The 143,862-nt window shown below is 42.8% G+C and overlaps 3 protein-coding genes, 1 non-coding gene and 1 pseudogene across 11 annotated transcripts; 2 read left to right on the forward strand and 3 right to left on the reverse strand.

Moving 5' to 3' along the window:
- Positions 1 to 8,777: 8,777 nt before the first annotated feature.
- On the forward strand, positions 8,778 to 94,308 carry PXK (PX domain containing serine/threonine kinase like). Of its 8 annotated transcripts, none has more exons than XM_012789355.3 (18): positions 8,778 to 8,989; positions 42,976 to 43,026; positions 46,357 to 46,404; positions 57,108 to 57,294; positions 64,138 to 64,215; positions 64,712 to 64,785; positions 65,353 to 65,427; positions 69,107 to 69,211; positions 69,694 to 69,795; positions 71,002 to 71,163; positions 71,592 to 71,709; positions 72,933 to 73,011; positions 75,863 to 75,911; positions 79,734 to 79,811; positions 80,378 to 80,464; positions 80,885 to 80,954; positions 83,619 to 83,681; positions 93,037 to 94,308. In XM_012789355.3, exons 1-18 carry the CDS (start codon positions 8,888 to 8,890, stop codon positions 93,246 to 93,248), a joined length of 1,740 nt encoding a protein of 579 aa, XP_012644809.2. In that variant the 5' UTR covers positions 8,778 to 8,887; the 3' UTR covers positions 93,249 to 94,308. The 8 variants fall into 8 exon arrangements, with proteins under 8 accessions (XP_012644809.2, XP_012644810.2, XP_020135990.2 ...); XM_012789356.3 differs by having other exon boundaries at positions 83,622 to 83,681; XM_012789357.3 differs by lacking the exon at positions 93,037 to 94,308 and adding an exon at positions 88,862 to 88,900 and having other exon boundaries at positions 8,779 to 8,989.
- On the reverse strand, positions 39,148 to 41,329 carry LOC142874457 (HMG domain-containing protein 4 pseudogene; annotated as a pseudogene).
- A 558-nt stretch (positions 94,309 to 94,866) lies between the features above and the next one.
- On the reverse strand, positions 94,867 to 99,978 carry PDHB (pyruvate dehydrogenase E1 subunit beta). The gene is made up of 10 exons (XM_012789363.3): positions 99,876 to 99,978; positions 99,737 to 99,790; positions 98,362 to 98,469; positions 98,214 to 98,276; positions 98,078 to 98,113; positions 97,641 to 97,926; positions 97,094 to 97,204; positions 96,568 to 96,659; positions 95,718 to 95,859; positions 94,867 to 95,416 (listed from the first exon to the last, which is right to left on the reverse strand). The coding sequence occupies exons 1-10, from the start codon at positions 99,915 to 99,917 to the stop codon at positions 95,271 to 95,273; spliced, it is 1,080 nt and encodes a 359-aa protein (XP_012644817.1). The 5' UTR covers positions 99,918 to 99,978; the 3' UTR covers positions 94,867 to 95,270.
- A 14,292-nt stretch (positions 99,979 to 114,270) lies between these two features.
- On the reverse strand, positions 114,271 to 114,411 carry LOC142874882 (U4 spliceosomal RNA). The gene has a single exon (XR_012922465.1). It is a non-coding gene; the product is annotated as a U4 spliceosomal RNA (small nuclear RNA).
- Positions 114,412 to 141,337: 26,926 nt separating this feature from the next.
- LOC105884908 (protein phosphatase Slingshot homolog 2-like) lies at positions 141,338 to 143,548 on the forward strand. The gene is given in 2 exon segments (XM_012789287.3): positions 141,338 to 141,531; positions 141,534 to 143,548. Coding segments are annotated over 2 exon segments (1,383 nt in total). The 5' UTR covers positions 141,338 to 141,485; the 3' UTR covers positions 142,871 to 143,548.
- The last annotated feature ends 314 nt before the right edge of the window (positions 143,549 to 143,862 follow it).

Raw genomic sequence — 143,862 nt, forward strand, 5'->3', positions numbered from 1 at the left:
GCCAACCCTGCTTGTTCCTGTAGAGCTCATTCTCTGGGACTTAACAGCAGTCTTAAATTGTGGGTCCATAAATGGGGTGTGATGTAATAAATAATAGCTACCATTTTTTTCAATGCCTGATAAACTGGTTTTCTACATTAACTCTGTTCCAACTTTGTGAAGTTAATGTCCTGTTTTATAAGTGAGGAAACAGACATGCTGTGTGACTTGCCTGTCAACGGACAAAAAAGCCAAATTTTGTAAAATAATTTTAAAGAGATTTACTTTGAGCCAAATTTGAGGACCATGACCCAGAGCCACGTGAAGAAGCCTTGAGCAAGTGGACTCTGTGGCTGGGTTATAGTTTAGTTTTCTACATTTTAGGGAGATAGGGGTTACAGGTGAAATCATCAATCAGTACATGGGAGGCATATGTTGGTTTAGCCTGAAAAGGTGGGCCATCTTGAAGACAGGGCTTACACGTTATTGGTAGGTTTGAAGATTCTTTGGCTTGTAATTGGTTAAAGACATGAAGCTTTGTTTTAAGGCTTGGAATGTTTTAACATAGGAGCTGTTTATTGGAGATGAGCCACCAGACATATATTTGTTGTATAAATTTGAGGACCTGTAGGTTTGTCTTGCATGCCGTTAGGCCTGTTAATGGGTTACAGAGGATGTCTCCAAGAAGGGAGGGGCATGATGGAGTATGTCTGACCTGCCTCCTCCTGGCAGGCAGTTTAGTTTAGGATATTCTTTTGGCCATGAGGGGGTCTGCTCAGTCAGCCGGTGGGGGGTGAGCCTTAAAATTTTATTTTAGTTCACATACCCAAGTTTGTACATCTAACATGCAGTGCAGCTGGGATTCAAACTTGGGCATGCCTGGCTTTTTCTATCACCCTGTAGCTTCTGTGTTCCTTTAGGGGCCAAGGGAAAATTTCCCTTTCTGCTCTCTGAATGTTTTTGGAAAAATTAACTGACAAAAGGCAAATTAATTGGAGAAAAAGCATACAAATTTATTAATGTGCACACAAGGTAGAACCACAGAGTGATTACTCCCAAGCTATTAATGGGGTTTAGAAGCTTACATACCATCTTGAGATTACAGAAAGAATGGGGGCTTGGATTGAGGTTATAAACGGGGAAGGTGAGGCCTGGCTAGCAAAGGTGGCCGTGTTACATAAATGAAACCCCACAGCTAGCAGCCCTCAAAGAGAATAGATGTTAAATGTTTCTTTCAGACTTTAAAGGTGTCAGACTCGGTTAATCTTCCCTAGATCAGAAAAGGGAGGGCCTGGCTACATAATGCAAATTCTCTACAGATGCAAATCTTTCCCCCAAAAGATAGCTTTACCGGCTACTTCTGTTTGCTGGCTCTCTGACCGGCCATCTCAAAATATGTCAAGGAAAGAAAGCTATTTAGGGGTGAAATATTTTTATTTCCTTCATTCCCACTACTGGAACTGGAGCACTGTCAGTTTCTATAATAGCATCTTGTTATGTGGCATTAAAGTAATTAGAATCATTCTATAGAAATCCTTTTACATTCAGAATGTTCTAGGTCTTTACTGTTAGAGTTGTAGGATTTTCCTGTATACAATTAGTTGATGGCTTCCACTCATGCACATCACCTACCCTTTTTCTAAGTTGACAGTTTGATTATTTGTCTTCAGTGCAGAATTGCTAAAAGGCTTAGTCTAAATATAAAAAGTTATATGTGGGCCAAGTATGGGGTTGGGGAGGGATGTCAGATCTGGCTGATAGCTGATTTATACTGTGTAACTTCCAAAAGTAGCTTCTCAATGTGAGCATTTCCACGTTTGTTATGCTCCCTAAGAGTCATGGTCTTTGATGTCTATAAATCAGTAAGAAGTTGGGGGGGGGGCGCAGTGGCTCACGCCTGTAATCCTAGCACTCTGGGAGGCCAAGGTGGGTGGATCGTTTGAGCTCAGGAGTTTGAAACCAGCCTGAGCAAGAGTGAGACCCCATCTCTACTAAAAATAGAAAGAAATTAATTGGCCAACTAAAAATATGTATGTATGAAAAATTAGCCAAGCATGGTGGCGCATGCCTGTAGTCCCAGCTACTTGGGAGGCTGAGGCAGGAGGATTGCTTGAGCCCAGGAGTTTGAGGTTGCTGTGAGCTAGGCTGACGCCACGGCACTCTAGACCAGGCAATAGAGTGAGACTCTGTTTCAAAAAAAAAAGAAGTTGGAACAGAAAAGTAGGTAAGAAGTTATCAATACTTCTCTTTGGATGATGACTTGTCGTTTTTACCCAAAGCCAAGATTTCAAACCACTCATGCTGTGTTAAACCTGACCGTTTGGCTTTCTCATTTTGAGTCCTACGCAGACTGCTCAAGAGTGACTCTAAAGGCCGGGCGCTGTGGCTCACGCCTGTAATCCTAGCTCTTGGGAGGCCGAGGCGGGCGGATTGCTCAAGGTCAGGAGTTCAAAACCAGCCTGAGCAAGAGCGAGACCCCGTCTCTACTATAAATAGAAAGAAATTAATTGGCCAACTGATATATATATAAAAAATTAGCCGGGCATGGTGGCACATGCCTGTAGTCCCAGCTACCTGGGAGGCTGAGGCAGAAGGATCACTCGAGCCCAGGAGTTTGAGGTTGCTGTGAGCTAGGCTGACGCCACGGCACTCACTCTAGCCTGGACAACAAAGCGAGACTCTGTCTCAAAAAAAAAAAAAAAAAAAAAAAAAAAGAGTGACTCTAATGAAAGCTTGGGTGACCCTCAAATCAGAAAATCCCAGATAATTGAGAGGGGGCCTTGACTATTCCAGGTCATATGTGGGAGTACAAAAGTAATGACTAAAATAGGCCAAATTGTCCAGGCACTTTCCACACAGGGGCATTATAAGACTGCAATTTATGTTATGTTTGATTGCCACAGAGAGAAATACTCATTTTAAGCACTTTCAGCCTAATGTACTGGAAAATTGCTTAACAGATATATTCTATTAGAAGCATTTCCATATTGGTAAAATGCCACTCATTTCTTTTTCTGAGCAGCAAATCTCGAGTAGCAGTGGGGAGAATGCCCTGCCACAGCCACCATTTGTCTTGCACACCTGATGTGTGTACTCATCGAGAAAAATTGCTAAATGCATACTCCGATGCCTCCTAGGCAACCACAGGTTTTCATTTTGTGCTGCATTATTAGTCATTTTTCTTTTATGTTTTTAGAGTATGACTTAGAGACCAATTTACTTCCAAAGAAAATTGCTATTAAATTACATCTATTAAGTTTTTATATCAAAACATTTTCTGCCAAGAGATGACTGTCACTGACCGACTGTGCCTCTGAATGCCTCCCACATCGACATGCTTTACTGTCTAGCGCTGTCTGAGGAGGGTGGGTGTGTTGCCGAATTAATCTTGGGCCACACTTAAGTATCTCCAGGGTCGCAAATGTTTGCGACCTTTGTTCTTTGTTCTTATCCTATGTCCTTTGTTCTTATCTATGTCCTTTGTTCTTATCTTTGCTTTTATTTTGAGTTACCAACACAACAAAGACAAGAATTCTCAGCGTCTTCAGAGAAATTTTGAGTTGGAATTAGAAGAAACCATTTAAATTCAAAATCATAAGAAACCCAAAACTAATGTTAACACTACATAAATAGGATACGATTAATAGGGGCACCAACAAACAGTTAATTTCTAAGGTAGTTCTCAGCTATAAAGCAGTTCAAATGACCTTCTTACAAACCCTGAGTGACATTCCCCTGTGATGCGATGGAAAATACCAACATGTGAGAGAAATAAGAGTGATTGTGAGTTGACTTGTGTTGTTTTACATCCAGATCATGAATATCTAAAGAAATCAAATCATTTTGAGTTGAGAGGCCATGCTGCTTAGGAAACACTGAGTTTTTCACAAGCTTTATGATTTTATTATTGTTATTTTTTTTTTTTTTTGAGACAGAGTCTCGCTTTGTTGCCAGGCTAGAGTGAGTGCCGTGGTGTCAGCCCAGCTCACAGCAACCTCAATCTCCTGGGCTCAAGTGATCCTCCTGCCTCAGCCTCCCAAGTAGCTGGGACTACAGGCATGTGCCACCATGCCTGGCTAATTTTTTTTCTCTATATATTAGTTGACCAATTAATTTCTTTTTATTTATAGTAGAGACGGGGTCTCGCTCTTGCTCAGGCTAGTGTGGAACTCCCGACCTTAAGCAATCCGCCCGCCTCGGCCTCCCAGAGAGCTAGGATTACAGGCGTGAGCCACCGCGCCAGGCCTATGATTTGATTTTGTAGAGCAGTTGCCAGGCATAGAAGCACTCTCACTGGAACTCATTATTTTCAGTCAATCTGGCCAAACATCATCAAGTTGTTAGATAAACAACCTGTGGCCATCTAAACATTTGGCAACATAGGAAATATAATTTTTTTTTCCTGCTAGCCCTGAGTAGTTAGGTAGGTGGCAGACGGTGAGGTTCCCTCATTGCTCGTTAGCTTTGGGGAGCCTGAGATTGTGGAAGCAAAGCTGATTTGATATAGATCAGCTCTGGCCTAGGGAGAGTTTCCCTGCATTCAGCTTGAGTCATTTCAAAAGCCAAATGGGTATTGAGGCTATCTTGGGGTGTGGGGCCCAGTTCCCAGTGGACCATGGGATCCAAGTTAAGTCCAGGATCTTCAGGGGACCACTGACAAGACACTGATTTGGGTAGATAAAAATAAATTATGAGGCTCACCATAGCATTTATTCTAAGATGCTTGCTTCTGGGGAGAATGTCAAGAGAAAGGGAAAGCTAAACTGAGAGTTTGTCCTTGGCTTGATTCCATCAAAACCTGATTTCTCGCTTTCAGTTTCCTTTTCCTAGTAAGGAAGACTAGACAAGGTTGTTATTTTATGACATTTGCAAGTCTGATCTTTAATTCTTATTCCTTTTCAGTTCCCTTCCTTTCCAGAGAGAAAAGTACTTAAATGCCTTTCAGTAGAAAAACTTCTCAGGCCAGGCGTGGTGGCTTACGCCTGCAATCCTAGCACTCTGGGAGGCCGAGGTGGGAGGATTGCTCGAAGGTCAGGAGTTCGAAACCAGCCTGAGCAAGAGCGATACCCCATCTCTACTAAAAATAGAAGGAAATTAATTGGCCAACTAAAAAATGTATAGAAAAAATTAGCTGGGCATGGTGGCACATGCCTGTAGTCCCAGCTACTTGGGAGCCTGAGGCAGGAGGATTGCTTGACCTCGGGAGTTTGAGATTTGCTGTGAGCTAGGCTGACGCCATGGCACTCTAGCCCAGGCAACAGAGTGAGACTCTGTCTCAGAACAAAACAAAACCCAAAACTTTTCTCTCCCTATATGATTCTTTTGCTGATATCCTTTATAATGAAAGAGCTAATACTTAACTGTGCATGATCTCTGTCTTCCAGGTTATTGCCTACATTAGTGCATTTAGTCCTTCCAATAATCCCGAGGGGTGGAGGCTATCATCTTCATTCTTCAGATGAGAAAGCTGAAGCAAAGAGAGGTTAGGCTGCCAGTGAGCTGTGGAGCCGGGTGTGAACCCAAGAAGTCACCTTGGAGCTTGAGGCTCTTAATCACAACCAACAATCTTTAGCTTCTTCCTCTGGTTTATGAAGGCAGCTTTTGCCTAGTGCTTGAATCTAGCATTCTGTCTTTTTGCTTTTGAATGGCGAACCTCCCCCTACCTATCTGCCTACCTCTCCCCACACCCTCACCTATCTCCCTCTTCCCCTTACCCCAACAATGTTATCTGTTTCCCTCCAAAAAGCAGCAGAGCCCAGGCCAGAAGTGTGTGCTAGTGGCCACTGCAGTCTCAGAGTAGCTCCCCAAAGTTGTCAAGCCTCAGAGATATTTTTTTCTCTTTTTAAATTTTATTTTATTTTATTTTATTTATTTTATTATTTTATTTTATTTTATTTATTTTATTTTATTATTTTATTTTATTTTATTTTATTTTTTATTTTTTATTTTATTGAGACTCACTCTGTTGCCCGGGCTAGAGTGCTGTGGCGTCAGCCTCGCTCACAGCAACCTCAAACTCCTGGGCTAAATCAATCCTCCTGCCTCAGCCTCCCGAGTAGCTGGGACTACAGGCATGTCCACCATGCCCGGCTAATTTTTTCTGTATATATTTTTAGTTGGCCAATTAATTTCTTTCTATATTTAGTAGAGACAGGGTCTTGCTCTTGCTCAGGTTGGTCTCTAACTCCTGACCTCGAGTGATCCTCCCGCCTCGGCCTCCCAGAGGGCTAGGATTACAGGCGTGAGCCACCGCCCAGCCAAGACATTTTGAAACATACAAAGAAGCATAAAAAAGAAATCATCATGATTCTGTTTCCTAGAGGCCCACAGTTACATTTTGATGTTTCCTTAGGGTGTTTTTCCCATGGATATATTGGGACCATACAGATACATATATTGCTTTTTTCATTTACTATTATATCTTTTACTATTATTTCCCAATGTCATAATTTTTTTTTTAAGACCAATCAAGTGCAGTAGTGAGGAGGGGGGAAAGTAGTAAAACAAGGAGTTTAATCTGTAACTGACTGAACAATCACGTGAGATAACTCACTACCTTCAGACCAGCCATAAATATTTTTGATAATCTGATTTTTTAATTTTTATGTATTTTTTGTAGAGACAAGGTCTTGCTATGTTGTCCAGGCTGGTCTTGGACACCTGGCGACGTCAAACAATCTTCCTGCCTCAGCCTCCTGAGTAGCTGAGATTACAGGCTGAGCCACCGTGCCCAGCTGATAATATGATTTTTAGTATTGCAAAAAAATTAATGACCATATGCCAAGATTCGTCTAATTCCCTATTGTTAGATATTTGTCCTTGCATGTTATTTTTTCCCCTCTGATATCTGATTATTTCCTTATGATACTCTCCTAGAGACAAAATTCCTGAATCACAGGGTTAGACCATTTTCAAAGCACTTAATATATACTGTCCAATCTCAGCTCCTAGCATGAGGCCTATTACATGATAAATACTGAATAAATAATTGTTAGATGAATGAATGAGTTCCCTCCAGAAAAGTTGGCCCAATTTATACTCCCATCAGGAGTATGCAAGAAGAACCTTGTTTTGCTCAGTCCACATCATGAGAGCAGTAATGATTGAAGCAGGATTTTGGTTTCTGTGATTTTGACAATGAAATAATCTATTTGCTTTAAACCTAAATGGAAGTAAAAAGTTGAATCCTCCCTAAATGACATATGGTTTTGCTTTAATAGACTGCTGCTTTTAAACACACTGGGACAAAAATGGAATGAAGAGTTCTGATTATTTTAAGACTAAATCATGAAGTTCCATGATTCCTTCTTTGCATCTCCTTCTATTGGGTCTTGTTCCTAGAAGCCAATCTGTCATGGCTACTTGTCTATTTGGGGTTGTTCACTCCCATTAAGCTTGAGATCTGCAGAGGGGACCCTTTAGATACCATCTAGGCCTTTCTTGTGATGTCAAATTTTGGTGGTGGTGGTGGGATTACCATGAAACTTGGATCTCTTGTCTGTAATGTAGAAATTAAGCAGAGACAAACTCAAGAGCTAAGTTTGTCTTAACCTATTCTGTGAACTGTAGGGGAAGGAAGAAACTGATACTGTTTCACCTTTTATTATGTGCCAAGCCCCTTCCCCATTTACTGTATTCCTCAACCTTTCATACAGATTTATTTCCATTTTGCAGATGGAGAAGTTGATACTCAAATAGGTTGGGTAACTTATTCAAGATCACACAGCTGGTAAATGCCAGAGTGCTGGAGGTCCTGGTCATCTGATTCCAAGTTTAACTCTTCACCATCCTGGAATGCTGCCCTGGGAAAGGGTGGTGTGGTAGAATTTCTGTGTGTGGGGGGGTTCAGGGGAAGGGTGCAGTGGGTGGTGGTGGTGGAGTGGGAAGGATGGAGATGTGGGGTGGTGCCAGGATTGTGGCCTTGTAGTCAGGCAAATTATGGGGCAGATTTGGGGCTGAGAAGTTGACCCCAAGGTTCTCTGGCTCTAGGTTTGAGGTTCTTTGGAGCCAGTACAGTGGGACTGAATACTCCCAAGTCTGAGGAATTTGATTGAAATTTCTGGGGCTTGAAGGCCTGTGGGATAAGCAGAGAGTGGGGGCCATGAGTAGAGGCCAGGAGTCCCTGAATCAGTTCTTAGGGTCCCCAGTTCTTAGAGCTTGGGTCTGAATGGTCTGGGGTCCAAGGCCTCCAACTTTGGGGCCCAGCTCTTAAGTTCTAGGGTCTGAGGAGCCAGGTTCAAGAGTCCCTGTAAAACCTGAATCTGAAAGGCTTGTTTTAGAAATTCTCTGGGTCTGCAGGGCTCAAATTGAGGGTCCCATCCTGAAAGCCCTTTTTTGAGTCTTAGGGTCTTAAGGCCTGGGTGGGGAGAGGTCCAGTTCTAAGGGTTTCAAGTATGACACTCCCAGTTTCTTAGGGCCTGATCTGAAAAGCCCAGTTCTGAGAGGCTTGGTTTGGAAATCTCGACCTGAAGTTTAAGGTGTCCTCGGCTCCCAGGATCCCTGGTGGTGATGGCTTAGGGTGGAGTGTTCCAGGGTCCAAGGCTCAGTGCTAAGAGTACCAGGTCGGCGGTGCAACTGTAAGGATACAGTAAGCGCGGGCCGAGGGCAGCGGTGCGGTGGCAGATAAGGGTAGGTAAGCGGGTGTGGACAGACACGGGACCAACTGCAAAGCGTGGGCGCTAGGACCCCCGGGAGACGGCAGCCCTTTGACAGCGGCGCGGGGGGCCGGCGCTAGGACCCGCGGGCGGCGGCGGCGCTCGGGGCGGCGCGTGTTGACAGCGGCGCGGGCGGCCGGCGCTAGGACCCGCGGGCGGCGGCGGCGCTCGGGGCGTGTTGACAGCGGCGCGGGCGGCCGGCGGGAGTCTGCGCCTCTGGTTCCTGCCCGCGACCCGGCGGCCGGCGTCCCGGGATGGCCTTCATGGAGAAGCCGCCGGCCGGCAAGGTGCTGCTGGACGACACGGTGCCGCTGACGGCGGCCATCGAGGCGAGCCAGAGCCTGCAGTCCCACACGGTGCGCGGCGGCGGCGGGCCGGGCGGCGGCGGGCGGCCGGAGGGCTCTGGCGCGGCAGGGGTCTGGTGCGGCCCGGGCCGGCGCACGCCGAGCCTTCCGGAGGGCCCAGGTGCAGCCACAGCCGCGGGCCCGGAGCTGGGAGGTGTGGGTCCGGGCTCACCTGGGCGCGGAGGAGCCAAGAGACGCCGGGGCCTCGCACCACTTGTGCCCGCCGCCAGCCCTCTTTTCGGGCCGGAGTGTCCTCGCTGCGGCTGAAGGCCCGAGCGACTGCAGAGCCCGCCCGTTGGGACGGCAGAGTGGGTGCTGGGGTCCGCACCGTGCCCGCCCGCCTCCGGGCCGCGGCCCGCGGGGAGAGGTGACGAGGCCTCGGGGGTCCTGCGAGGCCGGTGTACGAATGTGCTCCTTCCCGTTTCTAGCCTGCTCCTCAGTGGGCAGTGGTGGCATTCATTTGAGCTTAAAATCCACTGGAGTAGCGTAAAGGAGTAATAGGTCCTCATAGTAAACGCAGATAGAGTCCATTTCTGTTACATACACTGCCTTTTATGGGGCTTTAAAACCATGGTTATTTTCATTTGCCTGTACCTTTTTTTGAAAGGCACACAACACATTATAATTTACAAGCAGTAAACCCAGGAACCTGCAAAAAACCCTGGAGCTGCCAGCCGGTGGGACTTTTTGGAGAAGTAATGAATGGAGAGAGAGATCCCTTAAATTGTAATGTTTTGTTGGGCCACCGAATCAGATTCAGGCTCAGAGGCTTGTTTACCATCACAGTGTGTTTGGGGTTCATGATCTGGAGGCCAAAGCCCCACAATAGCCTTCTGTTTCTCTTTTTGTTCAAGCCCTTCTGGTAACTTCAAAGAGACCTTTCATTCTGTTTTATTAAAGTGGGACTTTTTTTGAACCTCAGTTTCCTCTTCCACGAGCTGCGCTTTGTAGTGCTTGGATTGTTCAAAGTATTCACTTCCAGTTAAGAAAATTATTATCTTTGTAAAAAATGCAATTTATTTCACTGTGTGTGTCTTTAATACTATTCTATAGACATGAGAGTAGGCACATATAGGACACAGTTTATTAAACTTGCTATAATTTGTGCCTAAGGGAGTATGAGTTAAGGGTTGAAATTTAGGATAGGGAGTCAAGAGTAATTCTGCTATTAGATTTTTAAATTATTATGGGTATATAATGGTATATAATCTTTATGGGTACATGTGATGTTTTGATACAGGCATATAATGTGAATTAATCAAATCAGGATAATTGGGGTATCCATCACCTCAGGCATTTATCATTTCTTTGTGTTAGGAGCATTCCAATTTCCACTCTTTTAGTTATTTTAAAGTATACCCGTCAGATATTGACAACGCAGCAAAAAAAAAAAAAAAAAAAAAAAAAAATAAAGTATACCCTAACTTTGCTATTAGATTTTTGACTTGATTATTGGCAAGTAATTCTTATAACCTTTTAGGGAACAGAGTTGAGTCTATTAGGTTTATTTTGTATTGAAAGTAAAGAGATAGATGGTTATAAATGCTCACAGACCACTTCCTCCAGGAAGCATTCCATGATTTCCACTGCCCCAGGCCATGTGCCTACCCTACATGAATCTTTTTTATTATCTCCCCACCTTAATCTTGATCGGTTTGTTGTGTAATTACTTTATATTTTCTCTCCACTAGGCTGTGAGAGGAGGGACACTTCTTGCTCACTTTTGGGTTCCAGTCCCTGGCATTTGATAGGCTTTCATATGCATCTATTGAGTGAATAAATAGACTGCAATCTTACCATGTCTCCTTTTCTGTTTCTATAAAATAGTAATTGTGAAAATTGGAACAATAACTTTGAGGTCAGTGCTTGAGCTAGATGTGAAAGATGTAAGAGGATTCCATTTTTATTGCAGAACATTTTTTTAAAACAAAATAGTTTAGGATAGAAAAATGGCAGTTCTTATGATGACTGAACACAAAGACAATGACTCACAGGAGACCCATAGAGGCAGATGTGGTGGAGTGAAAAAAAAAAAAAGTAACATTGTCTTACATAATTTTTAACTATTCTATGTTCCTGTCATTTTAGCTGTAGAATTTGAGGCTGAGAAATGTTACATCAACCCTGGACTTTATTGAGAAAAATCATATGCTGATGTAAACTTTTTGGACTATTAGTGTCTTATGAGTAAATCTTTTTAAAACAGGAACTGTTGGAAATTATTTTGGAAAGAAGTAGTTGTTAAGAGTGGCATGTGAAAGAGAAAGGCATTGTTTTCTATTGGAAAGATTGAGATGGCTTTCCAGCTTGTTAGCTGAAGGAAGATGGTGTCCAAAAAGTCAGAGATCTACCCTCCCTTTGAAATGCCATGTCTCTAGGAAGTTGTTCCTTGGCTGTACACAGGGTGGGAGACATCTTTGGATTAGTAGACACAAGGCCTTGATACAGGCAGATACTTGTTAGTCATGTGACATTGGCTGGGCAAGTCACTTAAACCTTTTTGATGTTTAGTTTTGTCGTCTGTAAATGTGAGTAATAAATGCCTGTCCTGTCTCCCAAGGTTGTTGCAAAGATCAAATGAACTAATCTTTATGAACTATTTGTAAAGTACATTCCTTCGTTATTCCATCTCTTCACTCTCTGACATTTGTGAAAGGGTTAAACACATTAAGTATATCATTGCAAATAAGCTCATTTCTGTTCATAGTTCCTTTCATTTATCAAGGTTGTTTAGCCTTGGGAAACAGAATTTAGAGCAGAAAACGATTTAAGTTTTATGAACTTGGTAGGGAAAAATTCTGTGGATTGGAAACCACAGATGCCAGAAGGATGAAGGAAACACAAGGTCACCACCAGAAAGACATATTGGGATGAGGCACTTACTGCTGTGTTGGTAGTTGACTCAGTGCCTAGCTGTGGTTTGAATGATTTTGTTTTCATTTTTATTGAGCACAATGAGTTTAGCTTTAGGAGATAGACTAGGCCTCTGCTGTAAGGATATGAAGCTTCCATAAAACCAGAAAGGCTGGTATTTAGGGAGAGGATATTTTCAGGTTGGGGGTCAGAGGAAGGGGGAATTTTCCAAACAAAAGGAATTCTGGTAAGAAGTCACACAGGTGAATTGTGAGAAAATTTGGGAGGACTAAGAGAAGACCAGGGAATGTAAGTTCTTGGCTCCATGAAGTGTAAACTTTTAAAAGTCACTAGACTAAGAAAAAAAATGCTTACCTAGCTGAAATAGAAACCAGAGGAAACTGACAGTTTTGGAATGGGTTGTTATCAAATATTTTTGCTGGTTAGTATGCTGTTTGTGATAGTTTTTTTTTTTTTCCCTGTAGAGACAGGGTCTCATTATGTTGCCCAGGCTGGTCTCAAACTCGTGGCCTCAAGAAATCCTCCTGTCTTGGCCTCCCAAAGTCTGATATTACAGGTGTGAGCCACTGTGTCCTGCCTTGTGATAGCTTTTCATCTCAGTTTTCTCTTTTTAAAATAATCTTCTATGGGGGTTATCTGGATCAGGCATCATTTATCCTCCATTTGGTGCATTTTGTTCTTAAGAAACAACAGATAATTTTAGTGATAGTTGAGGCATAACAGAATATTTTAAAACTCTGTGGAAAAGAATATTACCTTTAAAATCTTTACTGAAAATGAATCTCCTCTTGAACTTTTGATTTTTGGAAACTGCATTCCTGCATAGTTTATTTATTCAACTATGCTCATTAATTCCACAAAAACATACATGTGCCTACCATGTTCCAGGCACATGCTGGAGACGGAGCGATGAACTTGAAGGCTCCTGCCTTTACAGAGCTTTTGCTCTGTCAGATTCTGAGGTCTTCTGCTTTCCAAGGTGTGTACAAATCAACCAGGATCTTTACCTGTCACAACACAGATAGTTTCAGTGGCTTAGTTTATTGAGCTTCAGCTTCTTAATCAGTGACCTTTTTTTATAGAGTTTTAAACTGTAGTTATATATATCACCAGAATACTTATTGAAATGTGATGCCAAATTAGGAGACATCATTGACTTCAGATCCTAAAATTTTAAGGGTGATTCTGTACTCAATGTCAGAATCCATCTGGACTTCCTTTTGGAATGCTATTTGGAAGTTTCTTTAGAATTCCAAGCTATATTATTACTTTAATAAATTCTTTGAAGATGTTTGCATAGACAAATGCAGACTGTACTAAAGTTAGCTTGCAGCACTTCCACACACTATAATAAGATAATAATATTTTCTGGGACTCTAATCACTCGTTTTCTAGGTGGTTATGTATTTTTCCCCACTTGTCCTGAAAACCTGAGGTGAATGCAGTCAGAAAACCCTGAGATGGAAGCCTTTAGAGACTGGTAATTTGTTCATTTGGAGATTGTAAGTAGTATCTTCCTGATGAAGAAGCTGATTTTTTGCAGCCTAATTTAGGGGCTGTTGATACACAGTCCTCATATATCACCTCTTGTGAGGATTATCCCATGAGAAAGGTTTCTTCTAATAGGAATAAAAATCCAAGTACTTGGCTGTAATTACTAGGAGGAAATGTAAGATTCTGGGGCTGAAGTTTTATTTTATATGAAAAGAGAGACAAGATAGTTACCTGCTTTGCTTCCCTTGGGAATAGCAGAAATAGCCAACCATGTATACATAGCTTCCATGTGGACTGTCATCTTGACATTGTTCAAAATATAGATTGCTGATTGAGGGTTTAAATGGGTTCATTCAGAGCAAGTAAAATAAACCTTCTGTTCTTCACTGCAGGGCAGGCAGTGGTTCCTTTACAAGCTGCTAGAGGTTTGGGGGCAGCTTCATAAGAAATGAAGCTCCTTTATGTTCCAACTTTTGGCATCCTGAGAAAATGGGAGCTGGACCTCAACATTGTTTTAGAACTCATAAGTGTTTAGATGTTTGAGGGTGTAGGGGGGTAATAATAGACTTTTTCTATTGTTTTTTTCCCTTAAGCTGGAAGTCATTCCTTTTTTTTTTTTTTTTTTTTTTTTTGAGACAGAGTCTTGCTCTGTTGCCTGGCTAGAGTGCCGTGACATCAGCCTAACTCACAGCAACCTCAAACTCCTGGGCTCAAGCGATCCCCCTGCCTCAGCCTCCTGAGTAGCTGGGACTACAGGCATGTGCCGCACCCAGCTAGTTTATTTCTGTTTTTAGTAGAGATGGGGTCTCCCTCTTGCTCTAGCTGGAGTTTTCCTGAGCTCAAACAAGGATCCTCCTGCCTCCTAGAGTGCTAGGATTACAGGTGTGAGCTACCACGCCTGGCCCTGGAAGGCATTCCTATCAGTGACTTACTTTGCAGACACCAAGCACATAGTGAGGGAAGTTAAGGTGTGACTCTTCAGAGGAGATGACAGTGGCCCTTCATTTGTAGTTTGAAACTTTTGGCTAAGGACTAAGGGACTAGTGCTTTATATTGAGTATATACTTCAACCTCAGGAGGGGAAGAGTTTCTATAGTTTGACCATTTAGTCACCAGCTGACCTTGCCAACAACTAAATTTATGGTAAGTGGCCATTTTTAGCTAAGGATTAAGATGTTAGGTGTTCCTTCTTGTGTACTAAAAGAGTACACTTGAAAGCAAAAGGAAAATCCATTGTCGTTGTCTTCAAATAATCAAGTAGTCATTTTTTGGTGGCTAAGAGAGCACTCTCTATTTATTAACATAATTACTTGTTAGTTTGTGGAATCTGTTGCAGAGTAACAGGAATCTTCCTGGAAAGTGTTTTGTTTGTTTGTTTTGAGACAAGGTCTTGCTCTGTTGTTCAGGCTAGGATGCCTGGGTACAATGGCATCATCATAGCTCACTGTAACCTCAAATGCCTGAGCTCAAGTAATCCTCCTGCCTCACTCTTACAAGTAGTTGGGACTACAGGCATGTGCCACTACACTGGGCTTATTTTTCTATTTTTTGTAGAGATAGGATCTTGCTACGTAGCTCAGGCTGGTCTGGAACTCTTGGCTTCAAGTAGTCCTCCTGCCTTAGCGTCCCAAAGTGCTAGAAGCCACCATGCCCAGGCAGAAAGTTATTTTGGTTTGTTTTTTTTTTTTTTTGGTAACAGCTTTACATAATTCACATATCATACAATTTACCCATTTAAAGCATATAATTCAGTGGCTTTTAATATATTTTTTGGGTTGTATATCCATCATCATAATTAATCTTAGAACATTTTCATTACCCTAAAAAGAAGCACCCCTTAGATCATAGCTTAGGTCACCCCTTAGGTCACACCCCTTAGGTCACCCTGTTTTATTTTTTTTTTTTTTTTTTTTTTTTTTTTGGTTTCTGTATTTAACTTCTATGTCACCCTGTTTTATAATATTGCAGTATACTAAACTTAGAATATATTCTTTTTGTTTTAATCTACAAGGCTACTAAACTACCTAATAAGGTAAAGGAACGGGGGTGCCTGTCTTCTGGTTCCCCCCTTTTGTGGGGGTCCGGGCTGCACTAGCTCTTGGGCTTCCGGTTTCTGTTGGATATCGCAAATGGGCCCTCCCTTGTGACAGGTGACTTCTCTTGTGGGGGCATTCATTCTTCCAGTGCCCGAACCCCTTGCAGTTGGTGCACTGGTCTCTTGCCAGGGGTGCCCGTCCTCTGTTCCCCCCTTTCGTGGGGGTCCGGGCCACTTGGACGGGTCGGGTCTACCGAGGGCAGTGGCCATGAGGGCGGCCTTTTTCTTCATCCTCTGCTCTTTCTCCCTCTGAGTGGTCTGGTCCCAGTTGACGTATATCTTCTGGGCCACCTCCATTAACTGTGTGATGCTCATGCCTGCAAATCCTTCAAATTTTACTTTACCAAGAGTTTTACTCTTTACCAAGCTTCAAGAAACTGAATTATTCTATTGTTATTGGAACTGTTCCAGAATATATTTTAAGCACAAGTTCTTTAGTTCTTTGGGCCCAACTCCTTCAAGGATTTTATCAGAGGGACTGCTGCTCTCTCCATAAACGCTCTTCGTAACCTCTCAGGACCTCATTGACCTGAAGCCCATCCTAGGCTGTGGATCTTAGAGTAAGAATCACTGTTGGAAAAATCTTAAAACTGTAAGTTTGGAGAATTAGTTATTTTTGTTGGTGAAATATGTGCATCTAAAAAAGACACTACAATACCTTATATACTGTAAGAAAACCCCATATTTAGAACAATAGATGAACTATGTCCTGTTAGTGTGATAATAAATTACTCTAGATTGAGGCTTGCCTAATGCTTTTTAGGTATGTGTGCACAGATAACTTATTAGTGGCACAGGGGATGGGCAAAGGGCTCTGTGCTGAAAAGCACGGTGTTTGAGCACTCGACACAGTTCTGCCTGCTATCACAGCACCTATGTTTATAATATTTAAACAAAGCTGCCATGTTTCTTTGATGTGGCTCATCAGAAACAGGTAATTTCTCTTCATTAATTCAGTTGAAGCTTTTATCAGTGGTGGGGGGAGAATGGAGTGTTTAGATTGATTCTGTATCTAAAAATGTCTAAAAACCACCTGTAGTGGTGAAAAGGGAAAGCACTATTGTTCATTCAGGTGCTTCCTTTTGAGCCTGTCCTCACCCAGGTGATAAGTGATTTCTGGGCAGGGGCTCATTAGACCTTAGTCTTGCACATTTTTCTCTTTGCAGAAGCAGAGGGAAATGAAGCTGAAAGTGGCCTGTTCGCCCCAGTCCTCTAGTATCAGGCTATAGGTCTGGCCGGCACAACTGTACCTCTGGTCTACCAGAACACAGAAAATGGCTGGGTGCACACTGCCATGCTGGAGGGCACTCTGCCTGTCACCATGTGGATTATCACATTCACCAGCAGCCTGGCACTTGTTTATTCCACAGACTTCTTGAGCTCTGGCTTTTTGATGGACACTGTGGTTGGTTCTAGCAATGCAACAATGAGCAGTCCCTGCTCTAAAGGCTCTCAGGCTGTTGAGGGTGGAGAGGTGGGTATGTGTGTAGCAGCCACACCCCTGCCCCTTCCCACTCTGTACATGATAATGGACATGGGCATCTTGTTTTGCCTCTGTTGATGGCTTTCTCTTTGAGGTTTGTTTTGTATTTGTATTCTCAATCCAGCCTCTATTGTCTATGTATTGCTATTTTGATTCAGTTTCAAGCTAGCATCATCTCTGAATGTAGATAATAAGCATGCAACAAGTATTTGTTGAGTAAGTAAATTTGTTGAACAAATGCATTTATTTGAGGTCCAGCTCAAGAAGCCCTTCCTGTGTACTGTTACCTACTGTCATGCATGGCAAGCTGGATACTGGGGACTGCCTACCTCTCACCTGCCAAGCCAGATATAATTTTCCTTCCTCTGAAATTCCTGTAGAGTATATCTGTCCCAAGGGTATAAACATTTTACACACTTTTTGTTTCTTTTTTTTTTTTTCTCAAGGAGAAGGAAAGAGGAGTTTATTAATTTGCTGACAAATGAGGAGGTTGGCAGACTCCTGTCTCAATGTGCCAGTGCACGCCTATTGTTTCTTACTGCCTTGTTTTCTATTTATAACTCCCTCTCTCACATAAGTGGGAGTATATACAGTAAAACTGTATATAAATAAATAAAAAGTATTTATTTAAAAGTCTCACCATCAACTGTGACTACTTTGCTAATAAATGGAAAAAAGATCAGTGACATTCAAAGAGCAACTTCCCTCCCTTTTTTTTGTTTTTTTGCTGGAGTACCACGTTCTGACAGCCGTGCTCTGGGAAGTACAGCACAGAGTCTCCTTACCAGGCTGCCTGGCTGAAGAGCTGGCTGTGGGTGTTCAAAGATGGCAGAAGAGAAAAGTGGTCCTGGCCCATGAGCTCCCAGGGCCTGACCTGAAGGAGGCAGCCCCTAGCAAGTGCCCATTTCAGCTCTTCCCCTCCCAGTTCTTGTTCATCACTGGTGTGGTTCCAGTGTTGGTACACATACATTTGACCTCTGGAGCATTAACACAGACTTATGAAGAGTCTTCTGGGTGCCAGGCATGGTGCTGTGTATTATGATAAAAAGATGAATGAAGCAGGGAGCTTACATCCTGGCAAACACTAAGCCAAAGGTGAAGTAAGGTATTGAAAGGGCCCGTCTGCCTGGAAGGGTGAGGGCACATGGGAGTGGCCGATGAGGTCCATTCTGGGGCTTAGAGAACTAGGAGAGGTTAATAGAGAAGCCAACATTTCAGAGAAAACATTCTATTTTTTTTTTTTTTTTTTTGAGACAGAGTCTCGCTATGTTGCCCAGGCTAGAGTGAGTGCTGTGGCGTCAGCCCAGCTCACAGCAACCTCAAACTCCTGGGCTCAAGCAATCCTGCTGCCTCAGCCTCCCGAGTAGCTGGGACTACAGGCATGCGCCACCATGCCTGGCTAATTTTTTCTATATATATTAGTTGGCCAATTAATTTCTTTCTATTTATAGTAGAGACGGGGTCTCGCTCTTGCTCAAGCTGGTTTTGAACTCCTGACCTCGGTCAGTCGGCCCACCTCGGCCTCCCAGAGAGCTAGGATTACAGGCGTGAGCCACCACGCCCGGCCTGGAGAAAACATTCTAAATCAGCACTCCACAGCCTTATTTATTTATTTATTTATTTTTATAAGAGATGGGGTCTCGCTTTATTGCCCAGGCTGGAGTGCTGTGGGGCAATGATAGCTCACTGCAGGCTTATACTCTTGGGCTCAAGTGAGCCTCCTGCCTCAGCCTCCTGAGTAGCTGGGACTACATGTGTGTGCCATGCCCTGTTATCCCCTGCGTTTTTAACTTGCACACTCCTTTCATGATAATACTGAATGGTAAAAATTCTTTCTGGAAGTGATTTTAAATTTAAAAAAATGATTTAGAACAGTATATTATTAAAATTATGTTAATGTTCAAGATCTGAATTATACTGTTTTTAAAAAATATCAGAGATGGTAAGAAATTGTGATAAAATCAATATAACTTAAGGCACTGAGAAATAGCATCTTCAGACAATTTGCATACTTACTGCCTTTTTTGCTTTGTTTTGTTTTAGAGACAGGGTCTAGCTCTCTTGTCCAGGCTGGAGTACAGTGGTGCCATCGTAGCTCACGGCAGCCTTGAACTCCTGGGCTCAAGTGATCCTCTCACCTCAGTCTCCCAAGTAGCTGGAACTACAGGCGCATGCCACCAGACCCAGCTAATTATCTAAATTTTTTGTGGAGATAGGATCTTGTTATGTTGCTCAGGCTGGTCTTTAACTCTTGAGCTCAAGCAATCCTCTGGCCTCACTGCACCCTTGCATTTACCATTTTTATGATGATTCTCACTAATCATCATATGGTTCTCATATTTCTCACTAATATACATTTTGCCATTAGTGTTCCTCAAGACTGCATTTAGCCAGTGGTTCATTATGGATGTAAATGAAACCATATATGACTAAGAGCAGCATCAATTAAAATACTGTGTAATGGTCAAAATTTGATAAACCAACTGAATTATGAACACACTCATGATTTCCATGACCTCGCTTGTGATTCCTGCATGCACATTTGGAGGCTCCTAATCTATTCTGAGTTAAAGGGAGAAAATATTTAAATTATTATTTTATTGACAAGAGTTTTTAAAAAGTGGAAATAGAAACAGAAGCCTTATGGCCTTTAGCACATAAATCTTGAAACACCTTCTGGAGCCCCTAATTCATCCTATTCCAGACTGTTGCTAAATTACTATAAGGGTCTCAGTTTAAAAAACTAAAGAATGATTACCTGTGTTCTCTGAGGCCAAGTGTGCATTTGCAGACTTCAAGAGTTCATTGTTTACTTTTCCGTAATATCTGGGAGGAGGAAAAAAGAGTTCATTAGTTCATTCAGCAGATGATGCTGTGAGGATGGCCCGCGTTCCTGGCATGTTGTAGGTACTTGGGGTGCAGGTTTAAGCAAGGCAAACCTGGTCCCTGCTTTCCTTTGTTCATACATTCTTCCAAAGGGATTTAGTTTAGAAGATTCTGGTGTGAGGTAAAAGATGGAAAAGGGAGACCAGAGCCAACTGTGGGGCCTCTTTGATGCCAGGCTAAAGGATCTGAAAGCAGTGAGGGGACTTGAGCAGATGTGTGGCTCCTGAAAGTGGAGTTCTAGGAAATTAATTTGATGTCAGTGTGCAAGGTGAAGTGAGGAGGGTGAAGGAAAGGAAGAGGCGTCATGGGTGATAATGGAGCAGTGGCCAGAAAAGCCACATCTCAGTTCCACGGCAGGAGGGAGAGAAGGAAGGGAGGAACGTGGTAGAGGAGGGATCTGCCAGGTAGAGGCTGTCAGGGAAAGAGGCACCAGAAATGACTAGAGAAGTAGTGTCAGGTAAATGAGGAGTAGCTGTCTTCCCAGGACGATGGTGAGTTTAATTTGGTTTTAGACATTTTGATTAATACTGAAAAGGGAGTGTTACTTGTTGTAATAGCTGAGATTCTTTAAGCACTCACTGTGTGCCAAGCTAAGTGCTTTATGTTGATATAGATCATTAGATAATATATAAATAGATAATATAGATTAGTTAATATAGATAATATAGTTAGATAATATGTTAATTATATAATTCATTCTCTCTCAACTTTGTTGAAGTATAGTTTACATACAATAAAATTCACTAATTTTAGGTACACAATTTGATAAATTTTGGCAAATAAGTATACCTGTGTAACATTTTTATCACGCCAGGTGTTTTCTTGATGTCCCTTTGCAATCAGTACTCTCCCTCTGGCAACTACTGATCTGCTTTCTGTTACTATCATTTCATCTTTTTGAGAATGTCATTTATACGAAATAGGATGTGGTCTGGCATCTTTTTTGTCTGGCATCTTTCACTTAGTATAAAACTTTGAGATTCTTCTGTGATGTTGTATTTTTATTGCTGAGTAGTATTCGACTGTATGGATGTAACACAGTTTGTTATCCATTCACCGGCTGGTAGATATTTGGGTTGTTTCCAGGTTGGGGCTATTATGAATAGAGCTGTTATGAATATTTGGATAAAGTCTTTATGTAGACATATATTTTCATTTCTCCTGAGTAAATACCTAGGAATGGATTTGCTGGGTGACAGGCTAAGTGTTCTAGATTTTCATTTGACCCTCGTGACAATTCTGAATTGCATTTGTTATTATCCCCATTTTTTAGTTGAAGAAAATGCGGTGCAGGGAGGGTAAGTGCCGTGTCCTGGCCATAGGGCGGGGAGTGGCAGAATGAAGGTCTGCACAGCACCCGTGAGCTTTGAATGAAAGAGACGAGTTGGGAGCCATCCCTAAGCTGATCTGCTGTCAGGGCCCTCAGAGCGGTGAACCTGACTGATGGCTCCACTGAGCCTAGGCCTAGAACAAGACAAGCTAGAGGTCCGCTGGGACCCATGGAGCCAGGCAGTGATTTGGGTGACCATTTTCTCAGTTCTCCCATCCTGGCTGCAGAGGAGTGGAGTTAATTCATTACATACAGTGGAGGCCTTAGGGCAGCACAATCCAGTGGAAATATTATTTAAGCTACATACGTAATTTTACATTTTCTAGTAACCATGTTAAAAAAGTAAAAAGAAACAGGTGAAATAAATTTAAATAATATAGTCTACTTAACTCAATATCTATCCAAAATATTATAATTTCAACATATAATCAATATAAGAACTATTAATATATTTTACATTCCTTTTGACATGCAAAGTTTTTGAAATCTGGTATGTATTTTACAATTACAACACATCTCAATTTGAGAGCTTGTTTGGAAGTTCTAGCAGGGGAGCGCAGCTACTCGTATACCCTTGACGGAAGAACGGTCCTCCTCTACGCAGGAGGCCGTCCTCTTCAACCAAGCTCACAGTTTGGGGAGGACATGCATGCAGTGGCGAGGGAGGAAGGGGACACCTGCCTGGCCAGCCAGATCAGCCAGATCAACCCTGGTGATCAATGGGGAGATAGGAGTTGCAGCCAGATCGCCCTCACATCCAACACATCTCAATTTGGACTAGCCACATTTCAGGGACTCAGTAGCTACATATGGCTGTGGTTAATATAATAAATAGAAATATCCAATAATATCTGAATGTATTGTTATGGAAAGAGATCCATGTTATATTAGGTGTGAAAAAACCAAATTGTAACATACTATGTTTATTATGCTTTCATTTTCATAAATATTCATGTTTATACCTGCAGATAGTCTGTAACTGCACTGCCCAGTACTATAGCCACTAGACTACTTTAATAATACTAAATAAAATAAGAAATTTAGTCCCTTAGTCACACTAGTCACATGTCAAGAGCTCGGTAGTGCCATGTGTGTAGAGACTGGCATATTGGATATCAAGTCCTAGATCACTGCTCTCTTCAGACTGCTGAACTGATTGAGAAAGACTGAACCAGAGGGTAGGACCTGCTAGCCCTGCAACCATCAGGACTTTGTGATCACTGAGCCCCAGAACCTCTGTGGTTTTTCATAGTAAAGCACAGGAAGGAAACCTGTTGATGTGTAACCATTGTTAGTACTTTGGGGAGTTTAAAAGGAACATAGTGTGGAAGCAAAACAGCCTCTTCGAGGACCCTGTTCCATTTTTGTACAACTGAAATTAATTGCCATTCAAATTGCTGAGTACCCCATAAACCTGTTGTCCACTTGAGGCATGTTCATAGAAAAATGCTTATTTCTGCTTCTTCATATAACCTGCCTAATGTTCATGGTGGGGCTTGTTTAACATTATGGAGCAGAAGTAGTTTTCTTATTTGTACATAACTTCTGTGTGATGCACAGATTACATTCAGCTCCAGCAGTTTGTGTCCCTGTAGTAGGAGGTGGGTTGCAAAATACAAGGGTATTAACCACTTCCGTACGAGCGTTGACTATAGTCGACAGCCACAGATGAACGCGCACAGCCCAGCGTCAACTATGGTTGACAGCCACAGATGAACGTGCACAGCGACTTTAGCTGACAGCCGTGATATGCCTTTTCTAATTTTTCATTTATCAAAATAAAATTGTGAACATTTAAACATAACGTAATGAAAACATACATGTATATGTTACCTGTTCTGATTCACATGACAAGTAAAGCTGCCTGTAAAACTAAAACCAGCTCTCAGTGCTCTTGAGTTTTCCTCACCACACGAGCCAAGACGGGCTGCGGCAGCGCAGCGCAGACTGCCGTGCGGACTGTGAGTGCGGTGTGGGCGCAGTGTCACGGCCTCTGGGCACTGGACCGAAGTGGTTAAAGTTAGGCAACTTACTAGGTAGTGTCCTGAAAGCTCTTTTGCTATATTTTTTTTTTTATTATTTTTTTTATTTTTTTTTTTAAGGCTGGTCAAGTGGAGCAGTGGGAGTGGAGAAGGAACAAAGGAATCTGTAACTGGTTGTGATCAATTAGTTGTAAACACCACTGCACTCGGACCAACCTCTTTTGCTATATTAACGCATATTAATTACCCAGGCCTACCTTCTTGTCCTTATCCCTGACCTTCTCAGCTTCCTCCTGACCTGATAGACTGGTTCTGCCTACCCAGTTGACCTCTGTTCATCAGAATGAAACAGTATGTGATGGAAAGTATTCTATGGCCCAGGGCCATAGAATGTAGACATGGCTGTGCTTGGTCACACAGGCCTGGGGCAGAGTCCATTCTCATCACTTACTAGCTGTGTGCCCTTGTTTAAGGCATCTACCCTCTCTGAGCCTTGGGGTTCTTGTCATAAAAGGGGTAGTGACACCTCCCTCCAAACATTGCTGGGAGATGGAGTGAGCTGACAGCTAGAAGGCAGAGAGTAAGTGCTCCGTAAGCATGGCAGTTACAACCTTTTGCTTTGAGGGAATGTATGGCGGCATGACGTGTACTACAGTCACTACGTGTGTGTTTATGAAAGTGGAGCTAGTGTCTCAGGATGACACAGCAACATTCTCAGGCCAGGTAGATTTACGTGTAGTCAACTCTCTTTTCCTTAGTGATGGTGACCATTATTAAAACCAGTCCCTACTCCTCTAGCTTGACTTCTCCTGTAGTTTCAAGCTCCTTTCCTACCAAATGTTTTACCAGCCCTGGTACAAGTAGAAGAGTTCATTTACTTTACTTCCATCTTCTGTTTTCCCAGTCTGCCCAGCGTAGTAAAAGTGCTGATGAGTAGCAAAGTGCCAAAGACAAAAGGGTGATCAACTGCATCTATCACTGATAACACACTGGGCTCTTATCTAAACTCAGATGATCTCAATCCTTATCTTGCCACGCAGTATTCCTTATTTTAAAGTAGCATATTTTCAATTACATGTGTAGTAAATTGAGAAACTTTTTTAAAAATTGTTTTTCCTGATTATAAAATTAATCTATGTTTATTGAGGAGAAGATGAAAAACAGAAAAAAAAAAATAGCCAAAAGTGAACATAGAACCTGGGACAACAGAAGCCATCTTAGAAACCAGACACGGATAAAGCTGTTTCTCATGTTCACAGAGAATGGGTGCTTTTTGTTTCTCCCTTCGTCACTCTTAATAGTGCTGCTTCTGTCTCCTGTGCTTGCCGATTAAAGCCCTGATACATTCACCTGCAGATACTTTGTGTTTGATATTTTCTTAGCAGGGAAGAAAACTGACTGTTACAAAGCTGGCTGTTGTGCCGGCTGCTCTAAATTTAATATTCTCTATTAATAATTTAATATTCTCTATCTCATTTAATATTCACCATAGCCCTGTTGGAAAGGTGTGATTTTGCAGATGAATAAACTGAGGCTCAGAGAAGTTAGATCACAAAGCTAGTAAGTGGCGGTTGGGCTGTGAATCCATATCTCTGTGAATGGAAAGCCTGTGCCCTTTCTCCTTGGGGACCTGTGACTGTGGAGGAGGGCTGGCACATTGTGACTGCCCATTACATAGTGGCCGGCTCCTCCTTCAGGCCCCAGAAGGACTCCCAGGTGGCCTGTCTGTGAGGCAGTGGAAAAGGCTGGTAGGTAGAGAAGACACAGCCCCAGGAGGGAGCATTTCTGTTTTGAGCAGGGGCTCAGTACAGTTCTAACTAAGGCACAAGGGATGAGGAGTTGACTAACTCAGATACCAGAACCCCCATAAAAACCATTGTTTCCAACCTGATTGGAGTTTGTATGGTAAATTGTCTTTTCTAACCAGTTAAATATGTGGTGAGTGAGGTTATGTTTACTTCATCCATTTCTGTGGTTTTAGGGCATTGTGAGGATTATTGAACAAGAGGTTATACTTTGTTTTTAATTACTATTTAATGGAGCCTCAAATTTTTAAGGGCTTTTTTGTTGTTGTTTTACTTTAATGTAAGATGGAATTACTGGCTTTCCATTTTAGCAAATTATGCAATTTACTTTGGTGTCATTTAAGGGCATTGTACCATAGAATGCTACAGAAACTGACTATTTAAAATGCCATATCCATTCTGTAGTTATGTCTGAGGTCAAAGGATTTTGGAGTGTTTATTTGCAGTATTTCTCCTGCCTGGAACATGAGCTGTCTTTGAAGTTGGTGTGGAGACCAGCTCCCCTGGCAAGGCAGGAGACCATCCCACCAGGAGAGCGTGGGCTTCAAAAGGCCTGGAGAAGGAAGCCGCATGCATGGCCGTGGCCCTCATCTCACTGCAGGGATCAAAGTGTGTGTGTATGGTGTGTTTCTTGTGCTGTCTCTGAACACAGAATAGAGACTGGGGAATTTGTTTTGTATAAAGTTAAAGCCCATGCTTCTATGATTTGGTCAGTTAGATTTTTTTTTTTTTTTTTTTTTTTGAGACAGAGTCTCGCTTTGTTGCCCAGGCTAGAGTGAGTGCCGTGGCGTCAGCCTAGCTCACAGCAACCTCAAACTCCTGGGCTCGAGTGATCCTTCTGCCTCAGCCTCCCGGGTAGCTGGGACTACAGGCATGAGCCACCATGCCTGGCTAATTTTTTTTATATATATATCAGTTGGCCAATTAATTTCTTTCTATTTATAGTAGAGACAGGGTCTCGCTCTTGCTCAGGCTGGTTTCGAACTCCTGACCTTGAGCAATCCGCCCGCCTCGGCCTCCCAAGAGCTAGGATTATAGGCGTGAGCCACAGCGCCCGGCCGGTCAGTTAGATTTTTAAATGGAATTTATGTCACTTAGTTGAAAGGGAGATGCATTTGGCTTCAGTCACCTGCAAACATTTATGTTAAGATAGTGGTGATTCTTCAGTTGCCTTTTAAAATCCTTAATGTTTTCATTTGTTTTGGGGCAGTTTTTGCTTATTATTGGCCTGCATGACAATTGAAATAAAACAAAGGTTCTAGCACTGAAAATCTACAGATGAAATATTTAGCAGAGCAAGGAGTAATTATTAATTTTAAGTGAAATATTAAGGTTTGTAAACAGCTAAGCAGGTGACTAGTGAGCTGAGCAGAAGTCCTACAAGCTGAACCTGCCATGAGAATTTCCCCTGGAAACTTTGCTGTCCTTTAGGGTGATACTCAAAACTGCCTGTGAGCTGCAGCTGTTGTGCTGTATAACACTGTGATTTTGAACACTGATTCTTATAAAGGGATGAAAAGTCTGAGCTTTAAGAGATCCAATGGGTCTTCTCACAAAGACTCAGAAAAAAAAAAAAAGAGAGATCCAATGGAGATTTTCTTTAAAGTGCTATTTATTTATTTATTTGAGACAGAGTTTCTCTCTGTTGCCCTGGCTAGAGTGCCGTGGTGTCAGCCTAGCTCACAGCAACCTCAAACTCCTGGGCTCAAGCGATCCTCCTGCCTCAGCCTCCCGAGTAGCTGGGACTGCAGGCATGTGCCACCATGCCCAGCTAATTTTTTTCTATATATTTTTAGTTGGCCAATTAATTTCTTTCTATTTTTAGTAGAGATGGAGTCTACGCTCTTGCTCAGGCTGGTTTCGAACTCCTGACCTTGAGCGATTCGCTCGCCTCGGCCTCCCAGAGTGCTAGGGTTACAGGCATGAGCCACTGTGCCAGCCTAAAGTGCTACTTAACTTTGCCTAGTTGTAGGTGCACAGGCTTCCTCCTTCCTAAAGGTGCCAGCAATCAATCAACAAATACCCATCAATGAGTATTTGCTGTGCTTCTGCTATTGGCCTGACATTTTTAGGTGCTATTTGGAACACAAATGTGTAATTCTAGCTCTTGAAAAAGTGAATCCACTTGGAGAGATCCCCCTCCCAAACACAGACAGACATGGGACAAAAATAGCAATGACATGATTAAAAAGCTGAGCTTCTTAGATTTTACAACAGCAAGGCAAGGGGAGTAAGTAAGGGGTGTTTAGAATACGAAAAGTCTAAGTAGAGAAGGGTTTGAATAGAAAGAAAGGGTTAGGGCATTGTGGTCAGGTAGTAGAAAACCATGATAGTTTGGCTAAGGAGTTTGGGTTTATCCTATGGCCAGTGGGAGCCATGGACGGTTCCAGAGCAGAAAAATAGCATGGAGATGTCTAGCAAGGTCACTTATTTTCAGCATTCTTTTCAGGCCTTTCTGTGAAGAGAAAGTGCCAGGGGAGAAGTGAATTTGGGAGCAAAGCCAGAGGCATGTTGTGGCTGGTGGACGCTAGAAATAAACAGGCCTGCCTCCTGCCCAGATGCCCCACTTTTTAGTCAAGGCATCTATCCTTCAGAGACTCATTGCCCTGTAAAATGAGGACAATGGTTCTTCCTTGCTTCCCTTGAAGAGCATTGGCGGATGGTGTGAGTGGTGCCGATGGAGCCACCACGATAGGGCCTGTACCTACCCTAGAGGCTCAGGTAGGTACAAACTATGCCCAAGAAGACAGAAAAGCTGAGCCATTAAGAAGAGGCAGAGAGGTATGGGGTCAGGGGTGGAGGATACCATGAGCTTTGGTGGTTGCTTCATCTATTTCCTTCCCCTCATGCAAAGGTTTTTATTTTTGTGGTGTGGAGCTGCTTCCGATTTCTTTAAGAGGTTTGAGAAAAGTGATCCTTGCTCCTGGCTGCATGCTGGTATCACCAGGGGAACTTTTAAGACCCACTAATGCCTTTGCCCCAGCCCAGACAAATTAATTCAAAATCTCTAAGAGATAAGGCCCAAGCATAGGTATCTTTTCTTTTTAAGTTCTCTGTGGGATTCTAGAATGCAGCAGGGTTGAGACCTTCTGTTTTAGAGGTAGAAAGATGGGAACATTGACGGGTATCTGCAAAACATCTCTGAACAGCTGCCCGTATTTTTCTGTTCTTTGTGTCTCAGGGTAAAGCTGATAGCTGTGCCAAAAGGAGAGAGAGAATTATGTGGATTAGACTGGTTTGAAGGTTTGCTTTAGCTCATTAACACCTTTTTTTCAAAGTAAGCTGTGTTTGTAGACTCACTAAAGTGATTTGAGGTTAAAGTCAAAATAAATTTTCCTAAAATTTCATTAAACCGAGGTACCTTTAAGTACCAACTACTATGCAGTGCAGTGCAATCCTAAATACCCTCTCAGAAACTCAGGAAAACAAATTTCCAGTGGGAATGCTTACTTGGAAAATGGTCTGTGTTGGGGGCATTAATCAACAGTTGTAGAAATGGTGGTGCCACCCCACAGCTAAGAGTCAATAGGTCTACATCATTAGGGCTGAACCAGCTAAGTACCACAGACTAGTGAGGACCCCCATCTTTCAGGGCTACAGAAAGAGCCTGGCCTCAGGGATCCCCCAGGTCACTGGGGGTTGCCAGCCACGTCTGACTGGTTGAAGAGTCTTGGGAGTCAGCAGGACTGGGGTTCCAGTTCCTAGTCAGCTGCTTCCTAGCTGTGTGACCTTGGACAGCTCACTTAAGCTTGCTGAGCTGAGATCTACCTTCTAGGGTGGCTGTGAAGCTTGAATGAGAAGTGTTGGCTTAGGGTTTTAGCAAAGTTCCTTGCATGTGGTCAGTGCTCGTTTTACATTAATTTTCTTTATTCTTCACTTAAGTCAGAAATCACATGGTCCTAGTGCATTTCCAGTTTGAAAAACTTCAGCACCAGACCACACTGTCTTGCCTAAATGCCCACAAATGAGGGCTTGCCACAGCAGCCTCCCTGCTGTGCCAGGATAGGGGTGTAATGTACGCTGAGGAGTAGGAAAGATAGGGCCCTTTGGGGAAGTGGCAGCAGATGGCAGGGTTTGGTGGCAGGCACAGATTCATCTGATTTAAGGCTGTTCTCCAGGCCTTTTAGCTCTCCCTTTCATGCTTGATGGGCCTTGGTGGTTTATCTTCTCTTTTATATACGCTGTAGGTTCTGTTCCACATCAGAGAGGGCGGTTAAGTTGGGAATGATTCACTGGAGGATTCTGGGCTGCTGACTCCAGCTTGGGAGGTAGAGCCCTGACTTCAAATGCTGGATTTCTACTGGTCTGCAGGGCTTTCTTCTCTTAGTTTTAAGAAGAGCAACAGCCTGGTTGCAAGCAGTAAACAGCTGTGCTACTTTTGTTTTTAGTTTAGTTTATAGTATTGGAAATTTGAAGTTAAAGTCTTTCTTTTTGGTCAGGCTGGATGGTGGTATCAAGCAATCTAAAAAAATTCAAATGGTCCTACTGAAATGGAATAGAAATATTTCTGAGCTAAATCACCTTATCTTGTTTCCCATTCTCTTTCTTATCTGTAACCACATGGCAGATGGGATTGGGGGCCACACTGGAGCTTTGCTCTTTTTTTTTTAATAGTTTTATTTGGTTCCTTAACAAAAATGTCTGGTCAATTTTGTAATTTCCTTTTAAAAATTAAATTAGATTTTATTTTAAATTAAATAATAATTGTACATATTTATGGGGTACAATATGATGTGATGTTGTATATATGGCCATGTGTCGCTTAACAACAGGGATAGGTCCTGAGAAATTGGCAATTTTGTTGTTGTGAGAACATCACAGAGTGTACTTATACAAACCTAGATGGTCTAGCCTACTACACACCTGGGTTATATGGTATAGCCTGTGGCTCCTAGACTATAAACCTGTACAGCCTACACATTATTGTACCTACAAACTACACATTATTGTACTGAAAAGTGTAAGCAAGTGTAACATATTTGTGTATCTAAACATATATAAACATAGAAAAAGTACAGTAAAAATACATTATAAAAGAAAGAAAGGCTGGGCGCGGTGGCTCACGCCTGTAATCCTAGCACTCTGGGAGGCCGAGGCGGGCGGATTGCTCAAGGTCAGGAGTTCAAAACCAGCCTGAGCGAGACCCCGTCTCTACCATAAAAATAGAAAGAAATTAATTGGCCAACTAATATATATATATATATATATATATAAAAAAATCAGCCGGGCATGGTGGCTCGTGCCTGTAGTCCCAGCTACTCGGGAGGCTGAGGCAGGAGGATCGCTTGAGCCCAGGAGTTTGAGGTTGCCGTGAGCTAGGCTGACGCCACGGCACTCACTCTAGCCTGGGCAAGAAAGCGAGACTCTGTCTCAAAAAAAAAAAAAAAAGAAAGAAAGAAAGAAAATGGTACACCTGTATAGGGCACTTACCATGAATGGAGCTTGCAGGACTGGGAGCTGCTCTGGGTGAGTCAGTAGTGGTGAGTGAACGTGAAGGCCTCGGGCACACTGTAGACTTTATACACACTGTATACAATTGTAGTGAGTGAATGTAAGCATACACACTGTATGCTTAGGTTACACTAAATTTATTAAAAAATATTTTTCTTCAATAATAAAATAACCTTAGCTTATTATAAATTTATTTACTTTTGTAAACTTTTTAAGTTTTAAACTTTTTGTCTCTTTCATAATAATAGCATAAAACACAAACACATTGTACACTTATACAAAAATATTTTATTTCTTTATGTCCTTATTCTATAAGCTTTTTTCTATTTGTAATTTTTTTTTCCTTTTTATTTTTATTTTTTATTTTTTTATTTTTTTTTTTGAGACAGAGTCTCACTTTGTTGCCCAGGCTAGAGTGAGTGCCGTGGCGTCAGCCTAGCTCACAGCAACCTCAAACTCCTGGGCTTAAGCAATCCTCCTGCCTCAGCCTCCCGAGTAGCTGGGACTACAGGCACGTGCCACCATGCCCGGCTAATTTTTATATATATATATATTAGTTGGCCAATTAATTTCTTTCTATTTTTTTTATAGTAGAGACGGGGTCTCGCTCAGGCTGGTTTTGAACTCCTGACCTTGAGCAATCCGCCCGCCTCGGCCTCCCAGAGTGCTAGGATTACAAGCGTGAGCCACCGCGCCCGGCCTTTTTTTTCCTTTTTAAACTTTTATTTAAACTAAGACACAAGGACACACATTAGCCTAGGCCTGCACAGGGTCAGGATCATCAGTGTCACTGTCTCCCACCTCTGCGTCGTGTCCCCCTGGAAGGTCTTCAGGGGCAATGACATGCACGGACCTGTCATCTCCTATGATGGCAATGCTTGCTTCTGGATACTTCCGGAAGGCCCTGCCTGAGGTTGTTTTACAGGTAACTTTTTTATAAGTAAGAGAAGTACACTCTAAAATAACTATGAAAAGAATAGTAGATACATAAATCAGTAGCATAGTCATTTATTAGCCTATCAAGTATTATGTACTATGCATAATTGCATATGCTGCATTTTTATATGACTGTCAGCTCCGTAGATTTATTTACACCAGTGTCACCACAAACACATGAGTAATGTGCTATGGTACAATTTTAAGACAGCTACAGTATCACTAGGCAATAGGAATTTTTCATTATAATCCCTTATAATCTTATTGACCACCATCATATGTGTGGTTCATCATTGATTGAAATGTTATTGGCACATGACTATATATATTAATATTAGTACTTTGTAAAATGATTAAATCAAGCTAAGTAATGTAACCTTATGTACTTTTCATTTTTTTGTGGTAAGAATGTTTAAAATCTACTTTTAGCCATTTTAAAATATACAATACATCATTATTGTTATTATTATTTTTTGAGACAGTCTCACTCTGTTGCCTGTGCTAGAAGGCTGTGGCATCAGCCTAGCTTACAGCAACCTCAAACCTCTGGGCTCAAGTGATCCTCCTGCCTCAGCCTCCCGAGTAGATGGGACTACAGGCATGCGCCACCATGCCTGGCTAATTTTTCTATATATTTTTAGTTGTCCAGCTAATTTCTTTCTATTTTTAGTAGAGACGGGGTCTTGCTCTTGCCCAGGCTGGTATCGAACTCCTGGGCTCAAATGATCCACCCACCTTGGCCTCCCAGAGTGCTGGGATTACAGGCGTGAGTGAGCCACCGCGCCTGGCCTACGATACATTATTGTTACCTGCGGTCATCAAGCTGTACAGTAGATCACTAAATCACTCCTATCTAACCGAAACTTTGTACTCTTTGACCAACATTTCTTCTTTCCTGGTCCACCTCACCCCCATCCTATGGGAACCACCATTCTACTCTCTGTTTTTGGAATCTCATTCTTTTTTTTTTTCTTTTTTTGAGACAAGAGTCTTACTCTATCGCTGCCCTGGCTACAATGGAGTGGCATCAGCATAGCTCACTGCAACCTCAAACTCCTGGGCTCAAGCAGTCCTTCTGCCCCAGCCTTCCGAGTAGCTGGGACTACAGGCACACACCACCTGTAATTTTTCTGTTTTTAGTGGAGACGGGGGTCTCACTCTTGCTCAGGCTGGTCTTGAGCTCCTTACCTCAAACAGTTCTCCAGCCTTGGCCTCCCAGAGTGCTACAGTTATAGGTGTGAGCCAACGCACCCAACCCAAAGTTTATGTATTTATGTAAGTTTATCTAACACAAGCCAGCAAATGGTTACTTAGCCCCTACTGGGAGCCCAACATTGAGCTGGAATTTTTAAAATTAATATTATTCCTCTGATAAATGAAACAATGGATGCTCAAAGTGACTTTTGAGATTTAACATTTTTCTTCTACTTTAGATGTCAAAAAAACTTATCTATGTGTAGTTCTTTGGAATTACTTCATTATATGCTAATTTACAGTTCTACTGTAAGAATGTAAAAACCCAGAAAAGTTGTTAGTAAACAATTCTGAAAAGAACATTTCAAGGCTAAAGGACTGATCCCTAAATGTAAGACTGATGTTTTTAGCATTTTATCTTTATGTATTCAGAAATTATTGCATCAGCATACTCCTGAAGAGAATACAAACTAACTACACAATCAGTTTTGAAATGTTTTATAAACCCTTATGAATGAAACCAGCTAAGCATGGTGCCAGGTACATAGTTGATTCACTCGTAATAATTGAGTGGATATTGTTGAATGTACCATCCTTAACATATTCCAGAAGAGGCAGAAATTGTTACTTATGTGGCCTTTATCAGCCTTTGCTAAATAAATAGAACAGAAATGAATGGTAGGGTAATAAGGTCAATTTTAAAATTCAGTTACCAGGTTAACATGCTTATTTGGCTTTAATTTTTAAATAACCTATTTAAATCAGTGGAAGTAATTCAGTAGAAAAGGTTTGTTGAGTACTGTTTGATAAGCATTTGTTGAATAGTGACTGTAAGTAATGCCTAAATCATACCATTCAGCATTAGTAAAACAAGTCTGAGCATTTGGGGGAAAACATTAACATTTTTTATGATTTAATCTATATCTTTTTTTTTTTTTTTTTTTTTGAGACAGAGTCTTACTTTGTTGTCCAGGCTAGAGTGAGTGCCGTGGCGTCAGCCTAGCTCACAGCAACCTCAAACTCCTGGGCTCGAGTGATCCTTCTGCCTCAGCCTCCCGAGTAGCTGGGACTACAGGCATGCGCCACTATGCCCGGCTAATTTTTTTTTATATATATATATATCAGTTGGCCAATTAATTTCTTTCTGTTTTTTTTTTTTTTTTTTTTTGAGACAGAGTCTCACTTTGTTGTCCAGGCTAGAGTGAGTGCCGTGGCGTCAGCCTAGCTCACAGCAACCCCACACTCCTGGGCTCAAGCGATCCTCCTGCCTCAGCCTCCCGAGTAGCTGGGACTACAGGCATGTGCCACCATGCCCGGCTAATTTTTTTTTTTATATATATATCAGTTGGCCAATTAATTTCTTTCTATTTATAGTAGAGACGGGGTCTCGCTCTTGCTCAGGCTGGTTTTGAACTCCTGACCTTGAGCAATCCGCCCGCCTCGGCCTCCCAAGAGCTAGGATTACAGGCGTGAGCCACAGCGCCCGGCCTCTTTCTGTTTATAGTAGAGACGGGGTCTCGCTCTTGCTCAGGCTGGTTTTGAACTCCTGACCTTGAGCAATCCGCCCGCCTCGGCCTCCCAAGAGCTAGGATTACAGGCGTGAGCCACAGCGCCCGGCCTAATCTATATCTTTATTGTAACTTCCTGTATGTATTAGCAGGCTGGAGTAGGTCTGTGTTTCTTGCTTACTTACTAGTAAGAGTTACCTGAGTAAGCCATTGAAACTTCTAATTCCTAGATTTCTTTTCTAGAGATTCTGGTTCAACAGGTCTGGTGCAAGTCCTGGGAATGTGTGTTTTGAATGCACCATCCACCCCACCCCTGCCCAGCTGGGTGATTTTTATGATCAGGAGGTTTGGGGGTCACTGGGTCTGGTTTCTTTGGGAAATAACCATCAGTGCGTATCCACTACATCTTTTTACTTGTTTTCTTAATCATGGCCTTTTATAGCTATGTATATAAAATGCAGACTTTGAACTCTAAAAATCGTGGATATTAGTCTTCTGTCTGCTACCACACCTAGTTTTAAATGTCTGCCTTTTGCTTATTTTTTAAATTAAACTTTGTATTTGAGATAATTGAAAGTTCATGTGCAGTTGTAAGACATACTGAAGAGATCCCATATTTTACTCAATTTCCTTTAATAGTAACATCTTGTAAAACTGTAGTAAAATATAACCAGGATATTGACATTGATAGTCAAGCATCCAACAATACAAGCATTCCTGACTTTGCCCTATAGCCACACGCTCTTCGCCCCACACCCCCATGCCCATCTTACTGCCCTAGGCTTAATCCTGGCAACCACTAATCTGTTCTTCATCTCTATAATTTTGTCACTTGAAGAATGTTATATAGAGCTGGGCATGTGCGCACACCTGTAATCCTAGCATTCTGGGCTGCCGAGGTGGGTGGATCGTTTGAGCTCAGGAGTTCGAGACCAGCCTGAGCAAGAGCAAGACCCTGTCTCTACTAAAAAAATAGAAATTAGCAGGACAACTAAAAATATATAGAAAAAATTAGCCAGGCATGGTGGCGCATGCCTGTAGTCCCAGCTACTTAGGACCCTGAGGCAGGAGGATCGCTTGAACCCAAGAGTTTGAGGTTGCTGGGAGCTATACCCCGGGCAACAGAGTGAGACTCTGTCTCAAAAAAAAAAAAAATGTTATATAAATAGAATTTTATAGTATGTAACCTTTTGAGATTGTTTTTCTTCACGCCGCATAATTCTCAGGCGATTCAATCCAAGTTGTATATATTAATAGTTCATTTCTTGTTTTTTGCTGGGTAGTATTCCACAATATAGCAGAATTTTACCACCTATTCTATTGAAGGACATCTGTCTTGTGTCCACTTTTGGGCTGTTACCAATAAAGCTGCTATGAACATTTGTATGCAAGTTTTTATGTGAACATAGTTTTCATTTCTTTGAAATAAATGCCCAGAAGTATAGTTGCTGGGTTGTATGGACTGAATATTTAGTTTTTTAAGAAACTGCCAAACTATTCCAGGGTGGCTGTACCATTTTACATTCCCATCAACAGTGTATATGTGATCCAGTTTCTCTGTATCCTAGCCAGCATTTGGTGTTATTAAAATTTTTTCTTTCAGCCATCCTGATAGGTGTATAGTGATATCTCATGGTGGCCTTAATTTGCATTTCCCTGATAGCTGTTAATGTTGCACATATTTTCATATTTTCATGTGCTTATTTGCTATCTGTATGTCCTCTGAAGTGAAATATCTGTTCTTGGCATTTGCCTGTTTTCTAATTGGATTTTTTTTTTTTTTTTTACTGTTGAGTTTGTGTTTTCATAGAACAAAAGTTTTTTTGTTTGTTTGGTTTTTTTGTTTTTTGTTTTTTTGAGACAGAGTCTCGCTTTGTTGCCCAGGCTAGAGTGAGTGCCATGGCGTCAGCCTAGCTCACAGCAACCTCAAACTAACTCCTGGGCTCAAGCAATCCTCCTGCCTCAGCCTCCCGAGTAGCTGGGACTACAGCCCCCAGCGATGCGCCACCTTGCCCAGCTAATTTTTTCTATATATATTAGTTGGCCAATTAATTTGTTTCTATTTATAGTAGAGACGGGGTCTCGCTCTTGCTCAGAGTGGCTTCGAACTCCTGACCTTGAGCAATCCACCCGCCTCAGCCTCCTGGAGTGCTAGGATTACAGGCGTGAGCCACCCAGCCAGAACAAAAGTTTTTAATTTTGATGGAGTCCCAAGGATACAAAGGATTCTTCTATTTTTTTTCTAAAAGTTTTATAGTTTTACATTTACACTTAAGTCCATGATTCATTTTAAGTTAGTTTTTGTATTAATATTAGGTATGAATCTTAGGTTGATGCTCATTTCATTGCTACAAGTGTCCACTATTTGTTGAAAAGGCTGTCCTTCCTCTGTTGTACTTTTGTCACAATTTAATTGAGCATTTTTATGTGGGTTTATTTCTGGGTTCTCTGTTCTGTTCCAGTGATTTATTTTTATGCCTCCACTAAACTACATAGTTTTTTTTTTGAGACAGAGTCTCACTTTTTTTTTTTTTTTTTTTTTTTGGTTTTTGAGACAGAGTCTCGCTTGTTGCCCAGGCTAGAGTGAGTGCCGTGGCGTCAGCCTCGCTCACAACAACCTCAAACTCCTGGGCTCAAGCGATCCTACTGCCTCAGCCTCCCGAGTAGCTGGGACTACAGGCACGCGCCACCATGCCCGGCTAATTATATATATATATATATTAGTTGGCCAATTAATTTCTTTCTATTTTTATAGTAGAGACAGGGTCTCGCTCAGGCTGGTTTTGAACTCCTGACCTTGAGCAATCCGCCCGCCTCCGCCTCCCAGAGTGCTAGGATTACAAGCGTGAGCCACCACACCCGGCCCAGAGTCTCACTTTGTTGCCCAGGCTAGAGTGAGTGCCGTGGCATCAGCCTAGCTCACAGCAACCTCAAACTCCTGGGCTCAAGCAATCCTGCTGCCTCAGCCTCCCGAGTAGCTGGGACTACAGGCATGCACCACCATGCCAGGCTAATTTTTTCTCTATATATTAGTTGGCCAATTAATTTCTTTCTATTTATAGTAGAGACGGGTTCTCACTCTTGCTCAGGTTGGTTTCGAACTCCTGACCTTGAGCGATCCGCCCGCCTCGGCCTCCCAGAGTGCTCATAGTCTTGATTACTGTATTTATATAATAAGTCTTGAAATCAGGTAGACTGATTCCTCTTTATTCTTTTTTTTTTTTTTTCGTAATTGTTTTAGCTATTCTAGTTCCTTTCCTTCTCATTTAGAATAATCTTGTCTATGCCTAGAAAAAAATCTTGTTGGGATTTTGATAGGATTTTTGTTAAACCTGTATATCAATTTGGGGATAATTGACGTCTTTATGTCTATTTAGAGCTTTGATTTCTTTCATCAGTGTTTTGTAGTTTTTAACATATAAGCCTTGTGTGTGTTTAGTTTACACCCAAGTATTTCTCTTTTTTTTTTTGAGTAATTTGAAATGGTATTATATTTCTAATTTCAGTGTTTAAATGTTCATTGCTAGTATATAGATATACAATTGGTATTTGTAGACTTATCTTGTATCCTAAGACTTTGTTGAACTTATATATTAGTTTTTGTAAATTCCTTGGATATTCTACACAGACGATCGTGTCATCTACCAATAGGAACAGTTTTACTTCTTCATTTTGATCTGTATGCCTTTTATTTCTTTTCCTAGCCTTATTGCATTGGCTGCTGGACTTTTCCGTACTTTGTTGAATACGAATAGGAGAGCAGACATCCTTGCCTTGTTCCTGTTCTCAGGGGCAAGTATTAAGTATAGTAGATATAGGATGTTGTGGAAGTTTTTTATCAACTTAAAGAAGTGCCTTCTATTCATCTTTTTCAGAAAGTTTTTATCATGAAAGTGTGATGAATTTTGTCAAACGCTTTTTCTGTATCATTTGATATAATCATGTGATTTTTCTTCTTTAGCCTGTTAATATGGTGTGTTAAACTGTCAGTCTCCAAATAGCGAGACAGCCTTGTGTCCCTGGAATAAGCTCCACTTGGTCATGGTGTATAATTCTTTTTTTTTTTTTTTTAATAATATAAGTACAAAATTTTATTTCTTTATACAACTGTAATGGGATTTGGATCAAACACTAGAATTTATTTAAAAAACAAAATAAAACAATGATACAAAAACTGCAAGAAGGTCTGAATGCAAAGTTTTTCCTCTAATAGTACCAAATACCACAAGGTACATATTATCATACAAATGTGTACAAATTTAAATACAAATACAATAGGGCTGGGTTTCAAAGGAAAACAAACAAACAAAAAGCAGGTCCTCATCAGGATTTCATTAATGTGTACTATGACAATGGTAGGACTGACTTCTTCCTGTACTGTTCGTGTGTTCTAGACCCCCACTAGCTACCCCAGTATCAAACAGGAAACTCCCACGGAGTCTGTTTCCCCAATTAAATCTCAAAACTGCTCTGAGCTGAGACAGGGATTCAGCAGCCAGAATACCTTTAAGCAGCACAGCCCTATGACAACACTGGTGGGAGAAGGGAAGGAGTAAAATAGGACGCAGGCTGGCTGCCCTGTCCCCAGAGATTTTTTTTGATGCTATAGTGCTCTGTCGAGGCCAGGAGAAGAAAGCACAGTTATCCCAGAGCTTGGTTTTGGTACGGAATCTCACACTAAATTTAAAAACAACCCTGAAGTGCTCAACTGTCTCCTTTCCAACTGGGAATCAAAAGTCAGGTTCTTTGGAAATAAGGGCAGCTGGGAATGGTAACATTCCTTTTTATTTTACTTTCTTGACATTATTGAAGGCCATGAAATTCTTTATAAAGAATTAGAATCCTAATATAATGATTACTTTTGATACCTTAATATGTAGATGATTTAGAGTTTTCAGAGCAGACCAGAGGAAGGAAGGGAGAAATGACACATCTGTATCTTCCACCTGCTGTTGCTGGTGGAGGCTTTTGTTATTAAATTATATATACAGAAATTTACAGGATAAATTAAAATCTAAGAGATTTTTAAAGAGTTAAATACACATAATTGAAATACACATTCACACGCACACATAAATAAACCTACATGAGAACTGAGTACTTTTTTTTGCAGTTCACTTAAATGTGGAATGCAGAACACTGTAATTTGCCCACCAGGGGAACCCATAAGATGAACCCAAGAATAGTGCTGGGCAAAGTTTATCCACAACAACCAAGCAACTAAGCAGCAGCATGTAAAAACTTGGTGGCAAACTTAATGCTGCCAGTGAAAGATACCAGCTCTTGGTGTTGCACACCAAATATTCTGGGTCAGCTCAGAATATATGTAGGTTCAACTGGTGGCACTGACAACTTTACCCATTTCAAGGTATTTTCTGCGGCCAGGGCTCGCATAACTCCTTGGCCTCTATTGAGGCTACCAATGATTACAATAAAGTTTGAGACGTGGACACCTGTATAATAGGCATCAGAATAAACTCTCTACTCAGTTCACCTAAGTCATCTCAATAACTGTCATGGGAATGACTTTATCACCTCCTACCTAGGTCACTTCAAATAGAAAAGCTGTGTATTTTCAGTCAACTGGCATCCTTCCATAATCTTTCCCATTATATTTCAGACTGTAAGACAGGTAAGGCAAATGGTCAGTGACGGGTCTGGAGGTCCAGCTGAGTTTGGAAAAATAATCACATTTTAGCTGTCCATAAAGAGATGCGCTTGGCACCTAGAACAAGCCCCCAGCCCCCACGTTACATTGATTTTTAAGGCAGATTTATCCACCACAGGAAAAAAGAATCCCAGGCCCATATTCATGCTGAAGTTTCCTCTTAGCTAAACCTTTACCATTTCATAAAATTATTCAAAGCAAAGTAATTACAGTCCTATGTATATATTTTACATTATATATATATATATATATATGTATGTATATATATATATATATGTATGTATGTATGTATAGGTATAAAAATTTAAAACCTACACCCAGAGGCCAGTGAAGGGATCCGGAACAGTCATATATACACAAACCAGCAATGGTGTAGGATAAGGTTTCTGTCTCGGGAGTCCAGGCATGATGTAAGCAATGTTGTCTAGTGTGTTTGACAAGACCTGCTTGGGACAGCCATTCAATTCAGGTAGTTGTGTGGTCAGACACACCAAGGGGCCAAGGGCACAGATGATGGAATCCAGAAGCACTGACAGACTACCAGACACAGCCACCATGCCCTCAGTTTCCTGCAGGCGGTGACCCATGAGGCTTAGAGACTCTCCCAGCAGCTGAAGATGAGCAGCAACATCAATGGGCTCTGTCTCAGGCGCTTTGGCTGGCGAGGCTGGTAACAGCATGGTGGTGCGTGGGGACCTCTTCTGGGGTGACAGTACTCCTGCAGAAGAAGCTTTTAGTTTTATGGAACCTTCTGAACTGGATGCTTTTCTTTTCACAGTTGTCGCTTCTGCTTTGTTCTGTTTGTGCTGCAGATACTGAGCTTTTTGCTTCCAAATCAGTTTGTCCTTTTCTGGCAATTGCTTCCACACCTCAGCCAGTTTTTTACTATGTTCCCCATAATCTATACCTGGATGGTCAGCCACAATGGTTACATGATACTCTTTACAGAACACCTGGTAGGCCGACATATTCTTCTTTTTTGGCTTTTCTCCCCTCTCTCGCTCTTTGTCCTTCTCTTCTTTCTTCTTTTTCTTCTCCTATAATTCTTGTTATATATTGCTGAATTCTGTTTACTAATATTTTGGAAAGGATTTTTGAGTCTATGTTCATGAATGATATTGGTCTGTAGTTTTCTTTTTTTGTACTGTACTTTTTTTGTACTATTACCCCAATACCAAAACTTTGGTTTTGGTATTGGGGTAATAGTAACTTCATCAAATGAATTGGGATGTATTCCTTCTATTTTTTTTTTTTTTTGGAAGAATTTGTATAGATTTGATATTCTTTAAAAAGAATTACCCAGTGAAACTATTGGCCCTGGATATTTCTTTTTTGGGAGTTTTAAAAATTATTTGTATTATTTTTTTATTTTTTAAGAGGCGAAGAGTGGCATTCGGCCCCCACCTCGGGGGCCGGCAGACCCCTTCCCCCCTTTTGGGGAGTTTTTAAGTCATAAATTTAATTTCCTTAATAGTTATAGAGATTGTCAAATCATCTATTTCATATTGGAAGAGTTGTAGTACTTACAGTTTTTTGAGGAAGTGGTCCATTTCATCTAAGCTGTCAAATCTATGTCTGTAGGTTTGTTCATGGCATTTCCTCACCCTTTTGGTGTCTACAGAGTCTGTAGTGATAGCCTGTTTCATTCCTAATAATAGTAGTTTGTGTCTTATCTCTTCTTTCTCTGTTAGTTTTGCTGGAGGTTTGTCAATTTTATTGATCTTTTCAAAGAATCAGTGTATTATTTAATTGATCTTCTCTGTTTCTCTGTTTTCAACTTTATTGATTTCTGGGGTTTATTTTTGGTGGTTTTTTGTTTTTTTGAGACAGAGTCTCACTCTGTTGCTGGGGCTAGAGTGCCATGGCATCAGCCTCGCTCACAGCAACCTCAAACTCCTGGGCTCAAGCAGTCCTCCTGCCTCCCGAGTAGCTGGGACTATAGGCCTGCGCCACCATGCCCGGCTAATTTTTTATATATATACTTTTAGTTGTCTAGCTAATTTCTTTCTATTTTTAGTAGAGATGGGGTCTTGCTCTTGCTCAGGCTGGTCTCGGAACTCCTGAGCTCAAACAATACTCCCACCTTGGCCTCCCATAGTGCTAGGATGACAGGTGTGAGCCACCATGCCGGGCCAATTTTATTAATTTCTGCTCTTTATTTCCCTTTTTCTGCTCTCTTTGAGTTTATTATCATCTCCTTCCTATCTTCTTTTTCTAGGTTCTGAGGTAGAGCTTAGATGATTGATTTGATACTTTTCCTCTTTTCTAGTACAAGCATTTAGTGTTTATGTTTCCCTTTCTGCACTACTTTACTGTGTCCCACAAATTTTGATATGCTGTATTTTCTTTCAGTTCAATGTCTTTTTAAAAATTTCCCTTGAGGTTTCATCTTTGACCCATGACTTATTTACAAGTGTGTTATTTAGTTTCCAACTGTTTGTGGAGACTTTCTTGTTATCTTTCTATTATTAATTTCTAGTTTGCATGGTTTCTTTATTTTTATTTAGTTAGTTAGTTTTGAGACAGGATCTCACTCCGTCACCCAGGCTGGAGTGTCGTGTTGTGATCATAGCTCATAGCAGCCTTGAACTCATGGGCTTAAGCAATCCTTCTGCCTCAGCCTCCTAAGTAGCTGGAACTATAGGTGCACACCACCACGCCTCGCTAATTTTTCTTATATTTTGTAGAGACAAGGTCTTGCTATGTTGTCTAGGCAAATCTGGAACTCCTGGCCTCAAGCAATCCTCCCATAGTGCTGGGATCACAGGCATGAGCCACCATGCCTGCCCCTGATTTCAATTCTTTTAAAGTTTTAAAGATTTATCTTATGGCTCAATATATGATCCATATTGGTCTATATAGCATGGTCCTTGAAAAAAGGTGTTATTTCATCTAATTCTGTTATTATTGGATGGACTGCTCTATAAACACTAATTAAATCTTATTGGTTGATGGTATTTATTGCTGAGTTCTATATCCTAACTGGTTTTCTGTTTAGTTATTCTATCAATGGCTGAGTCTCCAATTATAATTGTAGGTTTGTCTATTTCTTCTTTTAGTTTTATCAGTTTTTGCTTCATGTATTTTATAACTCTGTTGTTTGATACATGCACATTTAGGATTGCTCTGCCTTCCTGGTAGATTACTCTTTTGTCTTTATGTAATGTCTCCTTATGTCTCTGGTAATTTTTTTTGCTCTGAATTTTGCTTTAAGTGATATTTTTACTTATTTTTGATTTCCTGATTTGAGGATTTTATAACTGAGGCTCTTCTCCCACCCCTTTTTTTAAAGGAATATATCATTCGGGTGCAAAGAGGAATTTCTGTAGAAAACAGCTGGCAGGTAAGCATTTTTTATATCAATTAGAAAAATGTTTAAATTTGTGACTAAAACCTTGACTTGCGGCATCTAAAAATCTGAAAAAGTCAGAACATGCATAAATATAAATCCTATTTCTTTTAGCTATAAACTTTTAAAATTTAGCTTTAAGACAAGTATTATAACAGACTTTTCTATTTCCAGTTTGGTTAAATTGTGTGTGATGTTACCATGGAGAGTATCTAGGAATTTGTTCTCCAACTCAACTCAGAGCAAGTAGTATATGCAAATTACTTGTTTTGTTCCTAGAAATTCAAACCTCTTCCCCTGTTGCTATGGTTAGTCTACCAGGTAGAAAGGTGAGACAGCATCCTGAATATTGTACAGTTTGGGACAGTACATTAAATGGATTCCTGAGTCCACTCATGGGCAACTCTGGTGCTAGTTCCCTCATTTTCTCTGAGGAAGGTCCTTCTTGGGGCCCTAGGCTTTGTTTTCTTCAGTGGTGGTCTCAGAGAAAAAAGACTTTCTGGACAGATCTAGAGATCCTTCCCATCCCAGTTGACTTGAAGAGCGTGGCTAAATTCTGTATAGGGGCCATTTTTTTCCTGTCCTAGTCATTATAATTACACCCCTCAGCCCTTCCCCTCATCCAAAAATCCTACCTTGTCTTTCACAGCCCAGCTCAAACCTTAAGCAGTCTCCGACCACAGTGGCACACACTTGGTCTTTTCTTTGCCTGAAATTTCAAACTGCTTTTTGTTTGAATAATTATTATATTGAACATCTATTGAGCACTTATTAAGTGTTCAGGACTGGTTCAAGCACATTAATTCACTTGACCCTTTAAAAACAGTCCCTGGCTGGGCGAGGTGGCTCATGCCTGTAATCTTGACATTCTGGGAGGTCAAGGAGGGAGAATCACTTGAGCTCAGGAGTTCAAGACCAGCCTAAGTAAGATCGAGACCCTGGGTGCAGTGGCATGCACTTGTAGTCCCAGCTACTTGGGAGGCTGAGGCAGGAGGATCGCTTGAGCCCAGGAGTTTGAGGTTGCAGTGAGCTATGATGACGGCACTGCACTCTAGCCAGGGCAACAGAGCAAGACTGTCTCAAAAAAAAAAAAAAAAAAGTCCTATATGGTAGTATTATCCCCCTGTTACATGTAAGAGGTAAGTAACTTGTCACACCTAGATCATTGGCAGAACAGAGTTGGCATTCATATATTCTTTGTGGTTAACCACTGTCCAGTCTTTTGCTTCTCGGTTCTTATAAGGGATGGGCTTATATTTAACTTTTTGATGTGTATTTGGCAAGCAGGGCCAACAGCAGTGTCTTGCCAGAAAAATCAACCCTTGATGCAGTTTTCTAGATCCATTACATTAGAAACCTGGGTCATATAGACTCTTGGGCCCCATCCTAGGTATACTGATTAGATTCTCTGTGGGTGGGGTTGGTATAATACTATTGATACCTTTCCTTCCCCATTGTAAGTATCATGGCCAACACTCCTATAACAAAAGGCATGTTAACAAGGGAAAGCACGACAGATTTATTTAATTAAAGTTTTACATGCTATAGTAGCCTTTAGAAATGAAGATCCAAAAACCCAGTAAAAATGGAAAACTGTCCATTTTTATGCTTAGATTTGATAAAGAATGGACAGCTATGTAGAAATATGATTGGACAAAAAGGGTATGAGCTAATGGTAATAGACTGAGGGGGGTAGAGGGGTGACCTAGCAAGACTTGTCTGTCTAGATTCTTCTTGACCTCGCTGTGTAACAGTCCATCCTCCTAGTATGGGAGGACTCTAGGAGGGAGGATACATACTCCCGTAGTATGGGAGGATACATACTCCCTAGGTATGGGGCAGCACCCTTTTGGAATGAGGGTCTTCAGGGAAGAAGGAAGAGAGTGACCTTTCTAAGTTTTATGGCTTGTTTTGGGAGAGAGGAGTTCTAGTTTCTATGACTGCCTTGAGGAAGAGGGATTCTGGTTTCTGTGACTCGCTTCGGGGAAGATATAGGGGCTGGAGAAAAGAGGGCAGAAGGCCAGAAAGACCTTGCTTTTGAGGGCTTCTAATCTCCCTTAGTGCAAAGTACTGAGACTACCAAAATGGCATACTTTGGGGCAGCATTTTCTGAGCCCCAGCAGGTAATCTCCAGGTAATTCTTTTGCACACTAACATTTGAAAATCACCGATAAAGTATGAAGATAAACTATTTATTGTAAAGCAAAATAATTTCCTTGATTTGAGCCAGAAGAGCTAGTAGAATTTTTTTTTTTTAGCGTATTATGGGAGTACAAGTGTTAAGGTTACATATATTGCCCATGGCCCCCTCCACCCTCCAGTAAGAGCTTCACACGTGTCCATCCCCCAAATGTTGTACATCTTACTCATTGTGGTTGTATATACCCATCCCTTCCTCCCCACTCCCACCCTCCCAACACCCGATAAATGTTATTCCTGTATGTCCACTTAGGTGTTGATCCATTAATACCAATTTACTGGTGAGTACATGTGGTGCTGGTTTTTCCATTCCTGAGATACTTCACTTAGTAGAATGGGCTCCAGCTCTATCCAGGAATATACAAGAGATGCTATATCACCGTTGTTTCTTAAAGCTGAGTAGTACTCCATGGTATACATATAGCACATTTTATTAATCCACTCATGAACTGATGGGCACTTGGGTTGTTTCCACAGCTTTGCAATTGTGAATTGTGCTGCCATAAACATTCGAGTGCAGGTGGAGCTAGTAGAATTTGACATTGAATCAATGACATCAGTACAACTAAGAAAGAATATGTAGGCATTGGAAGGCGGACTGTCTGCCGAGAGGGAAAGCCTGGGGAATCGGTGACGTGCGACAGCTTTGCCTGCAGGTTTAGTCCAGTCTCCAGAGTGGTGGGGTCTCAACTGGAGGAAGTTTTATCCAGAGCAGAGGTGTCTCCCTCCTTTTGCTTTGATTCCATGTTCAGTAAAACTTTTTAAAAAAAAATTTGTAAATCATTCATCTTCACCTTCACCTGATTCATCATCACCTGGTTAATAAGAAAGATATTTGAAGGGCTATTCACCCTGGATACAAATACTTTCACCTATTGATGTCTTGTGAGTTTAGTTGGCATTAACCAGTTTCCTCTTGGCCCAGCCAACTCTGAGGCACTGCTAGGTCTTTTTTTCGGTCCTGTCAAGTTAAACAAGTTAAGCACCAGTTATAAGCCCTACTGCCCTTAGCACAGTGCCTTAGCTCTAGAGTACCAATATTACTAATGTTAGTAAATATTAAATAAGGAAATGAAAATAGATGGTCTTTGCTGAATCAAAACACCACTGTCTTGTCTCTTACAGATTGTTAGAAGATACAGTGACTTTGATTTGCTGAACAACAGCTTGCAGGTAACTGTTTTAAAACTCCAGTGATACATGTTGATTGCTTAGGGTGTCTCAGAAACTGGTTGGAAATGCCAGTATTAGGAACAAGAAATGAGCACATTGCCCTGGCAAGAAAGATAAATTCATACTTTAAGCAGTTGATGTGTGGCTCTAAAAATAAACTTTTGGGAGTAAACATGTGATTTATAATTAATAGTCACCTTGCAACTGAGTACCTTTGTGACAGACTGTATCCTTACCATAATCATAGGATGCTGAAGTATTATCTCCTTTTCATAGATTAGGAGTGATGAAGTGGATTGCTAGTTGGGGCTGGGACTCTCTCAGACTCTCCTCTGAATTGGGCTCACAGGCAGCAATGCAGATGCACTCTCCAACAGTAACTGTAGAGACTCGGCACTTTCGGTTTAACTATTTTCCTCCTAAATATGTATTTTGCAATCCCTTTGATTTAAATATTTCTAACCTGATGGCCATAACGGAAGGAAGGACAAACTGCAAAATCTTTGTCTGGAAACACAGCCAGTGCGGTAGCGGTTGAAGGGTCCAAGGAGGCTTTCGCACCACGGGGAAGTGTTGGCAATACCAGCCGTGTCTTACCTGGCACACTGGTCTTCAGATACTGAGGATGACTGAAGACCATTGTACTGGTGTTGTACTGCAGGTTTGGTTGGTAACGTAAAACCCCTTTAATCTGAGCCAGAGTGCCTGACTGTGCCCAGCTCAGCCAGGAGGTAAAGAACCATTCTCTTCATTGGTGAACTGCAACGAGCCATCATCACTTACTCGGAGTCACCTCTGATCTTGTCTACAAAGGTCAGGAGGACTGTGGGCTAGGAGGGAGCATAATGCTTCCTTTCCTTCAAAAGGCTATGTTTTGTTGATCAGACTTTTTAGCATTTTTAGAGCCCAAACTTTAATGTTACTTACAACACTGCTGAAAGCACGAATGCCTTATTTTCCTTCTGGAGGAATTGGTATGACCTGTTTAAATCTGCAGATAGAATATTGGCAGGGATTGTATTCTCCTCATTGTCAAGTTTAATTGGTTTTAATTTTGGATTTTAATAGCATTGTGTCTTTGCACTCAGACAAAAACTGGGCCCATGATGATGTTGTAGATAAAGCAACAATGTACAGTTTGTTCCAGCAGCTAATTTTCTCCTTAGTCCCCCTTCCCTGATGCAGTGGCCCCCAGGACATTTCCACACTGGTGCAAGCATTTGGGAGTTAACACTGGGCCTAGTAAGTGTTTCTACATTTATGCAGAGGTGGACCTCTGCCCAGTGTTAAAGAAGGGGGAGTGATCTTTGTATAATGTCATTCAGCCAGAGCTGAGTAAGGATTGTAGGAGAAATATTTATGAAATTGAGATTGCCTAGACCTGGTTTCTGAGAATAGAGTGTGGGGAAGAGGGTTTTATATCTCATTTGCTCATACTTTGGCAATATGAGGTTGAACCTCCACAACTACTCACTTATGGCTTTTTTTCTTTTGTTTGTTTCTTTCTTTCTTTTTTCTTTTTTTTTTTTTGAGACAGGGTCTTGCCTTGTTTTCAGGGCTGGAGTGCAGTGGCATCAGCGTAGCTCACTACAACCTCAAACTCCTGGGTGCAAGCAATCCTCCTGCCTTAGCAGGAGTAACTAGGACTACAGGCACACACCACCATGTCCAGCTAATTTTTTTGTTTTTTGTAGAGATAGGGTCTTGCTATGTTGCTCAGGCTGGTCTTGAACTCCTGAGCTCAAGTGATCCTCCTGTCTTGGCCTCCCAAAGTGCTAGGATTACAGGAGTGAGCCACTGCGCCCGGCCCACTTATGGTCTTTTTGATATAATAAATTTTATTCTTGTTTCTGTGTAATTTTACCTTTTAAAATGGTCACTTTCAGGCTAATGCCTATAATCTCAGCATTTTAGGAAGCCAAGGTGAGAGGATCACTTGAGGCCAGGAGTTCTAGACAAGCCAGGGCAACATAGCAAGACTTTGTCTCTCTAAAAAACAAACAAACAAAAAATTAGCTAGGCATGGTGGCACATACTTATAGTCCTAGCTAATCAGGAGGCTGAGGCAGGAGGATGGCTTGAGCCCAGGACATTGAGGTTATAGTGAACTATAATCACACCAGTATACTCCAGCCTGGGTGACAGAGCAAGACCGTGTCTGTAACAAAATAAATAACAAAGATTTAAAAACAATAATAAAAAGACACAACAGAGCTTGCTTCTGGTCTCTCTCACCACCACGAGAAGACGCAGGAAGATGGCCACCTGTGAATCAGCAGAGACCCTCGCCAGCCATGCTGTCGCCCTAATCTCAGACTTCCAGCCTCTACTGGAAGCAAACTTTTGTTGCTTATAAGCCACAGAGTCTATGATACTTTGTTATAACAACCCCAACTAATGAAGATGCTATTAAAATGCTATTATATAAAAATAAAATAAACTGGTCATTTTCGATGTGAATCTTATTTTCAAATGCAAATTTCCCCATGTATTGATGTTGGCTTGTGTTGGGCAGAATATGGCCAGACATCATTTCAGTGGGAGGTTTTTCTGGAACCAAGTAAACAAACAGAAGAAAGTATGTACAGCTTTTTGGCAACAAAATAATTTCAAAACAATCTTTATAAAACAGACCAAAAAGACTGAAAAGCCTCAGAATAAAACTGTGACCATGGTGTCCGATTACCCTTTTGACAGATGAATGAGTTCCTGCTGAAGAAAGAGAAATATAATACACATATGCAGAGTTGTCTGAGTCCAACAGGAGTGGAAAAAAAAGCAGAATGTAAAATTGCACATGCAATATAGTATAATTACATGCAACACTTAGAAAAAAAGGATTGGAAGTAAATATGCCAAAATGTTAGTGGTAATCCTCAGGTGGGGGGGATTATGAATTATATATTTTTTTCTGGTTCTTTATACTGTTCTGTTCTTTCCAAGTTCTCTACAAACAAAATGTGTAAGCTATATAATTAGAAAAATAGAAAAACTCTGTGTTTTCCAAACTTTTGATAGTGAGCATATTTTGTGGTAATGAGAAAGAAAAATCATCCCCTTATTTAAAATGCAACATCAAATTAGTAACGATGCAGGGAGACAGCTTACAATAATGAAAAAGAAAGAAGCAGGCGGTTGAAATGTTAGAACTGGGCAGAGAGGGAAACCCAGGCTCTGCGCCTTAGACTTGGCAAGGAAGCCAGGCTCTGCCCCTGACCAGCATTGAGACCTTGGCTCATTTCTTCTCTCTGGCCTCACTTTCCCCATCTGAAAAGAAGGGGTTGAACTAGATGACTTCTGAGGTGTCTTATAGTACAAATGTTTTGTGATTCGAATTTTGCTGCCCATTGTCGACCTTGGAATGACTTTACTTATGCCAGGGGGAAATTGGAACAATTAATGGTTTGTTGAGAGCTTAGAACTCCCTAGAATACTGGCTGGAATAGGGTTGAAGGCAGATCATTAAGACCTGATGATGGAAGTGAGTAAGGAGAGAGATGAAAAGATTGAATCTGGAGGTTTTCCCTCTAGATAAAAACTACTTTTCTGGAAACTATGATATAGTTTGTCATGTCATTTAGAGGCTTCTACTAGGTTAGCATAGGTCAAATCATGGGTTCTAGATCCTACTTTGGGAATCATTCCCCCTTTACTCGTCACTCGGCAGTTGTTATAAATGAAACTCAGGGACTTCTGGCTTTCTTGTTTTCTTTTCCTTCTGTTAATATAAGAAACTCAATATAGGGCACGTTAAAGAGGACAGGAAGCAAAAGTGAGACCATGAGATGTCCTGGCTGAAGTCATCAGTGTGGAGGTGTCCAGGAAACCAGTGGCTTAGTGACTTTATCATCCATGTGCTAGTATTCCTTTTCCTCCCTCCTAATTAGTCATTGGAGTTTTAAATTTTATATCCTGTAATTGGTAAGCATTTTAGAAATTCTAGGAAAAAGCTGAAATAGAAAATGTCTCTTGAATGCTAATCTTTTTTAAAAGGGAAGATTTCAAAGTAATATACATGTTGCATAGTTTGAATACTTTTATGAATATTTATTGTGAGATCATAAACTTAGGACAGGAGAACCACCTCCATTCTGTTTGACATTAGCAGGGACACTTTTTTTTGAGATAGTCTCACTCGGTCACCCTGGGTGGAGCGCAGTGTTGTTACCACTGCTCACAGCAACCTCAAACTCCTGGGCTCAAGTGATCCTTCTGCCTCAACCTCCCAAGTAGCTGGACTATAGGTATGTGCCACCATGCCCGTCTAATTTTTTCCATTTTTTTAGTAGAGACGGAGTGTTGCTCTTGCTTAGGCTGGTCTCAAACAATCCTCCCGCCTTGGCCTCCCAGGGTGCTAGGATTACAAGTGTGAGCCACCACGCCGGCAGTGACACTATAGCAGTGACACTATAATTGTAGCTGTTGGCGAAAGAAGCCTGTGTTTCACTTGATGATTAACCAGAACTGATGGGATGTCTGGCCAGATTAATACATTTTTCAAAGCAAAACGAAGCTTGAAAAAATAGATTGGTTGAAGCCACAAAGTTCAAAACAGGTACTTTATCAAATTCATTCTCACATTCCCACCATGAATGATAAATAGTCAAAATATTGGGATTTGAATGTGATTATATCAGACATGATACTATTCTGAGCAATGTGGGATTCATTTGGGTCTGTTGTTATATAGGTAATGCAGGCAAATCTGTTAATACTAGTTAGTGGTAATTTTTATTTTTATTTATTTATTTTTTTTTTAAGACTAGTCAAGTGCAGTAGTGAGGAGGGGGGAAAGTAGTAGAACAAGGAGTTCAATCTGTAACTGACTGTGAACAATCACGTGAGATAACTCACTACCTTCGGACCAGCCAAGTGGTAATTTTTAAAATCCTTGCTGCCTTTATAATCAGTTTGATAAACAAAAGGGATTTTCTTTATTTGTTAATTGAAAAAAGTAGCAAATGAACACTGTCAACATTTTATAGTGGAGAAATAAAAATTAACCAAACTTCTCCCAGAGGTGGCTGTTGTTAAGCATTAAGCAGTTGGTGTGAATCCATTTAGACATTCTTGTGTCTATATAACCATATCCCTGGACTTATACAGCAGGACTTTGAATAACATCATTTCATTCAACAACGTTTGGTTGTAACATTGATGAGAAAAAAAATCGATTCCTGGCAGGGGCCATTATCTGAGTGGAGTTTGCACATTCTCCGCATGTCTGCATGGGATTTCTCCGGGTGCTCCAGTTTCCTTCCACATCCCAAAGATGTACAGGTTAGGTGAACTGGCATGTCTACATGGGCCCAGTCTGAGTGAGTGTGGGTGTCAGTGCGCCCTGCAATGGAATGGCACCCTATCCAGCCTGGGTTCCTGCCTTTAACCCTGACCTGCCAGGATAGGCTCTGGCTACCTGTGACCCTGAACTGGGAAAATGGAGTAAATAATTATCTTGTTTTTATTAATCTTTCTTAAATGTATGTATAGCATGCATTTATTTTAATGTTTAATATTAGAAGTGTTTTGGGTCTTTAGTTAGAAATTTGGTAATGTTTTGTGACCAGAAATATGCCATAGGAACTTAACTGCTGTTTATATCAATTAGTCTATAGTAATTTTGGTTATGGTATTTGTTCTGCTTAAAGTCAGTTTCCAAGAACCTATAGATTACACTAAGGGAGGACTTACTGTACACAGATACACACACACATAAATGAGATAATATTCTGCAGCTTCATAAAATGGTTTTAAGAAAGATATATCAGTCCAGGCTCGGTGGCTCACGCCTGTAATCCTAGCACTCTGGGAGGCCGAGGTGGGAGGATCGCTCAAGGTTAGGAGTTCAAAACCAGCCTGAGCAAGAGCGAGATCCCGTCTCTACTAAAAATAGAAAGAAATTAATTTGTCAACTAAAAAAATAAAATAATTATATATATACATATATATAAATATAAATTAGCCAGGCATGGTGGACATGCCTATAGTCCCAGCTACTCAGGAGACTGAGGCAGTAGGATTGCTTGAGCCCAGGAGTTTGAGGTTGCTGTGAGCTAGGCTGATTCCACGGCACTCTAGCCCAGACAACAGAGTGAGACTCTGTCTTAAAAAAAAAGAAAGAAAGAAAGAAAGATATATCAGTTGTGTTTTAGGTAATATATTAACCTTGGTTGAATACTTCATGCACCTGAACATAAAAAATAAAATAAAAAATTATTGGCTCAGGGCCAGGCGCAGTGGCTCACACCTGTAGTCCTAGCATTCTGGGAGGCCGAGGCGGGCGGATCGCTCAAGGTCAGCAGTTCAAAACCAGCCTGAGCAAGAGCAAGACCCTGTCTCTACTAAAAAAAATAGAAAGAAGGCCGGGCGCTGTGGCTCACGCCTGTAATCCTAGCTCTTGGGAGGCCGAGGCGGGCGGATTGCTCAAGGTCAGGAGTTCAAAACCAGCCTGAGCAAGAGCGAGACCCCGTCTCTACTATAAATAGAAAGAAATCAATTGGCCAACTGATATATATATAAAAAATTAGCCGGGCATGGTGGCACATGCCTGTAGTCCCAGCTACCTGGGAGGCTGAGGCAGAAGGATCGCTCGAGCCCAGGAGTTTGAGGTTGCTGTGAGCTAGGCTGACGCCACGGCACTCACTCTAGCCTGGGCAACAAAGCGAGACTCTGTCTCAAAAAAAAAAAAAAAAATAGAAAGAAATTAATTGGCCAACTAAAAATATATAGAAAAAGTTAGCTGGGCATGGTGGCACATGCCTGTATTCCTAGCTACTCGGGAGGCTGAGGAAGGAGGATTGCTTGAGCCCAGGAGTTTGAGGTTGCTGTGAGCTAGGCTGATGCCATGACACTCTAGCCCAGGCAACAAAGCGAGACTCTGTCTCAAAAAAAAAAAAAAATTATTAGCTTGGATGTGGAATAGTTGAGTGATTTACTTTCTTTATTAAGTATGCATTTTATTTAGCTAATAAAGAAACTGCTATTAGATAAAGCCTAATTGAGTAAGCCTAATTGAGCCTAATATGAGTAAGGAAAATGACCTGAAACCTTAAGTGTCTTATTTGGAAATGAATTATGCCATGATAGTAAATTTAAATATGCTCTGACAATTTTCATAATTATGTTGGAGAAATAAGGCAATTTAGAATTGTCAGACAACCTTTTCATCTTGTCCAGTATCAAGTTCAAGGTCTTTATTTGACTGCATCATTGTTGTTTGAAAAATATAGAGTGGAACAGTCTAAGTTAGGTTTGCCCACATGAGTGGTTTAAATTACATCCTTTTCTGAATTCAAGATGCCCTTCTCTTTAGCTCTTACCCTCTATCAATGCACATGCCACTGGACTGCTCTAATATAAGCACAAGTGTAGAATAGCACTACTCTTTGAAAGTGACTTTGCTAATTAAATTAAAATGCCAATTTGATGCTTTGTTTTTAAAGTTCAAAAAATAAACTCAAAGTTTTAAGTGCTCTGGAAAATGATAGTAGATTGAGCATCTGTATTTACTTTTCCTCTGTCCCCAAACCACTCTAAAACAATAAATAGTAAATTGACTTTATACACACACACACACACACACACACTCATACACCCTCAAGAATAAATAGAATGGGAGAGGTAAAAACTGCAACAAAACATTTTAAGCTGAAACTCCAGTGGGTGAAAGCTAATTAATTAAGGAGATATAGAAAAGCATAATTCTGAGATGGGAAGCAGATAATTCTATGGGTCCCAATTTATGTTATAGAACCTCCAAAGAGTTCAGCCAGTGGCAGCACCAAGGTGAGGAGAAGGTCAAGCTAGAATCAGGAGTTGAAAGTCTGTCTAAGAAGCAGATTCCCAAATTTCCCACATCTGAGCAACTTATACCTGCCCTCCTCCCTCTAGTAAAACTGGAAGTTATTCTCTGGGGAGGGAAAAACACTCTTTAGGCTGGAGAATTCGCACACAGTTGAAAACATTTACATAATGTACATGAGCACTCACTCTCCTGATCCCACAAACCTCCTTCCTCTTAGCTCCAGAGTTCTGGCAGTCAGGCTTTGACCCCCCAGGAAGGAGACTAGAAGATTCTTTTGGGGGGAATCTTCCCAGCCACATAGGAAAGAGCTAAAGGCTCCTGCAATGAAACAGCTGAGTGGGGGCATCCGATAAGATAAAGCCTACGGTAGGTAAGCCCCAGCTACTCACCAGAGGTCCCAGTCAGGTCTTGGTGCTCCAGTCTTAAATGTGAACAGATAACCAAGGATCCAGATTCCTACAGAACACTTATTATTTCAATGTTCTGATTGGATTTGAACTTCATTTAAAGAGTATATAGATATGTAACTAGTCTGATCAGCTGCTAATATATTTTGATATCCCTTTATTTTTATACCTAAGAACCAGTTCACTTTTTCTCCATGTTCCATATTTATCTTTGGTAACATTTTGCCATGTTCTTCCTCATCTGTTTCTGAAGCATTAGTGTTTCCACCTGCTTGGTGTAAGTTGGCTCTTTTAGTTTTCTTCCTCTGGTTATATTTTGTAGGACTCTTCTGTTTTTTTCTAAATTCCACTGCTCACATCCCACAACATTATCTTCCCATCATTTCTGACAGAAAATAGACCTGGGATACCCCCAAAGTGTGGCCCTTAAATGCCAGTTCCTGTTCATACCTGACTCCCACTATGAAACATTTTAACATGAAAGATAGCAACCCAAACAAATAGCAAAAAACGAACCTCCAAGAAGCAGAAAGTTGTAGTAAGAAGAATGTTTCAGGCACATCAGAAAGGCTTTTATAATCTTAGTGAGATAAGAAATTGCATTACTCTTCAGGTCGTATATGGTGAAAAAATAAAAAATAAAAAAAAAAAGAGAAAAAAAAGAAATTGCATTACATTCAGGATGATGCTATTAAGGAAAAAAAGAAAAAGAATAGAAAAGAGCACGTGAGGCTCATGCCTCTAATCCTAGCACTCTGGGAGGCCAAGGCAGGAGGATCGTTCAAGGTCAGGAGTTCAAAACCAGCAAGAATGAGACCCCTTCTCTACCTAAAATAGAAAGAAATTAATTGGCCAACTAAAAATATATAGAAAAAATTAGCCAGGTATGGTGGTGCATGCCTGTAGTCCCAACTACTCTGGAGGCTGAGGCAGGAGGATTGCATGAGCCCAGGAGTCTGAGGTTGCTGTGAGCTAGGCTGACACCATGGCACTCTAGCCTAGGCAACAGAGTGAGATTCTGTCTCAAAAAAGGTGGGGAGGAGGTTAAAAAAAGAAAAGAGCACTTAAAAATAAAAAAATAATAGAAGTGAAAACTCTTTAGAAGGGCTGAAAGGTAAAGGAAATATCTTTTTTAAAGAAGATAGAAAATAGGAAAGATAAGAAAATTAGAGGACCAGTCCAGGAGGTCCAACACTGAAAAATAGGGGTTCCAAATAAAGCAGAGGTTCCAAAAGAAAGCAGAGGGCATGGAGGGGAAGAAATAATGACCTAATGCAAGAAAATACCAAAGAACTTAAGGATATTAGTTTCTAGCTCGAAAGGGCCGAGGATTCAGCATAAAGGATGAAAACAGATTTACATAAAGGCACATGAAATTCACAAACTTAGGCCAAAGAGAAACAACAACAACAAAACAGGATCAATAATCAATATACTTCAAGCTTTGACAGCAACACTGTAAACTAGAAGACAGTAAAGTAGTTCTTAAAAGTTCTGAAGAAAAAGTATTTCCAACATAGTATTCCACATCAAGACTAGCTATAAATCAAGTGTAAGGGGAGAATAAAGACATTCTTATACATGCAAGCTTTCAAAATATTTATCTCCCTTGCTCTCCTTTTAAAAGATGATGAGAGGGTATGCTCCACCAAAAACAAGAGAGTTATATAAGAAAAAGGAAAGTATGGGATATAGAATGAGGTTCAGCAGGAGAAAGGCAGACGCACCTGCAGGATGACCATGAAAGGCGATCCCAGGACGCCAGCTCCGGAGCAGTGTAGGCCCACCAGCCCTGCTTGGAGCAGGCCAGTGGACTCCGGAAGGTACTCCTCAAGAAGATAAAATTGATATATCTGTGTAGCTGAGAGTCTGGAGTTGAATAGAGGACTAAAAAAAGACCACATGTTGGGAAGGAAAAGTAAACATAGCTCTTTAGCTCAGTTGTGAATATCATTTACGTAATGTAAATGTGAATATTGCACTACATAAAATTGCAACATAAGGATATCAGAAGGATTAGGGACAGGATGTCTGTGGTGTAAGGTCAGAATTGTGAAAGAGAACTTAATCCTCATCTTCTATGGGAAATTTACAGAAAATGCCTAAAAATGAAAAATCAAGATATAATAATATGAGCATCCCTCAATGTCAAAAGATTAGCTGAAAGAATTGAATGTGGCTGTCTTAGGGGACAGGGGTAGGTGGCAGGGATGGGCTGCCAATAATAAACTATTTCTTCTTGAAATTACATTCATGTATAACTTTAGTAAAAATAAAAATATGTATTTAAAAAATAAAGTTACTATGCTTAATATAGTATTTTATCAATTCTAAGATGTTCAGTTCTTTCACATTTTTATAATATCACTGCAATTAATGCATCTTAAAAATTATGCTGTCTTAGATATAATGAATTTGATCAGGATTTTGATATTGAATCTTATTTGTGGGTGGCATGAGTGTAATATCTTTTTGTTTGTTTGTTTGTTTAGATTGCAGGCCTAAGTCTACCTCTTCCTCCCAAAAAGTTGATTGGTAACATGGATCGTGAGTTCATAGCTGAGCGGCAGAAAGGTCTTCAGAATTATCTCAGTGTTATCACCACAAATCATATTTTGTCTAATTGTGAGCTGGTTAAGAAGTTTTTAGATCCAAACAACTATTCTGCAAACTACACTGGTAAGCAAAGAGATCTTTGAGCTGTGGTCACATGGCTAAAGAGGCACCACACTGCTGACAGCATGTGGGAGAAACTCTACTTCCAGATGGGGAAATTTGTTATAGGGCATTATCTATTTACTAAGACTTACTTAAATGCAGTTTATTATAGATGTATAAGAAGAAAATAATTTACTTCCAAAATGTTTGTAATGTCTGCACAGAAAAATGTGGAAGAGAAACTATTATGTCTGTGTACTTACAGTCTTGCCTTTATTATCTCCCCTGACAGAAGAGAGAGTAAATAATCCACAATAATGTATACAGTGATCCCAATTTGATTTGTATTTGTCTCTGTTTTTGTATATATAATATGTAGTGTGTCTGGTTTTCCTGGGAATTTAAACACAACACTGATTCAGAAGGGTCCTTTCTGTGTCTTCCCATTTGCCCCTGAGTGCAATGTATAGGAGGTAGTTCTCTTCCAGATCTTTCCAGAATCAGGGCAGCTGGCAAGGGCTCAGGTGGAAAGCACTTCTCTTCCAATACAGATCACACACAAAGCTGGCATCAAAACCTAAGCCTGATGTCAGCAGAATGAGAAACTAAATATTTAATACACTCTGGTGTGGCTTTGAAGAAACCAATAGAAACTTGTAGAACGGAACCAATGACTAGCATTTAACTGATTTGTTAAAAGCCAAACCAGGCTTTAGAGGCTTTGTAAGTGGAACTCTGGGTATTGTTAACTTCCTTGCTGAGAGGATAGATTGTATCAGATAATTGAGTTCTCAAGACATTGCCTTTGAAGTAATTAGGGGGAGGCACTTTTTATTCTGGCTTCAGAGAGGGGGAAATAGAGGCCTACTTGTCAGGCACCAAACTTTTCTGCATAGTAGAAAAACCTGGGGAGCTTTAAAAAATCCTAATGCCCGGGCTACATGCATGCAAATTAAGTCACGGCCTCTGTGGGTGTGGCCTGCAGTTGGAGAAGCCCCCCATGATTCCAGTGTCAGCCCTGTCTGGCAGCTGCAGCCCCTGAGGCTCTCTGCTGGCTGTGTGGCTCTCTGATCAGCAGCACTGGCGTACTGGGAGCTCCTGAAGTGTGGAGCTCAGTCCCCACCCAGGCCTCCTGAATCAGGATCTGAGTTTAACAAGGTCCCCAGGTGATCCGCATGCACTTGAAAGTGTGAGAAGCCTTGCTCTAGAACAGGCATCCTCGAACTACTGCCCGCGGGCCACATGCGGGTGTTTTTGCCTGTTTGTTTTTTTACTTCAAAATAAGATATGTGCAGTGTGCATAGGAATTTGTTCATAGTTTTTGTAAACTACAGTCCGGCCCTCCAGCGGTCTAAGGGACAGTGAACTGGCCCCCTGTTTAAAAAGTTTGAGGACCCCTGCTCTAGAACGTACCTGCCACTTTGTCATGGAAGTGTTGGTAGGCTAAGGAAAATGCCTTTCCACAATGTAACCAAAAGAAGGAAAGTTTATTTGAAACTCACATTTACTACAAGTTACAAAATTGAGCATTGAGTTGTTAACAAGGATTCCATTCTTCCCCCACTCATTTTTTGGTTCACATAAAATACATCACAGATAGGATTAGGGCTCTTGGGACAGTTCAGATTCTGTCAGAGTAGCATCTTTTGTGGCATTCATTTCTCCATACTTCACCATGATTGTTCCTAAAATTGTCAGACAGCAGGCCATCTGGATTGACTTATCAAATCAGCCCCAACCCAGCCCTGTTCAGTGGTTTGTCTACATCATTTCCTGAGAGTGCCTGCTAATGCTCTCCTGTGGGCAAGCGTCAGGGTTCGGCCGACACTGATGTGTGCACGCCTTGGGTTGGGGATACAGACACGCAGCAAATGTGCTCCCTGCTGTCAGGGAGCTTGTACCAGAGCTACACTGAGTCACATGGGGTCAGAGCTGAAAGAGGTCTTAGAGCAGATGTATCAAGACTAACCCTCTCTTTTTACAGATAAGCTAAACAAGTCCTCCAGTGAGGCAGGGCCTTACCTGGGGTTGCACACTGGTGTGACTTCAGTCTGGTCCGAGTGCTTTCAATTTAAAATGCTACTTGGCTACTGGAAGGTGGTCAGATCTTTGTATTTCTTTCTGTACCTCCCCACACGCTGCTGCAGTCCTTCATCTTCCCCTCCCTGTGCCCGGCATGGCAGATGGTCAGGAGTCCAAAGCAAATGTGGGCAGAGGTATAAAAGACCCCCAGAAGCTGCCCCCAGAACCAGAACCAGAACGAGTTCCCCTTTGAGTGAAATGTCAGGATTTGCCTCTAGGCTGACTCACCAGCCACCTCAGGAGAAGGAAGCACAGGCGCTAGCCTGGTGGAACCATTCCTGGCTCCCTGAGGGTCCCCTGCACACCTCCTAACTTGTGGCACTTCTCTAAGCAGGGCCAGCCACTTTTCTCTTTCCACGTGGATAATGTTTCTACCTCCTCTCATTTTCCAAACAGTCTGAGGTCACCACCAAGCGTCATTCACTTCAGCAGGATTTGAGTTCTGTGTTCAAGTGGTGGCCAAAATCAACAAAGCCACTTTTCCTGTTTATTGCTCTGACTGAGGTTGAGGGTGACTTATAGGAGGGGGACTGTGATGCCTTCCTGGTCCCCAGGGGATGGGTAACCAGGAGCTCTCAGGGGCTCTCTCTCCCTTGGGGCCCCAGCCTGGGATTGCTCAGTCTTTCTTTCTTTTTCTGGTTTTCTCCAAATGAGCAAATCCACAGAAAGGAAATGTCGGCTCTCAGTCTTCTGTGGAGTTGTGAGGTGTTCATTTGCATTTAAAAGTCTAGGCCAGGCGCAGTGGCTTGTGCCTGTAATCCTAGCACTCTGGGAGGCTGAGGCAGGAGGATTGCTTGAGGTCAGGAGTTTGAGACCAGCCTGAGCAAGAGTGAGACCTCGTCTCTTCTAAAAATAGAAACATTAGCCAGGTGTGGTGGTGTGCATCTGTAATCCCACCTACAAGAAAGGCTGAGGCAGGAGGATCACTTGAGCCCAGGAGTTTGAGGTTGCTGTGAGCTAGGCTGACGTCATGGCATTCTAGCCCAGGTGACAGAGTAAGACTCTGACTCAAAAAATAAATAAATAAATAAATAAATAAAAATGAAAAGTCTAACTGAAGGCCAGCTACTGTACAGGGAAAGCAGGTGTCTCCTAGTCATGGGGTGTTGAGAATCTTGCACCCGCCCTTATTTGTCTTATTAACAAGGCACTTCCATCATTGAAAAGCCTTACTGCACTGTAGCCATCTTCCCACCTCAAACCTTATACCCCCTTAGAGTAAAGGGGTTTTCATGTCCACACAAAAGTCATTTGGACCAGAAATCAAGAAGCCTGGATCCTGGTCCCAGCTTTGTCATCACTAGCATTTCCCCCTGTGGGTCTCAGGGTCCTGACATATAAAACAAGAGGTTGAGGAGGGGGAGGTGGACCAGGGAGCGTTGAAGTTTCCTTATAATCTTAAAACCCCAGTAATCTCTTGAATAGATAGGATAGTAATGGACTCCACGATAAAAGGAAGGAGGGATTGGGGTGGGGGCTATTTTCAGAATGAGAACAGGATGTTTTGGAGAGGTTCAGGCCTCTCTGCAACACGAACTGGAGGTCTGGTCCCCACTTCCAGGCCTGCAGGAGCCAGTGTTTGTTCTCTGCAGTCACTCCATGAGCTGGGATCTAGGAGGTCAAAGATTGCACACAGTGGGGGCACCGAGTACATCTGCGCTCTGCGGGAGGCACAGGATGGACTTGAGGCTTTGCTGTACATTTCCTGTCTCCAGCTTGTTTATCAGCGCTTTTTCTGAGTGTGCAGTTTTTCTGCATGTGTCAGTCAGTATTAAAAAAATAGAGGGCAGATACCTTCCTTTCCATGGAGTTCATGTTCTGATGGGAGGGAAGTTCCACATCCACTGAAAGTGTATTGAACCCTTTGTTCTTGCTTCATCAAATATTTATTGAGCACCTGCTATGTGCTCAATAGCAATAGGTTCCCCCACCCCCTACCCCAAGATACTTACTCAGGGAGATTGACAGGTGAAGGCTGTGGCAGGACAATAGGCAGCACCTTGGGGAAGAGGGCTGGGGCACAGGTGATCCAGACCTAAAGACGGAGGAAGGCTTCCAAGTAGAGGTGATACACAGTCTTGAGGGCTGAGTTGAAGTTAGCTAGGCCAAGAGTCAGGGTCCAGTGCTCCAGGCAGAGTAGCATGAGAAGAGAGAGAAGTATTTCCATATGGCTTTGGGCTTGACTTAAATTAAGATGTATCCTTCCAGCCAGAGTTTACAGTCAAGAGAAAGACAGTGGCCCTAATGCAGGACATACAGTGGGCAGTCCCCTCAGAGAGGAACAGACATAGCACTGGGAGTGTACAGAGGAGAGGGGTGGAGGGAGTCCTGGCTAGGGGAGCAGCAAATTTGGATTGAGCCTTGAAGGATAGATGGGTCAGATGGAAAATGCCAAGAAAGTAGGGACAGGCCAGTCTTTAGGGCCCATAATAAGCAAATCTCAGAGTATAGCGAGCCCCATCACACACACACTCTCTGTAGAGGATAAAACTGGAAAGGTAGGTTAAAGCCAGAGGTAGGTTGAGTACTAGGTTTTGAAGCTTGGTCTTGATTTGGTAAGGAAGTGGGGAGCCAATAAAGCCTTCTAAGCAGAGGAATAGATGTTTAGGATTGAAATATGTTGCTTGAGTCTGGGGAGGGAGGAGATTAATATTGGGAACATGGTAGTCATGTAGTTTATTTGACAATAAATCATAGTTCCATGGGAAGAAAATGGTCCTTTCTCAAATTCCCTGACCCCTAAGGTAAAAAAAAAAAAGGTTTTTTTCGATCCTTAGTTTATCAGTAACAAATCTAGAGAGTTCCATTTGTTCACAACTATTTTCTTGTTCCTAAAATAATGTATGGCACATAGTAGCATACAGTAAATATTGTTGAATAATGATTTTGTGGTGAATTATGAGTCACGGTTAGTTTTGAACAACTGTCCTTGCAGTCTCCTGGAATGACATTGTATGCATTAGAAAATTATTTTTCATGGTCTTTCTCAAAGTTGATATGAATAATTTTCACTTAATTTCCTTTTAAGTTTATCTATGTTGAAGTTATTATATTTGGGAAATACTAAAAACACTTTAGGCCGGGTGCGGTGGCTCATGCCTGTAATCCTAGCACTCTGGGAGGCTGATGCAGGCAGATGGTTCAAAGTCAGGAGTTCGAAACCAGCAAGAGCAAGACGCTGTCTCTACTAAAAATAGAAATTAATCGGCCAACTAAAAATATATAGAAAATTAGCCGAGCATGGTGGCACATACCTGCAGTCCCAGCTACTTGCAAGGCTGAGGAGTTTGAGGTTGCTGTGAGCTAGGCTGATGCCACGGCACTCTAGCCCAGAGAACAGAGTGAGACTCTGTCTCAAAAACAAACAAACAAACAAACAAACAAAAAACCACTTTATATTGGCACTAATTATAGTGGAGGTATAGGGTTCTTAGTGTTGACAATGAAAATTTATAGTTTCTGTTATACCCAGTCCCTCCAAATGGTTTGTCACATGTTGGGGTAGTTAGAACAAGGGTGAATGGAGCCAGTTTTGTATTTGGTCATTACATACTTTCTACTGAGCAGAAACCAAAGACACTTTACATATTCAATCAGTAAACAAGTAGCTAGTAAATTGTTTTCTTCTCCAAATCTCTTAACTCAAATTGTACGATAAAATATATAAAAATGATACTGTTTGCCAAGCTCTTGGGATGGTAATTTTAAACAAGGTCATTTTGACATATGTAGAACATTTCTACTGAATCTCTTATGCCTCACTAGTCTGCCTGGAATGTAATTAATGCTAGGCAGAAGTGAAATTCCACAGTGCGTTTGGAGGGTTGCTGTTTGCTTTCAAGGATCTGGAGTAGCTTCATTTACTTCCTGCGTTGAGGGGAAATGGCAAATTACAGATGTTGCTTTTTACAGGAAATGTAAAAGTAGTTATTCTGATAATTTCTTAATACAGTGACATTAAAGAACTTCCTCTTCTTGTTGTTGTCTTAAAAAGGGGAAATGTTCTCATAATAAATGAACACAAAAAGAAGGATGGATTTTTTTTCCAGTAAATAGGCACTCAGTGATTTCCCATAATAGATACATGTTGTTGCTGTACACTGGCTTTTATTTCCAATATGTGTTTAAGGATAATCATTTTTTTGTTGGTAAAAGCTATAATTCCATGAAGAATGAAGATGGGTTGGTTAAATATCATTTGGAACGACGTTAAATGCTGAATTCAGAATGTGTTTTGAGTTCTGGGCTTGGGTTGTAGTGTGGAGCATATATTGAATTCTTGGCTTTGACCAGTTAGTATACATATTTTAGATTTTCTAGTTTAACAAAATATATTTTTCACATTATTAATAATTATGCTTTTTAAAATATACTTTTAATTTTGGAATAATTTTAGATTTACTTAGAAGTTGGAATGATAGTACAGAGAGTTTCCATATACTTTTCACCCAATTTCCCCTAATGTTAACATCTTATATAACCATGGTACATTTATCAAAACTAAGAAATTAATATTAACATGTTACTAATAACTACAGGCTTTATTCAGATATTTACCAGTTTTTCTACTAACGTGCTTTTTCTAGTCCACGATCCAATCTAAAATCCCACATTGCTTTTAGTTTGTGTTCATATATATATATACACACACACACATATATAGTAATTAAGTTTTTTAAGAAGGTAATAGACTATAAGGATTTCATTTACAAGAATAATATTTTAAGCATATGGTTGTTTCCTGATATGTTTGACTAATGAGTTTCTAAAATGTCATTGCAGAGATTGCCTTACAACAGGTTTCCATGTTCTTCCGATCAGAACCAAAGTGGGAGGTGGTAGAACCATTGAAAGACATAGGTGAGAAACTGGCGTGCTCATTCTGTTAAAAAGACAGATCACAGAACTGGATTCTTAGTCATGCTTTCTAATATGTATCCCAAGAACACTCTTGAATCCAGGTGACTTCTTTTTCTTTTTGCCTCCCTACTGCTTGAAGATACCATCCTTAACTTTTAATACTTAATGAATCCTGGTTAAAGGATCAGAGGATTTGGATAGTAGTAACTTTCAGAACTACCATTCATTCCTCATTTATCTTTTTTTACTAAATCCAAATTGAAGTGCTGTTTTCCTACTATTTCCATGAATATAGTAATTTCTTTATTTTTTTTTAGTGTAACTTTATTGTTTTTTTAGTGTAACTTTTCCTATGCCCACATTATCAAATGGTTCTTTTATTGGTGCCTACATAGCTGTGGATAATACTGCCAAACTTAATTTTTATTTACTTAATGAAATATATCAATTATTGCAAAATTATGCAGCTATTAACACATTTCTGCTTCTATGGCAGGTTGGAGGATAAGGAAGAAATACTTCTTGATGAAGATTAAAAATCAGCCAAAGGAACGGCTAGTGTTAAGCTGGGTAAGCTAGTTTTTTTTGTTTGTTTTTTGTTTTTCCTTCAGTCTTATTTTAGGGGCTTTAGATGGGTTAATGGATGCAGATTTGACAGAAGAAGGACAAAATTGTACTGTGCTATTAAGTGATGATGTAAAGGCTTCCTTGGTCTCACATCAAAGGAGAGTCATTTTAAGTCACTTTGCTATGCATTGGATTATATAGATGTAATTATATTTGGTCAATGACTAAACATTTGGAAAGAAATAGTAATAGGTTAAAATAGATCCTGGAATCTCTTTAGGGTTGACAGTTTTGGAGTTTACCTCCAAAAAATACTTGAGCATTACTTTATCTCTTTATTTTGGGAATTTTAGTGATATATTTGGTTAATGGAATTAGATAAGATTATAGTTAAGTCCTAGTATTTTTATATACTACTCTCCAGAAAGGTCTTGAGGCAGCACAACTTGGTGTGATTTTCATCTTTGGTTTACAGTCATTTATTTGGACAAATAAAGAGAAAGACTCATAAGGAATTTTCCTTTTGATGACCAAGGCAGTACCCTGAATTATTTCCTCCCATGTTTTCAGGCTGACCTTGGCCCGGACAAGTATTTGTCGGATAAAGATTTTCAGTGTCTAATCAAACTTCTTCCTTCCTGTTTGGTGAGTACAAGTCCTTCTATTATTGTCAGTGATGATCACAGATATGCAATGTTTTTTGTGTGTAAACATGGACAGAAGAGCTGGAAATACTATGTAGCCTAAGACAATAGAAAGGTACAGTGCATTTCAGTTCAGACTGAAATTGTGCAGAGCTACTTCCTTAGATCACAGGCCATTTGAAATGGCATTCATGACACCTGCACAATCCATGAAACGTGGTAACTTAAATATAGCCTTTATATTTTAAGCAAATATCTGAGTAAGAAAGCAGCCACTTCTCTGAGCCTCTTGTTCTTGGTGAGGGTGTTTATATCAGTGGAACTGAAAGATCTGTTTCTATCCTGAGAAAACAGAATTCATAAGGATGTGCATAAGCTGAATGAGGGAAAGGCAAAATAGCCATTTTGCTGCCTGAGTTACTACTCTCACAGGCTAACTAGTTGGCCTTTCAGAGTACATGTCATTATTTATGCTAATACACAATTTGTATCCAGGGCCCTCAGTGGAAAGAACCACACTGATATATTTCAAAATATGTGCACATTGTTTTCAGCAAAGACTAATCTGGCCAGGAAATTGAATTTGTGTTGATCTTCTTTATCTTGCCTGCATGAGGATGTAGGTTCCTAGACTGAGGCACTCATGGACTGAGCACAATTATGCTGACTTGTCCACTTAGGTTGGCGGGTTCATCTTTGAAGATACAGTGTCTTGTCAAACTAGCAAAACTAAGCTTTTAATGAGGTGTAATGTGTGGCCAAGAAAAATGCTACAAACTTCAAGTTTGATTGGGTATGTGACACAGGATGTCAGCACCCAGTTATAAATTTCCTCTTTTCTTTTCTTTTCTTTTCTTTTCTTTTCTTTTCTTTTCTTTTCTTTTCTTTTCTTTTCTTTTCTTTTCTTTTCTTTCTTTTCAGAGACAGGGTCTAGCTCTGTTGCACAGGCTAGAGTACAGTGACGTGATCATACCTCACTGCAACTTGGAACACCTGGGCTTAGGTGATCCTCCCTGCTCAGCCTCCCAAATAGCTGGGAGTATAGGCATGCACCACCACATCCAGCTAATTTTTAAATTTTTTGTAGAGACAGGGTCTCATTATGTTGCCCAGGCTAGTCTCAAACTCCTGGCCTCGAGTGATCCTCCTTCCTTAGCCTCCCAAAGTGCTAGGATTATAGGCATGAGCCACCATGCCCAGCTAAATTTCTTTTAATGAATATGCTTTATTTAAAAAAAGATGAGATAGCCAGGTGCAATGGCATGCACCTGTAATCCCAGCTACTTGGGAGTCTGAAGGAGGATCACTTGATCCCAGGAGTTCAAGACCAGCCAGAGCAACATAGTGAGACCCCATCTCTAGTAAAACAATAAAAAAAAAAAAGATAGGGCATACATGTGGTGCATATTAATTGTAGAAAAGTCAGAAGACACAAATAACCAAAAATAAGAAAATAAAACTCACCTATAATCCCAATCAACCAGAAGTATGAACCAAAATGTTGAGTTGTTACTTTTCTAGAATTTTTATGGTTTTTTTGAAAATTGTTACATACATAGTGTTTTAAAATCTGATTTTTTTTTTATTAATGGTATACCGTGAGTATCTTTAGTTGTCAATAAATATAGTAACATATCATTATCACTGGCTGCATAGAATTATCATTGGCTTTGCCGGGCACTGTGTCTCATGCTGAAAGGATCCCTTGAGGCTAGGAGTTTGAGACCAGCCTAAGCAACATAGCAAGACCCTGTCTCTACAAAAAATAGAAAAATTAGCCAAGCATGGTGGCATGTACCTGTAGTACCAGCTACTTGGGAAGCTGAGGCAGGAGGATTGCTTGAGCCCAGGAGTTTGATGTTACAGTGAGCTATGATGATGCCACTGCATTCTACCCCAGGTGACAGAGTGAGAACTTACCTCAAAAGAAAAAAAAAAGAATTATCATCGGCTGTACTTTAGTTTACTCAGTTAATCTTCTGCTAGACATCTGGATCACCCTGCTTTTTGCTGTTATTTAAAAAAAGAAAATAAAAGCCATAGTGAACAATTTTAGCTAAACATTTGTACCTATCCTTAATTATTTTCTTAAGATACTTGGAATTACTTAATAAGTAATGTGTAGGGAAATATTTTGAGACTACATAAATATCCTGTTCTTTATCACAGTTTTAGCATTCAATGTGATATTCTAACTCTATCATTCTTTCTGGGGTTTTTTTTGAGGCAGAGTTTCACTCTGTCGCCCTGGTTATAGTGCAGTGGTGTCATCAGCCTAGCTCACAGCAACCTCAAACTCCTGAGCTCAAGCGATCCTCCTAGCTCAGCCTCCTCCTGGAACTACAGGTGCACACCACCACAACCAGCTAATTTTTCTGTTTTTTATAGAGACAGGGTCTCACTCTTGCTCAGGCTGGTCTTGAACTCCTGACCCCAAGCAATCCTCCCAAGCAATCCTCCCAGCTCAGCCTCCCAGAGTGCTAGGATTATAAGTGGGAGCCTCCTTGCCCGACCTCCTTCTGTATTTATTAGTTGGCATTCTACCATAAAGAAGAGCTTCTATTCTCCCCTCTTTATGTATTTATATCAGTATGGACTCAAGCACTTTTATTTTACTCATTGAGTTTCTTTTGGAGGTGATGAAAATGTTCTATAATTAGATTGTGTGATGGTTGCATAACTGTGTGAATATACTGAAACCCATTGAATTGTAAGCTATAAATGGGCAAATTATAATGATATGTGAATTATATCTCAGTAAAGCTGTTAAAAAGCAGCAACCATTTTGATGTGATGATCAGGAGAAACTTCATGATCGATTACTCTATTTTCCTGGGTATACCCTTCCACCCCTCAACCCACTCCCTGCCAGCCCTCAAGATCCCTGCATGGCTTAAGCTGCTGTGGGTTCAAATTTTCATGATAACCCCTTTGTGCTAATGAGCATTGAAATACCTGTCTGGAGCCAGTGTGTTTAATGTAATCAAAATTCTAGTAACAGGTCATATGGGTACTTCCCTTTTAGTCATTAATTTGTCTTTTCCCTGCTCCACTTGGTTGACATCAGTATCCCCATCTGAGAAGGACTAACTGTGAATCATCATATTGCAGACTTCTGTAGAAGGGCAGGAAGATTCATGCCAGCTGCTTTGGAAAAGGGCTGAGATGCCAGAAGATGCTACTTTTGCTTGTTTTCTGGCCATCATACTCCCTGGCATGGCACCCAAACAGCAGTGTGGAATGTTAGGCAAAGCTGTGAGCAAAGACACATTTTTCCTGATCTCCACTTGCCTGTTCTGAGGTTTAACTGTATTCTTTACTGATTTGCAGAGGCAGAATATTAAAACCGTTATTCACAAAACTCAGGCTTTTTCTCTCTTCCACCACACTTTTGCCTAACTCTGAGATGCACACACACCAAAGCAGATGCTTTACATACAGAGCTTACCAGGTCAGTTACCCACTTCCTTTTGTCACCACAGTTAATGCCCCTTCCTCCATCGGAAGAAGGAGCAAGTAGCTGATCATCTCACAACTTGAAAATGCCATGTGTTCAGGGAATAGCCCCACATTTGTATGCAACTAAAAGGTTATACTTGACCCTGCATAACTAGACTCTGGATCTAAAAAGACCTAGATCCTAATGCAACTCAATGTGAATTTCTTTTTTGTTTTGGCAGCACCCTTACATCTATCGGGTTACCTTTGCCACAGCTAATGAATCCTCAGCATTGCTAATTAGGACGTTTAATGAAAAAGGAACTTTGAAGGATCTGATCTACAAGGTACTTGTGGTGCAAGTTCATGGTAATAAAGAAGTTCTCAAGTCCCTTTAGAACCTTAATACCTAAGGTTCCAGACACCCTGAGGATTTTATTTTAATTTTTATTTCATTTGGAATTTATTTTTATTCTATTAATAGTAAAAACTCTACCCAGTTTGGTTAAAGAGCATTCCTCTCCAGGGAAGGCTGAACATTTAATGAGTATATTCATTACATTATAGGCTGCTGTCTTAGGTCAATTTTAAAGTTTGTATCTTACACTTAAGAAAGCAATACTGAAGAATTCTAGCACCATGCAAGACTTTGGGGTCTGCTAAGGCCAAGACTAGCCACATCTTCACTGGGCTAGAGAAGGGATGGAACCCAGGTCAGCCTCTTTCTATCAACTACACAAACCGTTGTATTTTAAAAACCCATATCCTTCAGGCTGGCCATCTCTGGTGCCCCCAGCCTTTATAAAGTCTTGCCTCTTCTTTTCCAAAGGCAAAACCAAAAGACCCATTTTTAAAGAAGTACTGCAACCCTAAGAAGATTCAGGGCCTTGAACTCCAGCAAATAAAAACATACGGACGACAAATATTAGAGGTAAGAAGTATTTTTATTTAAGTTGCATTAGAATTTCATCCAAAATCATATTATGCTTTAGGAAAAGCTCTCAGGCAATATCCAAAATGGCTTAAGTTGTCTGATTACTTATAAACTGATGGCATTGTCATATTTTACTCCAACAAGCAAGTATTGAGATTAAGGTAACAGTAATTTAGATCTACAATATTCCAAGAGATTTAGCTATTGGAATTTAGTGTCTGAGTTTAAGAACTTTATTGTGTGGATATCAGCTTTTGTATTATTTTTGGTTGATCTTTATCTTTGTGCCTAGGTTTTTATTTTGTTATGTCATATACATACCCATACGGCTCCCTTACAGAAGCGTGGCCAGCAGTGAGCGCCTTTCCCACGTCACCCTCTAGATAGCACTCTCCAGGCTTCTGGGATTGTGCAGCCTCATCAGTAATAGCCAACTTAAGCCTAATCCCCCATGCTATATGTATATTTAACTACAAATTATATGCATGTACAACTACTAATATTATTTTGAACATTTTAAGTTTAAAAAGAATAAGATTTTTTTAAAAGCAACAACTAAAAAGAGAAGTTGTAATACTTTCTTCCAGTCCTTGGTGGGTTTCCCTGGGCTGGCACTGCGCTAGCTCACCAGGCCTTTATAAGGCTGGATTCAGCCATCTCTATTACTGGGTGAGCCACTGTTTATTTAAATGGCAGCTGAAAAGTTTGCCTCTTTTTGTGGGAGCTTGTTGTGTGTTTCTGTTAATCAACAGCTAAATATATTCTGAAGAGAAATTGGACTAGAGATATTTTTAACTCAACTCTTTTTTCTGAAAGACTGGCCGAAGCTGATATGATAGCTTTACTCATCTGTTCAGGAGGATCAAGACTTTTCCCTGAAGAGAGCCGGCCTACTGGGATCAGGAAGTGCTTAAAGCAGAGCCTTTTGTCATCAAAGCCATTGACTCTAAGCAGACAAAGGCTGCTTTTCTCTGTTCTTTGGAAAAGAAGGAGCTTGTTGTTGTCTCACAGCCTCAGCTGGAAAGCATTCAGCTTCACTTCCTTTTCCAAAGAAATGGGTGTAGGTGGCATTTTTCTTCAGGGATCTCCCCAGTGATCTGTTTGATTTCGTTTCAAAATATATTGACTAGAAAAACAAAGTTTAACTTGTCTTGTATCTGAGTGAGTTGGCAGGAAAATATAACCTATACATTTTTTTAACAGGTGCTAAAGTTTCTTCATGATAAGGGCTTCCCTTATGGGCATCTTCATGCCTCCAATGTGATGCTAGATGGTGACACGTGCCGGCTGCTAGACCTTGAGAATTCCTTATTGGGCCTTCCATCCTTCTACCGATCTTATTTCTCACAATTCAGGAAAATCAATGTAAGTTGCTAAAGTAATGAAGCAGCAGATTCACTGCTGGGTATAAGTTATCCCCGTGGCAGGCCCATGCCCATGCAGGAAACAGGCACTGAGCTGTGAAAGGTACAGCGGGGGTAGGCTTTGCCCCTTTCCCCTGTGTGCCCCATGGAGCACCACTGTGGTTCTCAGAGGCTAAGTTTGAAATCGTGGGTGGGGTAAGGAGGAGAGTAGAAGCACTGATTGAAAACCTTGGAGGGTAGGACCAAGACCTCTGGTCAGAGCAGTACCTTGTGAGCTTTTATAAAAGGCTTTGGAGTTTCATTTTCACCACCAGTTAGGAGTGGAGCTACCCTCAGCCTTATTTCTCAGAGGAAGCCTGGGGCTGGAGCATTGGGATCCACAGAGCCAAACTGAAGAATGAATGTACTGCTGCTCTCTTTCTTCCACAGACGTTGGAAAGTGTGGATGTCCACTGCTTCGGCCACTTACTATATGAAATGACTTATGGACGCCCACCGGACTCAGTGCCTGTAGACTCCTTCCCTCCTGCCCCATCCATGGCTGTGGGTCAGTATGGGACGGGGAGGGTTCTTCTGGGCCCTGGTGGTCTGTAGAGCTACTCACCTCTTTCCGGAGTCCAGGAAAGACCCAGAGAAAGTTGCCATCCTCCCCAGCAGAAATTCTTATCCAACTTAAAAGTGGATAAATTTGAGTAATTTACTTAAATGTACTTCAGTAGAAATTGAGATGGCTTGTCCATTTGTCAGAATATCTGAAATCTTCCAGGAACTTTTTGTAAAGTGCATCAGAATTTTGGAAGCAGGAAGATGTAAAGAGAAGTATGGCCAGTGTGTGTCTGATGCAGAGGCAGAAGCCAGGGCCAAGCAGCTGAAAGCCAATCTTGAGGACACAGGCAGGTATCAGACCAAGGCTGCAGTGAGATTTGCAAGGAACAAGAGAGCCATCGGCAGGAGGCCCAGTAGATAAGAGCCCAGTGAGCCCAGACGTAGGGCAGGCAGACAGAAATGCAGACACCCAAGCAAATTGGGTCCAGAAGCTCTTTCAGCATTAGAGCTGGAGGACAGGTGAGAGGCACCGTTAGGAAGGAGGGACATAGGAACTGGTGCAAACTCATCCAGGGACCCTTTTATTCCCTCAGCTCAGCACTCTTGGCCAGAGCAGGGGGTGGGGGCTAGTAGCCCTTGGGCCACTGTGCCTTGGAGGCATTGAGTCAGACCTCCTCTACCAAGTGTTACTGTGTCAAATGAGGCAGTTCAAGAGAACAGGCTTGGGGACTACTGTGTGTTGCATTTAAACAGCTGAAACTGAACAGTGACCTGTGAGGAGGAAAATCTGGCCGCTTGTTTATAGCACCCAAAATGTTGGATGATGAGATATCATCAATTGGCATTTTGTGTGCTGGTTTTGATTAGTAGCAGGCAAGCAGCAAAATGTCTTTCAAGTTCAGAATTTTACTTCTGTGTAGTGTTTACTTCTCTTTTCAGAGAACAAACACTTTTATGAATGATATCTTGAATCCTTCCTCCAACTACCTTTGAAATGTATCCAGCTTTCTGCCAGCATGTGGTTTCTAAGCCCTTTCTTTTGAGTCATCAGTAGCACCAGTGTTGCCCCCCACCCCACTACGCCATCGTCTGTGTGCGAAGAGCTTTGACACTGTCCTAATCAGCCTGCAGACAGTTACTGCAAAGTGGTATCAAACTTTTCATCAGCAAGTGGATTTGCCAGTGTGTTCTGTGGAACTAAAATGTGTATCTGTTCATTTCAAGTGGCCGTGTTGGAGTCTACGCTGTCTTGTGAAGCCTGTAAAAACGGCATGCCTTCCGCCTCCCGGCTCTTACAGATGCCGTAAGTTAATCACATGCATTGGCTGTAATCTTGATGACTGTGTGGAACACTGGACCACCGTGCCCAGGCACCTGGCACTGTGGTAAAGACTCATTGCAGTCGCCGCAGAGTCAAAGTGACATGGGTGCTCGCAGCATGATATCATGACACTTTCTTTGTGACCTCTCTGCTCTTAGTCTGATTGCTGTCCTTTGACATCAGTGTCATTTTCACATGTGTCTCTCCTCTGTCAGTGTCAGCAGTGTGTGTGTATATATGTGACAGGCCCCAGCTCAGGAAATACCAAAGAAGGGCCCTCCCCAGTATCTCTCTTTTCTGGCCCAGGATCAGCAAGCCAGTTGGCCCCATCTGTGGATAGCTCACAAGTCACGGGGCCTTGGAAGATCTGCCCTCCAGGAAAAGGGCAACATGTTCTGGGCCCCCGTGCTTTTGTTAATTACTCACTGAGTACTATTTATTAAACATCCAGCATATACCAGGCACTATGCTAGGGGCTTAGAGCTCAGAAGACATTTTCTCTTAAACAGGGTTATGAATACTTCATCAAGGCAGTTGAAATAGTGGTTTGGGGCCTTTCCTTTAGGTACATTTTCTATTCCTTCATGAAGAGGCAGCCAGAATGGTTAAGAAGGATGCAGCTGGGGTGGATCCCAGCTTCACACTTCTACCTGGGTGACCTCAGGCAAGGTTCTTAACCTCTGGAAGTGGCATTTCCTGAACTGTAAAACGGGAGTGATGATAATGGTCCCCACCTCAGAAGATGGCAGGATTCGATGAGGTGATTCCTAGGACAGTGCCAGATACTTAAGCAGTACTTATGAAGTGTTAGTTATGCTTAATATTGATTCAGCTTATATTTTTAGAGTATGATGTACCAGGCAATACCCCGTGCTTTGTCCGTACCAGCTTGTTGTGTAGCAGATATACAACAGATATTGGAAACAATAAACAATATATGTGGAAACAAGGTGGGGGCAGCTTGAAGTGCATGCAGTCAGAGTTCAGAGGAGGCAGCGATGCCTTCAGATTCCTCGTTCTTTCTTCCCACAAGTGTTTAGAGAGGTTCTACGAGAGGCCAGGTGCCATTCTCGGCCCTGGGTAGGCTGTGATGACTAGAGGAAACCAAGCCCCTGCCTTGTGGCTATGGCGTTCTAATGTTCAGCAGACACTGGCACATCCATCTCCAGTCCATAAACCATTACTCACAATGTGAATATGGAAAAATAGATCCAGTTTGGAAAACAAAACAAATTTCTCACAAACTTTTAGAACAAAATGCACTTCTATAATAGTTAGAGAATGGCCTGTATGCAGGTTAATTTACTTGAGTTTGCATTTGCACTCCCCACTCCAAAGCTCTCACATTTTTCTCCCAGTCTTCCAGTTCTAAATTGAATCCAAGGCCAGGCACGGTGGCTCCCACCTGTAGTCCTTGCATTTTGGGAGGCCAAGGTGGGAGGATCATTTGGATCCCAGGAGTTTGAGGTTGCAGTGAGCTATGATGATGCCACTGCACTCTAGCCTGGACAACAGAGCAAGACCTTATGTAAATAAAAAGAATTCAAATATTTTTTATTCACCTAAGTCTTTATATCCTATGGGCTTCAGCCTTGCATAGAACACTTGGAGAAGTGTCAACTACGTTCCCTTAAAATGTTCTGTTGTCTGGAAGTAAATGGGCATGTGGCCGAGGGACAGATGGACTCTGGGGAGCACTGTGGGGAAAAGTTGACCCTGTAATTTCTACTTATGTCTTTCAAAAGTGGAATATTCAGCCAGGTGCATTGAGATGTGCCTGTAGTCCCAGTTACTCCAGAGGCTAAAGCAGGAGGCCTCATCCCCCTTTTTTCCAAGACAGGGTCTTGCTATGTTGGCCAGGCTGATCTCAAACTTCTGGGCTTGAGCTATCCTCCCACTTCAGCCTCCCAAGTAGCTAGGATTACAGGTGCACAGCACCATGCCCAACTAATGCTATTATTTTTAATAACATATTTTTGAAGAGAGAATTGATATACTCTAAAAACTGCTATTTTTTAAAATGAAGCATGAGAAACACTTAGAAGAAAATTATTTTCTTCTTAGATTCCAATCAGGACAATTCCTTTCTATTTACTTGAACATTTTTGAGCTCTAGAATAAATTTTGTCCCCTTTTGAGGCAAGAACAAAAGAAGAAAACTAGTTATTCTGTTTAGAAATGTCTACTGCGCACCTAAGAGGACATATAGGAATAACATTTATTGGGTGTTGGGCAGGCGGGAGGGGGGAGGAGGGAATGGATATATACAAACATAATGAGTGAGATGTGCAATGTTTGGAGGATGGTCACGCTTGAACTCTGACTCAAAGTTGGGGGGCATGGGCAATATACATAACCTTAACATTTGTACCCCCATATATGCTGAAATAAGAAAATATAAAAAATAAAAAAATAAAGCCAATAGGAAACAAATAAACAACAATAACAACCAAAAAAAAAAAAAAGAAAGAACTGTCTACTGTGTATATTATTTGCAATATTTTTGCAAATTATTATTTGTAATATTTTTGCAAATTAGTATTTGCAAAATTATCTTTTTAAAATCTTATATTGCCCAACAGTGGGGAAATCACCTCCAGTACACAGCTGGCCCAGACCCCTGGTAACACAGTGGGGAGGGGGCCACATTGGGAGCCATACAGATTCCTTTGTGTGGTGATAGAGTGAAATGGTGGCTTGGTCTCAGAGGCTTGGGATGTGGGGCAAGGGAGGGAGACCTCATGGGCTAAAGGTGTCTTAATCTGCTTTAATCCTATTTTGAGAGTGCGTGTGACTCAAGAAAGATTTGTTTGTTTGTTTGTTTTCTTTACAGATTATTCAGTGATGTTTTACTAACTACTTCTGAAAAACCACAGTTTAAGGTAAAGCAAATTATATCACATTTTGGTTTGTGACATAACTAAGTTGACTTTGAAAGTTAGCTTTTTAAATTTTTTTAGCCTAAAAAGGTATATAATAGGGAAAATTTGGAAGTGATATAAATGTCCTAAATTTAATAATTTATAGTATCTATTTGATAAAATATTTTTATCTAATAAAAGTAAAATTTATAAAGACATTATAGTAATATGGAAAACTATTATGATCTGGGCTAAAGTAAAAAGAAAAAAGATAGCAGTTACAACAATATATCTGTATTTATTTATTTTATTGATTTATTTTTTGAGACAGAGTCTCACTCTGTTGCCCGGGCTAGAGTGCCGTGGCATCAGGCTAGCTCACAGCAACCTCAAACTCCTGGGCTCAAGCGATCCTCCTGCCTCAGCCTCCTGAGTAGCTGGAACCTCGGGTGCATGCCACCATGCCCTGCTATTTTTTTCTATTTTTAATAGAGATGGTGTCTCACTCTTGCTTGGGCTGGTCTTGAACTCCTGAGCTCAAGCAATTTTCCCACCTTGGCTTCCCAGAGTGCTAGGATTACAGGTATGAGCCACTGCACCTGGCCTATATCTGTATTTAGAAACAAGATTAGAAGGAAGTCTCCTGGGAAGCAGTGGTGTTGTATGTCACAGAGAATGGGTTTTGGAACCCAAAAAACCAGATTAATGCCTTACTCTGCTCTTAAAGTACTAGCCATTATCTATTGCATGATTAGTCAACCACAGCATTTGACAGTTTGGGCCAGATAATTCTTCGTGCTGGGGTCTAGCCTGTGCAGTATAGGATGCGAAGCAGCATCCCTGACCTCTGCCCCTAGATGCCAGTGATACTCCCTGCCTTCCTTTTCTCACTGTGACAAAAATGTCTCCAGACATTACTAAATGTCCCCCGGGGGTGGTGTACAAAATTGCTTCCAGTTAAGAGCCACCGACAAATAGGCAAGTAATCTTTGAGTTTGTGTGTACTTATGGGCAAAATTGGTGAGTCATGCTTGTCTGCTGTCATTAGACAGCTGCGATCATCTGTGTAAACTTGGTCAGGGCCTGGCTCTCATCAGTGCTCACTGGCAGTGTGATTTGGGTGGGAGGTTGAAGAATAATTCTCTCTCTTTTCTCTATATTCTAAAAGAACATGTAATACTAGTATGATGAAAATAAATTTAGAAAGCAAAACAAAAAGGAAAGCCAAGATGAGGTTAGAAGATTAAATAGGTGAGAGAGATACTTTCTTCTGTCCTATTTGCTTGTCAGAGGAGTTCTGACAATAGTAGCTTCTTTGGATCTGAAGTAGTAAAAAAAATTTATATTCTTTTCTTCCTCACTGAAACTTCTTGGGAAATGTACTCAGCCTCCATGCTGAATTGCCTGCTCAGAGAAGAACAAGTGGGCAACATTTGACAGTGTGTGTGCCCTTTTATACATTTGGGCTTTTGAACCATGTGACTATATTGCTTCCTCAAAACATTTTTAAATTTAGAATTTTTAAAGAATAATAGGCTGGGCACAGTGGCTTACACCTGTAATCCTAGCACTCTGGGAGGCCCAGGTGGGTGGATTGCTCAAGGTCAGGAGTTCGAAACCAGCCTGCCCAAGAGCAAGACGCCGTCTCTACTAAAAATAGAAACAAATTAATTGACCAACTAAAAATATATAGAAAAAATTAGCCGAGCATGGTGGCGCATGCCTGTAGCCCCAGCTACTTGGGAGGCTAAGGCAGAAGGATCTCTTGAGCCTAGGAGTTTGAGGTTGCTGTAAGCTAGGCTGATGCCATGGTACTCTAGCCCGGGCAACAGAGTGAGACTGTCTAAAAAAAATAATAATAAAGGTAAAAGTTCAACATGATCTGGGTGTCTTATTTTCCATGCTGGGACTCCTCATGGTTTGAATAGAAATGGTAGACTGAGAAGTAAACTGAGTCTGGTCTATTGTTACAAGTGTTTCCCAACAGGAAAAAGTTTACTCTTGTGAAATTCAGAACATAAATCTTTCACAGAGAAAGTCCCTCTGAAATTATAAAATATTATTATTATTAGAATTTTTGTGTGTATTCTAATAGGGTTTATGTATTTTTTATTTTTAATTTTGGTAAAAAATCACATAAAATTTATCCTCTTAACCATTTTTAAGTGTACAGTTTAGTGGTTTTAATACCTTCACGTTGTGTGTAACAGATTTCCAGAACTTACAAACTGAAACTCTATACCCATAGAACAATTCCCCATTTCCCCCTCCTCCTGGCTCCTGGTAACCATCATTCTACTTTCTGTGTCCATATTTTGACTGCTCTAGATATCTTATACAAGTATTTGTCCTTCTGTGACTTATTTATTGCATTCAGCATAATGTTCTCAAGGTTTATCCATATTGTAGCATGTGATAGGATTTCCTTCTTTTTTAAGGCTGAATAATATTCCATTGTATGTATGTACCAGATTTTATTTATCCATTCACCTGTTGATGGACACATGGGTTGTTTCCACCTCTTGGCTATTGTGAATAATACTACAGTGAAGATGAGTGTGTAAATATCTCTTTGTGATCTTGCTTTTAATTCTTTTGAATATATGCCCAGAAGTGGAATTGCTGGATCATACAGTAACTCTATTTTTAGTTTTTTGAGGAACCTCCATACTATTTTCCATAATAGCTGTACCATTTGACATTTCCAACAGCAGTGCACAAATTGGACAAGGGTTCTAATTTCTCCACATCCTTGCCAACACTTGTTATTTTATTTTGATAGTGGCCATCCTAATGCATGTGAGGCAATATCTCATTGTGGTTTTGATTTGCATTCCTCTAATGATTAGAGACATTGAATATCTTTTCATATGATTGTTGGCCATTTGTATATTTTCTTTGGAGAAGTGTCTATTCAGGTCCTTTGCCCATTTTTTAATCGAATAACTTATTTTTTGTTGTTGAGTGTAGGGGTTCTTTTCTATATCTGGATATTAACCTCTTATCAGGGATTATATGATTTGCAAATATTTTGTCCCATTTCTTGGGTTGCCATTTCATTTTGTTGATAGTGTCCTTTGTTGTATAGAAGCTTTAAATTTTGATGAAGTTTAATTTAGTTTTCTTTTATTGCCTATGCTTTTTGGTGTCATATCTAAGAAATCATTACTAAATCCAGTGTCATGAAGCCTTCCTTCTGTGTTAAAATAAAAGGAGTTGTATAGTTTTAGGTCTTAGATTTGGATCTTGAATTCATTTTGAGTTAATTTTTGTATATGGTATAAGGTAAGGTCTAGCTTTATTCTTTTGCATGTGGATATCCAATTTTCCCAGCACTGTTTATTAAATATACTGTCCTTTCTCCAGTATGTGTTCTTGGCATCCTTGTCAAGGATCATTTGATCATATACACAGGGTTTTTTTTTTCTAGGCTCTTGTTCTATTCCACTGGCCTCTGTATCTGTCTTCATGTCAGTACCATGCTGTTTTGATTGCTGTAGCTATGCAATAGGTTTTGAAAACAGAAGCTATGAGGCCTCCAACTTTGTTTTTCTTTTTTAAGATTGTTTTGACAATTCAGAGTCTTTAGAATTATGTGAATTACTTGAAATATATATCATGTTTATTTATATTTTAGTTTAATATGTTCATGGCTAAAAATTGCTAGAGAACTGAGCATATTAGGGATACCAAAAGTGGTGCAGATAGAATTTGAGTGGATAGTTTTAACTGATTTTATTCCAGATGACTTCTTGGTAACCAACTACTCCTTCATTGACTCCAGGACTTGGGAGAATCTCCAGCTACTTTATTCAATGGATTATATACTTTCTCTTCTTTCAGATCCCTACAAAGTTAAAAGAGGCATTGAGAATTGCCAAAGAATGTATAGAAAAGAGACTAACTGAAGAACAGAAACAGGTAAATTGATAATAGTTATTACCTTTTAACCTTATGGTGTTCCCATTCTCTGCCATGATGTTTACAGTGGTTGACTTTTAATGGATTGTTCACACTACAGACATTTTGTGCATACTTACTCTCAGCCAGGCCTGGCCCAGGCTAGATGCTGCACCACAGAGCTGAATACTGAGCAGTCCTGCCCTCAAGGAGCTGAGTCAGTGGGGGAAATAAACATGTTCATCAAAGATGGTCCTGCTTTATGATCAGGGAATGGAGGTGGTTGGGGCATTCATGGTCCTTGCTTTCTCTAACAACACTTGGACCACATTCTTCTTCTGTAATATAAAAGAGAGAAAGGCAGGAAGGGAATTAGGACAATGAGAAAGGTCTTCATCCTCTGGCATACTCTTCACTCAGACATCCAGACCCATGCCAGGAGGTAGACAGGCTGAGCATGGAAAGACTTTTTTTTTTTTATCCAAAATGAAATTGGATTTGGCAAAACATGTTGGAGAAGATTTTCATTGGGAAACTGCCTTACATGAGATATGCTTACATTTGTGATGAACTGTGATCTCTTAAAGATTCACCAGCATCGAAGACTGACAAGAGCTCAGTCACACCATGGATCTGAGGAAGAAAGAAAAAAAAGAAAGATTTTAGCTCGAAAGGTAATAAGCCTGGTGTCTCTATGAATTCTTGACTACATGTGAAGAAAGTTCTAGGTTAATGGTGCATATTTAATCACAGGTTTTGTACTATATCTCCTTGAAAGCTAAAACTATTTGCAGATGACTGGTTTTCAGCTTTTAAAAAAGGGCCATGTAATAATGAGCAGAGAAATGGACCATGTAGTTTCCTGGCTTACTGGGCTGATTATGGCATCATGTAATTGGAGGAAATAATTGGCCTGAGATAGTAAAGTCAGCATTCTTGGTTTTATTTCACCCTTTAGTTTTGCTTTGTGGCTTCTTCCCTGTATTAACTTATAGGCCAACTATGACCTTGTCTGTAGCTGGAAAATATTTTTATTCTCACTCCAAGCTTCAGTGTATTCAGTCTTTGCTTTCCCCCCTTTTTTATTCTTGAAGAAATCAAAACGATCTGCTGTTGAAAATAGTGAAGAACATTCAGCAAAGTACAACAACTCCAATAATTCAGGTAACTGGTTATAGATTATAGTGGGACCCAGGACCCAGAAGTCAGAATTAGGAGTCTCTGGTTGGTTAAGAGATTCTGGTGGCCAAAGACCAGGCAGTATGGTAATGAATGCAGAGAACAAAAACACTCTGTCTCTAACAAAGGATTGCAGCAGCATTCATGGGCTCACAGGACTCAGGTGCTAGAAGGCACCTCAGAGGTTTTTATGTAGGTCTTTTCTGATGGCAAGACTTGATCAACCAAAGGCACAGAAGCATTAGCCATGGAAGAAAAACCGACCTGACAATGCAAGGCCTCCTGGCTTTTAGTAAAGCCCACGTGAACAGAAATGATCTTAAATCCTGCCCTCTGCTCTAGACCCCACATGGTGGGAGGATGTGCCCTCCCCCGTGGATTAAGGAAAGGACTCAATAGTGTCTGCAGATGGCAAGAAGCACCGTTCCTGAAAGGCCAAGATGGTACAGAGAGTACTGTCTTGAGCTGGTGTCGTCACTGCCGCTCTCAGCTGCCCCTTACCAGCCCTGCTGGCTCTGGGCTTAATGTCCCCATCTTTGGAAACTGGAGCCAGATTGAATAATCCCTGGGGGCCACCCACTTCTTCTAGTTTATGAATCTATGAAGTAGAGTTCCACATAGAGAAGGGAAGGTTTTATTCTAACCCTGGCAGCTTTGGCTTAGTCCTGGAGGGCTAAGGGAAAGGGATATTTTGGGGGATTGAGGGATAGCTGATTATACTTTTAGGCAGAGGAAGGATCTAGCAGAGAAGGAGAATCTGAAGATGCAAAAAGGGAAATGATTGGGGAGCTAGAAAACCAAGGGTTAGCATCAAGAGACCAGCTGTCAGTTTCAGCTTTACAGGAAATCTGTACATCTTCTTTTGGAGACAGGAGAGAAGAGTGGCAGGTGAAAAGGCAGAGATGTTTAGAAGTGGAAGGAAGGGAGGAAACTGAGGGTGTTCAGGAAGGGATGTCTGCCTGGGGCGGGAGGAGAAACTAAGAAGTGCACCAGATGATTAGGCTGCAGCCCTGAGGCCTTGGGCGAGCTGGGGAGAATATAGGTGGTGCGGCCTGAGCTGGAAATTAGTGGAGTTGGAAGGAGAGAAACCATAGACTCCAGAGGGAGGGTGAGAACCATGTTGACACTACTGCAGGGTCCAGGCTGGACAAGGGCTCAGGGAGAGCTACAAAAGAGGAGGGGAAGTCACATGCCCTGGAGGTCCCAATGAGGACCAAGGCATTATCCTCCTTGGGGATAAATGCTGTTATGGCTGGCAGGTCATTTCAGAGTTGAAAGTCTGTTTTTTTCCATGGTTGTTGGGATGGACATGGACCAGTCCTTGTCATCATTAGGCTGAGACTCAGGTCTCCAACCAGCAGTCATTCTGCCCAGCAACTCATTCTTTAGTGAAAAAGCCTTGACTCTGTGCTCGCTACCTTCCTGAGACCCTGTCTGCCTGTAAAGCTCTGTGCCACATGCAGCTAGGTGGAACTTCAATGACTCCAAGACACTTTCATGCCCTCAAGGAGTTCAGAAAAGTGAAGTAGCAGTTGTTGATGGAAATGTACAGATCATTCCCAGACCATACTGGTATCACAAGTTCAAGCTTCTCCCTATTAAAATCTGTTAACACGATAAACAATATGAAAACAGCATGCATTGAATTTTAACTCCTTTTTCAGTAAAACACGTCTCGCATTTTATAGGGAGCTGAGAGAATATTGCAAATAATGGAAAAGTATTAAACTGGAGGGAGGTGTGGTTTAATTAGGACATTTCTCATCATGCCCAGTGACTGAGGCACCAACACGTCCAGTGGGTAGTGAGTGAGGTGATGGCGGGAGGCTTAACCAAAACAGCTAGTGGTGGCTTCTCAGGGGCATGAGATGACAACCCTACCTTTAGGTGCATGTGCTTGACAGCCCAGGAAGCACCACAGTAGGGAGCTTTGATTAACAGGTAACCGTAGGATCTCCCTACTCGGGAGGGGCCTATCACCATAGAAGAGGATTATGTAGGAACCTCCTATTTACATCGGGCCAGGGGGATATTTTCTAGGGATTCTAAGCAATAGGGAGATGCTGAGAACTTGGGAATATTAGAAATATAATAAGGTTACTAGGTCCAGAAAAAGCCTGCAACGTAGGGGATTTTGCACATTGTCCTAATGTAAATAAGGATATTTATTGAATTTCAGGTAAAAAAAAAAAAAAGGCCTGGGAAATCCACAAACTAAATAGCCCGGCCCTATCTAATGGTGAAGGCTTTCTATAGTGAGCTCTTGCTTCTTTGGAGGGCCCCACCAGGCTGCTCTTCGCCTCTCTGTCCCCTGTACCACTTGTGGCCACTGTCATTTTTCATTCCCTAGGGGTGCAGGGTAGGTCAGGAAGAGAGACTGCAGCCAATTGCATAAGCCGTGATTGTGCAAAGCTGCTTCCAAACCAGGCGGGCTGTGGGGAGCAATGGGAGGCCTGACGAAGTGGCCAACCTGCACTGGGGTGAAAGCCTGTCGTCACTGAGTCCAGTCTCTGAATTTTCTGTCCCTTATCGCCTTGTTCCACAAGGCCCACGTGCTAAGCCAAGTGTAGAGTTTCAGACAATCTTGGGCCACATTCCGAATGTCTGCATTTGGTCCCCATGAGGGTGTTTCTCTGTGTCTTGTCTCAGCAGGATCTGGGGCCAGCTCACCTCTCACATCGCCGTCGTCGCCGACTCCCCCCTCTACTTCAGGTTGGTACTGGCGGCAGTGGCCTCCCTCCTCCCCGCGAGGAGCCGCTGTTTCCCTGCCTGCCTGGCCCAGGCACTTCCGGGTCAGACGGCCGCAGCCTTCTGAAGGGAGCCCCTGGGAGTGCCAATCAGTAGTGTCATGGGGAAACAGGTTCTAGATTTCCAAGCGAGGAATGAACCTGGTGTCAGGCCACTGGCCGTCGGCGGGCTCAAGCTGGCCCTGTGCCGCGGCGCCCCGCGGGCGCTCAGCAGAGCCGCGGGCCTGGCGCTCCTCGGGCCAGTTTTGTCCGCCGCAAAGCTGGTGAGACGCCTGGGTGCACGAGTGAAATAACCGCCGAGTTTCTGATTTTCCATAAGTGTTTACACTCTCTTCTGCTTTGTAATGCATTTAATTGTCTGGATATTTTTCTGTCATTAGCCTTTGTGAATTAAATCAGATACTATACGTTTTGTTGGAAAAATGTAAAAACAGTTTATCTTGGGGACTATTTATAAAAATAATCTCTAATTTTATGGAGTAGTCTTATAATACTATCTTTCCTTTTTGAACTAAGATCTCTCTCCCAACCATATTGCAAGCCTCATAAAAACACATTGGGGCACCAGTATCTCCTTTTGCTTCTTAAATGAACCAGATGTTCTAGATGTCCAAGGAGCTGGTTCTGCCACTCAAGCTTGCCGGCTGTGCTTGGAAGGCTTCCTACAGCTGTTACAAGGGAGAGTCATTGACAGGGGGTTGACATATCAGTTGACACCATATTTATTAACGCTTAAGGCAGCACCCTGGAGCTACCAAGAGCCTTACTCAACTACTCTCAAATGCTTCTTACTGACCCTCCTAAAAAATTGACACAAGCAAATGCAAGGGGACTAGTTTAGATTACTTACTTCTGGCTAGTGGGTGTCTCTTCTCACTGGCTGAAGGTAGTTACTGGCGGCTTATTGCAGAATGTTCTGAGGCCAGGGCCTGTTTTGAGCAGCAAAGTACTTGGCTCATGAGGATAATATTCTTGTCCCTGTCTGACTTTGTCAGCAGATTTTACAAAAATGCCCCCAAATATTGATCAAGAAGTGACCCGTTTAGGTTGATCAGAAATTTCTGGCAGTCCACACCCCAGACTATGTTGAGCCATTTTCTAGAAGATAGGATATTAATTTAACTCCACTTGGACATATTAAGAGAATTGGAGAAAATTAATGAAAATGTATAAACCTCCTTTAACAAGCGAGGTGTCTATTTAGTGTACCCAGCACCTTGCTGTGTGTGTAGATGTGGCTCTGGGCAGTTAACTGACAGTTCTCATCTTTAAATGCTTTGGGGAATTTACAGTCTATTTGGATTTTTAGGGAGAATTCTCTAATTTACCTGTGCTTTAAGTGGGAGCTTTCTCACGCAGTGGCAAGTTTGCATGAGATGAGGTAATTTATTCTCTCATTTTAGAATGAGAGAATAAAAAGAAGAATCTTTTGTAATTAGCATCAATGTTGGACAAACTTTGTCTGAGGTGAGTGAGAGCAGTAGGGGCATCACTGTGAATTTAGTAGTGCCCACCCTGAAAAGGAGTCTTGAGGATTTAAAGGGAAAAATTGTGAGGCGCCCAGGACAACGCCTGGCAGAGATGAGAGGTTCCGGGCAAACACTGGCTCCTCCTTCCCTTTATCTCCCTTAATGTTGCTGCTGATGAAATTGACTCAGACTGCACTCTGACCTCTGCTGGGTATTTCTTATAAGGCAACTTATAAAAACGATGACTAATACTTAGCACTTGCCTGGCAATCTGGCATTTCAGGCCCTAAACAGGGCACCCACAGAGAGTTTATTCATTCAGGATGTAGTCAGGGTACATTTATCTGGCTTTTTGCTGGTCTTATGTGTCTCACTTTGTCTCTGCACATCGCCCATCTTGCGGTAGGAATCATATTTACTCTAATTTTTATCTTCTAGGCCAAGTTTATGGTTTTTTAAAAAAGCATGCTTTATCTGGGATAAAAGTTAAGGATAGTGTTTTCCAGCCTTATAATGAAATGCAGTTTTCAGAAATGAAGAAGAAGTCTTTACTTTCAAGGACTAGTATTAAAAAAGAAACCCTGCAAAAGATAGCATCTCAACACAACTCAACCTGGGAACCTGTAAGGACAGCACTGTGGGTTGCAGAACCTAAGCTTGAGGGCCATGAATTGCTGGTTCTGGGACCTTGGGCAAGGCACTTGACCTCCCTGTGCTTCAGGTTTGCCATTTATACATGAGGATAATAGCAGTGTCTGCCTTGTCCGGTTATTACGGGAGTTCAGTGAGTTCCATATGTAAGGGGCTTAGGACAGTGCCTGGCACTTAGTAAGCCCTCGGTATGCCGTTAGTTACCAAGTCATTTCCACATTTGGGTTTTGGTTACCTGTAAAGAGCAGAAAGGTGGAAGTTGGAGGCTCTCACAGTTCTAGTGTACTCTAAATCCGCTGTGGACTCTGCCCTGTGGCAGTTTGCTCAGCAGTAGATCAACAGCGATAGAATAGCATAAGCAAGCTGACTTCTACAGCAGTGCCTTTCTTCCTGAAAGCATCTATTTTAAGCACATTTATGGTAGCTAAAGGTGATCTTAATCTCAGTTTCTTTCAGTATGGGGCAGAAGTAACAGAAGTTTCTAAATAAAGGAGCCTTGCCCTTATGAGCTCTTTCCAGCAGTTGTGTAAGGGCTGGTGCCTCTCCCTCTCCTTATAGCTACTCCCTTTCTTGGGGCCTCTTCTTGAGGTCCTTACAAATTGATGGGACAAATATCATTTCCCTAAGTTTGCTGGCAATTCCATTGGGTGTGGTGGGATTCTCTAATACTTTTTTGCTAAGACACCCTATCTTTTTCAGGGAGAACATTCCTTGCACTTTCTTTTCTGCTAAAGGTTGTTTCCTGCCTCAGAAAGGTCACTCTTTTAAGAAATTTAAAATTCTTTATCCTGACTTATTTCATGGTAAATGTCACCAACTAGTGTTTATACTCTGTATTCATAGGGCTGAGTGGTTTAAAAGATCTCCATTTGCACACACACAAGTATTTCCTCACATCCTCCTTAGAGAGCAGACACACCTGTTGTCTTGCTATCTTTTTTCTTAAAGGGGTTTGCAAAAGAATATTTTAGGAAAGCTAAGTAAGGATATCCTAAATTGTTATAGTTATTTAAAATAATCATAGCCAACATATTTTGAGCACTTATTTTTGTGCCAGGCATTGCTTAAGTGATTTATAGTCATTGTTTTGATTTGATCTTCATGAATACTTTCCTATACTATCCACTGCACATAAACTCTAGCATGGCTCCTCATTACAGATGAAGAAACCGAGACTCAGTAGAGTTAAAAGACTTTGGCCAAGGTCATACAAGTTAGGAGGGTTGCTAGAGCCAGAATTCTAATTTCTCTGTCTTTTGTTCATTTATCCACTGATTTATTGAGTGCCTGCTTTTTGAGGGGTATACTGCTGCTAAACACTGTGCTTGGCTAGTGCAAAAAGAACCCTAAATGTAGAGTCAGTAAACCTGGGCTGGAGTCCTGGCTTCCTCACTCTACTGCTTTCTAACTGTGACTTTGAACAACTAATTTCCATTCTTTGAAGCTGTTTTTAAGAGAATTCCTGCTCTTTATTAGGTAGGTAGTATATATGGCAAGGCTGTATAAGCAGTAAAGTACTACCAAGTATAAGCTATGATTGCCTTACAATCAGAATTCTAGCCCTTCTTGCATGAAGTCTATATTTCGAGCAATAATTTTGAGGAGATAGAGCTGGCAGTTTGCAGAAAACCCAGTCCATAATGAGTGGAGAGAAAAAGACGTTTTGAATCTGGAGTGCTGGAGGAGGGAAAACAGTGCCTTGTGGGCACAAAGAATGACTGAGAGCTTAAAAAACAGAAAAGAATGTTAAGAATTAATAAGGAAATTAGAAGATAAGGAGATTTCCAGTAAAAAATAAAAAACGAAAACAAGCAGACTTAATAAGGCACAAAAAAAGAGATTATTTATTTATAGTGTTGGAGCTTCCAGAATTTGCTTAGCCAAATTAAAGTCTGAAACCCATTCCAGGCTCAAAATCGATGTCTAGTCATAAGAATTGCCTGTCTTTCTTATAAGCCACACGCATGCAAAGCAGTGGCCATCTTTGGTGTGAACCAGCCCTGCCCTGCAGTGTGCCTCTGAGGAGCGTCTGCGCTTTTGCCCGCTGCGGCAGGCCCACTCACGTCCCTTCTCCCCCACTCCTGTGCCCAAGCCCCAAGTGTGTGAGTTCTTCCCAGAGTCTGCCCCCACATCCTTGTTTCTTCCAGAGCTGCCCCAGATCTGCGTGGTCGGCCTGCCCAGACCCGTCCCACGTTCAGCCTCTTTCCCAGCCTCTTCCCTGGGGAGAGGTGGTCATTAGGAACTTTCGGATTCACTGTCTGGGAAAGCATGATTCTTCACATTTTACCTAAAATCTAGTCAGTTAAAAAGAAGATAAGAAAGCATTTGCCTTGCTTTCTTTTTAAAAATAGTTTGGTAGCCTTAAGTAAGTTTCACTGCCCAGTTCAGCCTCTAGACCACAGCAGCCTCTGGGGCAGGGGTCCACAGGCTCCTGCTTGGGAGGCCACCCGCCCAGGAACTCTGCCCCAGACCTGCTCTTGCTCTCCCCAATGCTAAAAAGACAAGTCTTGTTGTGCTCTAGAAGCTTGCTTGGGAAAAAGTGGTGAGTTTTTATTTTTCTCCCTTCTTGATGAACTGTCCTTGTTTAATAATAGAACTAAGTATACTCCTTGCCTCCATTCTGCTCTTCAGAGTGGGTAAGACCTTCCTGGCTCTTCTGAAGTGAGTGTTGTACTTGTAAATAAATAAAAATAGCACCGAACTGGCTCAGAAGAAAAAGAATGTGAAGAGGAAAGTGATTCATTGGTTGCTCCATTAGTACATTTGCCGTGTCCTAGAAGGGCACAATAGTGTTTACACTATTAACCAGTACATTTTGTGGTTAATTTAAGTGTATCCCAGTTTTGCAGTGAAAATAATCAGCATGTGATTCAGACTAATATTTTATTGTCTGTTACTGTTTGATTAAATGACACTAAAATTGGAATAATGATTTGTGTCCTCTCTCTCTCTCTCTCTCTCTCTCTCTCTCTCTCTCTCTCTCTCTCTCTCTCTCTCTCTCTCTCTCTCTCCTTGCCGTTTTCAGTAGAGCATGCACCATTTTGAACGTGAATTTTCGGTAAAGTAACCTATGCTGATATCTCTAAGTTTAAAGATGCTCTGTTTCTGTATGTGAAATAGAACCCAATATGTCTAAATCACTGAAGTGATAAACAAGTGGGAAAGCAGATTTGAGAATATTTTCTTATCTGAACATTTAAATGAAATACAGCATCTTTAAAAAGGACTCAAGTAACTTCATCTATATTCATTTCATTTTCATCATGACCTTCAAAGTCTTCATTTTCACTCTGATTTTAGTTTTAAAATACAGCTCTAAAGCCTGCAAATCAACTGTATGGCACTTTGATGTATTTTAATTTTGGAAACATGACTCTTGAGGTCCCATTGCTGCATTGCTGCAAAAATGTTTGTTCCTAGTTGCTGTGATGAAGAATTAGGCAGTGAGGTCTTGGTTACAGAGAGACAACTTACTGACTTTTCTACTAATCATGGGGAAACAGTTATTTTTTAAGGATCCTTAATAACTCTCAAGTGGGGACCTGAGTGCAGCCTCCTCATCTGCCTGAGGCAGAAGGCGAAGGTGGCTCCGGAGAGCTGGGGGCTGCCTGTTTCCGAGGGGAGCGAGTAGGCCTGGTGTTGCTCTAGTGTGGTCTGGTGGCCACTTGGCCTCCCCACCTATACGTGTGGACCACAGAGGAACTTGGAGCTATGGAGAGCTGTAGACTGCCCACTGCTAACTGCTAAAATTGGCCTGAGGAGAGGGGACCCTGAGATGTCCTTTCTCCGAGTCTGTCGAGCATGTTCCTGGCATGGCGCTCCTTCCTAGATCTAACCTGTGCCCTGGCCGCAGCAGTCTGTGTCGTCTTTAGGGCCTCTGCTGGATTGCCAGATTCCTGTCTGGTTTGGTGGAGGGGATTTCGAAGGGGGTAGAGTAGTTGACGCTTATGGTTTTTGTCTAAGAAAAATCAGATGGAGAAATCAGGACTGACCTGGTTATAACTGAAGGTAGGCTGTTGTGGAGCCTCCCCTATCCTGGTGTGAGTTCAGTTAGCCGTCAGTCTCACATGGGCTCCGTCTGCTCTTGTGTGTGCACTGCGGATAAGGCCTGTTGGAGGCCTCTTGGCAGGAGGAGCTCACTGGTGTTTTGGAGATGGAGGGAGCTCAGGCATCAGGCGGTTGTTCAGGTTTGTTACAAGCCAAATTGCCAACTTGCATTTGGCCTTTGTTCCCCCTGCCCCCAGCTTCCCTCCATTGTTGCCATCATGTTGTAGCTTAAGCCCCAATCCACCTTTAAAGGAAGCTTGCAGACAATGGAAAAGGCAAAAAGAAAGAGCCAAAGACAGTCAATGGGGCTTGGAATCAGAGAGTGTGAGTCCCAGGTCTGTGTTCCTGCCTCCTCCCGTTTTGACCTTCTGACTCCCAGACCTCCCCTCCCCTTCTAGAGTGTTCTGAGCTGGTAAGTTGGGTTCTGGCCTGCCTTGCCCTGACTGTACACTTTAGGATCCACCAGAGTGAGGAAGAGTGGACCTCCTGGGACATCAGCCCCTGTGACTGGCCCAGCACCTGCGAGCAGACATCAGGGTGGCCTTGCTTTTACCCTGGATGAGCAGCCTGTCCTCCTGCGCAGCCTTCAGCATCCGTGTGCTTCACAGGCACAGGCTGCCCTGTAGGGCTTTAGTAGCTTATTTACATGGCCTCCATTTTCAAAGGGATTTGTTTAAAATAACAATAATTTCACCTTTACTTGGAAAATGAAGATCCATTTACTGAACCCCTTTCCCAACTCCCAAACTCTGGTAGTGAATTTGCACTTTTAATGTTGAGTGCCAGCCAGGCGCAGTGGCTCATGCCTGTAATCCTAGCACTCTGGGAGGCCGAGGCGGGCAGATTGCTCGAGCTCAGGAGTTCGAAACCAGCCTGAGTGAGACCCCATCTCTACTATAAATAGAAATAAATTAATTGGCCAACTAATATATATATACAAAAAATTAGCCAGGCATGGTGGCGCATGCCTGTAGTCCCAGCTACCTGGGAGGCTGAGGCAGGAGGATTGCTTGAGCCCAGGAGATTGAGGTTGCTGTGAGCTAGGCTGACGCCACGGCACTCACTGTAGCCTGGGCAACAAAGTGAGACTCTGTCTCAAAAAAAAAAAAAATTTTTTTTTTGAGTGCCTGCTAATGAAGCCAAAGTCAAGCATTGGTTCTCTCTGAGGGCAAGCAGTTTTGTCCTATGCCAAGATGACAGCCTGTACTCCTGACCCAGCCCCTGAGGCCTGTCTCTAGCCCCCCAGAATTCTCACCTGGAGGGGTAACTGGTCTCTTGATGGCTGAGGCTATGCCTCTAGTAGAACCCCCAAGTACTGCTGCAGCCCAGAGTCTGTCTTCTGTCCTAAACCTTGCAGTGATTCTTCTGCCTTGGGTCAAAGCACAAAGCTGGGAGGCATAAACCCCGCAGCTCCTTCTGAGAGCTGAGCGCTGCATGTCAAGTGCAGATTCTGCGGCCCCTTTCTAGCCATTGGGTGGGAGTGCCTGGGAAAGGGCGTTGACTCACCCCTAAACAGGCAGAGCTCACTTGGCCCTGCAGTCAAGAGACTCAGTTCCAGGGCCTTCAACAGAGGTTTCCCCACCTCCTTGTATTTCACTGGTCACTATGACATCTTTATTCTCCACAGTTTTCTCACCCCAGCACTTACTACAGGCTTACATAAAGCCAAGAACATTTTCCTACAGTCCACTCTAGCATCGAACATGATAGAACTTCATTCAGGAGTTGTTGTGTAGAACCAATGAAAATTCCATTTTGTTCATTTGTCTATATCTACTCTTCATTTGCATTGCTATCTTATTTCAGAATTCCAGGATTGCAGAGCATGAGTATATGTATTTGTGTGATTCTTTAATTTCAGCTGCCTTAGGTTTGGGTAAAGATGTAAAGGAAGGTAAGTGATTTTCTATGAATTGTAAGACATTAGTTACCTGTCATGCTTGGTGAAAATGATGTCCTTATTTGTGTATTTTATTGGTGATCCTGAACCATCATTCATACAAACTCAAGTAGTGAAAGGTATCTTTACCTGTTTCCACCACAGCTCAGTAGCAGTTTGGGGGAAACCACACAGCGGACCATCTCCCTGGTGTAGCCCTGAGAGGGCAGAGACAGCAACAGACAGGTGGAGTCTCAGAGAGCTTCAAGGTTCACAAGAGATGGGGACAACTAACTCTGTGGCATAGGAAAGTTCTTTAAGGCAGAACTTTTTGTGTTCTCAGTGTTTATTTCGTCCTGAGAGAACAATTCATTCATTGACTCAAAATATAAAATAAAAGTTGCAAATGTTTATGTGCCTGAAAACTGAGGGAAGTTTTAGAAACCTGTCAAGTGTTCCTTTCCTTGCCCACTATAGCAGAACTTTCTAGTTTCTCCTGGTGCTTCAGCCAAGATGTATGTTTAGTGCAGTTCTATTCTGTCCCTTGATTGGGCCACGGTGGAAAGAATAGTACTTCAGGAAGACTCCTCCCTAAGAATGCCCTTGCCAGAGAGAGACCCCTGTGCCCCTTGCTTTGCATTGCTAACAATTAATAGCATTTTACAGTTCTTTAATGCAACCTAATAGGAAAAGATTACTGGAGACAGACTCCTCTGGGAAATGCATAACCCAGCAGGCACTGGTTCCTTGCCAAGAATCCTGAGTGGTTTGTTTTTTGTATCAAGTCACATCCTTCAAATATTGTATGTGTTGGAATAGCTAAAGAACTGTTCATCCCTTATGAGTAATTGACATTCAGGTAGCCCAACTCTGTGCATACAGATATCTTATTTTTAATTGCTGGCCCAAAAGTAGATAGAGCTGCCCAGGACCTGACCGATGTAGCTAAGGGATGGAACTCTTCTCTTGGGACCATTACTAAAATTTGGAAATGGGGTCAGAGCCTCATCTGTGCAGACTGTCACTGTGTATGGTTTCACAGAATCTGTAATATTTGTTCCTACAGTCTTTTTTCATATGACTGTTATTTGAGGAAAATGACAACCATTCCCCTTTGATGCTTCTAGCTTTTTGTGTAGTATCTTTAAAAATCCTGCACTACTCAGTGAGGAAAACATTTGAGTCCATTCTCCCCAGGAAGAGCAGTAGCCTGTGTGCACGGCAGTTGGAGAGGTGATCACTGACTGCCCCCTCTTGGCCTTTTTCCTCCACAGGGATATCTGCATTACCTCCACCTCCTCCACCTCCACCACCAGCAGCTCCCTGGCCTCCCGCGAGCATGGAGGCGGAGGCGTCTGCCCAGCTCTCACCCCAGGCTGTGAATGGTGTGAGCCGAGGGGCCTTGCTCAGCTCCATCCAGAATTTCCAAAAAGGAACTTTGAGGAAAGCTGAAACCTGTGATCACAGTGCTCCTAAGATTGGCTGAAGCTTCCTGTTTACACTTGGAGGGAAAATATTTTATTTTTTTCCCTACTCACCTCTACCCCTAAAGTATCCTCTTCCTGGGTAAATAATTGCTGAGCCAGTACAACCACATACAGCACTATTTTGCAGATGCTCATATGAGGTTTTTCAAGAGACAAATATTCTTCAAGTAGAATAAAGTTAGGCTAGCATTGCTGCCTTAAGAAATATTTTACTCCTTTATTATCACTGTAAAGGAATTTTATTCATCCTCCAATGGGCATCTTTTTGGGGCAGCAGCATATTGGAATCAATCATTTTCAACTAAAGGAAATGGACAGAAAAACAATGACAACGTTCAGTCACAGCAGTGAATGGCCTTTGTGTTGCAGTCCCTTCTACCCCATCAGACTGCGCCTAGAAATGCCCCTCACAGTTCATTGCTCTAAAGCGTTTTCTGGTTATAGCCTAGATAGCTCCCATTTTTGCTACCTTTATCTTAGACATTAACACTGTAGCCCAAAGCATAGTTCTGTTGCTGAGTCAGAGAAGCAACTGAGTTCTTTACTTTCCCCTCAAGCAGGATGGGGAAATTTCTTAACATTCTCTTAAGTTCTAACAGGAATACCAGTATGATTATAGAACTCAGGGCTGCTAAAACAACTACTTTAGACCTATAGTTCTTTTTAGTTAGAATGTATCGAAACAGACAAAAAAAAAGTTAAAATCAGAAAAAGCTCTTGCCAATTAGAGGACCTTTGTAATCCTCAGCAATTAAGTCAACTTTGGGGCTTGGTGTGGGGGGGGGGGAGTCATTATTACAATGTAAGTAAATTTGGCTTCTATAGAAAACAATTCTGACTTTTGAAAGACTTATTTATGAGAAAGATCCTTAATCCTATGATTTGCTTAAACCTTTAAATAAATTGCACTTTAAAGGATTATAAATAATCCATTTAAAAATTGAAGTACACACATCAGTGTTGGTTACTATGCAGAGAGAATGTCATTGTGTATAGTTTCATGTAATCTGTCATAAATGTCAGCCGTATTTTTTATTAAAATAAACCACGTCAAGAAAATGTGTTGTCCGCAGGGTGGTTAGATAGTTCAAATGAGAACTTTTTGTGGCATCTTTTGTAAACATACAGATTCAGTCTCTCTAAAGTTTCCTTCCTACCTATGCTGTTTGTTTTCTGTCTTATTTTCCCTCTTAATAAGAGCTAATAATCCTGTCTTGCTCTTATATACTTCTATAACTAATTTAAACCCATCTTTTCCATCTCAACTTGTGAAGAGAGCAGTGTATGACAGACCATTTTTTGGCAATGGGACAAATACCTGACATAAACTTTGCTTTCATTTTAAAGGGAACCCAATTAGATTTAGGCATTTGGAGAGTATGTGGACAAGTGCCTATCCCGGTGTGATGCAACCTAGGTGATTAGTTCCTGAGGGAGGTTGTGAGGTCTGAGTCCTGCTGAAGTCAGTTTTGCTATTTTGGATAGTTTCAGATATTTCAATAAAAACAGGTAATGGTTTTGTACAGTATCAGCTTTTTTTCCATTTGGCACTAACTTAATAGAATTTCAGGATTTCCCCCCACATTTATTCTTTCAAGAATATAAAAATACAATTGGTCATAGTCAGGAATTCCTTTATTCCTTACCAAAACAATCTAACAGTAAATGATTCTATACTTTCATTTTATACATATAAGTTATCTTGGTTTTGGATATATCTTTCAACAAGACTCTGCTACATTCATATTTTGTCCTTATAGTGAAAGAAAGTAAAATTTTACATTAATCTTACTCAAAGAACATGGCAACTGTAACAGACAAAAAGTAGCATGGAGTCTAGGGCAGAAGAGGAGAATTCTCCACACATATACACATTTAAAACTTCTTCCCAGTACAAAAACATCTGTTGTTGCTTTAGAGATTATTTTCCTTTAAGAATAGTAAGGTCTTGCAGTACTATCCGGGTGAAGTGCCAGCAGATATTTCAAATAAATTTCAATGACTTGATATTCAAATTCAAACTAGATGTTTAATGTTTTCTTTATTGCAAATATGATGTCTTTGACCTGAGGTACAGAGTTGTCTTCTAGAATCTTTGCATAAGGCATAGGGACGTCAGCACCAGTGACACGAACAGCGGGAGCATCCAGGAAATTGAACGCAGGACCTAGGAGAGAAGGCAGGCTTAATTAACAGAGAGGCAAGAAATGCCCTGAATACTACCACCTGGCACAGAGGCGTGTCTGCTCAGCAAGAAAACGTAAGGCAAAGGAATGTTAGTTATGGGGAACTGTTTCTGGTTTTGATTTTTTAAACATTTACCCTAAAGAGACATTCCAAAACGACAAGTTGAAAGGTTCATGTAATCTGGCCACTCCTAGCTTTTAATCTCCTTATCCAGTATGTATTCAGGTACACAATGTTTATTACAGCTTGACTGTATTCTAGAACCAGTTTCTCAGAAATACCTTCCATGATCCTGGCACAGATTTCGGCTCCTACTCCAAACTGTGGCCAGCCCCCTTCCACGGTTATGAGATGATTTGTCTTCATGACACTGGCTTCTATGGTTTCAATGTCCATTGGTCTGATGGTACGCATATTTATCACCTAAACAGATAACATACTAAATCTCAGAGAGCGTTGCATCACAAATGCCTTGTCCCCATAATGCCACTTCCTGTTTTGTTTCTTATTAATCTTTGGGTCTAGGGAAATCTTATCTGCCTATGAACAGTTACATGAATGTTTGAACTGTAAAGGAGAAATTAATTAAAACAAAAAACCTCTATCTCTACTATAAGCAGCTCTGTTCTGATAGGATTCATTTATCCTTATTGGCTTTAACTTCCCTCTTATAAAAATAAATAATAGCTAACATTTGAGTGCTTACTGTGTACCAGACACAACACTAAGTGTAATTCTCACAACCACCCTGTGATAGAACAGTATTATCCCTATTTTATAGCTGCTGAAACTGAGACTTAGAGTACATAACTTGCCCAAGTATAACTAGCAATTGTTAGGTTCTAGATACGAGGCTTAGAATCATTAACTTCTGATTTTTCCCCCAGCTCTAGCTCAAAGGCTGGATCTTAACTTGAGAAAGCAGGTACTATTCTAAAAGATCCAGAACCTAAGTGGTAAAAAGCTAAGTATTAATATTTGAAAAGCAAGCAGTTTCCTAGTTTTAAGCAAAGACAGAAATGCGTGACCAAGCAAGACTTTACATCTAGTTAACTTGTTACAGAACTATTTCTGGGAGCCTATTAAAAGGCGCCTTTCTGATTCTTTAAGAACAAGTTAATGTCCACTCACCTCACATTCAATTCCCTCTTTAGATAGCACCGTTGCAGCTTCCATGCAGTGGCCAACAGGTCTTGAATGGGAAACCACAGTTATATGTGTCCCTGAAACAGAAGTGGTTACAAATCAGAGGTTGAAACTAAAGATGCTCTACCACTCTGCAGCCACCTGTGGCTCTTGTTCATTAATAAAGTCTTCAAGGGGGGGAAATGGGCATTTATTGAAACCTTAAAATCTGTACCCCCATAATATGCCGAAATAAAAAAAAATAAATAAAATAAAATAAAGTCTTCAACTCAACTTCATTCTAGTGAACTGAGGAATGTGGCAGCCTTCCTAGAAACAAAATACAAATCTACTGGAGACTGAGGAAAGCACAACTGAATAAGAAATCAGGGCATCACAAATTCTTAACTTGAGCTCATCCTATAATTTTTTAGTCAAAGTAATTGGCAATAACTCCTAGATTAAATCTGACCAACATAAATAGAGAGGCTGGATTAAAAATAATGTTTAAATGCATGCTAAGTTCTCTCACCTTGTCTTTCTATTTTGGCTTTTCCAATAGGAATGAGAAAATCTTTTGACTGAGCTTCAGCAGGAAATTCAAAAGGAACTCCATACATCAATTCATTCTCTAGCATCACCACTGCAAAATATCATAAATATTTAAACAAAAGTAACCAATTACATCCAGAATGACTAAAAATGTATATATGGCAATATCATTTCCCTTGTGAAAAGTTTCACTGTGCTGATTAGGGAGCCTTGTGTCTCTCATGTCTGGTAGCTGTGAGGATGGTTCAGATAATTACATTTGTAGTTTGGTCAATATAATTTTATCAGTTGAGGTTAAACCAGTGTTGTGGGTGTGCAGTAAATGTCTCCTTTACTTAACCGGCCCCCTTATAGTCAGAAATAAGAAAACAACCACATTCTTTACTATCTTTACTAAATCTATAAAACATTAGCATTTTATGTGCTATGTCTAAGCATAACTAAAAGACTTTAATGGTTCCTACAATGCAAAGATTTCATCTTAGGTTTTTAATCTCCAAAAGAGTCCCAAGGGTCACTCTGCTGACCTGGATTGTTATCCCGAACGGCTGATTTTATAAGTCCTTTGGCATCCTCTGAACTCCAGGGGCTGACCACCTTTAAGCCAGGGCAGTGCCCATACCACGAAGCAAAGCACTGTGAGTGTTGAGCAGCTACACCTGCTGAGGCACCATTGGGCCCCCTGAAGACTATGGGCACAGGCTGAAGGCCCCCTGACATGTAGTAGGTTTTGGCAGCTGAATTTATAACCTGGTCAATGGCTTGCATAGAGAAATTGAAGGTCATAAATTCACAAATGGGCCGCAACCCAGCCTGTCAAATCAAACACATGGATATTACAAAGACTAGAAACAGCAACGAAGAACAGCAAACAACCCCTCCATTCCTCCAACATTCAAAGGTTTTTAAAAGGTTATGTTAAAAGAAATCTCTTTGGATTAGCTTCATAAAAAGTATCACATACCATAGCTGCACCTACAGCAATTCCAGCAAATCCCATCTATAAAGTAGAATACAAATGTAGGTGAAAATCCATAAAAATTAGGACAATGAACACTAACAGATATGCCCCAAGGTTTGCTTCCTGCTAGAAGTCTTACTTCGGATATGGGAGTGTCTATGATCCTCTTATCTCCATATTTCTTCCACAGGCCTCGACTAACCTACAATTAAGAGTTGATCCCATTACTTGTATATCTGGGTCAATAGCCTCCTCAATTTTGTATAACTTTCACACATTTTAGTTACCTTGTATGCCCCATCATACTGGGCAACTTCTTCCCCAAGCAGAAATACCTTCTCATCTCTTTCCAGCTCCTCATCCATACCTTGATTTATAGCATCACGAACTGTCACCTGTCACAGGTATGGGAAAATAATTGATAAATTACAGGATTATTTAGGATTCTATTGAGATTCTTTTCTTTTATACCTAGGCTGCCCATAGCATACAATATAAAACACTAGAATAGGCTTCTCTTTAAAAGTTCAAAGAATTCTAAAAGTAACATTTCCATCACACAGAATCAGTCTTTGATTGGATGTATTGATGATAAGTTTACTGAACACATTACTTGACTTGCATCCAAACTTAAGAAACCTGCTTGCTGGCCAGACTAGTTCGCAGGCAGTTTCCTAAGCAGAAAATACAGAGTTGTTTTAATACCATACTTGGAGTACTATGGGGCAGAGCTACCAAGGACACCTAACTGAAGCACTGATCACTCACTAGGTGGCAGGCACTGCCAAACGCTTTACATGCAGGATGAAGGACTTCTTATCTTAATACCTGGAATGGTGGATCCCTCTAGTTAAAAAAAAAAAGGGAGTGCATAACCATATGATCCAGCAAGTTCACTTCTAGGTATGTACCCAAAAGAACTGAAAGCTAGGATTCAAACACATATTTGCGCACCAGTGCTCACAGCTGCATCATCCACAAAAACTAAACCCAAATGTCCATCGTTGAATGGATAAATAAAATGTACATACAGTGGAATATTATTCAGCTTTACAAAGGAATCAAATTCTGACACATGCTACAACATGGATGAACCTTGAAGACATTATGCTAAGAGAAATAGGCCAGACATAAAAGGACAAATGATTCCACTTATATGAGGGTTTACCAGAGGCAAACTCGCAGCTTATACTTTTGTATAAGAGGTTACCAGGGGAGGGGGAATGAGGAGTTACCATGTAATGGATAGAGTTTCTGTTTGGGATGATGAAAAAGTCCTGGAAATGGATGATGCTGATGGCTGTGAATGTACTCAATGACAATGAATTACACACTTTAGAAAGGACATTTTAAGCTGGGTGTATTTTACCACAATTTTAAAAAAAGGGGGCGCGAGGGAGGAAACGTTTAGTCTTAGTTTTCTCCAATTGCCCAGCTAATCCCAACCAGCCTCGAGGGGGTGACATGCCGGTGTGCTTGGCGCCACTCGGCGACAGAGGCCGCACGGGTCCCACGCAGGGTGCGGGCGTCAGCAAACCGCAGGGCCCACGTCGCAGCCTCTCCCCGCGGCGCCCGCCGGACACGGCGCAGGCGAGACCCCGGCCTCCGCCGGGGCGAAAGGCCCCTTCCGGCCCCAGTCGGGCTGGCGTCTGCGTCAGTTACCTGCAGCGCAACCGGCGCGGTCCGATGAAAACGTCTCTTCAGCAGCCCGGAGACCTGGCGGGGAGAGAGAAGGACGCTCAGAGGGGACGCAGAGTGGTAGGGTCGCGCAGGGCCATCGGGGCCGCATGCCGCCGCCCACCTGCTGAAGGGGTCTCCGCACCAGCCCAGACACCGCCGCCATCTTGATTGTGTCCTCTAGCCGCTGACAACACAGCGGTCCGACGACGCGAGCAGGCCCCGCCTCCCCCACAGGCGCAGGCCAATAGCAGGGCGCGGCGCCTGCGTGCCCCGCCCATCCGCCCACCGGCTGAGGGGCGAAAGGGCCCGGCTGAGGTGGCGTGTGGTTGGCCCCGCCCCTCCGCCTCTGGCTGCCTTGAATCGACTTTATTGACAGCAGGGGTGCACGCGGGGTGCACGCTGGACGCAGGTCCCTGGCGGCTGTGGCTAGAAGCTCGAGTAGCAGAGGTCAGACTCTGAGGAGCATGAGCTCTGGAGGCTAGAGGGAGCTTAAGACTTAGGTCAGCCTTCTGTGGCTACTGGAATCAAACTCCTGGGCTCAAGCGATCCTCCTGTCTCAGCCACCCGAGTAGCTGGGTCTACAGGCATGCACCACCACAACCAGCTAATTTTTCTATTTTTTGTATAGATGGGGTCTTGCTTAGGCTGGCCTCGAACTCCTGGCCTCAAGCGATCCTCCTGCCTCGGCCAGAGTGCATTGTGAGCCACCCCACCCGGCTGCTACTGGAATCCTTTGGGGACCAAGTAGTGCGTGATGGGAAACTTTATGAGTGAGCCTAGTCTTCCCTAAACAGCACTATTGGTTCCTTAGAATGCGAGCAAAAGCTTTCTTTGATGCATTAAGCGCCTACTGTGTGCCTAGCATTGTGATACCGTGCTGTATAGCTTGTCTAATTCTCATAGGAACCCTCTTAGATATTATAATTAGTGTTGTTACTGTCTCTATTGCACAGGGGAGTAAACTGAAGCAGCAATTGATTAAAAGAGCCAGAATTTGAATTAAGCCTGACTCTAAGGGTGGTCTTTTCTTACTACTTCCTAAAGCAGAAGTTGAGGGTCCCACCTTGAGGAGGGTTATAACAACCTGCATTTAGAGAGGGCCTTTTGGGGACATGCCAAACACCTGACAGCTTCTGGAAGTCATTAGTTTAACTTTGGCCCTTGGGGGTCAGGAGAGACACCTGCCTCCCAAGACATTCCAAACATTCCCTTCTGTGGGTGGCAGCTGCAAGCTGCCAGTCTGCAACCTCTGAATCAGGGCTCTGTGGGCTGTCTGTTTAAGGCAAGGGCTCTGGGGAGCCAGTTTATTAGGGGAACCGCTATCAGGTGTCCTCAAACTAGGGCCCAAGGGCCACATGCAGGCTGCCTAACACATTTATCCGGCCATCTGGGTGTTTTTGCTGCAGCTGCCTGTCCTGCTTAGCAGCCGACTCCTCCCGGGCCCACTGTGCACACTGTCCAACCGTCTGAGGGACAGTGAACTGGCCCCCTATTTAAAAAGTTTGAGGACCCCTGCCTAGATGATCAGTAGAAATCAGTCTGGTTGCTGAGTGGGAATGGGGGGGGGGTTTGAAGGCTGAAACAATGAGACCCCAGGGAGTCTGCGGCAGAGAGAGAGCTAGACTAGGAGGCAGCTTCTGGGTGGAGAGGAGGAGGTTTGGGATCTATTGGGGCTAGAATCAATAGCATTAAAGAGCAAAAGAAGAGTTGAGGAAGATTTGGGATTTTTGTAGTTGTTGGATGGATGGTGCAGAGGAGGAGCCTGGGGTAGTACAGGTGTGAGGAGCTGGGGAAGTAAAAGTGCATTTTTTTTTGGAGACAGAGTCTCACTCTGTTTCCCTGGCTGGAGTACAGTGGTGTTATCATAACTCACAGCAGCTCAAACTCCTGGGCTCAAGCGATCCTCCTGCCTCAGCCTCCCAAGTAGCTGGGTCTACAGGCACGAACCACTACAACCAGCTAATTTTGTCTATATATTTTTAGTTGGCCAATTAATTTCTTTCTATTTTTAGTAGAGATGGGGTCTCCCTCTTGCTCAGGCTGGTTTCAAACTCCTGACCTGAGGGATCCTCCCACCTCGGCCTCCCAGAGTGCTAGGATTACAGGCATGAGCCATTGTGCCCGGCCTAAAAGTGCATTCTTTAGATGACTGGAGCATACCCAAGTTGGCTATAGGAGCCTGGAGCCTAGGGCTATGTGGGGCTAGAGATATAAATTTGGGGACAACTGCATAGTGATGGCCTTTACTCTCTAGGCCTCTATCTCATCATCTGTAAAATGGAGCGATAATCTCTAAGGTATGGAGATTGGTGGCACCCTCACCTGCCACCACCATCCAGTCCCTTCAGTCCCTGCCAGGAAGCTTCAAGAATGCCCAGCACGTCCCAGATAGCCACAGCATCCCCGAGAACCCCTGAATTTGAAATGTCAGCTCCCAGGGGTTCCTGGGTTCTGCTGAGAATGAAAATGTGAATCAGTCTTCCCCGCTTCCTCTGATAGGGAAAAGCCCCATCTATTACTTAGCAGCACATCAGCCACCAGAGACCCGCACCCCTCACGGAAGACCCGCATCAGCATGACACTAACCTATTACCTGGCACATCAGCATAACACTGAACCTGTTACCTGGTACACCAACATCATACTAACCTATTACCTGGCAGGCATTAGTCACCTGGTATCCCACCCCTCGGACCACCCCGACTTAATAAAAGTGCAAAAAATCAGGTAGAGAGGGCTCAGAATTTGGTGTTGAGACCCCTCTGAGCCCTCCGAATAAACTTTGTTTCTCTGACTCCCCATGTGCCACTCAGTTTGTCCTTGGGACCACCTGCTGTAACACTTGCTGTAACAGCTCCACCACCTAGAACAGAAAGATTTCAGGATAAGATTTATAAAGCAAAAGGAGACATCAATGTGGTGGAACAATGACCCAAAGAAAAGGCAGAATCAGGACTGCATCTAAACAAAGGACAGTATTCTTAAGCCGTATTTACACAAAGATCCAAACCAGCCAGGAATGCTGTCTGTGCAGCCAGTTTGGCAGCCCAGCCAGGAAGGCAATGTGACTCACAGGTCTCAGCTGAGAATTTTCTTTTGAAATAATGGCTGTGGACATTTTAGACACACTAGAGGCATATTCCTTCATACATGTGCTTTCCTATCAAATTCTAACTGACCACTTTGGAAAGGCTGGGTGCAATTTGTTTAAAAGACACAAAAGATGAAAGGGCTGAATTTTCAATCCATAATCTTTTCAAAATGAGTCTACATTCATATGCTCATAAATTTTCCTGAAAAGGATTGCAAGGTGTAAATTGGCCAAGCAGGCCTCTCTCGGGACTTAATCTCTGCAGAGTTACAGGGAACATTTGTCCTCAAGTCACTCTAGGTTCTTTGTCAGTCATCAGAAAGTTCTTAAGGTTTTTGGTTTCTATAGGCTTGACCCACATTTTTTTTGTAATTCCAAGCAAATTTATTAAAGAGAGCTTTTCATTCCTCCTACCTTCCCCCTCTTTTTGAGGTGTAACTTCAATAGTAAAATACACGGTTCCACCACCCCTGCAAGTTCCCTCATGTCTTCTCCTGGTCATTCCCCATGCAACACCCCATAGGAAACCACAGGCCTGATTTCCAACACCATGTTTTAGTTTGCCTGTTTTAGAACTTGAAATAAATGCAACTCTTTTGTGTCTCACTTTGTTAGGTCAGCAAAATGTTTTTGAGAATCATCTGTTGTTAAATGTATCAGTAGTTAATTTACTCCTCTTTTTTTCTTATAACTATTTTGAAAATGTTTAAGACTCAAAAGAAGTTGCTAAAATAGTACAAAGAGTTTCTATGTAGCTTTCACCTAGATTTTCCCAATGATAATATCTTATATAGGCATAGTACATTGCCAAAACCCAGAAATTGACATTGCTACAACTATAGTATTAACCTGGGTAGATCTCACCAGTTTTTGTATGCATTCTTATATGTGTGTACCTATGTGTGTTTGCATGTGTATAGTACTATAGAATTTTATCACCTATACAAATTCACATCACCACCACAACAATCAGAATACAGACTTGTTCCATCACCCCAAAGAAACTCCCTCATGTCACCTCATTGTCACACCCTCCCCCACCCCACCTCCTGGCAACCACTGATCTGCTCTCAATCACTGTAATTTGTTATTTCGAGAATGTTATAAAAATGAAATCATACAATATGTAACTCTTTGAGATTGGCTCTTGTCATTAGCCGAATGTTCTTGAGATTTATTTAAATTGTGTATCAAATTTCATTCCTTTTTATTGCTGAGTAGTTGTATGGCTGTGTCAGTTTAGCCATTCACCCATTGAAGGGCATTTGGACCGTATCCAATTTTAGCTATTACCAATAAAGCTGTTAGCAACATTGATTGTAGGAAAACAGCCTGTTGCATGTCAAGAGTAACTCCATCTTGAAGTGAAACCACCATAATGGCAGATGTTTGACACCTGCATACCAAGGCGCCCCACAGCAAGGTCAAGAAACCATGTCGGTGGCAAAGATAAACCCCCACAAAGGCGCTTGTCTAACTTCCCCAGGGGTCGGGAGTTGTGAGAGGGTCTGATACATAACCAGCGGCACATATTTTACCAGAAAAAAAGCTTGCTATGTAAAAAATATTTTCTGTAAGGCGGGTGCGGGGATCCACCATCTTTTGGCCACCAGAGACGTAGCTTTTGTTCATAAGTTCCTAGTAAATGTCCTTCTGAGAAACTGGATTTGTCACCCTCTTTCTTTAGCCTATCAGCTCCCCGCCCCCCCTTGGGAGTAGGTTTGCATATACCTATTCACCATGGAACATTGGTTTACAGGTTTTTGGGTGGATATAAGTTTTCATTTCTCCAGGTAAATACCCAGGAATACGATTATATGGTAAATTTAACTTTTCAGAAATTGCCTAACTGTTTTTCCAGGGAGGCTGTGTCATTTTATGCCACCTCCAGTAATACGTGAGACTCCCAGTTGTCCTGGACCCTCACCAGCACTTGGCAATCTCAGTATTTTTTTATTTTAGCTTTTCTAACAGACGTGTACCTCATCATTTTAATTTGCTTTTATCTAATGGTTAATGATATAGACCATCTTTTCATGTGCTTACTTGCAGTCCATCTTTGGTGAAGGGTCATCCTCTGTGGTGAAGTATCTGTTTAAATCTTTTGAGCATATTCTAATTAGATTGTGTTTTTAAAATTGTGGTGAAATATGCATAACATAAAATTTATCATTTTAACCATTTTGCAGTGTACAGTTGTTCAGTGGCATTAAGTGCATTCACATTCACCACCACTATCCATCTCCAGAACTTTTATCTGCCCAAACTAAAACTCCATACCCACAAACAACTCTCTATTCCTCTCCCCCCACCCCTGGCAACCACCATTCTATTTTCTGTCTCTATAAATTTGACCATTCTAGGTACCTCATATAAGTGGCATCATCCAATATTTGTCCTTTTGTGTCTGGCTTATTTCACTTGACATGTCAAGATTCACTCATGTAGCATGTGTCAGGATTTCATTCCTAAGGCTGAAAAATATTCCATTGTATGCATATACCACATTTTGTTCATCCATACACCTGTACATGGACATTTGGGTTGTTTCCACCTTTTGGATTTGCGAATAATGCTGCTATGAATGTTGGTGTGTAAGTATGTTTGAGTACCTGCTTTCAATCCCTTTGGGTATACAGGCGTACCTTGGAGTCACTGTGGGTTCAGTCCCAGACCACCACAGTAGAGGAAATATTGCAATAAAGCAAGTCACACAAATTTTTTGGTTTCCCAGTGCATGTAAAATTATGTTTACTCTATACTGTACTCTGTTAAGTATGAAGTAGCATGTCTAAAAAGTATATACCTTAATTTATATTTCTAAAACATGCTGACTATTGTCTGAGCCTTCAGCAAGCAATAATCTTTTTGCTGGTGGAGGATCTTGCCTCAGTGTTGATGGCTGCTGACTGATCAGGGTGGTAGCTGCTAAAGGTTGGGGTGGCTGTGGCAATTTCTTAAAATAAGACAACAGTGATGTTTGCTGCATTGATTGACTCTTCCTTTCACGAAAGATTTCTCTGTAGCATGCAGTACTTGGGCAGTAATCTTCTGAAAGGAATCTTTTTTTCTGAGTAGTAGGTCTCAACGTGGGCTTACAATATTTAGGAAATCATGCCGATGTGCTGTCATCCAGGCTTTGTTATCCCATTTATAAAGCATAGGCAGAGTAGATTTAGCCTAATTCCTAAGGACCCTAGGGTTTTCACAATGGTCAATGAGCATTGGCTTCAACTTAAAGTCACCAGCTGCATTAGCCCCTAACAGAGAGTCAGCCAGTCCTTTGAAGCTTTGAAGCCAGACACTGACTGCTCCTCTCTAAGAAAGTCCTAGATGGCATCTTCTTCAACAGAGGGTTATTTCATCGCCATTGAAAATCTGTTGCTCACTGTAGCCATATTCATCAATGATCTTAGCTAGATCTTCTGGTGAACTTACTGCAGCTTCTACATCAGCACTTGCTACTTCTCTTTGCACTTTTATGTTATGGAGATGGCTTCTTTCCTCAAACCTGATGAACCAGCTTCTGCTGGCTCCCAACTTTTCTTCTGCAGCTTCCTCACCTCTCTTAGTCTTCATAGAATTGAAGAGAGTCAGGGCTTGCTCTGAATGGGGTTTGGCTTAAGGGAATGTGGCTGGTTTGATCTTCTATCCAGACCATTCACACCTTCTCCATCATTCCTGTGTTCACTGGAGTGGTACTTTTAATTTCCTTTGAGAACTTTTCCTTTGCATTCACAACTTGGCTAGCTGTTCAGTTGCAAGAGGCCTAGCTTTCAGTCTGGCTCCGCTTTTGACATGCCTTCCTTACTAAGCGTAATCATTTCTAGCTTTTGATTTCAAATGTGAGATGCGTGTGTCATCCTTTCACTTGAGCACCACGAGCCCACTGTAGGGCTATTCACCAGCCTCGGTTCAATCTGCTGTGCTCTGGGGAGCAGGCAGGCCCAAGGAGAGAAGGAGAGAGATGGGGTGTGGCCTGGGGGGCGCCTGGTTAGCGGAGCAGTCACAACACACACAGTGAAGGTTCCAGTTTTTCCACATCCTTGATACTCTTGCTATTTTCCTCCTTTTAGTTTTGTGCCTGTGTGCTTTAAATAATAGCCATCCTAATGGGTCTGAAGTGATATCTCATCGTGATTTAGGGTTTTGATTCCCCTAATGGTTAGTGATATTGAAATATCTTTTCATGTGCTTTTTGGCCATCTGCATATCTCCCTTGGAGAAATGTCTTATTCAAGTTCTTTGCCCATTTTTTAATTGGATTGTTTTTATTATCAATAAGTCAATGTTTGTTGCGTGTCCCCTGAACGAATGTTGGGCTTGTTCTAGCGGCTGTGTGGGTGTCGCCCTGCCTTTTCACTCTCCTCCTCCGCCAGCCCGAGACCCCCACACCGCACAGCTCTGCCCTTTCACTTAGTCTATTCCTGCTGCGTGAAATGTACTTTTCTCTCTTCTGAAAAGAAAAAAAAAAGATTTCCTCTGTGAGGCCATTTTATACATCCCTGCCCCAGCGTTGCCAGGAGCGCGGCCCCATCGGAGTGCGGGCCTTGCGCACCTCAGTCTCCCGCCCTGCCAGCCCGCGCCTGGAAAGCCGGCGCCGGACGCGAGGCCCGCGGGTCCCCGACCGGCTCACTCCACCGCGCGTCCCCGACCGGCTCGCTCCACCGCGCGTCCCCGACCGGCTCGCTCCACCGCGGGTCCCCGACCGGCTCGCTCCACCGCGCGTCCCCGACCGGCTCGCTCCACCGCGCGTCCCCGACCGGCTCGCTCCACCGCGCGTCCCCGACCGGCTCGCTCCACCGCGGGTCCCCGACCGGCTCGCTCCACCGCGCGTCCCCGACCGGCTCGCTCCACCGCGCGTCCCCGACCGGCTCGCTCCACCGCGGGTCCCCGACCGGCTCGCTCCACGGCGCGTCCCCGACCGGCTCGCTCCACGGCGCGTCCCCGACCGGCTCGCTCCACCGCGCGTCCCCGACCGGCTCGCTCCACCGCGGGTCCCCGACCGGCTCGCTCCACCGCGCGTCCCCCACCGGCTCGCTCCACGGCGCGTCCCCGACCGGCTCGCTCCACGGCGCGTCCCCGACCGGCTCGCTCCACGGCGCGTCCCCGACCGGCTCGCTCCACGGCGCGTCCCCGACCGGCTCGCTCCACCGCGCGTCCCCGACCGGCTCGCTCCACGGCGCGTCCCCGACCGGCTCGCTCCACGGCGCGTCCCCGACCGGCTCGCTCCACCGCGCGTCCCCCACCGGCTCGCTCCACGGCGCGTCCCCCACCGGCTCGCTCCACCGCGCGTCCCCCACCGGCTCGCTCCACCGCGCGTCCCCCACCGGCTCGCTCCACCGCGCGTCCCCCACCGGCTCGCTCCACGGCGCGTCCCCCACCGGCTCGCTCCACCGCGCGTCCCCCACCGGCTCGCTCCACGGCGCGTCCCCCACCGGCTCGCTCCACGGCGCGTCCCCCACCGGCTCGCTCCACCGCGCGTCCCCCACCGGCTCGCTCCACCGCGCGTCCCCGACCGGCTCGCTCCACCGCGCGTCCCCGACCGGCTCGCTCCACGGCGCGTCCCCGACCGGCTCGCTCCACCGCGCGTCCCCGACCGGCTCGCTCCACCGCGCGTCCCCCACCGGCTCGCTCCACCGCGGGTCCCCGACCGGCTCGCTCCACCGCGGGTCCCCGACCGGCTCGCTCCACCGCGCGTCCCCGACCGGCTCGCTCCACCGCGCGTCCCCGACCGGCTCGCTCCACCGCGCGTCCCCCACCGGCTCGCTCCACGGCGCGTCCCCCACCGGCTCGCTCCACCGCGCGTCCCCCACCGGCTCGCTCCACCGCGCGTCCCCCACCGGCTCGCTCCACCGCGCGTCCCCCACCGGCTCGCTCCACGGCGCGTCCCCCACCGGCTCGCTCCACCGCGCGTCCCCTCGTGAGGCCCGCGCGAGGTGAGGCCCGCGCGACCGCAGGTCCCTGGGAGCCCAGGCATCTCCCCGCCAGGCGTTTGGCCCGGGACACCCGACCGGCGATGGCTTGTGTTTTTGCTGAGTTGTAGGAGTTCTGTATGTTCTGGACATTAATCCCTTATCAGCTACATGATACACAGTTATTTTCTGTCATTCCTTGGGTTGCATTTTCACTATTGATCTTTTCTTTTGTTGCACATAAGTTTTACATTTCTATAAAGTCCAATATTTTCAATTTATTGCTCGTGTTTTTAGTGTCATATACTAGAAATCATTGCCAAATCTAATGTCATGGAGCTATTCCCATATCTTTTCATTGGAAAGTCTTATACTTACACTTAGGTCTTTAATCTGTTTTGAGTTGATTTTTGTGTGCAGTTGGCCCTTGAACAATGCAGGGGTTAGGGGCACCAACCCCTCACACAGTCAAAAGTGCATTTTCACTTTTGACTCCCCTGAAACTTACCTAGTGGCAGCCTGCTGCTGACCAGAAGTCCTGCTGGTGACATCAACAGTCGATTAACACATTATCTTGTATGTTATATGTATTATAACTTTCTTACAATAAAGTAAGCTAGACAAAAGAGAATGTTATTTAAACAATCATAAAGAGAAAATACATTTACTATTCATTATGTGAAAGTAGGGATCATCGTGAAGGTTTTCATTTTCCTTGTTCCCGCGTTAAGGACTAAGAGCAGGCAGCAGAGGAGGGGCTGGTCTCGCTGCTGTCGCAGGTGTGTGGGGGGGCAGGCACAGGTGGTGTAACTTTACAGAAATACATCATAATTTCTTCCTGACTTTTTGCGTTTTCATTTCTTTAAAAATGTTTCTATACAGTATCCAATTATTCTTCCACTATTTGATTTAGTCTCAGTGCCTGTATCATAAAAGGATTCATGTCATAAAAGAAGCCAAAAGCAGTCTTGAACAATCAGAACCCTTCTGCCAGACTGTCTAATGCCAATTTGTTTTCTGGCACTGCTTCTTCTATGTCTTCTTCCTCATGATCTGGCAATGAGAAAGAAATACTCATCTTTATCAGGTTGTCTTCTGTTAATTCCTCTTGAATTTCTTCAAGATCTGTATCTTGAAACCCTTCACTCCCCAGCTTTTTTTTCCCCCATGTCCACAGTCTCTTTCATAACTTCCTGGATAGGCTCTGTCGGAAATCCTGTGAAGTTGTGCACCGCATCTGGACACAGTTATCTCCAGCAGGGACTTACTGTTCTGGGCTTGATGGCTTTCGCAGCCTTTTCTATAACAACGATGGCACCTTCAATAGTGTAATCCTTTTAGTGTAATCTTTCATGATGTGGCTCTATTGGGGCTCTTCTCCGTAGTGTGGACAATCCTTTCCATAGACTGTCATGTGAGCCTGAAAGGTCCTTTTGACCCCCAATGTAGAGTCTGAGTAGAGGCGTTGTGTTTGGGGGCAAGTAGACCACTTTGACACTTTCAGTGTTGAACTCATGGGGTGGCCAGGAGCATTGTCCAATATCAAAAGGACTTCAAAAGGCAGTCCCTTACTGGCAAGGTACTTCTTGACTTCAGGGACAAAGGATAGATGCAACCAATCCAGAAAAAGAGTTCTCATTGTCCAGGCTTTCTTGTTTTACAACCAAAAGACTGGTAGCTGGTGTTTACTTTTCCCTTCAAGGCTTAGGGGTCAGCAGCTTTATAGGTAAGGTCAGCCCTCATCATAAACCTGACTGAATTTGCACGGCAGTAGGGTTAGCCTATTTCTTCCTGCCTTAAATCCTGGTGCTTGCTTCTCTTCCTTGCTAATAAATGTCATTTGTGAGTTGTTTGTTTTGTTTGTTTCTTTTTCCCAGAATAGGGTACTTTCACCTGCATTTAAAACCTGTTCAGGTAGATATCCTTTCTCCTAATGATTTTCTTAATGGTGTCTGGGAATTTTGCTGCTGCTCCTTGGTTGGCAGAAGCTGGTTCTCCTGTTAACCTGACACTTTAAAAAGCCAAACCTCTTTCTGAAATTATCAAGCCATCCTTTGCTAACATTAAATTCTCCAGCTTTAGGTCCTTCACCTTCCATTTGCTTTAAGTTGTTGTATAATGACTTCACTTTTCCTCGAATCATATTAGAGTCTGTAGGTATGCCTTTCTCATAGCAATCCTGCACCCACATAAAAGCTGCATTTTCTTTCTTTTTTAAAAAAAATTTATTTTTAATATCATGGATACATAATAGTTGTATATCTTTATATGGTTCATGTGGTGTTTTGATACATGCAATGTGAATTAATCAAATCAGGGTAATTGGGGTCTCCATCACCTCAGGCATTTAACAATTCTTTGAGTTAGGAACATTCCAATTCTACTAAAAGCTGCATTTGCAATACAAGATTAAAAAGATATTTTGCAAAATGTACAAGGTCTCCCTGCTTGCTGGCATAGCTGCAGTGACAGCTTCACAAATTTCCTTTTCTTTCTTTCTTTTTCTTTTTTACAATGCTCTTTATGCTGGATTCATTTTATCTTGAAATGCCAGCAACCACAGATGCAGACCTCAATCTATGGTACATAGCAAGCAGTTCAACCTTTTCTTATAATGTCATGACTTTTCTCTGCTTCTTAGAAGCACTTCCAGCATCACTTAGTGGCACTTGAGTTATTCAAGGTTTATGTACTGTACTAAACATGATGAAAAATATGCAAGAGAGATCACTTTTCACTGCAATACCCAATTTACTGCTGAAATGAACTGCTTATGTTGAGATGATTAGTGTCATAGGGGGTTTTAAGCAGATACAACACTTGAACTCACTGCAATAGCAACAGGAGGTAGTTACAAAATTATTATAGTATGTACTGCAGTTAATTTTGTGCAGTTGTGATTTAATACTGCATAGTTACATTTGTTTACATTTCTCTTCCCTGGGAATGCTGTCATGTATAGTTTGTGTGTGCCATATTTTATGGCAGCAAATAATAAAATAAATTAGTATCTATATATATTTTATGCATTGATGGCATACCTAACTTTTTCTTTATTTTTTCAATATTTCCAAGCTACACAGTTGATCTGCAAATTTTTTCAAGTTGTCACAAATGTCCAAAAATTTCTCAATATATTTATTTTAAAAATCTGCATACAAGCAGACCTTTGCAATTCAAAGCTTTGCTTTTCAATGGTCAGCTCAATAGTATTAGGTAAGGGTCCAAAACCATTCTTTTGCATGTGAATATCCAGTTTTCTTAACATCGTTTGTTGAAAAGACTGTCCTTTCCCCATTGAATGGTCTTGACACCCTTGTCAAAAATCATTTGACCATATATTCAAGAGTTTATTTCTGAGCTTTCTTTTCTATTCCATTTACCTTTCTATTTTTATGCCAGTGCCACAATGTTTTGATTGCTAGAGCATTGTACTAAGTTTTGAAATGAAGACATGTGAGACCTTCAACTTTGTTTTTCTCTTTCAAGATTGTTTTGGCTATTCGGGGTCCTTTGAGATTCCATATAAATTTTAAGATGGCTTTTACTATTTCCACAAAAATAGCATTTGGATTTTGAAAGGTGTTGTATTGATTCTGTACATTGCTTTGGTAGTATTGATACCTTAACGATATTAAGTCTTCCTATCCATGAACACAGGATGTCTTTTATATGTGTTCTATTTAATTTCTTTCAGCACTGTCTTGTAGTTTTCAGTATGCAAGTCTTTTACCTGCTTGCTTAATTCCTAGATATTTTATTCTTTTGATGCTATTATAAATGGAATTGTTTTCTTTTCCATTTTGGATTGCTCATACAATGTGTAGTTGTATTTCTATATATTGTCAATGTACAGGAATACAACTGATTTTTGTGTGTTGATCTTGGATCCTGCAATTTTGTTGAATGTGTTTATTAGTTCTAGCGTGTGTGTGTAATCTTTAAGGTTTTCTACAAATAAAATCTTGTTATTCTGAGAAAAAAGGTAATTTTACTTCTTCCTTTCCAGTTTAGATACCTTTTCTTTTTTCTTGCCTAATTGCTCTGGCTAGGACTTACAATACTATGTTGAATACAGGTGGCAAAAGCTGTTATTCTTGTCTTCCTCCTGTTGTTAGAGGAAAAACTTTTAGTCTTTCACCATTCAGTGTGATGTTAGCTGTGGATTTCATATATAACCTTTATTGTGTTGAGGTAGTTTCCTTTTATTCTTCGTTTGCTTCATGTGTTGACATTATGTCCTTCAACATTGCAAAACTCACTTGTTATTAATATTTTTAGGATATTTTGTAGATTTCATGGGATGGTCTAGATAGACAATTATGTGGTCTGTGAAATAGAACTTATTTCTTCCTTTCTAATATATTGTCTTTTATTTGTTTTTCTTGTCTTATTGCTGGCCTTCTAGTACAATATTGAATAGGGGTGGTAAGAATGGACACCTTTGCCTTATTCCCAGTCCCAGAGAGAAGGCATTCAATCTGTGTGATGTTTATTTTAGGTTTTTTGTAGATGCCCTTATTCAGGCTAAGGAAGTTCTATTCTGTTCCTAGTTTGCTGAGTCCTTTTGTCATGAATGGTCATTGAATTTTGTCAAAAGTATTTTCTACATCAATTTATTAGATCATGTGATTTTTTTCTTCTTTAGTTTGTTAACATGATTACATTAATTGATTTTCAAATAATGAAACCATGTTACATTTGGGTATAGACTCCACTTGGTCATGGTGAGATACACACACACACACACACACACACACACACACTCTCTGCTGGATTTAATTTGCTAATATTATGTTGAGGAGATTTATGTCCATGTTCATGAAAGATAATTGGTCTGTAATCTTCTTGTATTGTCTTTTTTTTTTTTGAGACAGAGTCTCACTTTGTTGCCCAGGCTAGAGTGAGTGCTGTGGCATCGGCCTTGCTCACAGCAACCTCAAACTCCTGGGCTCAAGCAATCCTCCTGCCTCAGCCTCCCAAGTAGCTGGGACTACAGGCATGTGCCACCATGCCCGGCTAATTTTTTCTATATATTTTAGTTCACCAATTAATTTCTTACTGTTTTTAGTAGACAGGGTCTGGCTCTTGCTCAGTCTGGTCTCCAACTCCTGACCTTGAGGATCCTCTCCCCTTGGCCTCCTAGAGTGCTAGGGTTGCAGGTGTGAGCCACCCCGCCAGGCCTTCATGTATTGTCTTATCTGATTTTGGTATCAGGGCAATGTTGGCCTCATAAAATGAGTTGGAAATATTCTCTTTTATTTTCCGGAAGAGATTGTGTAGACTTGGTGTTATTTCTTCTTTAAATGGTTGGTAGAACTTGCAAGTGAAACCATCTGTAGATTTTTTTTTTTTGGAGGGAGCCTTTTAACTACAAATTCAATTTCTTTAATAGATATATTTAAGGTATCTATTTGTTCTTGGGCAAATTGTGATCATGTGTATCTTTCAAGGAATGTATATGTCCACTTAATCTAAGTTGCCGAGTTTGTTCTTTTTTTTTTGTTCAGTCTCTGTAGAGACTGTCAAAAATTGCCAGTACCGGCTATATTTCAAATCGTCTTGGCGGAGTATTGGGAAAAGTTTTCAATTAGCAGTAATCATGCCTCGGTTAAACCTCACTGGCTACGATACTGCCGCTGGGCAAAGCTAAGTTGCCAACTTTGTATGCGTTGATTTTGTTCATAATATTCACTTACGAGCTGTTTGAAGGCCGAGAGGTCTGTAGTGCTTTTCCGTCTTTTATTCCTGGATTTAGTAACCTGTGTCCTTTCTTTATACTGTCAGTCTGGCTAGATAATGATGACATTTTTAATTTTAGCAAGTAATCCAGAAAGTGAAGTCCAGGTCGCAAGTTTCAAGCCGCCTCCCGAGGGCTGTGCCGAACACGAGCACCATGCGGGGCACCTGGGCCGCTCTGCCCCGCCGGACTGCGGAGGCCCCGCGGCGCGTCCCCAACGCCTGCGGCGACAAGACAGGCTAGTGGCTCGGCTCAGGGACGCTTCTCTGGAGCCCCTGGCCCCGACCTGCCCGCGCCCCCGTCCTGCCCGCGCCCCCGTCCTGCCCGAGCCCCCGTCCTGCCCGCGCCCCGTCCTGCCCGCGCCCTGTCCTGCCCGCGCCCCCGTCCTGCCCGCGCCCCCGTCCTGCCCGCGCCCCCGACCTGCCCGCGCCCCCGTCCTGCCCGCGCCCCGCCCGCGCCCCCGTCCTGCCCGCGCCCCCGTCCTGCCCGCGCCCCCGTCCTGCCCGCGCCCCCGTCCTGCCCGAGCCCCCGTCCTGCCCGCGCCCCGTCCTGCCCCCGCCCCCGTCCTGCCCGCGCCCCCGTCCTGCCCGCGCCCCCGTCCTGCCCGCGCCCCCGTCCTGCCCGAGCCCCCGTCCTGCCCGCGCCCCGTCCTGCCCCCGCCCCCGTCCTGCCCGCGCCCCGTCCTGCCCGCGCCCCCGTCCTGCCCGCGCCCCGTCCTGCCCGCGCCCCCGTCCTGCCCGAGCCCCCGTCCTGCCCGCGCCCCGTCCTGCCCGCGCCCCGTCCTGCCCGCGCCCCCGTCCTGCCCGAGCCCCCGTCCTGCCCGCGCCCCCGTCCTGCCCGCGCCCCCGTCCTGCCCGCGCCCCCGTCCTGCCCCCGCCCCCGTCCTGCCCGAGCCCCCGTCCTGCCCGCGCCCCGTCCTGCCCCCGCCCCCGTCCTGCCCGCGCCCCGTCCTGCCCGCGCCCCCGTCCTGCCCGCGCCCCGTCCTGCCCGCGCCCCCGTCCTGCCCGAGCCCCCGTCCTGCCCGCGCCCCGTCCTGCCCGCGCCCCGTCCTGCCCGCGCCCCCGTCCTGCCCGAGCCCCCGTCCTGCCCGCGCCCCCGTCCTGCCCGCGCCCCCGTCCTGCCCGCGCCCCGCCCGCGCCCCGTCCTGCCCGCGCCCCCGTCCTGCCCGCGCCCCGCCCGCGCCCCGTCCTGCCCGCGCCCCGTCCTGCCCGCGCCCCCGTCCTGCCCGCGCCCCGTCCTGCCCGCGCCCCCGTCCTGCCCGAGCCCCCGTCCTGCCCGCGCCCCGTCCTGCCCGCGCCCCGTCCTGCCCGCGCCCCCGTCCTGCCCGAGCCCCCGTCCTGCCCGAGCCCCCGTCCTGCCCGCGCCCCCGTCCTGCCCGCGCCCCCGTCCTGCCCGCGCCCCCGTCCTGCCCGCGCCCCCGTCCTGCCCGAGCCCCGTCCTGCCCGCGCCCCGTCCTGCCCGCGCCCCGTCCTGCCCGCGCCCCGTCCTGCCCGCGCCCCCGTCCTGCCCGCGCCCCCGTCCTGCCCGCGCCCCCGTCCTGCCCGCGCCCCCGTCCTGCCCGAGCCCCCGTCCTGCCCGCGCCCCGTCCTGCCCGCGCCCCCGTCCTGCCCGCGCCCCCGTCCTGCCCGCGCCCCGCCCGCGCCCCGTCCTGCCCGCGCCCCCGTCCTGCCCGCGCCCCGCCCGCGCCCCGTCCTGCCCGCGCCCCCGTCCTGCCCGCGCCCCCGTCCTGCCCGCGCCCCCGTCCTGCCCCCGCCCCCGTCCTGCCCGCGCCCCCGTCCTGCCCGCGCCCCGTCCTGCCCGCGCCCCGCCCGCGCCCCGCCCGCGCTCGGCCCCTCGGCACACGGAGCGGCCCCTGAGCGCCCTGGAAAGCAGACGGCAGCAGCGGGGCAGGGACACACCCAAGCCCCGCCAAAGTGCTGGGGAGCAGCTCACGGTTTTGCCCTTCGCCTTCGCCCAGCCTGCACTCAGAGACCGCTCCTGGACACCCAGAGGCTTGCGCCAGGTGAGACGGCGGGAGTCCGAGCGAAGGTGCGTGTGTGTGTGTGTGTGTGTGTGTGTGTTCGCGGTGTGTGGTGGCGGGGTGCGGGGGAAGCGTGTGTGTGTGTGTTCGCGGTGTGTGGTGGCGGGGTGCGGGGGAAGCGTGTGTGTGTGTGTTCGCGGTGTGTGGTGGCGGGGTGCGGGGGAAGCGTGTGTGTGTGTGTTCGCGGTGTGTGGTGGCGGGGTGCGGGGGAAGCGTGTGTGTGTGTGTTCGCGGTGTGTGGTGGCGGGGTGCGGGGGAAGCGTGTGTGTGTGTGTTCGCGGTGTGTGGTGGCGGGGTGCAGGAGAATCGTGTGTGTATGTGTTCGCGGTGTGGGGTGGCGGGGTGTGGGGGAAGCGTGTGTGTGTATGTGTTCCCGTGGGAAGCGTGTCCCCGCGTGGTGTCGTGTGCGGTTGCGCGTCCCTCCCGCAGTGTGGGGGGGTGTGGGGGGAAGCGTGTCCCAGCGTGGTGTCGTGTGCGGTTGCGCGTCCGGCCCGCTTGTGGGGGGGTGTGGTGGGAAGCGTGTCCCCGCGTGGTGTCGTGTGCGGTTGCGCGTCCCTCCCGCAGTGTGGGGGGGTGTGATGGGAAGCGTGTCCCCGCGTGGTGTCGTGTGCGGTTGCGCGTCCCTCCCGCAGTGTGGGGGGGTGTGGTGGGAAGCGTGTCCCCGCGTGGTGTCGTGTGCGGTTGCGCGTCCCTCCCGCAGTGTGGGGGGGTGTGGTGGGAAGCGTGTCCCCGCGTGGTGTCGTGTGCGGTTGCGCGTCCGGCCCGCTTGTGGGGGGGTGTGGTGGGAAGCGTGTCCCCGCGTGGTGTCGTGTGCGGTTGCGCGTCCCTCCCGCAGTGTGGGGGGGTGTGGTGGGAAGCGTGTCCCCGCGTGGTGTCGTGTGCGGTTGCGCGTCCCTCCCGCAGTGTGGGGGGGTGTGGTGGGAAGCGTGTCCCCGCGTGGTGTCGTGTGCGGTTGGGTGTCCGGCCCGCTTGTGGGGGGGTGTGATGGGAAGCGTGTCCCCGCGTGGTGTCGTGTGCGGTTGCGCGTCCCTCCCGCAGTGTGGGGGGGTGTGGTGGGAAGCGTGTCCCCGCGTGGTGTCGTGTGCGGTTGCGCGTCCCTCCCGCAGTGTGGGGGGGTGTGGTGGGAAGCGTGTCCCCGCGTGGTGTCGTGTGCGGTTGGGTGTCCGGCCCGCTTGTGGGGGGGTGTGATGGGAAGCGTGTCCCCGCGTGGTGTCGTGTGCGGTTGCGCGTCCCTCCCGCAGTGTGGGGGGGTGTGGTGGGAAGCGTGTCCCCGCGTGGTGTCGTGTGCGGTTGGGTGTCCGGCCCGCTTGTGGGGGGGTGTGATGGGAAGCGTGTCCCCGCGTGGTGTGTGCGGTTGCGTGTCCGGCCCGCTTGTGGTGGGAACCGTGTCCCAGCGTGGTGTCGTGTGCGGTTGCGCGTCCGGCCCGCAGGGCGGCGGCGGCGGTCCGGGAGCCGGGAGGGATGTCTGTCTGTCACAGGAGGCGCTGTGGAGCCACGGGCACAGGGTAGGAAAGTGAGTTTTTCCCAGTGCTTTCTCTCTGTCCTCCCTTGGTCCCCGGTGCGGACACAGGGGGCTAAGAGGGCACCAAAGCGGGGAACTGAAGCCCCACTGTGCGCTGAATTGTGTCCCCTCCAAATCCCTATGTTGCCATGGGAACAAATGTCACTTGGTTGATGTCACCAAATTCATATGGTGACAGATAGAGGGGATGTGTTTTTTTCCCTGGAGCCAGAACCCCATACTGTGGTTGTAAGTTAGCTTCTGAGACACACCTATGCCCTGTGCTTTGTTCTTTCCTTAGAGATACACCTGTGCGTAGAGTTCCCTTATTCGTCTGCACAACTCCATAGTATTCCAGAGTGTGGCTGTATTATAATTCATTGAACTGATGCCCTGTTAACCATCACTCTGGTTGCTTCTAGTCTTTACCGCAGTAAATATGGTGACTTGCCCATATGTCTTTGTACACTTATGTAAATGTATCTGTGAATAATTTCTAGAGGAAGAATATCAAGGTCAAAGTAACTACACTGTGTGCATTTTGATTGTGTTCATATTGTCATGGTGCTTTCCAAATTTCCCCTCCCATAAGCAATAGCTGAGATGCCTATTTCCCCGTACCCTTGCCCACATCTTTCATGTGCACATGGCCTCGAGTTACCTTCATTACAGCTCCACTGGCAGCATCCCATTTCTGCCACCTACTAGCTGTGTGAGCTCGAGCGCATTACTTGTGGCCTCAGCTCTCTCATCTAACTGGGAATAGTAGCAGTGCCTCCCTCATAGGGCTGTGACGAGGGTTAAATGAGTTAGTGTTGGCTAAGCTGCTCAGAACAGTGTCTGTCACTTAGTGTTAATATAAATGTTAATTAATTTTAAAAAGTGAATTAAGATCTTCCAAGAAGAACTCACCCAAAGGGCAGGACTCAAGCCAGCAAACAATGCCTACTTTGTAGAAGGGTTGGGTGATTACATTAAACTCAGTAACATATATAAAGTGTTTTGCACAGTACCGAGTACACAGTAAATGCTCCGCTATGCTAACCATTATTCTTCTTGGAGTTTCCTTTGTGGGCCCTTCTTCAGCAAGTGGCTGTGAATTGGCGCCCAAGTCTGATGCATCCAGGGCTGCTGTGACCCTGCAGGAGGGGACATGGGCAGGGGCAGGCCTGGACTTCCCACATGGCTTTTGGGAACCTGCTCTCCTGGGTGCACAGTGTGGCTGTCACAGAGCCCAGACAGTGGAAAAACAGGGCCTTGGAGGGGAGATGAGTTTCCCAGTGCTGTCTGCAGAACTCATGCACTGGGGAAGCCTCTGGGTTCATGAGCAGTTGACAGAAAGGCCTGAGGCTCCTGTCACATTGGACATGGCTAACAGAGCAAGTGGTGACTCAACTGGTTTACTTAGAAAAGTGAGAGATGGGACTTATGGCCCCGGGCTGGTTAGAGGGTTAGTCAAGCCAAATACAATTCAGTATGTGATAAAAACCAAGTAGTTAGAGATGCTAGCTAGATCTCTAATTATGTTTATATGTCATCATATATGTACTATATTATGTGTCTATATGTATATTATAGTATGTGTGATACTGTGATTTACAGTAAGAAATATATTTTGTTGTTCATCCACAGTTCCTGGCACAGAGCTCCTAATACCTTTCTAATTTCCTGAGGGTGCTGTTGCTCCCATCTTTTGTTCTGATATGTGGTCTTAGACCCTGGTTCCTGACACAGAGCTCCTGATCCCTTGGGATTTCCAGGGTGGGAGGAGCATCTTTTTCCTAATGAGGTGACTCTTGGTGGGTTCCTGGATGGGGGATGGTCACTGGAAAGACTAAGTCATGATTAGAAGTTTGTAACTTTCAGTACCACTCCCCTTCCTCTGGAGTGTGGCTGGAGATTGAGTTAATAATGGATCATGCCCACATGAAGATGCCTCTATAAAAACCCTGAACTTCAGGGTTTGGAGAGTTTCCAGGCTGCTGAAGACATGGAGGTGCGGGGAAGGTGGGGCACCCAGAGAGGGCGTGGGAGCTCTGTGCCCCTTCCTCCAGACCTTGCCCTATGTACCTCTTCATCTGGCTGTCTGTCTATATCCTTTGTGATGCCCTTTATAAGAAACTGGGAAACATAAGTGTTTCCTGAGCTCTGTAAGCCATCAGGGCGAATTATCAAACCTGAGGAGGGGATCATGGGAACCTTGATTTATAGCTGTTTGGTCAGAAGTACAAGTGACAACTTGGGACTTGTGAGCAGCATCTGAAGTGGGGCAGTCTTGTGGGCCTGAGCCCGTAACCCGTGGGGTCTATACTAACTCCTGTCAGTGTCAGATTTGAATTGAATTGTATGACACCCAGTTGGTAACTGCCAGAGAGTTGATGTGTGGAGAAAACCATGCATCTGGAATCAGAAGCGAAGTACTGAGGGTGTGAGCATAAAAAGGAAAAATATTTGATTTTTTCCTGTTATACACATACATATATGTGACTTATACATGCAACATAATATACATATATAATACATAAATGTAATATATGTGTTATATATATTGAATATACATGTGTGCATAGAGAGAGACCTAGTTAGCATAGAATTTTGTTTTTTATTACATACTGAGTTATATTTTATATTTATGTTATATTATATAACACATATATTACATGTTAACATTACATGTGTTATGTGTATATTATTATATTGTATTGTGATATATGTATATTATATTGCATATACGTATAGTGTAAATTACATATATTACATGATGCATATATATTTTGGGGCCTAGTTAATATCTCTACTTGGTTTTTACCACATGCTGAATTGTATTTTGTGTTTATATTGCATTTTCTGCTATCAGAAAATAGCCAAATTTACTACAAGATAGCCCATGGGAAAAGATGGCTGTTTGTAGGCAGTTTTCTTGGAGTGGCCTGGGAAGGGTTAAGTGTCATGGTTGCCCTAAGCCTCCTTCCAGCTCACTGGCCTGCCTTTGACAGTCCTCTGGAGGTCCTGTCACTTTCCTGCAGGGTGTAATTATCCTTTCTACTTTAGGCCTGCCAGGAGCCAAAGAGGAATTGAGAGAGGTGTGTAAAAGTGGAGAGGGGTCTGGATTGGGAAAAGACCCAGATGCCAAGCCCGTCTTGCTACCTGGTGGACTCTGAATCACTAACTTTTTAGAGCCCTGTCCCCTTCATCTGTGCTGCCTAGCTCAGGGCCAGAGCTCAAGAGCCTTCATGAAATCAAAGGTGATGCACTGACTGTTGTGAAATCAAAGGTGATAAGTTCCTAACAGCAAATGAAGGGAAATCTGATAATGACTTCGGTGAGCATTTATCAAGCAGGTGCTCTGTGTTGGCAATGTGCTGGGTATTTTATACATATCTCCTTATTTAATTTAACCCTCCCTCACAACTCCTGTTAGAGATGGTTATTATTATTATTATTATTAAATGTATTTGAATACATAAGATATACACAGTACACAATTGAAAGGGTATAGTATAAATACGTTGAAATTTGAGTCTAAATCAAACAATACAGGCAAATGGTGATAGTTGTGGACTCTTGGTGGTGAATATGTGGGAATTCACTGCACTGTACTTTCAACTTTTGTGTCTGTTTGAAAGTTTTTCATAATGAAAATTGGGGAAAGGGAAAGGTGAGCTTCCCTCCTATGACCATCTCCTTTTTGGGGTTGCCCTCCCAGGAAGCCAGCACTGATACTATTTTCCTGCTTGTCCTGCCACAAATACTTGGTTTATATGTGTATGCACATGCACACACTTCGGTCTTTTTGGTTATTTATGGTACCTTACTGATATTTCGGTTTTGAAAGCTTTAGAAGCGTAGCTGTTCAGGAAAGGGAGATTCATGTGAATTCCCACTTTCCCTTTCCCAGGTGAAGGTGACTATTTTGTTACCCAGGCTCACCCCCAGAGGGCGCCCTCTTCGCTTGACCAGCAGCAGCTAGCCCAGAAAGTGCACACAGCGGCCCAGACTCATGAGATGTGCAGCCTTCCCAAAGTAAATGTGAATGGTCTGATTTCAAATCGAAAGTGTAGTTTATTATATCTCAAACAAGAAGCAGTACAATTAATCAAAGTATGTGCATAATCTATCGACGCAGTTTTGCCTTCCTAACAGTAGCTTGCTTAGGCAGCAGTGAAGAAGCCTGGAGGGCCAGAGGCAATGAAGTCGCAAAAAGTGTTCCCACGGCTTGTTGAGAACTGAATGTTTTCCTTGAAAGACGTGGTCCAAAGCCTGGAAGACGTGGAGTCAGTTGTGCAAGGTCTGGTGAACACAGTGGATGACAGAGAGTTTCCAAGTTCAGCCTCTGTAGTTTGAGCAGCGTTGTTTGTGTGACATGTGGTCAAGCATTTGGTCTTTTGAGAGGACTGGCCTGTCTCTGTGGCCCAATCTCAGCTGCTTAATCACAAGCATCCTCTTCATTTTGTCCAGTTGGGTGCAGTGGGCATCTGCTGTAATGAATTAACCAAGTTTCAGGAAGCTATAGTGGATAATACCAGCACTGGACCATCAGACAGACACCATTAGCTTTTTCTGATGAATATTTGATTTTGGATTGTGTTTCTGCACTTCATCTTTATCCAGCCACAAGCTGAATGCTTGTGATTGTTGAAAGAATCCATTTTTCATCACACGTAACAATATTGTATAGAAATGGTTGCTTTTATGTCGAGACAACAAAGAAAGCTTCGAGAGGATTTCTCTTCATACACTCGTTGAATTCCTGTGGAACCTATCTATCCAGCTTCCTTACCTTGTTTCAAATGGTGCAATATTGTTGGAATAGCAATGTCAAACCTTGCTGCGAATTCACTCATAGGTTGAGAAGGATTCGTTTCCACTACAGCTTCCAGCTCATCACTATCCACCTTGGTCTCAGGTCACCCACGTGGCTCATTTTCAAGATTAAAATCACCAGAACAGAACTTCTCCAACTGTCCACGTACTGTGGGTTCATTAGCCACATCCTTCCCAAACACTTCATTGATATTTCAAGCTGTCTGCACTGCATTGGTTCCACAATGGAACTCATACTAGAAAATAACACAAATTTTTGACTTATCTATGGTTTCACAAAAATTGCTTTAAAAAGTATTTGAAAGATAATCACAAGCTAAAACATGAGTTTGAAATACTGAGGATGTGCCTTCACACTAAACATAAAACAAGAACCGTCAAAGTGAAATGTCAGAGATATCAACTGTCAAACCTAGTACTTAAGGAGATTGGACATTTCATAATTATCAGCCTAATAATACTTATGTTCTCTGGCCTTAGCCACATTTTTTGTGGGCTGAAAAACTCAGGCTCAGAACCCAAATTTTGGCTTTGAAGAGGCGATGACTGAAGTAGGGAAAAGGTTGCCCAGAAAGCTTCACCCACACACTGTGCTGTGAACTTTTAGAGGATGAATGGTGCCCATTTCCAGGCACCAAAGAGACATTTCTTAGTATCTCAAACATTTTTGATACTGATTACTTGACTAGATTAAAACAATTATTTTGACTAAAGGAAAGCCATTTTGTGAAATACATTAAAACTGATTTATAACATTAGAGTTAGAAGATGTCTTTCTTATTTAACAATAACACCACGCTTTTTCTATATGTCTCTCTATATTTCCATGTGTAGGAAAGATTTGGGGAGGTAAGATTTTATCACATTATTCTTGATCTGTATAAAAATGAACTGGGTTATAATGGTGAGCATATTCCTTTTTAAAAATATTTAAATAAATACTAATAGATAAATGACTAGTTTAAATTAAATATCTTTTGCCATTTAGAATAGGTGCGGTGCATGTGCCTGTAATCCCAGCTACTCAGGAGGCTGAGGTGGGAGGATCACTTGAGCCCAGGAGTTTGAGACCAGCCTGGGCAACATAGAGAAACCCCAGCTCTAAAAGAAAATAATAATAATAATGATAATGATAATGATAAACGAAACATAGATATAAATGTCTATTTTCAGAATTTTAAGGCTATTTGAAAAAATTTATATGTTGTCTTAAAATGCAGCATAACTACAGCATAGCCGTTAACAAAACCACCACGGAGCCTTGGTTGGTCTCAGATGGCATCCCCTGCTGTCTCTGCTGGTGGGCCACACAGCAGGACGGTCTCATCTTGGGAACCGGGCAGGGCCAGAAATGCGGCTGCCCCTCACCGGTCTCACAGTGCACCTCCATGGGGAACCTGGGCTGCAACGTTCCTAGACGACCTGCTTCTGGGTCAAGATCCCTGAGATCTATTGAAAGTCAGCCCTCCACACAGGGTTTATAAAATAATAATAATAACAACAGCAACAATAGTAATTTAAGAAAACCAGTTTTGCCACTTCAAGGAATTTGTACTGCAAACATAGTCACAAAAACAATGGGTGAAATGATTTATGTATAGGATCATTCATGGTAACTATAATAGCTATTTATAATAGCAAAAAAATGAAAATAACTGAATATTCATGGGTTAGGGTCTGGATTAAAAAATATTAGGTACTTCATTGGAAAGACACGCAAAAATTTATATATATATGGTACAGTTGTGAAATGGAAAGTTAGGAAGCTGTGAAATAATAAGGAAGCCTTCTGTGTATGAAAGGCATATCCATCCTTCCACTTTACCAGAACTTATACAGAATGCTTATAAAGGAAAATTTGAGAAACCAGGTGATGCTTTCAACCACATTTTTTTCAAAAAAAGTTCCATTTTGAAATAATTATATATTCACAGGAAGTTGTAAAGATAGTAAGTACAGTGAGTTCTTATGTGCCTTTCACTTAGTTTCCCCAATGGTTACAGTTCATGGAACTACAACACAATATCAAAACCAGGAAATTCACAATGGTACAATGTGTGTGGATAGTTCTACCCCATTTTATCACACGTGTGGACCTGGACGGGTACCACCACAATCAAGATAACTATTCCATCACCACAGAGCTCTCCCTAGTGCAACTCCATTATGGTCACATCTACCCTCCCCACCCACCAGCCCTGCCCTGGCAACCATTAATTGGTCCCCTATCTCTACAATTGTGTCATTTTTTTTTTTTTTTGAGACAGAATCTCACTCTGTTGCCCAGGCCAGAGTGCCGTGGCATCAGCTTAGCTCACAGCAACCTCAAACTCCTGGGCTCCAGCAATCCTTCTGCCTTGGCCTCCCAGAGTGCTAGGATTACAGGTGGGAGCCACCATGCCTGGCCTACAATTGTGTCATTTTGAGAATATTATATGAATGGAATCATATAGCATGAGGTTGGTTTTTTTCACTTAGCATCACCCTTGAGATCCATGCAAGTTGTTGCCTATATCAGTAATTTGTTCCTTTTTATTGTTGCATAGTATTCCATAGTATCAATTTGTTTAATCATTCCCCTATTGTAGGGCGTTTTAGTTGTTTCCAGTTTAGTGCTATTACAAATAAAGCTGCTATGAACAATAATGTACAGGCTTTTGTGTGGATGTAAGTTTTCATTTCTCTGGGATAAATGCCCGGGAGTATAATTGCTGGCTTGTAGGATAAGTGTATGCTTAATTTTTTTGAGAAACTGCCAGATTATGTTCCAAAGCGCTGTGCCATTTTATACTCCCAACCACAGTTTTCTTTTTATACAAAATGTTATTGACTAACATTTTGACATAACATTTTGTAAGCACAATGGCACTAAGCCAACGGCACATGAGGATCGATCTAAGACACTTTTATTTTCTAGAAAAAATTAATTTGATATACATTAGAGGAAGAAAAAACAAAGGTCAAGACTAATCTTTTTGCTGGGCCACAGATCCTATGTTTATCTTCTTGGGTTTTCAGAATGATTCTTCCCTTACCACCAAGCTAACCTTTTGGAAAGCCACAACACATTGCGCAAGCTACCTGATTGTACCCTTGACCTCTGTCCTCTGCTTGCACTCTGTCCCAAGGCTCCCTCTGAAACCCTGGCTCATTCTGGAATGTTCTATTCCCACGTTTCCAAAAGAAAAGTCATTTATGGACCTTAGAGAGCCATTTCAGAACCATCCCACCTAGGGATCACTGTACCTACACACACCACCGCCAGCCCCCCAATGTTGGGCCTCACATTGAAATTATTTTTTAATCTATCATTCCCCATCCCCCTTGCTTTACTTGTTAAAGCACAGGAATGAGGTCACACAGTCACACACACCTATGTCAGGAGTGCGGGTTCCAGGGTTATGCTTCCCTTTCTGACATTCTTGGGCAAGTAACAACACCTGAGCCTGAATTTCCTCACCTGTACCTTGGAGGTGACAGACAACAGCAGTCTTAGCCAATGGAACCATTTGGTTAGTCTGCACATAGTTGTAGAGCACCTACTATGGGCCAGCTGAGGATACAGTGGTGAATAAAGACAAGGCACTGCCCTTGGGAGCACCAAGGGAGCACCACTAAACAGAAAGCGTAAGTATACAGCTCAGCCCAGGCTTTGGAGTGTGGGAAGCCTCTAAAAAGCATTAATTTTTATTGAGTCAAACTGAATACAATACTTGTTTATAGGCTTGAATGGCATATGAAACCAGCATTCCACATTTGGCCTAGTATATTCATAGCCGTTATAGTCAGACATTAATTATGAAAATTGTTAGGAGGTATGCTGGTCTCATCCCATCACTAAAGTCACATTATTCACCAAGAGCACTCATTTTGTGCTTAAAACTTAAGATTAATTTCTGAATTTTATATCTTAAAGATCAGCCTCAGTAAGGGTCTCTTGCAGTAAATATATCACTTTGAAGAAACAATCTTTATATAAGCTTACAAAAATGTCCCTTACAGTGTGTTTAAAGGTTGATCTTTTATCAAAAGACTCCCACACAATAAGAACAATTTCATTGTTTATAAAAGACAACATATTTAATCAGAAATACAAAGTTTAGCAGGGGAAAGCCTTAGAGAATATTAATTTTTGAATCCTTAAAAATGCCAAAAAATATGGCCAAAAGAAAAAAAAGAATAGGGCTGCTGAATAAATGCAAAAATGCTCAAAAGAGGTCTGAATTTGAGGCCAACTGTTCATTGTTTCAGTCAGTCAATGGGCAAACGGTCACAGGCGAACTGTCAATAGAATATGTGACTGTGGTCAGAGTGGTGGTCTGTTCGGGGGCAAAACAAACATGACAGCCATGGGCAGTTTGGCCATGTTGGAAGGAAAAATGATTTTTTTCCTCAACCTTTGTAAGTGTTTAGTTGGATCAGGCCCCTATAATTTTATAGGGGATCAGACCCCAATAAAAAGATAGATTAACAAGAGAAAAATAAACAAGTTCATCAACATGTATATTTTGTGCATACATGGGAGATACTCAGGGAATGAGTTGTCCTCAAAGAATTCTCTTTATATGGCATCTTCACCAAAGAACAGTAGATTTTTAGGGAAGTGATACGACAAAGGAAAAGGACTGTGAATCTCTAGGGGGGGGGCGGGGAGGGGGGATAAACTGTGGCCTTCTAGGTCCTTAAGCATGGCCTTTTGACCGGATCCAAATTTTACAGAACAAATACTTTTGTTTTTATTAATACATTTCTCTTCATCACTTATATTTTTATTTTTTTATTTTTTTTTTATTTTTTTATTTTTTTTTTGAGACAGAGTCTCACTTTGTTGCCCAAGCTAGAGTGAGTGCCGTGGCGTCGGCCTGGCTCACAGCAACCTCAAACTCCTGGGCTCAAGCGATCCTCCTGCCTCAGCCTCCCTAGTAGCTGGGACCACAGGCATGTGCCACCATGCCCGGCTAATTTTTTCTATATATATTAGTTGGCCAATTAATTTCTTTCTATTTATGGTAGAGACGGGGTCTCGCTCTTGCTCAGGCTGGTTTCGAACTCCTGACCTCGAGCAATCCGCCCGCCTCGGCCTCCCAGAGTGCTAGGATTACAGGCGTGAGCCACCGCGCCCGGCCTTTATATTTTTATTTTTAAAATACCAAAGAATAAAGTAAGTTTCAACCAAATAATCCTCCCAGATTGACCGGCACAATTAGAACATTAGTAAGCCCTAAGGGCTAAATTGGTAGCTGCTGTACTCATGATTCAGTTCTAACTTCCCCCGCCTGACTGGCACCACTACTGCACAAGGCACTACTGCACTCTGCCCTGGCAAGAGTTTATGGGGGTCGAGTACGCCAGTCTGTTATTAGCTTTTGACAATAGTGCACTGGGGGCCGGGCGCGGTGGCTCACGCCTGTAATCCTAGCACTCTGGGAGGCCGAGATGGGTGGATTGCTTGAGGTCAGGAGTTCAAAACCAGCCTGAGCAAGAGCGAGACGCCGTCTCTACTAAAAATAGAAAGAAATTAATTGACCAACTAAAAATATACATACAAAAAATTAGCTGGGCATGGTGGTGCATGCCTGTAGTCCCAGCTACTCAGGAGTCTGAGGCAGGAGGATCGTACTGCCCAGGAGATTGTGGTTGCTGTGAGCTAGGCTGACGCCATGGCACTCACTCTAGCCTGGACAACAAAGTGAGACTCTGTCTCTAAAATATATATATATATGTATATATAGTGCACTGGGTTTCTGTTTGAAGTGGAATTTGTGAATATTTGCACAGCTCGACAGTATTTTTTAATTCTGTCTACTTAACAGATCATCATGTCAAAGAAGACCAAGAGAACACTGAAGGATGAAAACAAATTTTTAAATTAGGATTGGGAATTGCAATATTATCTTGTTTCTGCTAAAGATAAGATGATTTGCTTGCTTTGTGATACTGCACTGTCAACATTAAAGAAATTCAGTTTGTTGCCCTTAAGACACTCATAGGAATCACAAATGTTTTAAATTAGAGAGAGAGAAACAAAAGGTTGTGTTACAGAAATTAAAAGATGAAAAGCAAAAGCAAAGACAATTCTTTCAAGCAACAATAAGACCTGGAAATAGTGCCACTTATAAAGCAGCTTATATACTCCAGAAAAAAGGGAAGCCATTCAATGATGTAGAAATTGTGAAAGAGTTCAGTGTCTAAGTTGTAGGATGCTTAGACCCCAATAACATTTCAAAGTACAAACAACTGACTCTTCCAAGGAGAACCATAACTGATCAGCACCATGAATGAGCCTTCAACTTAACAGAACAACTTCATGCAATACTTCAAAATGAAAATATACCTTATTCTATCACTTTGGATGAATCAACTGATACTACTGACTCAGCATAGGTTTTATACTTAATTTAAATCATAACAGAAGATTTTCTTTGCTACAAAGAGTTATTTGCTTTGGGCACTCTTTTGAACAGAACACAGGGGATAGATATCTTCAACTACTTTCAAGATAAATGTTATGAAGTTGGACTGAATTTGGTAAATTTAGTGAGCATCTGTATAGATTGTGTACCTTCCATGACAGGAAAACATGGTTTATTGCACAGATCAAAAAAGTATTAACAGATCCAGATGCTCTCACTTCCTTTCATTGTATCTTGCATCAGCAAAATCTCTGTGCTAAAGCTATTTTAAGTGACACTTTGCTACAAGTTATAGGTATTGTTAACTATATTCATGCAAATCCAACACAGCATCGCCTGTTTCATAACAAGCTAAAGCTGAATGGTGAGGTATGCAGTATGGATTTCCTGAATCATTCTAAAGTACATTGGCTATCTCAGGAACAGGTGTTAGCCAAAATTTTATCTCTGCGAAAATAGAGAACAGATAGTCAAATTTTATGAACAGAATCAACAATGTCAATTATTGAAAGAAGATTTCTATAGGAATGCAGCCTTTCTGTGTGATATGTCAGATGAAAATGACTTGAATATTTCTTTGCAAGGTAAAACTAAGTCTACATATGTTATGTGGCAAAAAATCCAAGCATTTAAAAAAAGCTATCTTTTTTCAAGACACTTCTTCAAAAGGAAATTTCAAATGAACATTTATTTTCCCAGGTTAACAGAAGTCATTGATGAACAGGATGATTTTTTCGAATCATTTGAAGAATACACAGCTTGGGTTATAAACCCATTAATTGGAGAATACAATGAAAAGTTCACTGACTTCAATAATCATGACGTCACACTCAAATTAGCATTTCAGCCTCACCTAGTTGATATTGCCAAGGCACCTAAAGAACTATTGGTGGAATTGATTGAGCTCTCAGTAGATGACATTTTAAAGTCATCATTTGATGCTAAGAAAGATCCAACTGAAACATGGAAAAATGCAGTAGAATACCCATGCCTTTGGCAACATGTCTGAAAATTGCTTTCTTGCTTTTCAACCACTTATTGCTGGGAATCTACATTCTCCTACCTAGCCCACATCAAGACAGCCTTAAGGTCACAAATGACTGATCTTAGAGGATCAACTGAAACTGCAGGCCTCCCTGCTGCAACCAAACATTCAAATGATTTCCAACAAAAAGCAGACACAACAAGGTCATTAAAAGGCTAGTTAACTTTAAAATTAATAAATAGCTTTCCTTTTTTTTTTTTTGAGACAGAGTCTCACTTTGTTGCCCAGGCTAGAGTGAGTGCCGTGGAGTCAGCCTAGCTCACAGCAACCTCAAACTCCTGGGCTCAAGCAATCCTGCTGCCTCAGCCTCCTGAGTAGCTGGGACTACAAGCATGCGCCACCATGCCCGGCTAATCTTTTCTATATATATTAGTTGGCCAATTAATTTCTTTCTATTTATGGTAGAGAGGGGGTCTCGCTCTTGCACAGGCTGGTTTTGAACTCCTGACCTCGAGCAATCCACCCACCTCGGCCTCCCAGAGAGCTAGGATTACAGGTGTGAGCCCCCACGCCAGGCCTAGCTTTCCTTTTTTTGAAATTATTAAGTACATAGTAGTTAGACTTTTACAAAATAATGTATGTACATTAAGTATGTGTAATTGAAGTTTCTTGAATGCAGCTTTATTTGATTACAGCTAAATTAACATGGCTTCCAACATGAAAAGGTCCCCACCCCCACTCTAGGGGCAGCAACTTGTGGGAAGGCAAACAAAGGGCAGATAAAGGCTAGTCAGTAAAGCTTGTTCATGTAGATTCCTCTGGCAACATCTCTAGGCCCAATGGGGTGTAAAGTCTTCCATGGCTAACCTTTGCCCTCCCTGGTAGAAGGTGGAGCAGGATACCTTTTGTCTTTGTCAATCTATGTCCTGCTTTTAGGCAAGTAGAGAGAGGACAGAGAGCTGTCCTCTTCTCAATTGCTGTCAGCTCAACAATCCTTATGCCTAAGAGGCATATTTGGGGTGGCATATTCTGATCTCCCACAGAGGCTACAGTGGGAGTGTCTTGCTGGCAGGGTATAGGTCACACCTCTGCTTTCAGGAGGTGGGGAGAGAGAATTTGGGGCCCTGCTCCCTGCCATGTTCCCCACACAAGCACCAGCAGCTGTTCACTGCAGTGACTTTAGAATAGGCCAGGGGCAGCTCGGGGACCCCCCAGCAACGTGACTTTGCAAACAGTCCCTCACCTCTCCCAAGCCTGAGTCTACTCGTGCATAAAATGCCGGTGTGGATTTAGATGGTAGCTGCAGGCACTGTGGGCTCTCAGATTCCCTGAGATGTCACTGCTGTTAGAGGCCCCCTCTGTTCTGACCTTTCCAAGAGACTTGGCCTGGAATGGAGATAAGGTGTATCATTTTTGTTAGGCTCTTGAAGACAGTCCCGACTTTGCTATAGCAAAGGTTAATGTTCTGTCATCTCAAAGATCTATTTCCCAGGCTCTCGAATGTAAACGTTAAGTGATGAAAACAGCGAAGTCCATGTGAGTCGGAGCTGCTCCCTGTCACCTGCAACCCTGGAGCACAGGGCTCTTCTGTGGCCTGAACCTTCATAACCAGCGTTCAGGCTGTCAGCACTGATTTAAAGAGATTTGCTTTGTTCAATTTGCTTCTGGGAAAGAACAGACATTCACAGCAGGGTTTGGGGGTTAAGAGTGAAACCTGAGCTGGCTTCTCCGCCCTGCCCCTGCGGAGGGGCAGAGTGAGTCAGATGTTTGCACAGAAGGTGTGGTGTCAAATTCACAAATTCACAGGCCTTATGCCTTCACCACTTCAAACTGGAAAGGTGTTGCAACCTAACAGTTTTAATGGCTAAACCCCTAGCTGCAAAGCCAAATCTCTGGATTTAAGAATTGGTGTGAAAGGCTGTAAACAGTGCCAGTTTTCTGGCCAAGTGATTTCTTTGTTCCTTTCCTACTTCATTTGCTTCCTTGTTTGAGCCCAAGCCCTCAGCAAAGGCCACCGGCTGCCCTTGTGCTCTCCTGTTGGTGACGGGCGTGGCCTCACCTGTAGGCTTACCTTCCTTTCCGCTCCTCACTGCTGCCGTGGGCTTTTGTGTCCACCCAGTCTCCTGGGAACAAGCAACCCAGGATTCTTCATACCAGCTGCGGCTGGTATGAATCTCAGTCAACAACTCTGGTGGACAAGAAAGCATGCTTTCTTTTCTAGAACTCAACTCTGAATCCAGGCCTTGGCCGTGCTAGCCTGGTGTGAAGCCTCTATCTACAGTCTTTCCTGGGCACAGACTCTTCCCCAGCAACACACACATGCTCAGCTTCCCATGGTCCTGGGGGCAGAAGTGAGGCCAAGGTAGGGAGGGGTGAACCCGGCTCAGGTCATCATCAGTCCACAGGGTCTCTGGGTCCTGCTTTCGTGGCCTCCTTGGTTCCAGGGTCCTCTGCCACTTTCTTGCCATCCTGGAGTGCTTCCTGAGTTTGTCCCAGTGGATGCTCATACACTTTCCATCGGCTTCCAGACCCCGGTCAGTATTCCCGGAGTCAGCTGTCTTCTTGACTGGGAGAAAAGGAGACACAGGAAGACCCAGCGGTGTGGATTACCACCCTGCAGTGTGATCAGCCAGAGCCAGCTCTCCCTTTTCCTCCAGCTCTGGCTTTCCATATGGGAGATATAGGCATCTACTTTTTCAAAAGGAATAATAAAGTGAAAAGAAGTAATATTCTCTACCATTTGTTAGGTATAAACTAGTCCTGGGATGATAGCCTTTTGAACAAAGTACTGTTATTATTTCCATTTTTCAGATCAGAAAACTAAGGCTCAGTGAAATAAGAAACCTGCTTGAGGTCACATGGCAGTGGTAGGGGAGCTGGGATTTGGATCTCCGGCTTCTTGACTCTAGAGTTCAAGTCCTTATTCATAAGCAGTACTCACCTGCATCTTAGATCTTTAAGAAACGCTGGACCTGTACGCCTGGCAGGGGATTTTAAATTATATTTTTATGGTTATTCTCCTCTTGTTCTGGAGTTTGTACTATAGTCCGGCCCTCTCTCAGTGGGACTAGAACACACACTGCCCACCAGGCACCCTGGCTGCCAGGCCCATGTTATGAGCTCAGTAAATACTTGTTGACTGTACATCTCATAAGTGATTTTGCATTTTCAAATACTTTTCTGTCCGGTTCAGATGTGTCAGAAAAAGTGAGAGGTTGCTGGCAGCATTATCTTCTCTAAAAAGTAGGAAATGTACTTCTAATTCTGCTTAAAAAAAAAATTGCCTACTCAGACTCCTCCAACTCTTCCTTCTTTCTAGCTTCCTAGACACTTCCCAGCCTAACTCACTGCGGGGTCTTGGCTAGGTAGGCAGATCCGCGTTTTACATCCTTCTCTGACAGTTGCTGTTTGTGTGACCTGAGTTGGTCACCTACCTCTCTGAGCCTTCATTTCCTGCTCCTGACGATGGGAGCAATGATGTTAATATGACCAGCCTCAGGGGTATTGTGAATACGCACAGTAGGCGCTGCAAGTCTAGTTCCTTTGTCTGTTATTTAAATCAATCTGCTCAGAGTATTTTGTCAATTTAAACTTTAAACTTAAGGTCCTTCTGAAAACTCTGTTTTTTTTTTGTTTTTTTTTTTTTTCTTTCTTTTTTTTGAGACAGAGTCTCACACTATTGCCTGGGCTAGAGTGCCGTGGCGTCAGCCTCGCTCACAGCAACCTCAAACTCCTGGGCTCAAGTGATCCTCCTGCCTCAGCCTCCTGAGTAGCTGGGACTACAGGCATGCACCACCATGCCCGGCTAATTTTTTCTACATATTTTTAGTTGGCCAATTAATTTCTTTCTATTTTTTAGTAGAGACGGGGTCTCGCTCTTGCTCAGGCTGCTCTCGAACTCCTGACCTTGAGCAATCTGCCTGCCTTGGCCTCCCAGACAGCTAGGATTACAGGCATGAGCCACCATGCCCGGCCTGAAAACTCTTTAAGTAAAGGATGTCATCCCTTTGGATGGATTTAGGAATTCATGTTTACCAATACAGCTTAAAGCTGATGTATCAGTAAGGAAGAAAAATGCTGATCTGAACTGGCATAAACTATAAGAAAAGACATTATCCAAAGGTATGCGGGTTGATTCAGTGGCTCAGTGGTGATAGTGAAGACCCAGCCTTTTCTATCTCTTTTCAGTTTCCTCTAGAGCAGGCTGTCTATGCTCATGGTCGCAGGTTAAATGGAGCAGCAGGTGCAAGCGCTGTGCACAGACACAGCAACATACACAGAGACTAACAGGGCCTTTTAGTCTAGTGTCCCCTTCTTAGGAGCCAGGAAATCTGTTCCAGCGACCACCCATCAGATATATCCTCATGTTTTGATGGGCAGAATTGGGTCATGTGCTAGAGTCTAATGGGACCACTAAGAGGGAATTAAGCCAATTAGGGTTTATCTCTGAGTTAGGGACGAGGGGACCATTTTGTAAGTCGTGTTGGGAAGGATGGCTCCTGGAACAAAACCCAGGTTCCATTAGCAAAGAAAAATGGCGAGGATTATTTTGATTGCCTCCTTTTCATCCCATGAGTGAGGGCAGGATTCCTACCCAGGGTTGTGGGAACTGAACAGGACACCCGACATTGGACAGGAAAGATTGACGGCAATTTATTAGTCACACATACAGCCCAGGGGAGGAGGATGCTGCATGCCCAACAGGGCCATATGGGGCCTGCACTCAGGAGCAGAGTGAATGGCCAGGAGCTGGGAGAGACAGGCTTTATAGTTTCAATAAGGTGAGGGGCCCCAGAATTCCCGCGGGAGGAAGTGAGTGGCTTTTGGAATAATTCCATGGGCTGGCAGGAAGTGCAACCTGTTACTCAGGAATAAGCAGGAACTGTGCCTAGTCCCTATAATAAGAAGGGCTGTCTGGCTAGGGGCCTTATCCACGGGAGCAGAGTGGGGCGGGGACTTATGGTTAGTCCATTGGAAACCCTCCCAATTTTACAGATGTCAAGACAGCACATAATGCTGAACTTTAATTTTAGGCCTGACATGGATAGGGATGAATGTGGGATACATACATATAACCTCCCTTTGTGCTCTCCTTCCATCCACCCATCATCCACCCATCATCCATTGTGTATACATTCCACAGAGGATTGCGCAGCCTCAGCACTCTGAGTGCATCTCTCATTCTTAAGGGAGTCCAGTTCACCGCTGTCTGTGGGTGGTCAACATTACACCCAGCCCTTCTAGTCCTGTCGGCAACTCTTCGCCATGAGTAGGTCAACTCATGGACCCTAGAATGTATTTTTCTCTGTTCTACTTCTGATTTTGCTAGAACCACCCTTCTCTTCTTTGTCCGTCTAAATTCTTGAGCCAAATCCCTCATTATCCAAACACACTTTCACTTGGCTCCCTGAATTCTGGTTCTTGTCACCCCAAAGTCTTTGTGGCAGCTGCCGCATGCAAGTGCATGACCCTGCGCTACAGTGTGTCACTGTGTTCCTGGTATCTTCTGGGTACTGCTTGTCGCCAACCTCATGACAGACTCTCTGAGGGCCAGGGCCCTGTCCTGAACCCTTGTGCCCCTCACTGCTGGGTGTGGGGAAGGGACTGCACAGCACCTTACCCTACTCCCGAGGCTTCACAGACATTTTCTGGCTCAGTTTGAATCATCAACTTCCTTTTAAGAATATATATTTTTTTTTTTTTGAGACAGAGTCTCGCTTTGTTGCCCAGGCTAGAGTGAGTGCCGTGGCATCAGCCTAGCTCACAGCAACCTCAAACTCTTGGGCTCAAACGATCCTCCTGCCTCAGCCTCCCGAGTAGCTGGAACTACAGGCACGCGCCACCATGCCCGGCTAATTTTTTGTATATATATTAGTTGTCCAATTAATTTCTTTCTATTTATAGTAGAGACGGGGTCTCGCTCTTGCTCAGGCTGGTTTCGAACTCCTGACCTTGAGCAATCCGCCCGCCTCGGCCTCCCAGAGTGCTAGGATTACAGGCGTGAGCCACCGTGCCCAGCCTAAGAATATTTTTAATGTAAACACAAAAGCAGTTTGAATAGAATCTCTAAATGAACATTTATGTGGCATCGAGAACAGACAAGGCATTCGATAAAAATGTGTTAAAATGGCCAATGAAAAATGTCAATGGCCATACAATTCTGATTGTTATTATTTTTTTAAGGCCTTGAAAAATGTTTATTTACTTTAGCACAGTAGTTTTATTTTTATCCCCTTCTGAGACAGAAAGAGAGAGAGAGAGAGAGAGAGAGAAGAGGAGTGAGAGGGGAAGAGGAAAAAAGATGGGGGAGGAAAGAGAGAAAGAAGAAGCCTTATGAGCAAAACTTTTGCGATGTCAAAAATAAAGTCAGATCAAGTTAGGAAAAAATTAAAAGCTTGTTGTCACACAATAAGAGACAGTCAAGAATGAGATCCTGGAGACTTCAAACCAAATGGTAAGAAGCTCCTGATTGTTATTTTTTAAAGGCTGTATATTGCTGGATATACAGAGAATTTCAGGCCCCACAGAAACTATTTCTCTCTCTTAATTGAAGCTACTATTTTATTAATACTGGCTTCAATCATTGGCATACATTCTCACAATTTTTAAAATCTATGCACTGTGTTATTATTAATGTTTCCTTAAATTAATTACTTTTAAACACTATCCCAAATCTAAGCAATGGTGTCTGTGACATCGTGGGCTTGATGTGCTAGTTATTTTCACATGTCTCATCCAAAATGCACAGCTAAGACATCAAACAGCTGTCTGTATACAACCCAAAGTCATTTTTCTAAAATTGATATATAACAATTGTACATATTTTGGGGATACATGTGATATTTGGATACACGTATACAATGTGTAATGATCAAATCAGGGTAATTGAGATGTCCATCACCTCAAACTTTTATCTTTTCTCTTTATTGGGAACATTATAATTCTTTTCTTCTAGCTCTTTTGAAATATGCAACACATTATTGTTAATTATAATTTCTCTACTTTGCTATCAAACACTAGAATTTATTCTTTCTATCTAACTGTGTGTTTATACCCATTAACCAATTTCACTTCATCTCTCACCTCCCATCTTACCTTTCTAGCCTCTGGTAACCACCATTCTACTCTCTCCCTCTATGAGATCCACTTTTTAAGCTCCAAATTATGAGTGAAAGTATGCAGTATTTGTCTTTATGTGCCTGCATATTTCACCAAACAGAATGACCTCCAGTTCCATCTATGTTGCTGTAAATGACTGGGTTTCATTCTTTTTCATGGCTGAATAGTATTTCATTATGTATATATCTCACATTTCCTTCATTCATCCATTGATGGACACTTCAACTAATTTCATATCTTATTTATTATGAATAGTGTTGCAATAAATGTTGGAGTGCAGATATCTCTTTGATATATTGATTTCCTTTCTTTTGGATGCATACCGAGCAGTGGGATTGCTGGATCATATGGTAGTTCTATGTTTAGTGTTTTGAGGAACCTCCGTGCTGTTCTCCATAATGGCTGTACTAATTTACATTCCCACTAACAGTGTCCGAGCATTCCCCTTTCTCTTGTATCCTCACCAGCATTTGCTATTTTTTGTCTTTTTGATAATAGCCATTATAACTGGGTGAAGTAATATCTCATAGTGGTTTTGATTTGCATTTCCCTGATGATTAGTGATGCTGAACATTTTTTCCTATCCCTATTGGCCATTTGTATGTCTTCCTTTGAGAAGTGTCTATTCAGGCCTTTACCTCTGCCCACTTTTTTTGAGATGGAGTCTCGCTATGTTGCCCAGACTGGCTTTAAACTCTTGGGTTCAAGAGATCCTCAGCCTCCAAGTAGCTGGCACTATGGGTGAACACCACTGCACCCAGCCTTTTTGCCCATTTTGGAGTCAGATTATTTGTTTTTTTGTTATTGAGTTGTTTGAGTTTCTTATATATTCTGATTATTAATCCATTATCAGATGGATAGTTTGCAAATACTTTCTCCTATTCTGTAGTTTATCTCTTCACTTTGTTGATTGCTTACTTTGCTGTGCAGAAGCATTTTCACTTGATGTAATTTCATTTGTCTATTTTTGCCTTTGTTGCCTGTGTTTTTGAGGTTTTACCCAAAACAACCTTGTCCTATAGCATTTCCCCAATGTTTTATACTAATAGTTTCATAGTTCCAGGTTTTACATGTAAGTCTTTGATCTATTTTGAGTTAATTTTTATATATGGTGAAAGATGGGGATCTAGTTTCATTCTTCTGTATACAGATATCCAGTTTTCCCAGCACCATTTATTAAAGAGACTGTTCTTTCCCCAATGTATGTTCTTGGTGCCTTTGTTGAAAATGAGCTGGCTATCAGATTTACTTCTGTGTTCTCTATTCTGTTCCATTGGTCTATGTCTGTTTTCGTTTGTTGTTGTCTTTTTTTTTTTTTTTTTTTTTTGCCAGTAGCATGCTGTTTTGGGTACTGTAGCTTTGTAACATAATTTGAAATCAGGCAGTGTGATGCCTCCAGCTTTGTTCATTTTGCTCAGGATTGCTTGAGCTATTTAGGGTCTTTTGTGGTTCCATATAATTTTTTTTTTTTTTTAGATAGAGTCTTGCTCTGTTGCCTGGGCTAGAGTGCCATGGCATCAGGCTAGCTCACAACAACCTAAAACTCCTGGGCTCAAGCAATCTTTCTGCCTCAGCCTCCTGAGTAGCTGGGACTACAGGCATGAGCCACCATGCCCAGCTAATTTTTTCTATATATTTTAATTGTCCAGCTAATTTCTTTCTTTTTTTTTTTTTTTTTTTTTTTTTAGTAGAGACAGAGTCTCACTCTTGTACTGGCTGGTCTTGAACTCCTGACCTTGAGTGATCCTCTTGCCTTGGCCTCCTAGAGTGCTAGGATTACAGACTTGCATTGAATCTGTAGATTGCTTTAGGTAGTATAGACATTTTAACAATATGAATTCTTCCAATCCATCAACATGGGGAATCTTTCCATTTTTTTGTGTCCTCTTCAATTTTTTTTCATCAGTGTTTTATAATTTTCCTTGTAGACATCTTTCACTTCTTTAGTTAAATTTATTTCTAGGTATTTTATTTTTTGTAGCTATTATAAATGGGGTTGCTTTCTTGATTTCCTTTTCAGATTGGTCACTGTTAGTGCATATAAACACTACTGATTTTTGCATGTTGAGTTTATATCCTGCAACTTTACTAAATTCGTCTATTAGTTCTAAGAGTTTTTAGTGGCGTCTTTAGGTTTTTATAAATATAAGATCATGTTATCTACAAACAAGGCTAATTTGATTTCATCTTTTCCAACTCAGATGTCCTTCATTTATTTCTCTTGCTTAATTGCTCTGGCTAGGACTTCCAGTAGTATGTTGAATAACAGTGGTGAATGTGGGCACCTTTGTCTTCTTAGAGATCATAGTGGAAAGGCTTTCAATTTTTTCCCGCATTCACTATAATATTAGTTGTAGGCTTGTGATATATGGACTTTATTGTGTTGAGGTATGTTCCTTCCATACCCAATTTGTTAAGGATTTTTATCATGAAGGGATGATGAATTTTATTGAATGCTTTCAGTTTCTATTGAAGTGAACATGTAACTTTTGTCCTTGATTCTGTTGATGTGATGTATCACATTTATTGATTTGCATATGTTGAACCATTTTTGCATCCCTGGGATAAATTCCACTTGATCATGGTGAGTAATCTTTTTAATGTATTCGATTCTGTTTGCTAGTATTTTATTGAGGACCTAAAGTTGTTTCACATTGCAGACTTGGGAAACTCTATGCCATATTCATATTTACATGTTATTATTATGACTTTATTTCTAAATCAAGTAATAATATGAAATAGTATTATTATATGTCTACTACTGTATGCTTCCACTTTTATGTAAATTTTAGTAAAGGCAAAACTCTAGAGAAGAGAGCAGTTGAATAAATAGTTGCCTGGAGCTGAGGATGAAAGTGGGGATTGACCTTCAACAGGGACTGACCTTGAACAATGGAACTTTTTGGAATGATGGAAGGATTCTAAAACTGGATGGTGGTGATGGGTTGCACAACTATATAAATTTATAAAATATTATAAAATGATATATTTACAATGGATACATTTTATGGCTTATAAATTACATCTCAAAGAGAAAGAAGGAGGAGGAAAGGAAAGGAAATATTAGCCAGGAAGGGGCATGAGGGGGCTTCTGAAATACTGGTAATGTTGTTTCTTGATCTGTGCATTGATTACAAGGATATGTTCACTTTGTGAAAAATCATCAAGCTGCCCATTTATGCTTTGTTCATCTTCCTTCCTTCCTTCTTTCCTTTTCTTTTTTCTCTTCTCTTCTTTTTTCCTTCTTTCCTTCTTCTCTTTCTCTTTCTTTTCCTTCCTTCCTTCCTTCCTTCCTTCCTTCCTTCCTTCCTTCCTTCCTTCCTTCCTTCCTTCCTTCCTTCCTTCCTTCCTTCCTTCCTTCCTTCCTTTCCTTCCTTCCTTCCTTCCTTCCTTCCTTCCTTCCTTCCTTCCTTCCTTCCTTCCTTCCTTCCTTCCTTCCTTCCTTCCTTCCTTCTTCTTCTTCTTTCTTTCTTTCTTTCTTTCTTTCTTTCTTTCTTTCTTTCTTTCTTTCTTTCTTTCTTTCTTTCTTTCTTTCTTTCTTTCTTTCTTTCTTTCTTTCTTTCTTTCTTTCTTTCTTTCTTTCTTTCTTTCTTCTTTCTCTCACTCTTACTGCCAGGGGTAGAGTACAGTGGAATCATCATAGCTCACAGCAACCTCAAACTCCTGGGCTCAAATGATCCTCCTGCCTCAGCCTCCCCAGTAGTTGGGACTACAGCTGTATGGCACCATGCCCAGCTAATTTTGTCTTTTCTTTTTTGCAGAGATGGGGTCTCACTATGTTGCTCAGGTGGTCTCGAACTCCTGGCCTCAAACAATCCTCCCACCTGGGCCTCCCAAAGTGCTAGGATTACAGGTGTGAGCCACCTTTCCCAGACACTTTGTGAATATTTCTATATGGATGTTATACCCCAGTAACAATATTTACTAAAAAACAAAAAATTCAGAGTCCGCGAGAGTCCGGTGGTGGGTGCTGAGCCTGCAGCTGTTCCCGCGTCCTCTTCCTGCTCCCCGTCCCCCCTTCACCCCTACCCTGCATCCCTTTCCCCATCCCGGCTCCGTCACCCTCCCGTCCCCCACACTCAGGACGAGAATGCCCTGCCCGGAACAACCCAGCAGCGCCTAGATGGCTTTGGTCACGGTCCAGCGGCCGCCTACCCCCAGCACCGCCTCCAGCCCTGCGCCTCAGAGGCAGACAGTGGAGAGGAGGAATGCGGATCACAGCCCAGGAGCATCAGCGGGAGCTTTCTAACTGTCAAAGGTGCTGCCCTTTTTCTACCACGGGGAAATGGCTCATCCACACCAAGAATCAGCCACAGGCGCAACAAGCATGCAGGCGATCTCCAACAGCATCTCCAAGCAATGTTCATATTACTCCGCCCAGAAGACAATATCAGGCTGGCTGTAAGACTGGAAAGTACTTACCAGAATCGAACACGCTATATGGTAGTGGTTTCAACTAATGGTAGACAAGACACTGAAGAAAGCATCGTCCTAGGAATGGATTTCTCCTCTAATGACAGTAGCACTTGTACCATGGGCTTAGTCCTGCCTCTCTGGAGTGACACTCTAATTCATTTGGATGGTGATGGTGGGTTCAGTGTATAAACAGATAACAGAGTTCACATATTCAAACCTGTATCTGTGCCGGCAATGTGGTCTGCCCTACAGAGTTTACACAAGGCTTGTGAAGTGCCCAGAATGCATAACTACTACCCAGGCAGCCTCTTTCTCACCTGGGTGAGTTATTATGAGAGCCATATCAACTCAGATCAATCCTCAGTCAATGAATGGAATGCTATGCAGGATGTGCAGTCCCATCGGCCCGACTCGCCAACTGTCTTCACCGACATACCAACTGAACGTGAGCGAACAGAAAGGCTAATTAAAACCAAATTAAAGGAGATTATGATGCAGAAGGATTTGGAGAACATTACATCTAAAGAGATCCGAACAGAGTTGGAAATGCAAATGGTGTGCAACTTGCGGGAAATCAAGGAATTTATAGATAATGAAATGATAGTGATCCTTGGTCAGATGGATAGCCCTACACAAATATTTGAGCATGTGTTCTTGGGCTCAGAATGGAATGCCTCCAACTTGGAGGACTTACAGAACCGAGGAGTGCAGTATATCTTGAATGTCACTCGAGAGATAGATAACTTCTTCCCAGGAGTCTTTGAGTATCATAACATCCGGGTATATGATGAAGAGGCAACAGACCTACTGGCTTACTGGAATGACACTTACAAATTCATCTCTAAAGCAAAGAAACACAGTTCTAAATGCCTTGTGCACTGCAAGATGGGGGTGAGTCGCTCAGCCTCCACAGTGATTGCCTATGCAATGAAGGAATGTGGCTGGAATCTGGACCGAGCCTATGACTACGTGAAGGAAAGGCGAACAGTGACCAAGCCCAACCCCAGCTTCATGAGACAACTGGAAGAATACCAAGGGATCTTGCTGGCAAGCCTGGAAGTGGAGGGTGACTGGCCCTGGCTCCTGCTATGAAAAGAGAACCAGCCTCATTTTCTCAATGCCCCAGAGATCTAGGACAGGATTTCTAAACTGGAACCATCCCTGATCAGCTTGAAGATCCCCCAAGAGGTATAAGACTGGTGCTGCCATCTGTGTCCTCACAGTGATGCTAGTGGCAGCATCGTGTGTACACAGGCAGAGCCATTACCCAGGGCTTAACGAGCTGATGACCCAAACTGAAAACTGGGTAATGCCCTGAAGTGTTTCCCAATCAATAAGCCCACAGGGAATTGTTTGGTTTTTATGTTTTGTTGGATTTTGGTTTGCTTGGCATAGCTAAAGGTGCTTTTATTTTTTTCTTTCTATTTTGTACGACTTGTTCTAAACATGGAAAACAAGTCCAGAAGACTCTCCTTCTGACTGTTACCTTTGCCCCAAACCACCCTAGAATTTTATGTTCACATTTTATTAAATAAAGCAGGTGCTCTCTGGAATCTCTGGGACCTTTTTGAGGCATTTGAAGCAGAATATAAAGAGTGGTCTCATCTCCTTCCTTAATCTTCCTGGTGGTTGGGATATTCCACTTGTATCATAGATTTTTTTATTACTGATGTGCTCCGCTGTTTTTAAATGTGAACTTGTGCGCAAATGTGCAGATTCAATGTTCTTATTACAGATTGAATAAATTTTTATTTTGAAGATAAAAAAAACAAAAAATTCAGCCAAGATGGGGATGCTGCTTCTTCCCAGTTATTACTTAAGTATTTAATGATCCTTAAATTTATTACTTTCCTGTCTATTACTTTGTATAATTACATCACTCTGCCAACTTAGTTTTATGATGTTTGTGTGTCTTAATAAGGGTTATAAAAAGATACATTTAATCACACAAGTGCCAAAAGAACGTCAGTGACAGTCATTGTTCTGTAATTATTCATAGCAATTATCAACATGGACAATATTCAACTTGCAACCAAAATAAATGGATGTTTTAGGAGGTCTTATTGGAACAAAACAAAACATTA

Source organism: Microcebus murinus, chromosome 1 (genome assembly GCF_040939455.1).
Source record: "Microcebus murinus isolate Inina chromosome 1, M.murinus_Inina_mat1.0, whole genome shotgun sequence".
Classification (NCBI taxonomy): domain Eukaryota; kingdom Metazoa; phylum Chordata; class Mammalia; order Primates; family Cheirogaleidae; genus Microcebus; species Microcebus murinus.

Bases quoted from the DNA above. Each gene is read 5' to 3' on its own strand.
- PXK (XM_012789355.3), top strand. From the start codon at position 8,888: ATGGCCTTCATGGAGAAGCCGCCGGCCGGCAAGGTGCTGCTGGACGAC. The intron at 46,405-57,107 runs GTAACTGTTTTA...TTGTTTGTTTAG, and splicing joins TGCTGAACAACAGCTTGCAG to ATTGCAGGCCTAAGTCTACC. The intron at 69,212-69,693 runs GTACTTGTGGTG...TCTTTTCCAAAG, and splicing joins TGAAGGATCTGATCTACAAG to GCAAAACCAAAAGACCCATT.
- PDHB (XM_012789363.3), bottom strand. From the start codon at position 99,917: ATGGCGGCGGTGTCTGGGCTGGTGCGGAGACCCCTTCAGCAG. The intron at 99,791-99,875 runs GTGGGCGGCGGC...TCTCCCCGCCAG, and splicing joins TGCGGAGACCCCTTCAGCAG to GTCTCCGGGCTGCTGAAGAG. The intron at 98,277-98,361 runs GTAACTAAAATG...TCTTAATTGTAG, and splicing joins AGTATGATGGGGCATACAAG to GTTAGTCGAGGCCTGTGGAA.